Source organism: Astatotilapia calliptera, chromosome 3, assembly GCF_964374335.1.
Source record: "Astatotilapia calliptera chromosome 3, fAstCal68.1, whole genome shotgun sequence".
Lineage (NCBI taxonomy): Eukaryota > Metazoa > Chordata > Actinopteri > Cichliformes > Cichlidae > Astatotilapia > Astatotilapia calliptera.
In genome coordinates, this window is record NC_137424.1 from 43,023,683 (window position 1) to 43,145,297 (window position 121,615).

The 121,615-nt window shown below is 37.8% G+C and overlaps 16 protein-coding genes across 26 annotated transcripts; 3 read left to right on the forward strand and 13 right to left on the reverse strand.

The window, feature by feature from the left end:
* Window positions 1-1,348: 1,348 nt before the first annotated feature.
* Window positions 1,349-4,962, reverse strand: LOC113012540 (thialysine N-epsilon-acetyltransferase-like). The gene is made up of 6 exons (XM_026152815.2): window positions 4,678-4,962; window positions 4,383-4,434; window positions 3,393-3,476; window positions 2,174-2,275; window positions 2,050-2,090; window positions 1,349-1,863 (listed from the first exon to the last, which is right to left on the reverse strand). The coding sequence occupies exons 1-6, from the start codon at window positions 4,738-4,740 to the stop codon at window positions 1,696-1,698; spliced, it is 510 nt and encodes a 169-aa protein (XP_026008600.2). The 5' UTR covers window positions 4,741-4,962; the 3' UTR covers window positions 1,349-1,695.
* A 4,403-nt stretch (window positions 4,963-9,365) lies between these two features.
* LOC113012552 (thialysine N-epsilon-acetyltransferase-like) lies at window positions 9,366-13,258 on the reverse strand. Its single transcript, XM_026152832.2, has 6 exons — window positions 13,029-13,258; window positions 12,751-12,802; window positions 10,757-10,840; window positions 10,171-10,272; window positions 10,039-10,079; window positions 9,366-9,868 (listed from the first exon to the last, which is right to left on the reverse strand). Exons 1-6 carry the CDS (start codon window positions 13,203-13,205, stop codon window positions 9,701-9,703), a joined length of 624 nt encoding a protein of 207 aa, XP_026008617.2. The 5' UTR covers window positions 13,206-13,258; the 3' UTR covers window positions 9,366-9,700.
* A 1,612-nt stretch (window positions 13,259-14,870) lies between these two features.
* Window positions 14,871-19,250, reverse strand: LOC113012561 (ubiquitin carboxyl-terminal hydrolase 46-like). 3 transcript variants are annotated; one of them, XM_080298395.1, is made up of 10 exons: window positions 18,953-19,250; window positions 18,134-18,242; window positions 17,938-18,056; window positions 17,663-17,733; window positions 17,453-17,578; window positions 16,297-16,392; window positions 16,067-16,198; window positions 15,852-15,980; window positions 15,703-15,728; window positions 14,871-15,488 (listed from the first exon to the last, which is right to left on the reverse strand). In XM_080298395.1, exons 1-10 carry the CDS (start codon window positions 18,999-19,001, stop codon window positions 15,365-15,367), a joined length of 981 nt encoding a protein of 326 aa, XP_080154521.1. In that variant the 5' UTR covers window positions 19,002-19,250; the 3' UTR covers window positions 14,871-15,364. The 3 variants fall into 3 exon arrangements, with proteins under 3 accessions (XP_080154521.1, XP_080154520.1, XP_080154522.1); XM_080298394.1 differs by having other exon boundaries at window positions 16,297-16,388; window positions 17,449-17,578; window positions 18,953-19,249; XM_080298396.1 differs by having other exon boundaries at window positions 14,871-15,728; window positions 16,297-16,388; window positions 17,449-17,578.
* A 394-nt stretch (window positions 19,251-19,644) lies between these two features.
* On the reverse strand, window positions 19,645-24,734 carry LOC113012567 (uncharacterized). 2 transcript variants are annotated; one of them, XM_080298397.1, is made up of 7 exons: window positions 24,649-24,734; window positions 24,394-24,450; window positions 24,019-24,099; window positions 23,157-23,260; window positions 22,862-22,950; window positions 20,946-21,116; window positions 19,645-20,686 (listed from the first exon to the last, which is right to left on the reverse strand). In XM_080298397.1, the coding sequence occupies exons 2-7, from the start codon at window positions 24,426-24,428 to the stop codon at window positions 20,345-20,347; spliced, it is 822 nt and encodes a 273-aa protein (XP_080154523.1). In that variant the 5' UTR covers window positions 24,429-24,450; window positions 24,649-24,734; the 3' UTR covers window positions 19,645-20,344. The 2 variants fall into 2 exon arrangements, with proteins under 2 accessions (XP_080154523.1, XP_026008637.2); XM_026152852.2 differs by having other exon boundaries at window positions 19,645-20,794; window positions 24,649-24,733.
* Window positions 24,735-26,911: 2,177 nt separating this feature from the next.
* Window positions 26,912-31,386, reverse strand: LOC113018819 (putative E3 ubiquitin-protein ligase RNF144A-A). Its single transcript, XM_026162215.2, has 4 exons — window positions 30,932-31,386; window positions 30,634-30,725; window positions 29,301-29,474; window positions 26,912-28,093 (listed from the first exon to the last, which is right to left on the reverse strand). The coding sequence occupies exons 1-4, from the start codon at window positions 31,020-31,022 to the stop codon at window positions 27,638-27,640; spliced, it is 813 nt and encodes a 270-aa protein (XP_026018000.2). The 5' UTR covers window positions 31,023-31,386; the 3' UTR covers window positions 26,912-27,637.
* Window positions 31,385-32,680, forward strand: LOC113018821 (uncharacterized). The gene is made up of 2 exons (XM_026162216.2): window positions 31,385-31,773; window positions 32,332-32,680. The coding sequence occupies exons 1-2, from the start codon at window positions 31,629-31,631 to the stop codon at window positions 32,463-32,465; spliced, it is 279 nt and encodes a 92-aa protein (XP_026018001.2). The 5' UTR covers window positions 31,385-31,628; the 3' UTR covers window positions 32,466-32,680.
* A 2,272-nt stretch (window positions 32,681-34,952) lies between these two features.
* LOC113012581 (ubiquitin carboxyl-terminal hydrolase 50-like) lies at window positions 34,953-41,568 on the reverse strand. 4 transcript variants are annotated; one of them, XM_080298393.1, is made up of 10 exons: window positions 40,500-41,565; window positions 39,918-40,020; window positions 39,702-39,823; window positions 39,387-39,457; window positions 39,164-39,289; window positions 38,684-38,779; window positions 38,393-38,524; window positions 38,167-38,301; window positions 37,549-38,051; window positions 34,953-37,464 (listed from the first exon to the last, which is right to left on the reverse strand). In XM_080298393.1, exons 1-9 carry the CDS (start codon window positions 40,546-40,548, stop codon window positions 38,010-38,012), a joined length of 876 nt encoding a protein of 291 aa, XP_080154519.1. In that variant the 5' UTR covers window positions 40,549-41,565; the 3' UTR covers window positions 34,953-37,464; window positions 37,549-38,009. The 4 variants fall into 4 exon arrangements, with proteins under 4 accessions (XP_080154519.1, XP_080154518.1, XP_080154517.1 ...); XM_080298392.1 differs by having other exon boundaries at window positions 37,549-38,295; window positions 40,500-41,568; XM_080298391.1 differs by having other exon boundaries at window positions 37,549-38,301; window positions 40,500-41,568.
* Window positions 41,569-45,605: 4,037 nt separating this feature from the next.
* On the reverse strand, window positions 45,606-51,560 carry LOC145419277 (uncharacterized). Its single transcript, XM_026152871.2, has 10 exons — window positions 50,069-51,560; window positions 49,853-49,974; window positions 49,538-49,608; window positions 49,312-49,437; window positions 48,832-48,927; window positions 48,541-48,672; window positions 48,315-48,449; window positions 48,166-48,203; window positions 47,705-47,745; window positions 45,606-47,620 (listed from the first exon to the last, which is right to left on the reverse strand). The coding sequence occupies exons 1-10, from the start codon at window positions 50,191-50,193 to the stop codon at window positions 46,125-46,127; spliced, it is 2,382 nt and encodes a 793-aa protein (XP_026008656.2). The 5' UTR covers window positions 50,194-51,560; the 3' UTR covers window positions 45,606-46,124.
* A 5,737-nt stretch (window positions 51,561-57,297) lies between these two features.
* Window positions 57,298-63,784, reverse strand: LOC113018826 (uncharacterized). The gene is made up of 11 exons (XM_080298386.1): window positions 63,531-63,784; window positions 62,620-62,722; window positions 62,409-62,527; window positions 62,180-62,250; window positions 61,872-61,997; window positions 61,035-61,130; window positions 60,750-60,881; window positions 60,524-60,652; window positions 60,371-60,408; window positions 59,905-59,945; window positions 57,298-59,820 (listed from the first exon to the last, which is right to left on the reverse strand). The coding sequence occupies exons 1-11, from the start codon at window positions 63,547-63,549 to the stop codon at window positions 58,307-58,309; spliced, it is 2,388 nt and encodes a 795-aa protein (XP_080154512.1). The 5' UTR covers window positions 63,550-63,784; the 3' UTR covers window positions 57,298-58,306.
* Window positions 63,785-64,368: 584 nt separating this feature from the next.
* On the reverse strand, window positions 64,369-65,183 carry LOC145425391 (uncharacterized). The gene is made up of 2 exons (XM_080298400.1): window positions 65,032-65,183; window positions 64,369-64,647 (listed from the first exon to the last, which is right to left on the reverse strand). Exons 1-2 carry the CDS (start codon window positions 65,174-65,176, stop codon window positions 64,517-64,519), a joined length of 276 nt encoding a protein of 91 aa, XP_080154526.1. The 5' UTR covers window positions 65,177-65,183; the 3' UTR covers window positions 64,369-64,516.
* LOC113018824 (putative E3 ubiquitin-protein ligase RNF144A-A) lies at window positions 65,078-85,674 on the forward strand. Its single transcript, XM_026162221.2, has 6 exons — window positions 65,078-65,216; window positions 66,314-66,412; window positions 81,900-82,025; window positions 82,282-82,382; window positions 83,253-83,426; window positions 84,134-85,674. Exons 3-6 carry the CDS (start codon window positions 81,947-81,949, stop codon window positions 84,587-84,589), a joined length of 810 nt encoding a protein of 269 aa, XP_026018006.2. The 5' UTR covers window positions 65,078-65,216; window positions 66,314-66,412; window positions 81,900-81,946; the 3' UTR covers window positions 84,590-85,674.
* On the reverse strand, window positions 70,307-81,283 carry LOC113018822 (uncharacterized). 2 transcript variants are annotated; one of them, XM_080298387.1, is made up of 13 exons: window positions 81,159-81,283; window positions 81,001-81,084; window positions 78,980-79,082; window positions 78,766-78,887; window positions 78,515-78,585; window positions 76,612-76,725; window positions 75,360-75,455; window positions 75,072-75,197; window positions 74,846-74,980; window positions 74,675-74,712; window positions 73,878-73,918; window positions 73,694-73,782; window positions 70,307-73,206 (listed from the first exon to the last, which is right to left on the reverse strand). In XM_080298387.1, the coding sequence occupies exons 2-13, from the start codon at window positions 81,041-81,043 to the stop codon at window positions 72,118-72,120; spliced, it is 2,067 nt and encodes a 688-aa protein (XP_080154513.1). In that variant the 5' UTR covers window positions 81,044-81,084; window positions 81,159-81,283; the 3' UTR covers window positions 70,307-72,117. The 2 variants fall into 2 exon arrangements, with proteins under 2 accessions (XP_080154513.1, XP_026018002.2); XM_026162217.2 differs by having other exon boundaries at window positions 81,001-81,274.
* Window positions 85,675-85,949: 275 nt separating the features above from the next.
* LOC113018823 (uncharacterized) lies at window positions 85,950-95,008 on the reverse strand. Of its 4 annotated transcripts, XM_080298389.1 has the most exons (12): window positions 94,819-95,008; window positions 94,536-94,729; window positions 93,116-93,224; window positions 92,894-93,009; window positions 92,670-92,740; window positions 92,445-92,585; window positions 89,294-89,389; window positions 89,036-89,167; window positions 88,808-88,942; window positions 88,644-88,681; window positions 87,727-87,767; window positions 85,950-87,635 (listed from the first exon to the last, which is right to left on the reverse strand). In XM_080298389.1, the coding sequence occupies exons 3-12, from the start codon at window positions 93,145-93,147 to the stop codon at window positions 86,638-86,640; spliced, it is 1,800 nt and encodes a 599-aa protein (XP_080154515.1). In that variant the 5' UTR covers window positions 93,148-93,224; window positions 94,536-94,729; window positions 94,819-95,008; the 3' UTR covers window positions 85,950-86,637. The 4 variants fall into 4 exon arrangements, with proteins under 4 accessions (XP_080154515.1, XP_080154514.1, XP_026018003.2 ...); XM_080298388.1 differs by having other exon boundaries at window positions 94,536-95,008; XM_026162218.2 differs by lacking the exons at window positions 94,536-94,729; window positions 94,819-95,008 and adding an exon at window positions 93,490-93,985.
* Window positions 95,009-97,839: 2,831 nt separating this feature from the next.
* Window positions 97,840-103,884, reverse strand: LOC113018827 (uncharacterized). The gene is made up of 12 exons (XM_026162223.2): window positions 103,782-103,884; window positions 102,384-102,510; window positions 102,194-102,290; window positions 101,729-101,859; window positions 101,535-101,605; window positions 100,529-100,654; window positions 100,341-100,436; window positions 100,125-100,253; window positions 99,917-100,045; window positions 99,789-99,823; window positions 99,602-99,636; window positions 97,840-98,903 (listed from the first exon to the last, which is right to left on the reverse strand). The coding sequence occupies exons 1-12, from the start codon at window positions 103,806-103,808 to the stop codon at window positions 97,993-97,995; spliced, it is 1,914 nt and encodes a 637-aa protein (XP_026018008.2). The 5' UTR covers window positions 103,809-103,884; the 3' UTR covers window positions 97,840-97,992.
* On the forward strand, window positions 103,730-107,026 carry LOC113018828 (E3 ubiquitin-protein ligase DDB_G0292642-like). The gene is made up of 5 exons (XM_026162224.2): window positions 103,730-103,935; window positions 105,055-105,175; window positions 105,480-105,568; window positions 105,984-106,154; window positions 106,264-107,026. Exons 2-5 carry the CDS (start codon window positions 105,079-105,081, stop codon window positions 106,717-106,719), a joined length of 813 nt encoding a protein of 270 aa, XP_026018009.2. The 5' UTR covers window positions 103,730-103,935; window positions 105,055-105,078; the 3' UTR covers window positions 106,720-107,026.
* A 3,443-nt stretch (window positions 107,027-110,469) lies between these two features.
* Window positions 110,470-113,142, reverse strand: LOC145425390 (ubiquitin-like). Its single transcript, XM_080298399.1, has 2 exons — window positions 112,933-113,142; window positions 110,470-111,756 (listed from the first exon to the last, which is right to left on the reverse strand). The coding sequence occupies exons 1-2, from the start codon at window positions 113,045-113,047 to the stop codon at window positions 111,437-111,439; spliced, it is 435 nt and encodes a 144-aa protein (XP_080154525.1). The 5' UTR covers window positions 113,048-113,142; the 3' UTR covers window positions 110,470-111,436.
* Window positions 113,143-121,615: the final 8,473 nt, after the last annotated feature.

The following is a 121,615-nucleotide window of genomic DNA, read 5'->3' on the forward strand; positions in this document are numbered from 1 at the left end:
AATGGTTTAGCCCATTTGAAGTCAGGAAAGATACATTAATACGCTCTCAAGTTTTTCAGGCTTTATCATCACATGGTAGTGTGCCACAATAGGTTTTAAGGCATTTTCGGAAAGGAATGTTGGGGAGGATAGATTGCATGCCTGAATGCCCTCCATTATTTTCTGTCCTGCCCCTGAAAATCTGTCTGCTAGCTCCTGCAACATTCGGTCCAAACAAGGAAAGAATATCTCGCACCTAAACTGTTAAGTCTAATTGTTGAATGTTGCCATTGTGTTTCTTAAATTTGTACAGTCTTAGTTCAAGCAGTAGGATCAAAGCCTTTCCTTTGGCTTTGACCACCTCTCCAACCACTCTGTGCTGGGGGAGGTTTTATTGTAGATACATCCTATCTGAAAGTTCTGTTTCATTTGATGTAAGCTTCCTGGGTTTATGACCCTTTGGTCAGCAGGAGGTCTGACTGACACACACACACACACACACACACACACACAAAAAGACAGGTCTACAATACTTTTCCTGGTGTCCTTCGAAAGCTCTTTGGTCTTGGCCATGGCGGAGTTTGGAGTCTGACTGTTTGAGGCTGTGGACAGGTGTCTTTTATACAGATGATGAGTTCAAACAGGTGCCATTCATACAGGTAACGAGTGGGGGACAGAAAAGCTTCTTACAGAAGACGTTACAGGTCTGTGAGAGCCAGAGATTTTCCTTGTTTGAGGTGACCAAATACTTATTTTCCACCCTGATTTACCAATAAATTCTTTACAAATCCTACCATGTGAATTCATGGATTTTTTTTTCACATTCTGTCTCTCACAGTTGAAGTGTACCTCTGGTGCAAATTACTGACCTCTGTCATCATTTTAGGTGGGGGAACTTGCACAATCGGTGGCTGACTAAATACTTTTTTGCCCCACTGTATGTGCGCAAACACTTGATTATTTAATGATTATTTCTTTTATCTCATCATGTGCAATAACTACGGATGATGGACACAGAAACAGGACTGTGTTGAGTTGTTCATACCATTCAGGTTCACATTGATTTGATGTCTGGAAGGTTTTCAATGACATTAAATAACTCCTCTAAATGTGTTAAACAAAAGGCAGCGAGCCTGTTTTGAATATATAGAGAGTAGAAAATAGAGATATTTGTATTACAATATTTAGAGTGAAAGTAAAATATTGTCAGAAAAATAATCAAGTACAGACACCTGAAAATTCTACTTAGGTACAATAATAAAATATTTCTACTTGATTACTTACCACCACTCACAGCCACTAAATATTGGAAGATACTGTCTGAATTATGTGTCTTATTTGTATCATAACACAAAAAAATGATCAGGAGAAATTTATATAATTAGCTTTATTCTAGTTATACACTTTAATGTAAAAATCCTCTCAGGACTGGAACATCCTCTGCCTGAGAGCCAAAATGTAACTGTAAATAAATTGGAAAACTAATTTTATGTCATTTTTGTGTATACAGACATATCTATCATATCATAACTATGTTTACATTTTTAAATGTATGTTTCACAATAAGCCTATGTGCACAGACCTTCAGAAAGCCTGTGTAGTCGTAGGGCCTTCATGTTGTCCGATTTTGGAAATGAGCCACTGAGTGGTGCTCCATCCTTGCAGTGCGTGGGCTGACCTTATGGCTACAAAGGTCACAAGGTCATGATGGATGGGTTAAAGTTGAGCCAGGTGCTCCAGCGCCTCCCCCTCGCAGCGCATGCAGTGGTAGCCCATGGAAGCAGTGATATCGAAGCAGCCCTGGCTGAGGTAAAAGTCCATCGATGGTTTGTTCCAGTCCAGGACGGTGAAGTTGAGCTGGTGGCAACCAGCAGCCAGAGCCAGCTACAGGAGAGCAAAAACAAGAAGAAATGACTGCTGAGTTGAGATACAGCATGGAGGGTTCTTTTTTCTGCTACCTCTGAGACACTGTTTAGTACTTTTTGCTCACAAATACTGAAAACAGGATATTCCTATCAAGGTTTATCTTCTTTAGGTTTATCTTCTCCATTATACACATATTTCACTCACCTGTGCCGCCTTGTTTATTAGTGCTTTGCCAACGCCTGTCCCTGAAAGGCAGATCATGTGCATTACTTGAGATTTTCTGCAAATACAGTGATGATGAGACATCTTCTCAGAGGCTGTACTGTACCTCTGAACTCAGGCATCACATACAGGTCCTCCATATAAATGGCTCTGCCTGACCAGGAGCTGTAGGAATAGAAGTAAAGTGCATAGCCAATCTTTGTGTGCCCTGAAAGAGGAAAAATATCAGTCTGAGCTAGCTTACAGTTAACATATTTGTTTTGTCGTTCCTTCCCACTGAGTTAATGACTCTGAATATTTAGCACAATGATTATTAATGGCATAATGCTTTACTTTACACTGTAAACACATTCCTTTACATCAGTGAAAAAATTATACGATTTGTGGTGCTGCTCACAGTTAATGTGCAGCAAACTTTATAAATAAAACCTCACATTTCCCAGTGGTGAGGCTGGTTAGGTCATTTTAACCACTATTACTTTTTTGGTTTTGGTTTCTTGGAGGCAGCAGAACATCAGGAGTCATGTTGCTGGTGCCCAGGGACACTATGCAATATATTCAGTTTTAGAAGTTATATTCATTGTTAACTGTAGCCTGGCTCAAAGTGTTAATGCTGTCTTATTTTAATAAACAACACTGTCATATGCAAAACCAGCGTGGCACTAAGGGTGGAAAGAGATCATTTTCAGGCTGGCACATGCCATCCCTCTAGATCCGCCCCTGCTAGTGACTTGATGAATCTGATGATTCTGAGTCCAGAACAATTTAGCTGCTAACTTCTCTGCTGATTGGTTCTGGACAGTTCGTGGATTTATTGAGTTTTTCTAGCAGCTGATGAGAGCGGAGCACGACATTAATGAGGTCCAGGACATAAGTAGCTACATCTCAGTATAGACTCTGATATTTGAAGTCAGCAGATAGTGGACAGCAGTGACTGTGTGGAAAAACACCTGTGTCATGGGAGGAAAAAGCACAGCTGGGCAGCAGAGAGTAAGTAAGCAAATAAGAAGTGTTTATGTAGGTAGACTGATGTACAATAGAAAGTACTTTGGCAATAAAACTTACTTGCAAAAAACTAAAAAGGAGGGTTACAACACTTTTGTACCCTGTTTAGGTTTTATAATGGTTTATTAAGGTTTACAGAATAATAAATTTGCTTGCAAGAACATGAGCATAAAAAAACAAGAGAAAGGTGACTGTTTCCTATGTTTCTTATTGTCTTTCCCCGACAAGCAACAAAGACTTTGTGCTCACTCTGACCTACAGGCATAGTTAGTATCAGTGTAGTGAAAACAGTGTGTAAAAACTGAGTGTAACATGATCACCTTCTTTGGTTTTGTGCTGTTCTGGCACCTCAGCGATGATCCCATGAAACAACGGGTTATTGGAAAAGCCATCTTGCTCCAAGTCTGAAATGAAATTACAGACATAAACATCCATCCATCTATTCTCTTTCACTTATCCTTGGATGGAGCCTATCCCAGCTACCATAGACAAATAAAGTTTTTTTTTTTACCCTAATTTTAAGGTCACACATTACGGAGTGTTTGTAAACGGGTGTTTTGAACAGAAGAAAGAGGCCAATGACACTTAGTGGTGGAATGAAGAATTGCAAGAAAGTGTTGAAAGAGAAGGATGGGTGTTGGGAAGATGGAAGGAACAGTTTGAGGAAATGATGAATGAAGAAAATGAGAGAGAGGAGGACAGGTGGTGAAATAAGTGTAAAGAGGAAGCGAGGGCAGCTATGCAGACGATGAAAAGTGGGAATGTGGTTGGTTCAGAATACATGAACTATTTTCAAAAAGGAGAGAAGTAATGTTCTTAGTTTTATTATATGCTTCTTTGGTACTAGCCTGATGTAGCTTTGATGTCAGTGTTTCTTGAGTCTCTGGGTGTCTATGAGAACGAGAGCAAACTGCTCTTAAAATGATGCTGTCTTTTTATTATAATTATTTTCCTACTTTGCTGTAATTATTATCCTACATCTGGCCTTTGGCATATGTTCTCGATACAATTGGAAAAATAATAAAACTAAGACTGAAAATAATAAATAACCAACAAAAACTAAACATTTTCAAAAAGTAAAAACTAAAGTGAAATATGAAACTCCACCCCGGAAACTAAACTGAACTAAAAACAAAAAGTCAAAATTGAAAGAAATACTGTATATAAAATTTAAAAAACCAAAAAAACTACAGTAACTTGGCTCTGAACCTCTTTTGGGATATCACCTTGGATTTAATTTGTTTATGAAGAGTATAAAATAATACATTTACAGTTAAGGCAAAAACCTGAGACATCACTACAAACACTACCTTTCTGGGTCACTTTCACATGCTCTGCCAGGTTTTCATACTCTGCCAGTTCCTGGAGAAAATCATAAATAGCATCAGCTGCCATCATTTATCAGGACATGCTAACATCACTGTTCCTCAGCCGACAGTAAAAACAGTTTATTAACCTGTTTGCACTGAAACTGTAGAGCACCGCGAGCACAGTTCATCCGATAATATCTCACTAATCTAATGATAACAGCAACATTGTGGTTTTGAAAAATTGCATGAATCGCACACACAGCTGGACTGCATGAGCGTCCACATGTGTGCTCACCATGATCATCCGCGCGATGTCTTTGCAGTCGTCCAGGTTTGCCGTGCGGAGGGAGAAAGCCATGTCAAGTGGATTTGATGAGGTTTTGTTCCAGTCTGTTAGAGGACAGACTGTGAGAAGTAGACAAGCTCGAAATTATTGATACTTCAGTTTGCTTTGCTCCTCTGAGTCCAGTGTGTTACTTCAGTTTCAACAAACAGCAGACATGTCCTGGAACCACTTTGCCCTGCTCCTCCTGCTCTGCAGCTGGACACACTCATGTAGGCTGGAGTGTGTGCCACTGAAAAATCTGATATCGATCCAACACCACGCAAATACAGGACCAGACAGAGAGAAGTGTGTCATGACTGATAAAGCAAATGCATCATCAGAACACTTTATATAACCTACTTCCATACTACTCTCAGCAGTGTCCCTGAGTGAATTTTAAACTGACTCTGAAAGAATGGAAGAGCAGATCAGAAATATAAAGGGATATTTTAACAAAGGGCATTCACTTGGGGCGTCATGTTATGGAAAATGAATAAATACTGAACCTAATAAAGAATATCTCACTGCTGAGAGTAAACCTGGAACACAAAATAAGGTCAGTTCATTCAGCTGTACAATCTCAATTTTTCAGAAAATCAAATATTATATTTCCCTCTGGTTTTCTTTTTGAAAAGTTTTTTAGCTAATAAATCTAATTAAGCTTCTAAACATTACATATTTTCATCGATTTTTTTCAACAATGCATTTTCTTTTTATTTCCATTTTACATATGATCGAAGACTTTTGAAAATAATAAAAAGGGTAAATTTGCAGGTTCGTTAGAACAAACTGTTGAGTGAATGTCCCACTCTGCATCTGTTGAAAAAAACAAACTATAAAGTGCTAAATAATGTGCCATAGTAAGATAACTGTAATCCCAGAAGCCAAAGTGGTCGTGATGAAGAGTTATATTAACCAGGCTTCAGTGTTTTTTATTACTGATATGAATATAATTTGTTTCCTCTCTGACTCCAGAAGAGAAAGAAGTTTATTTGAAATGTTAGACATATGTTGAATACAAAAACAAATCAAAAGATCCAGGAGGAAATGTAGCTTCACATATAAGTCAAACAGAATAAATTCACTGACGTGTGCTGGTCAATATTCATCTGATGTGTTGCCTTGTTTTTGTTAGCTTAATACACATCTGTTGAACTCATCCACAAACAAATGTTTGAAATTTCGCTGATTCTTTGGTATCCATCCAAAATTCGACAGTCCAGTCAAGATTGGCAGCCCAAAGTCCAGCTTGTTATTAACTCCTTTCAGTCTAAGGAACTGGAGACCAAAGGTAGTGACCGCTGTCACAGTTCCAGGTGATCCAGAGGTCATTATAATTCAGAGAAACTGGTCAAGCAAATAACCTGTTATATCAGTTAATACAAATACACAGTACACAGCAGTACGGTGGGAATTTTTATCTCTGCTTTGAAAGTCAAAATAATAACCAGTCAAAGATCCCTCTTTTTTTAAAAACAAACAACCAAAGTTTGACACACAAGTTTAGATAAAGAAGCATCATTATATGAAAAAATAAAATATAATTTTAGTCTAACAGTGATTTTAGTGAAACGAGTTTGTTTCATGGACATGGACTTTGACCACCAAACATTGAGCCACTCTACCATGATAACAAGTGCTGACATCTCCTGACTAGAGGTGCAAAATATTTTTTTTTCAATTTTTGTAACTTTATGTAGCCAAAGGACTTAACCCATCTACTTTATTTACCATCAGAGTGCAAATTAAACAGTTCTTTGCGTGGTGAGGAGGATGAACTTGTTTCAAGAATTTAACGAGTTTAAAGTTTTACTGCTGCCAATGCTGAAAGTGTCACTGGCTCATCACACTGTGTGCTATCCGCCTAGCTGAACTGGTTTAAAAGTAGCATGGTAACTGCTTATTTATAGGAACTACAATTCATAATATAGTATCAAAACAAAAACTGTAGAAATTGGATTTTGTGTTGTCATCTTCAGTGCAGGGGGATGAGTACAACACATTCTCTCAGGTCTCCGTCTTAAAAACTTTTCTCCCGTCACCACTGAGCAGATGTTTCCTCACAGACTCATTGGAGGACTTCTTCTGTGCTTTTGGTTGAGGATTCCTTGTCATGCTAAAATTACTCCTCAGTGGCGCTTGAGCAACCTGGGCCTTGGTGTCACTGAGATGTTGTTCTGCTGTGTTGTTAAAATTACTTAAAAGTTAGACAGCTCTTCCCTGCTCCGGGTTTTATCACCTTCCTCAGGTAGCCATCCTCCTCTCAGTCTTAGAGTTACATTTACAATGGACCTGTGTTGGATATTATAGTCACTGAGACAGTGACCATCCGTCAGCTCCCTGCCTTGAAAAATAATTCTCTGTTGATCTGAAACAGATATAAACTAAAAGTTAAAATCAGGCACCAAAAGTCAAGAAAGGCTAATAATTTCTAAAAACTGAAAATACTTTTTCATTTACAATTTGTAAAAAAAACATCAAAAAAACCAAACAAAAAACATCTACTTGCAATTATGTGACCTGTGTATTTGGTGTTCGCCCAGAGGCCTGTACTACGAAGCAGGATTTCATCTTATCCACGTAACTTTCTATGCTATAAAGCTCAGTCGCTTCTCGGATTGCCATGGTAACCATGGTTACCATGCTAGGGTCTTGCTGTGAATGGTTAGATCAGCAGGTATGAAATCACTGCCCGGTGACCAATCAGATCTCTGGAAAACTCCATCACCATTCCTGGAAGATCTCTTTTTTTTCTATCAGATATCCTGAGTTGATTCAGCTCAGGATATCTGATGAATACTGAGGATTTATAAGGAAAGAGAAAATGTAATGACTTTAGTCTCTACTGATTTCACCTAAAGAACTTGCAAATGATCCTTAAAGCACTGCCACATGTTAAATGACAATATTGTGGGGTCTGTTGATAATTATATTCAGTTATATATAATGGATGTGACTTAAGTATCATATCTCAGCTCAAGAATGATCAAGAATATGAAGTTTGTTCATAACAACTTGCATATGTAATTCCTGAAATATATAAATACGCCTGTATAGACCTGCGTGCTGTAAAGAACAAGAAATTCATAACAGGTTATTTATTTTAATACAGGAAAATCCGAAATATAAATATATCTCAACGACCTGTCCTTCTTCAACACTGGGGTAGATTGCTGAGCTTGCAACTAAACGCACAATGTAAACCTACTGAACCACTGAACCGTGCAAACTGATTAGAGCAGACTGTGTGAAAGCAGGGCACTTTTGCATAAAAAAAAATATCATGTAACACCTGAAGGAGTGAGTGGATAGCAGTTTTTCTAACACTATGTGTAAGGCAGTAATCTGTAACTGTTGAATGACCGTTTTAATCACAATCATGCAGTGTATTAGTAGCGATTTCAGGCCTACCGGGGGGGACTCCTTCTTTCTCCTTTATTCGAAGCTTTAAACTCTCAACAGTATCATCGCACTCCACTTCAACCTCAAATCTCAATCCCTTTTCCGTTATGACCGTAAGCGTGAGCGGCATTTTCGCGACACTTCTTTCAGACCTTGTACTTTAAGTTTCCAATAATGGAAACTATCGTTCGAGTGGCCCTGTGTACAAAATTTGACGCGCTTCTTCTTCTTCTGTTTTTTTTTAAAAGAAAAATTTATATGAATTACATCCTCATTATTTTCTTAATCATGAAGTATTTTGATATTTCTCTTTAATGTTGTTTCCCATCCTCTTTTTTCTTTATCATAAAGGTTGTCTGTACTATCCACCTTTGCAAATGATTTTGCTAATAATTCAGATTTATGTATCTAATTTTTATCATTATCTATTATTGCTGGGAAGTAATAATCTTTTGAATTACCAGACTTAGGTTTAATTGTACACTGAACCCTGTCTAATGGTGTATTTTTACCCAGTAATTCACAGTATTTTCTCCAATAAAGATTTTTACTGTCTTTATAACCCTTCGAACCTCTGCTTGTTTCCATATTTTCTGTATATATTTTTATGTTTTGAAAACCTAATTGCGTTGTTTTATTGCTAATGTACTTTCTGCTTTCCACCTTGGTACTTTCCTCACAAACCACCTCACAGACACCTCAGTTAGAGCCAAGCCTCACTCTCCATCTTCATCACCACCACCATGTAGACTCAAAGGGGTCCTGTCCTAAATCCTATCACCGCTCATAATCTGTCTGCCATGATGGGTCATCATACATTAATTTCTCTGTCTCAATAAATAATGTTTAAGTGATCTCTCCTTATTGCCAATGGACAGATGCAGGGATATTAATCGTCACACACTTGTGCAGTAAAGAGAATGAATGTTGTAGACAGAATAAGACAGCTGATCAAGTTGTTTCACTAACTCATCTAAACTAAGCATTTTGTAGAGGATTAAGCAGCCTTGGCAGTTGTTTGACTTGAAATGGCAACTGTAATCTCAACATTTTGACAGCTTGTTTTGAAACTATAGAGTGGAAAGTTGAGATTTTGTGTTACAATGCAAAGCATAAAAGTAAAAACTAGTGAGAAGTAAAGTAGTGAAGTAACTGTACTTCATTTCTTTTTTATTTCTGACAGCTGCTAAATGTGGAAGACAGTATCTGAATTATGTGTCTTATTGGTAACTTAATACAAAAAACCTCATCAGGAGAAATGTATACAATTCGCTTTATTCTATGACGTTACACACTGGAACATCCACTGCTTGTAAATTACATGTAGCTGCAAAAATATAACTGCAACTAAATTAGAAAACCAATTTAATGCCATTTATAAAATAAACACATATCTGAACTATATTCATTTAAAAAGGCGTGCTGCACTTTTAGCTTATATGCACAGACCTTCAGACAGTTATCCTTGTAACGCTGAGGTAGGCGCTTCAAGTTGTTAGGTTTTACAAAGAGGCCACTGAGTGGTGCTCCATTCCTGCAGTGCGCAGGCTGACCTCATGGCTGCAAAGGTCACAAGGTCATGATGGATGGGTTAAAGTTGAGCCAGGTGCTTCAGCGCCTCCCCCTCGCAGCGCATGCAGTGGTAACCCATGGTAGCAGTAACATCGAAGCTGCCCTGGCTGAGGTAAAAGTCCACAGATGGTTTGTTCCAGTTCAGGACGGTGAAGTTGAGCTGGTGGCAACCAGCAGCCAGAGCCAGCTACACGAGAGCAAAAACAAGAAGGAAGACAGGAATGACTGCTGTAGATGTAGCATGGAAGCTGTTTCTGCATGCTGCCTCTGAGACACTGTTCAGCATATTTTCCTGCAAATATTGAAAACAGGAAAATGCTCAAGGTTTACCTTCTCCATTATTCACGTTTCACTCACCTGTGCCACCTTGCTCATTAGTGCTTTACCGACACCTTTCCCTGAAAGACAGATCATGTGCATTACTTGAGATTTCCTGCAAATATAAGGACACAGTGATGATGAGACATCTTCTCAGAGGCTGTACTGTACCTCTGAACTCAGGCATCACATACAGGTCCTCCATATAAATGGCTCTGCCTGACCAGGAGCTGTAAGCATAGAAATAAAGTGCATAGCCGATTTTCGTGTACCCTGAAAGAAGAAAAATATCTACTGGTAAAAACAGTCGACATTTAGAAGAAGCTAAACTGTGTCTGTATTCATAAAATTTGTATATTTCTTTTGTCGTTCCTTCCAACTGAGTGAATGACTCTGAACATTTATCAGAGTGATTATTAACAGCATAATGCTTTACATTACACTGTAAACACATAAATATGTATCATTTCCTTTACATCAGTGAAAAAAATGATACAAATTTTGGTGCTGCTCACAGTTAATGTGCAGCAAACTTTATAAATAAAACCTCACATTTTTAACCTTTTGTTAAAAATCTGCCCTGTTCTTTTGTTTCTCCTGCTCGCCCACTCTGTCGGTTATTTTCACTTACTTTAAGGGTTTTGTCACATATGGGTTCATGTTTTTTTAAACACTCAACCATCAGTTCTAAGTTTGTTACAGCTGTTAGACAGTAGATCGCAACGGTGTGTGAGAAAACTGAGCGTAACATGATCACCTTCTTTGGTTTTGTGCTGTTCTGGCACCTCAGCGATGATCCCGTGAAAGAACGGGTTCTTGGAAAAGCCATCCTGCTCCAAGTCTGAAAAGAAATGATAGATACTGTTACACGGTGTTTTCACAAGGGGAAATTCAGTTTGCATTTAACAGTTTGAGGCTTTTTATCAAAATGTAATCTTAGCTAAGAGAGAGCTTTAAAACCAGTTCTTGACCTTTTGTTGGAAAATACAGTGCAATGGTTTTTCCTCAAAGGTCCATAATTCCTAATTTTAGAATGAAGCTTCCTGGGAAAACCTGTTACCTGGTGGTAGAAACAAATGGCTCACAGACAAATACTTTATTATAGTGTGATAAAATCTACTTAGCTTACACAAATATAACTAAACAACTAAATTTGGGGTAGCTGTTGCTCAGGCGGTAGAACAGGTCATGTACTCATTGGAAAGTTGATGGTTCGATCCCTGACTTTCCCTAGTCTGCATGCCAAAAATCCTTGGGCAAGACACTAACCCCAAATTGCTCTCCGATGCATCCATCGGAGTATGCATGTGTGTGAATGTTAGTTAGAAAGCACTAAATAAAAATGTGCTTGTGTGTATGGGTGAATGCACAATTTGTACAAAGCGCTTTGAGTGCTCATAAGAGTATAAAAGCGTTATATAAGAACCAGTCTATTTACCATAAACACCAAACTATATTTGATCCAGATACTTTTTGGTTAGAAGTGTGTTTTATCTGGACGTGCATTCCCACTTCAGCTCCTGGCAGAAACTCCAGCTGTGGTCGAAGCCCACATTGCTACAAGATGCACATGACTATAGAGGAGGTCAGCAGAGAGGTACAAGTGTCTACAGCCATCTGTAAAACACGGTATAGGCTCTGTCATGTTTCAGAGCTGCCTTTCAGCCAGTGTGGTGTTGGATATCCTGTCAAAATGAAGAAATTATGAATGCAGAAATGTGCCACCAGAATTTGATCAACCATTCAACACAATCTGGAAAGTTTCTGATTAGCAACACTTTCGTCTTTTATCTTTCATCAAGCACTGCAAGTCATGGACTGAAGCAGCTGCATCTGCATTTATAAAAATGTCAGTTGAATGTGTACGTGTCTTAGCTCAGTTTATTTTACAGCTGCAGACATTAAAATTTAGTTTCTGTGTTTCACTGACGAGATTTTATAAGATCTCATTTTCCCAAAGTCAAGAATAAACTGTCAAAGGAGCTTGCAAAGAAAAGCGTCTGGACTTCTTTAAGTTGCTTGAAGACGTTTCACCTCTCATCCGAGAAGCTTCTTCAGTTCTAAGGTCAAATGGTGGAGAGTCCCAGATATAAACCTAGTGGGAGTATCCCCCCACAGAGGGACAAAAGGACCCCCTGATGATCCTCTAATCACCTGAGCCAAGGTGTGAAACTGGGTTTCGGGTGAGTTCATTGTGAAACCTGGCCCCACCTTATCATGCGAATTCCTGAGGTCAGATGGCCCAGGATGTGAGTGGGCGTTAAGGCGCCTGGGAAGGGATCTCAAAACTGGATTATAGATGGCAGAGAGTTGGTGTCGTAAACCCCCGCCTCTGTTCAAAGATGGTCGCTCACAGTGGACATAGATGGCTTCTTTCACTCCTCTTTCGAACCATCTGTCCTCTCTGTCCAAAATGTGAACATTGGCATCCTCGAAAGAGTGTCCTTTATCCTTAAGATGCAGATGGACTGCTGAGTCTTGTCCTGTGGAGGTGGCTCTTCTGTGTTGTGCCATGCGCTTGTGAAGTGGCTGTTTGGTCTCTCCAATGTAGAGGTCTGAGCATTCCTCGCTGCAGGAATTCCCCGACCTCTGACTACGATGACCTGAATGACTGAGAACCTTCACAGACATAAAGAATAAACTGTGCACCTCCAAAAATATCACCTTGGATTTAATCGTTTTATAAATATTATTAAAAAAAATACCCTGAAAGTCAAGGCAGAGAACTTGAGACATGACTACATACACTACCTTTCTGGGTGACTTTCACGTGGTCTGACACTTTCTCATATTCTGCCAGCTCCTGGAGAAAAACAAACAAAGCATGAGCTCATCGTTCATAACGAGCTCTCTAACATTTATTAGCCTGTTTGCACTGAAACTAAAGAGCAAAGCGAGCACATTGCATCTGAACCATGTAATAATGACAGCAGCAGCAGAGAGGTTGATGGATGTCAGCCTGACGGTCGATGCATGTCACTAAATGTCTTACACACACAGCTGGACTGCGCGCGCACGTTTCCGCTCACCATGATCATGCGCGCGATGTCCTTGCAGTCGTCCAGGTTGGCTGCACGGATTGAGAAGTCCATGCTGAGTAGATGTGGTGATGAGGTCGTGATCGCAGAGCTGGACAGCTGCGTTTCCTTCCAACTTCTTCTTCTTCTTTGGGATTTAAAAGCAGCTGGCATCCGTCTCCATTGCATTACCGCCCCCTGTCACATGTACTGCACTACTCTGTCTTTGCCAGTTTTTTCTTTACTGGTAGATTTCCCTGCTAACGCATCTGCTTTCTGATTTCCCAGAATCCCTGTGACACCTGATGCCACATGAACACGATTTTTATCCACTGACTTTTATCCACCAATTAACTGTGAACTGACTGACAACATGGCATAAACTAAAAACCAGCTGTCCCCAAAAGATACCAAAGCTTGCCTGCCATCATTTCCTCTTCCTAATCTAGCTAGCAAAATTGTACATTGCCTAAAATCATGTACACTGAGAAGATTTTTTATGTATACCAACCGGATTCCTGGGAATAGCCTCAGTGACTCCTGTCAAATGACTCCTGTTGTGGCTCTTTTGAATCATCTGAAAAAATTTGCACATATTCTTTATATATGAGGTCCCCAAGAGTGAAATCTTCTTTTCTTTAGCATGTGCATTTTGAGACCTCCATACTGGAATTGCAAGACAAATCACAAAAGTCAGTTTTTTAGACTTTTATGTCATCAAAAATGTTTTTTTTTTCTTTTAAGCCAATCCAGTATTTTGCAGCATGCTGCCTTATTTGAATCCAAAGTGGAGTCATCCATCAACAACCTTTACACCATCACTATCACAAGAAGGTGGTCAGAGCTGATCCCTGATTTGATCCCATCCTCACATTCAAACCCATCTGTCACTCCTATCACACACATCACTACTATCTCAGTGTCCTCACACATGTCATGAACAAGCTGTGACACGGATTGCCAGCCCCGGCAAAAAAAAAAAAAAAAAAAAAAGCTGCCCGTACTCATGTTGCCCCGACATCAGCCAGCGCATTTTGGGGATGGAATAGGCACCGGGCGGGGTGGCGGGGACTCTCTGGCTGGCTGGAGCAGCATCTAATAACAACACGTTCTCACTCCCAAAGCGTAACATTTTACGACAAATCGTCAACATGTTGAGAACGGGCTCGTTGTGGTGATCCAAAAGTCCAAAATTAAAACCAATGCAAGATGGACAAAAAAAGTTCAGGTGCTCAGTGTAGAAAAAAAGGGAAAAGAAGAGGAGGAGAAACGAGCAAAAGATACAGGTAAGCAGATGTGTCATTGGATAATGGCAGATCATGTATCCTGAAACTATCAGAATCATAATCAGAATACTTTATTAATCACTAAGGAAATTATGTGCGTTACAGTTGGTCCAAGAAGAAATTGTAGGAGTGTTCGCCCAGGGGTTTCTGTTAAAGAATCAAGCAATTAAAAAAATCATGTTAACTTATAACAAACATCTGTGTAATTAAACCTGATCGATTCTCTTGCTCTTCAAACCAAAAATAATATTATAATAAAAAAAAAAAGCTAAAGCATCAGTTTAAAAAAAATGAGAACGAAGGGAGCAGAATTTTATTTCCCAGTCCTGTAAAATAACAGTTTCACTCATTATTTCTCTTGTGCTTTGCCCTTTTTCCACACATTTGCTTACTTCATTTAAACAGTTTATTTGTTAATGTTTCCTCCATTATTTTCAAATCATCTCTCAATACTGCATTTTAAAATATTAAATAAAATAGTATTACTTCAAAAGTTTAGGCCACCTGATTGGCTGAGGAAGTAATGCGCACACACCTCAGATCAATTTGAAATAAATAAAAAAATAAATTAGATTTAATATTGTGGAATTTATTTTAAATATAAAACACACACACAAGAAAGAGGTCGTCTGTCCAACAGGTATGCAACAGGGCAATGATCACAGCATGCAAGCAAATCCTGACATTTAATTCGCTTGTTTTTGATGTTCATCCTCAGTTGTTGCATGTTTGTCTTCTCCGTCGCTAATCTCAACCTGTCTATTAGATTATCACAGCTGCATCTCTGTCACTAACTTCACTCCTGAATTTTCATGATGCCGGACAATTTCTTTGTGTCCATTTTCCCCCCAAGTGTCCTGAAAAACCTTCATTTACTGGGTAATCTCATTAACAGCAGAGTTCAGATCCAACACTAATTATCACTGTAATTATACATGTCCATCATTTTTGTGTGTATTATCACTCTGCAGTGTGATAACTGACTTTGCTTTGTCATAAGCGTCTTCTCACTGGTCATATTTGTCACTGATTGCAGGTGGAAAACCTGCCTGTTTTAACTATCTACAGCACGAATAATAAAATACATAATAAAATAAAAAAAATATAAAGAAACATATGCCTATGGTAACAATTATGACTCTTGCTTTTTGCCTTTCTGTAAAATAAAAGATATGCACTCTGGGATCTAGAAGAAGAAATAGAAAAAAAGACAAAACACAACTTAAAAAAAACCTTAAAACAATTTTGAAAAATACAATCTGCACTTGTGATTAGAGTTTGGTGTAACATACTCCATACGTACAGTCATCTATATCATATTTGTGTTTAAATAAACTTTAAATATTGATATATTTGCAAATTAATCTATAGCAAGGACAAGAAGAAAGACAAAAACCTACTTCTCCTGGAATGGTTGGTAATCAAGCTATGAAGGGAAAAAAACAAATATAACATGATGAATTTTTCTTTTATTTTTATACATAAACATACAATACAGTAATTTTGGAACGTGTTTCAATTACACTGAAGAAAACGCGATCAGCCTTACCGGTGTGACCTGGGTATCATCAAACTTATACCATCTGTCTTCATCCTGGGTTTTGATTGTTGCGCTGTAATGGCCACCTCTCAGACCACCAAAATGATCCACAACTGCATACAGCTCGTACACCTCACTCTGATCACAGAGGACAAAAAATAACAAAGTGAGAAAGAAAAATGAAGATGATTTTGATCAAATATTAAAGTACACTTTGTAAATACCCCTGGTATTTGCAGGCTGTAGGGAACCTCCACAAAACAGCTGGTTTTGAAGTAGGACATGTAACTGTAGTTGAACTCAAACCTCTTCAGCAGCAGAATCAAAACATCTGGGTGATGTTTTATCACATCTGTCTGAGTGAAAAATATGGGTTTTTAATGTGTGTCATTTTGTTATAATTTTATTAAATCAATATCAATGTTCAGAAATCACAAAAAATGTTCTTATTTACAATAGTAGCATCAACTTTGTGACCGCAGCGGTCACAGTACATCTGGTGTTCTCCATTTAGACATGTAGGTCTGAAAAACTCCTCGATGCCGTCTACCTGAAAAATGAAAACTAATTCAGAAGCAGCTTTGATATAGATGTGCCAAAGAGCTCAGTGTTCACAAAGATTTTCTCAAGAAGGGCATGTTAACATTAATAATTCATGACCTCTTTAAAAGACATAATATTGTCTTTTGAAGAGAGATATAAACAGTAAAAACAAACCAAAATTCCAACATCCAACACTTATCAGTGAACTCAGGACTTGGACTGTAGAGTTGATTAGATGTGTCAGAAAAAGAAAAAAAGGTACTGGACAGATCTGAAGACAAACTGAAAGGTCTACAATTTTATTGGCAGTTTACCTCAGTGTGATTTAGATCCGGTATGTAAAATTTCACCTAATCTTGGTTAAGCTTCAACATTTTTTTGTAGTATTCAGACATGAACTCTCTAAGACCTCAGTAACACAGGTTCACATACTTGATAAGTGTTGGAAAGTGTGTATTCCCAGTTAGCGAGTGATTGCTGGCAGTCACTGGGTGAAACTGGTCACAAAGATGCTGCACTAAAAAACTCCTTGCAATTCCTTTGGTTGCTAGTATTTTGCCATGGTCATCAAGTTTGGATGATAGCCATTAAAACCTTCAGCCACCACTCGCTAACCCATTTTCCACAAAACAAACAAAAATCACATCAAAAACTCCATTTTGTTTTTCTACAAAACATTGGAGTAGGTTTACCTTTTCTTATCATTTCTCACTAAAAGATACATTTGTTGCATTTTGTGACTTAGGATATTTACATGACTCATGAGACTATAAGTCAACTGTGTTATGTTTGTTTTGTAATGCATTGAAAGTAATAAGAGATATATTTTTAAAAAAGAAACATTTTCAGAAATAATATTAAATAATATGTTTTGACACAGGCAGGATCTAAGGCATCATCTGATTTTTATGTGTCCTCACAAGTAGATACATAGTTCCCAATCAAACAAAAGTGTTTATTAAGGAAAATGATAGAATAACACAGATATGTTACTGGCAATATTATGCGAACTTGTTGCAGCTGTGAGTCCTGAAAACAGAAACATGCTGAGAAGTTTATGTACTTACTACGCTGTAGTCTTGATTGTAAAAATCCACCAATGACAGAGGAAGATGCCAAAATGGTGCATCCCTGTCAGTCTCTTTATGACCTTTAGAGCAGGTGATTTGGTTTGCTAACAGACCGTGGAAGATCTGAAAACATAAATGAACAAAAACATAATATTAAGTATTATTTTCAAACCAAACGATTCCATTTGATATTGACAAAGACCTTACCTGTGATGCCTCAGGACTGGTCATGGTTAAAATCTTCTCGATGCATTCAGCAGCATCTCGCTGTTCATACACTGGATGGAGAAATATATGTGCATGTCTTTAACAAACATATTCATTAATTAAAAAAATATATAACCCCATAATTATTCACTACAATCAAAAATGCCAATCATAAACCCTCAAAATGTTGTGTAAAGTGACAAAGTTTCTCAAAAACATGAAACATCAAAAACATTATTCAAAGGTTTTGTTGTCTGTGTGTTATCATACTGTACCTCTGTTGATGCCCAGCTGGGTTATTATTTTGTGTGTGTTTGCTGTATGTTTCTGTAAATTATCAAACAAGTCTGTAAGGGCACCAAGAAGCCCAATGCCAACATTTTGTTTGGAGGACCTAAACACAGACAAAGTCCCCATAAGTAATAAAAATGAACCATAGACCCCATTAAATGCACATATGTGACAATAAACCTTTTCACAGCTTCTCTGAAGTCTTCGGTCATAAACAGCACCTGCAGCACACTGTTCAGGTAACATGTCGCACCTTGGTTTACCAGCCCATGGTATTTAATATTAGCTTCTGTAAATTGCAGAATAAGAATATGAGTGTGCATCATAAACTGCCAACACAAGCAGAAGGTCGTCAGAAAATAGCTCGTTCCCTTTTGCGTCTTTTCTACAATCCATTGAAGTCAATGATTTGATCTACATTTGCTAACATATAATACCAAGAATAATTTTTAAATAATAGAATTAATTAAATCTTGAAACTCATTTTTTAACCCTGGCTTTTCATTCGAGTTCTGCTTAAGTACCATCAGATTTTTGAAATGTTGTTTATGTTGTCACTACATAATGTATTTGCGTCTTCTCACGTTTCGTTTTACTGTATTTAGTTTCTATTGTTCATTAATTAACTTGTAATGCATTTTGGTTAACTTTGCTGTTGCTTGTAAATGTGCTATAGAAAACACTGACATTTACAAATTGACATTGACATTCCTTGTCAGGTACCTAGCAGGTTAAGAAAGGCACGTCCTTACAAATGGCGCAAGGTGTATAAATTCTCATCATATGTCAGTAAACTCTTAATAATAAAGCAGCTCAATTGAAGACGCTCTGAGTAAAGGACAGTTCCTCTTTCAACAGCGTTTCCAGGCTGAATTTAAAGACGTCTGAAGAGCGTAGGAAAAACTTTAGAGAACACACAGAAGACCAATTAACCAAAACTAAATAAAAAATAAAAATAAAAAAAGGCCTCGGGACTTCGAAATTCACTACAAATCTTACCCACAGAGGTAGAGATGAACTTGAAACCATGTCGACCAAATAAACGCATTTTCTGCCCCCTCTGACGATCTACAAAGAAATTGTTGTTGGAGGCAGAAACAAACGCGATTATTTTGAAAAGAAATCAAAGTAAGCCAAAGATGCAGGCCTGCCTTCAACACAGTTTTAAGACATTTCTTCAGATACTTGTTAATAAAATAGTTCATCCGCTATAGGAGCATTAGGCTATCTCAATCTCCCGTGCAGTTAAAAACACTCCGACTATCGCTTTCTCTTTCACTTCTGCCGGATCAGTGATGGGTTCAAGGCGTGTCGGAAATGTTAATTGTTAAAAATGCGCATTTCTGTCACTGTTTCCTATTCTACAGGTGCAAACTCAGCAGCTTTTATTTTTCTTCCCAAACTGTTCTGTTCTCAGTATTTCTGTTCCCAACAATAGCTGGCATCAGCTGTTGCACTAACCTGGAGGTTCATGACTACAGCAGGCTACACATCACCAACCTTTAAAAAATATTTATTGCACATGTTATATCTTAATTCAGATTCAGTTCAACTCAGTTTTTAATTTATATAATCACAACAACTGTCTTCAAGAAGCTTTATATTGCTAGGTAAAGACCATATAATAACACCAAAAACAGACAAAAACCCAACAATCTTAAGACAACCATAAGAACCATAAGACACAGACATTTAGTGTAATAGATTTATTTTATGCAATGTCAGAAACTGTATGTTTCACATATGAACATTACAAAGGATAACTGCAATTTAAAAAGCTTATACAAGGGTCTGGTGCTTTTCCTCATTCAGCTTTGCACTTTTTCATTTTCATACTGTTTCTCTCAGGCACTTAGCCCATCTTGTGAAAATCTTTTTGAGACTGTGAGGGCAATTAAAAACGTAGAAGTGCACTTTAGATGTTTTTTTGCCAAAGAATCTGAGGTTGACAATCCTGAGATTTACAGGATTTGTATAGTAATGAGATTTCATTTCCTGTGGATACCGTAAACACCTTAAAGCAAAAGAAGTATCAGATATCATGAGGCATCAGAAGAAGCAGCAGTGACAATCACATGTTGAGATGGTGTCTGTCAGACTCTTGGTCTTACAGCAACTTTAATCACCATAAAAATGTCAGATATCTGCAGACCCCACAGTATCAAGAAAATCAAAGCGATACAAACCCGTCCATCTTTTGCCTCAGCTAAAGAAAGGTTACCAAAAATATTGATGGTTAAAAACTGTATTCAAAGACAACTTGACCTCTAGAACTTTCTTTTTTAAGCAAGCTCCTCCAAAGCTAGCCCAGTAGAATCCATAAACGACAAGGAAGATAGAGAAACCAAAAGACGAAAGAACTCGAGTTACACATACACTTCATTCTTGTTTTCATGTTTTGCTCCACACAGGGATGGAGGTCTGCCTTGGCGCGACCCCACTGGGGCACATTCTGTATGGTGAACTGGAACATTCACGCTTTAGTTTCAGGCAGACAAAACAGAACTCCATTTTGCAGCGAGGACATTTGATATTTTTACAGTGTTTTCTGTTATGCTCCACCCTCAGGCCACATGTAGGACAGACTCTAATGGCAGGGCAGCTGGTGACGCCCTTTACGTCAGGCAGATCAATGGTTTTACATGTCTGCAGAAGTTGCAGGTCCTTGTTCTCACAGCCGTCGTTGTCGCAGCGGTCAGATCGAGGGCCTGAACCCTTCCATGGTTTCAGACACTGCCAGCAGAAGTAGAATTTCTTCTTCTGAACAGCTGTGCATACGACACACTTTACACACAGGTTGGACAGATCCATCCTCTCCACGCTTGTTTTGCACTGTGGGCACTGATGTGGAAATAAATGAAGGGACATTTTTAAGAGAAACCCAACCACAATATTAAAAAAATATTGAGTCCACTGGATTTCACTGAAATCAAGAAGCTGTAAACATTAAAAAGGAAAAACAAATTAAAACATAAATAACTGGGTCACTTACTTCCTGAACCTCGCAGTGGTCTGCAAGAGCCAGACGGGCCATGTTCTCTTCAAAGTGCTGCATTTCCTCCACAGTCAGATCAGCCAGTCTGCGCACCTCCTGGTACAACCACTCTTTATTACACTGCTTGGTTCCCTCCACTAAAGCCGGGCATCTGAATTTGTAATTCCCCTTTTAAAGAAAATACAATTTTAAAAAAAGTTAATTTAATTAATTAGAGTGTCTCCTGGGTGAGGTGTTCTGGGCATGTCCGGGGCCCGGGACAGACCCAGGACATGCTGGAGAGATTATATCTCTCGGCTAGCTTGGGAACGCCTTGGTGTTCCCCCGGATAAGCTAGAGGAGGTGGCTGGGGAGAAGGAGGTCTGGGCTTCTCTGCTTAGGCTGCTGCCCCCGCGACCCTTCCCCCGGATAAAGTGTAAGAAGATGGATGGATAATTAATTAGAATTTGTTGTTTTTAAAACTCCTACTTTTATTTTTAATGCATTTTTATACCGTCATTCTTTTACGTTTTTATATAGTTGTTAAATCTGCAACATGTTTAGCTACACATATAAACAGTAAACCAAAACATTTCTGCAGATTATCTATTGGCACCCAATCATGTGATAACTTAAACAAAATCAGTGTATTTTATAAGTTCAATAATTTTACCTCTTTTTGCTACAAACACATAAAGCTGTTAAAATCAATCTGAAATGATTTTACCAAAAACTCCAAAGACTAAATTTTAGATGGAATTATATAATAACTATAATAACAGACCGGTATTTGTATCTGTATTTGTATTTGAGTAAAATTCAAAATAGGTGTAAAAACCCAGTTTTTTGCATTACACTTCTAATTAATGTTAGAGTGTAATTATTCTTTAATTATATCCATTATAATAATTATGGATATGCAATATTAGTTGATGGTTTTCCATAAATCCAGCAATGAACATGTAACAAGGAACCTCATTGAAAAGAAAATAACATCCATTGCCTCATTCGTGGTTAAAACCAACAACTAGTAAAATACCACTGCGAACATTATGAACCCCACCACCACCTTGGACGGGTGGTGGTGAACAGACAGTGAAACTGGCTTGCAGGGACAGAACATGGCTGTAATTGTGGGGGGATTGGCAGACAGTACCAGGAATAAGATGCTTTAAGTGCATGTGATTATGCATAACAGATGTTGACAGATGTTTGATATCTCTGCCTCTGCTGATTTGACTTTTGCACACATTACATATCACTTTGGTTTCATCTGCAGCAGTGAATGTAAAATGCTTCCACACAGAACTGGAACAAGATTTTTGGCTGGTGGAGGACCAAGAGATGGCTCAGCAGCAGCCACACTCTTTTCTATTGAGTTGACCAAATCCATGTGGGGAGTTTCAGCTACATTAATGAGGACAACGGGAAGCTCTGCTAAGGTTAACTGGCCTATAGCCTACATCTTGCTGTCTGCAAAAGACGAGTAACTTAAATGTAACAACTCCCACAAGTGCATACAATTCAACACAACTACACAAGCATTGTTTTAACCTTTTAAACCGAACTTTAACTTTACTCTGTCAACAGCCTATTGTCTAAATTACCGAGGGTACAAAAATTCAATTCAACAAAAATAGTGATGCAGTTCAGTCTTTTATCGCTCAGCTGAGTCTTCTCTGTTGCTGTGTGGAGCAGCCTGTGTCAGTCACCTTTCACACGTCACTCACTCATCCGGTCATGCACTGCAGTCTCATAAGGAAACTCAGCTTTTTAATATAAAGTTTTTCTTGTTCCCGAATACAAATATTTTTTAAAGTATTTGTTCGAAATAAGTATTCATAAAAAACACGATATTTGTTCCTTTCCGAATACGTATTCAGGTTCGGCTCCACCCCATCACATACACTATCTGCTACAAAGACATGACACACCTGATCCAGCAGGGTACGACACCATCGTGTCAGAGATTCAGGAGTGACAGCGTGGCCACAGGACATCTCTGCTCTGAGAGAGTCATCACCTGAGGAAGAAGTGGACAATAACAGATGTATCAGTTACACTACATATACTGGGTTGCACCAAAATATAATAAACTCCATGGCTCATGAAAAATTTAAAAAAGGAATAGGAGAAGTTTTATAATGTGTGGTAATGACTGTCAGAAAAAAATGTTTGTAGCAGTTTTTGTGGGGCAACATGGTGGTGAAAAAGAAAAAAAAATCTTACACAGTGGATTCAGATCATCTGGCCTGTTGACGAACTTTAGGGTAGAATCTAGTGGATCGTATCGCTTCTCCACCTGCTCCGGTCCTGGAGCGCTCATTTGGGTTCTACGGAAAGAAAATCTGACACTACGAATACTGTCTGGTTTAGTCTTATGTTTAGTTTAGTTAGTTTAGTTTAGTTTAGTCTAGTATATGGATTTCAAATCGCATCTGCCGTTATCACCTGTCACAAGAACCATGTCTTTTCCAGACTCGATACAATAAAAACGTTAAAAGGTATTAAATATGTATTTAAAGTACATATGAGCCATTACATTTCTTTCTCACAATCGCTCTTCTAGTTCATGTTAAAGCTGTATGATGGGGCTGAGTTTAAGGCCACACCAAACTCATTCAGCCACGCCTTTATGGAGCTTGCATTCTGCACTGGAATGTGCATGTACGAACATGTATTCATTTATGATCGCGGGCTGAATAATGTTGACTCATGTTAGAAAATGTCCGTTTTCATTGTTACACAAAGCTGCTAAAAAATGTGTAAAAGGACGAAGGGGTCTGAAGCGACTGCATGCTCACAGTGTTGTGTGAACTATCATGAGCCGTTTAAACAACATCCAGGGAATTTCCAGTTGGATGAAACTGAAAGCACCAAGTGCACGAAGTGCTTTCAGTTTTGATTGCCTATTATTTTTAAATTGAAAACACCTTTAAGAACAGTGATCACTCTATTAAGAATGACATACATAACCATATTAGGACTACCTTATGTCACAGGTTCTATAAGATGACGCAGATTTAATTAGCAAAGGAGCAAAGACTGCAAATATCAAGAGTAGGTTTAAAAAGTGAAAGTAACATCTTACCCTGTTGGCACAGCTTGTGTCGCTTTAGTTTCTGGTACTTTCCTTCTTCTTTTACTTCCCAACCGGTATGGGAACAGCAACCTAAAAGTAAAAGGGATGAAATTAGTAAGTTATTGCTTAAACCTGTGGACAAAATGTGAACCATCACAGAAAATCTAACTAAGCTTCCTAAACGCACAGAAATATAGAGAAACATATATAGTGACAACTTATTGTCATCACATAGACACAATTTATTTTTATTTTATTTTATTCTACCTCAGGGAAACCTATCATCAGTGGCCATTATATATTATATATGTGTGTGTACCGAAGGAGTTACGAATTAAAAAATAAAATATACACCACTTAAAAACAAAGAGTGAGCTCACGTACCCGTTTAAATAAAGCTTCAATAAAGCTTCACACATGACTGCGACTGTACTTGGAGACCTAAAGGATGAAGAAGAACAGCAGACAGCATGCATGCAGTTTAATTTTAGCATGTTACAATAAAGTGCTGTACTCGACAGAAACAGTTTACACTACAAACAAACAAACAAAAAACCTATAACACAAGTCTTATGAGTATATAAAGCAAGATTTGAATAACTAACTGGTGTGCAAACAGGGACACTAACGCGTACTCACCGCTCCTCAGCAGGACCGCTAAGCGACGACTGTACTAACCTCGAGGAAGTGACATGACAGGAAGTCAGTCATCGCGCAGAGGAAATTTTTTTCTTTCTTTTCTTAATTTTTTTTAAATCACGCAGAGAAAATAAAAGCTCCGAAATATAGAAATTAAATGCACACACACGCGCACACACACACACACACACACACACACACACACACAGCGCGAGACAGAGAGAATAAGAGAGAGAGTTTCTACTTTTTCTGCGTTAACAATTCACTTCACTGATATAAATAATTAAATAAATCTACAGCAAACATCCGCTTAAATGCTGCTTATCGATAAATGAATCAACAAATACAACAGCATAATGCATAATGTAGTTCACTCTTCTATGGATGCTCCGTCAATGCTTACTTTTAATTCATTATTATCTTCTGCGAGCAAGAAATCTTAGTCTTCATCCTCTACAGCAGTGGTTCCCAAACTTTAGTAAACAATTAAGCAAATACAAGTAATCTGCAATAAATTACAGGTAGTAAGAAAATAAACTACTAACTCTTTTACTCTACGTCCACACCTACACAGGTATTTTTGAAAACGCAGCTGTTTCATCCACACATAAACGGTGTTTTGAATCACCGAAAACTGAGATTTTTTTAAAACTCCTTTTTTGCATTTATGTGTGGACGAGGAATGCAGAGTTGGTCAGGCAATGTCAAAGGTATGTGCCTTTTTCACGCCACGCTGTGCGCCACGTTATTGTTTACATGAGATGAATTGCAGAAATGCAGATATACTGTTAATCTGACTGTCTGCAGTTTTACACGCTTACATATACACACGCAGTTAATGTGTCACGGTGTGATTATTTTACATGTAGTTGTTTTTCTCCTGTGTAATAATATTCAACATTGCTATCAATACATTTTTTAAAAAATGCCTCTCTGTGCAAAATAGGTTTAAAAACATAAACAACTGTGGGATACTGTTAGTCCGTGATTTAGACAGCCCAGCGCTGCTCCCGACGAAGGGAAAACCAATCCTGCAGGGGAGACCTACCTCGGCACTTGTGCAGGTGAAACCAAAGGGAAGATATGCTTCACCATATTTTCTAGTCTTTGGCTTAGAATGAAGTTGGTTTGGAAACATATTCAGCGATGCTTCATCTCCTGCTTTGCCTTTGTGTGGGCGCCCCTGCTAGCAGTGTCCAAGCCTTTTGTTTTTTTTCCCCCCTAGGGGGCGGGCCCCACACTTTGGAAAGGTCTGCTCTACAGCAAATTACAAGTACCCGGCTGGGATAATAAGCTGGCCAAAGGAGGAGATAGAAGCTTCATACTGTATGACTTAGCCTTTATCGGCATCCCTTTCCTCCTGTTTGAAGGTGCAACACCAAAATAAATGGGAGTAAGTCTCTGGGAAGATCTCTCAAAAAGAGCAAAATATATCTGATTTATTCACAAATTTTTAAAGTTTGAAGTCTGTTTGTTTGTTTATTATGAAGGTAAAAACTTTGAATTAATTTAAATAAAACCTAATTGACAGAAGTTTTTTGTAGCAAAGAATCAAATCCATCAATAATGAAATTGATAGATGAACACAGATCATCACCTCTTCAAAGAGTTACCTAATTTTGGCATTCATATTTCCATGGGAGGAGAAATGGGACCTAATGAAGATTCTTCAGGAGGAGACATAGACAAGGGTGATGAAGGGATGAGAAAGGATGCCATCAGAATCATTGAAGATCTATTTTAGGTTTAGTGGGGTGTTGTATCTGTTTAGGAGCTCTTAGTAACTGTATAATAACTTACAAAGAGTTTCCCTTGCTGTTACAACAACAGGCCTCCATTACTTTACATCTGCCCTTATTACTGTACAAGTTCACTCATTCAGCCAACTAATACTGCCATCTTCTGGTGAAAAAGAATATCGCTCTACGATGACATCAGGTAAGATAAAATGGGCTTTGCATCAGTGACACAACATTGCCTTTGCAACAAAACTCAGAAAGAAATAGGGGGGATTACAGTCACAGTAAAACTCCTTCAGTGAAAACTCAGAAATTTATTTTATTGTTAAACTTAATATTAATAAACTTTTTATTAAGTTAAGTTATCAAGTTAATGAATTGTTAAATTATTAAACTTAAACAATTTAGCAATTTTCAATATGTAAACTAAACAGTTGGGCAGTGTTCTCTTCAAAGAAGAGAACTTTTATTTAAAAAATCTAAACTTATATTAAAATATTCAGGGCACCACAAGCCATTTACTCAGATTCATGCGTGAGCAGCATTTTATTGGTAAGTCTGGTTCATGTTGTTCAACCACTGGCCAAAATAATGGAGTCACCATGTAGAAGATATTCTTTCAGCTTCTTTACTTTGCAAATTAAACAAAGACATGAAACCAAATTGTTTTTGTTGAATAGCTAAATGGTCTGCCTTCAAATTGTTTACATTAATAATAATAATGAAAGCAGAGGGTAAAATATGAGACCATTAAAAAAAATCACAATTGTGACTTTATTGTACATTCTCTGGCTTTTGTGTGCCCTTTATATGAACTGTTTGAAACATGGACTTCATCAGCAGCTGACATTTGACTTATTTCTGCTCAGGTACTTATAAACACAAGCACAGCTAAAGCAACACAGTGAGCAATGTTGCTTTTAACAATAATAGCTTTCGGTTAAAACAATGCATGAAAACAAAGTTCACTTTAAGAATTTGAAAATCTCTAAATAAAACTTTAAAAACCGTTTGGAAATAATCGCTCCTGCTGCAGCTGCAGTGGACAGGTTGCCAGTCTGAAGTAAAGGCATAAAAATAATTAATGGGACATCAGCATAATTCAAGACTTTGTGGAAACATTCATAAAGAAGTTAGAAACGCAGGAAGCGTTCTGCTCCAGCTTTCTGTTTAGGTTTTACCAGAATGACAATTCAATTCTAAAGGAAAGTCAGGTATGAGAGAAGAGTACATAAAGTCTGTGCTGTCTGCTACTTTCTGCGCCACACAGGTATTGATGTTTGTCTGGGAGCCACACCATCACTGCAGGGGATGAAGTGAGTGCTGGTTTTCAAGCACACAGGAGTGAGTTTCAGACACACAAAGCAGAACTCTTTCTGACAGCGAGGACAGGTGATGTTCTTGCAGCCTGTTTTGTCGTGCTCCACTATCTCACCACAGGTGGGACAGGCCCGGATGGAGGGACAGGCATCGACCCCCCGAACCTCAGGGAGATCAGTAGTCTCGCAGTTCTTGAGAACTTCGAGTTCGTGGTTTACGCAGCCATCATTATCACAGCGGTCTGATCGTGGAGCTCTACCTTTCCACGGCCTCAAACACTGGCAGCAGAACTCATACGCTTTGTTGTTGTCTGCTGTACAGATTGTGCACCTCACACTCAGGTTAGTCAGGTCCTCTCTCTCCACATAAGTCTTGCAACCAGGACACTGTTGTGAGAAAAATAAAAAGAATAGTTTCAAATTTCCATCCATCCATTCGCTTCCGCTTATCCTTTTCAGGGTCGCGGGGGGGGGGGGGGGGGGGCTGGAGCCTATCCCAGCTATCATAGGGCGAGAGGCAGGGTACACCCTGGACAGGTCGCCAGTCTGTCGCAGGGCCAACACACAGGGACAGACAACCATTCACACTCACATTCACTCGCACATTCACACCTAGTGGCAATTTGGATTATCCAATTAACCTATCCCCACAAGTTTAAAATTTGAAAAGTAAAACATTTTGTGCTTTCCTCTATATCAAAGGATAAACTGTAGTCCCTTGGGCTGGAAAAGCCTGCATAAACCCAGCCCCACAAACTTTGCATGGAGAGTTCAGTTTAAAGGCTAGAAGGCCACACCCTGACAAGATATCCAAAGAGTGGTGCTCTCGGCCAAACGCATCATTCAATCAGAGCTTCCTGACCTTTTGTGCATCTACACCAAGCGGTGCAAGACCAAAGCCAGGAAGATTATGATGGACCTCTCCCATCCCAACAATGGACTCTTCTCACTGTTGAGGTCTGGGAAGCGCTTCCGCTCCCTTAAGGCCAAAACAGAGACAATGAATTGAATTCATTGTTGCGGGGGGAAGAATTCATTGAATTCTTCCCCCCGCAACTCGGGCCCTGAACCAGGTGTAGAACTGGACTCTGCTACATCACATCACTCCACACACTCTGTTTATTTCTTCTCATAATTTCTTTCTTAAATTGTTATTTACATATTTTTACTGTAAATTTCTAAATTTAAAATCTGTAAATTTTGTACATTTCTTTATTGTAGTTTAATGGTCAGACATTACACAGCATTTCACTACATGTCATACTGTGTATAATTGAGTGTGTGACGAATAAAAATTGAATTTGAATTTGGAAAGGTGGGATCTCTCTGTGTAGAGTTTGTTTGTTTCCTTTTAGGTACTCCAGCTTCCCCTTACAAACCAAATTCGTGCTCATTCACCTATATTTGCATTTTCTTATTTCCAACTATATCTACTTTGTGGGATCTTCGACTTCTTGTGCATGTCACTTCTGGGAGTTTAAACATAAATTTTCAAGCAGGGAAGTTGAGTCGTCTTGCCCTGTGTCTTTCTGTCTTATGCCTGTTTGTTCATGATTGCTGAGTGGATTAGAAACACTCTCTATAGAAGACTTACTATTTTCAGCTCACAGTAGTCTCTGGCTGCCAGCTGGGCAATCTTCTCTTCAAAGTAGGCCATCTCTTCAACTGTCAGTGCTGCCAGCCTGCGCACCTCTGGATATGACCACTCTTCACCACACGTCTCGTAGGTGTCCTCATTTAAAGCAGGACACTTAAATTTGTATTGGCCCTGCAGGGACACAAAAGGTTTAATCACCCGTAATGGGGAAGACATAGAGTGAGAAACTTAAAAAAAAAAAAAAAAAAAAGTTTAAAATGAAACAAAACAAAGTATTGTCTGGTAACAAAGAGCTTCATCATACAAAGATCAAACCAGATCAGGATGACAGTTTTTAAAATTAAGGGTGGCATTTCCATTTGACGTGTTTTCTATTTTGCAATTGTGACAGGTGAGACCTGAGTCTGGGAACCGCCCCTGGTGGGCGGAGCTGGTCCTTGCTCCTTTCATAAGCTCAGATGTGGGCAATTAGGTATTCCTCAGCAAACCTGAAGCTGCGAGTGCTTGGTCCAAGTTGGTGTTTTTAAATTTCTTTCCATGAAAGCTTGATGCGGGTCCCCCTAAACTTCTGTCAGAACGGTGGGAAACATTGCGTTCCCGTGAGAACAGTGTAGTGGACTTCACCGCCACTGACCCACATTTATTAGGGTGTGACGCGAACTTGTGGACAGAGTACCGAGCTGCTGCTTTGCCAAGTGGATTTCTGGCTGCGGGCAAAGGACCCGACACATCAGAGTGTTTTAATTTGTTTCATACTGGTGTAATTCGACAGACTGACTGCTGCGGCTGTCGATTTTGTTTGTTTCTTGTTTTATTTTTCTGTGTCAGTAGGCACCACAGAGATTGGTTCTTTTAGTATTTTAACCCCTTTTTATATATATTGTCGCAGACGGTGAAGCGCTGCAGGGAAAACAAATCCTTTTTTTGTCTCCCCGCTTTTGCATGCACGGCGGTGGGCCTGAGTGAAGACGGCACTGAAGATTTGCCTTTTTCTATAGTGTTTTGCCCACTTGGGGTCATGTGTGAGTTGCCGTCCCTTTTTAACCTGTGTGCTATGTCGATTTGTTCTTAACCGGTTCCCCGCAGCGCTTGTCCTGTCTCACGGGCAATCATACAGTTTTATCGTTTTTAATAAGGTAAAGTTTTTAATTGTTTTTAGGTGCCGCTGTTACACTGTTACTTTTATTTTGTATTAAAAATTAAACTCTTTTTAACTGACTGTGCGCCTACGGCTCTGTCCTATTTTAAATAGGTACCTACCACGGGTCACACTGTAAACATTGACCAAAATTTGGAAAGAAAAAGAACAAAAATGAAAACAGAAAGAAACCTGATCCAGCAGACTGCGGCACCATCCGGTCAGAGATTCCGCTGTGACGGCGTGACCGCAGGACATCTCTGCTACGAGACTGTCATCACCGGCTGCACAAAACAAAGAGAAAGCACAACGAGTTTTATATCAACGTCACATACAGTCTTATTTGACCAATAGGAAGAGTTACTTACATAAGCTAACACCGGCATAACACGTGTATATAACTGCTTTAGTTTGGTTAACTGGTAAAATAAGTATACAGACAACAGGTAAAAGTACAAACCGTTTATTTTAAACATATTTTAGTTCTTACATAATGGATCCAGCTCATCCCTCCTGTTGACAAATGTCAGCGTCGTATCGTTGGGGTCGTAGCTCTTGTCATCCTGATCTTGTGTCGTCATTCTGGTTCAGACGAGGTTTGCTCTCTGTCCACAAACTTGATCTTGGTTTAAACACTACAAATGAAATTAGCACCGAGGATCTTGCTCTGTCTTCCTCTTTTAAAGCACCAAGATTCAGCAGCCCGTTTAACTTTCAGTTTCTCTACGGTACTTACAACAAGTCACATGGTGCACGATAACAGGCTTGCATCCCCCTCTGATATATTCGCACTAAGTGTACAGTTAATCCTCACAGCTTTAAGTAGCCTACCATGTGGATATTAATTGTGGTTGTGATAAACAGTTGTGCGTTGGCTTCAAAAAAAGACACCAATTAATGCTAACATTTGATAAACAAACGCTCCCTGGTCACATGACAAACAAAGGTGGAAATCACCCCCTCATAATAAACATTTGTAAACACTTTTACGCAGACGGAGAAGCAGAGATACTACCTTCAAAACAATAAAAAATAATAATTAAAAATAATTAGAAGATGAAGAATTTTGAGCGAAAGTGAAAGAATTTATCGGGTGTCTGACGTCAAACCTTGAAACCAAACAGCTGTTCGCACTGACATATCAGTGACAGACTTTAGAAGCGCAACAAATCGGACTTAAGCGCAAAATGGGAAAAATCTACCAGGTTGTCGTTCATGGACTAAGGGGTCAGAAGATGATGTTGGACCTGTGCAACACCGAGGAGCAGTTTAAGAGCATGACCGTGAAACAGCTCAAGGAAAAATTGGCGCAGAAGCTTCCGGAGACCGCAGGTAAGACGGCAGATAGAAAACAGTGTATGTATGCTTTTATGTTGCTGGTTAATTCAAAGGCATATTTACTGTAATGAGATTCTTTATATAAAGTTCCAATCCTAAAGTAAAACACTCAGATTGAAGTGAAAGTAAGGAAGTGGCGATGATAAATAATGGTTTGATGAAAGTGCATTACAGCATTAGAGATACTTTTCTGTGTCTGCGCGCGTGCGCATGTGATTTTAAAAAGTTACTGTCAATAAAAACTGAGTGCAGTAAATAGTGAAGCCCAAAATGAAAGTAAGCGAGCCCAAGAACAATTAGTGCAAACTCTACATCAAGCTCAAGTTCATGTAGTTATTTGTAGTTGAAGAGTTTCAAAGGCAAAAATGTTAAAGCAGTTAGAGAAAAGAAATTATGTGAAAACTCACTCTAGGAACGAGGAAATCCAACTTTAAGTACATTACTTAAGTAAAGTAAGTAAATGTGGGCTAATAATCTAATGCATCTCTGTGGATGTGCCTAATAAAAATGATATAGATTTACTTAAAAAAAAAAATGTGTGTGTGTGTGCAGGAGAGGAGGCTCTGCGCCTGATATTCACAGATAAAATGCTGGATGGAGACGACACCCTTCTGTCTGAATATGGAATCCAGCACATGTCGGTCCTCCACATGGTGATGAAAGTTCCTGGAGGACTGACAGCTTGACTAAGATCATCTCCATCTGTCGTACCGCTACTGCTGCTACTTTCTGTGATGCTTTAGAAAGCCTCTTGACACTGTTCACATGTATTGTAAATTATATATATAATTATTATACTGTTTTACTGTTTAGTGACTATGATCGTTTTATTGATCATCCTTTATTCCAAATACAACACCAGTCTGTGTTGTTCTATGAAATAAAAACTTTTTCCCAGTTATTTTCTTTGCGTTTTTGATTATTTTTAATCTTTATTTATTTATTTTTTCCCAGTTCCCACATTAGTCTCACAGTCGTGTAGATGGCCATAAAATATTGAAAGCTTCTGTATGCTCACTTTGAGTAATTTTAGGAAATTGGCAATTGCTGAAACAAGGGACACTGTTTGATTTTCATTTTTTATATTTTAGTTATAGGTGCAAAATATTGTATAATGTAATAGTCTTTGGCGCCAAAGAAAAACGATTACAGGTCACCAGAGAACTTCAATCTATACACCTGAAAACCACAAACCAGGCGAGAAATTTGGGTGTAGTGATGGATGCAGACCTAAACTTAGAAAAACACATTAAGACAATAACAAAATCAGCTTACTATCACCTCAAGAATATTTCAAGGATAAAAGATCTGATGTCTCAACAGGACCTGGAAAAACTAGTCCATGCATTCATCTTTAGTAGGCTTGATTACTGTAACAGCATCTTTACAGGTCTACCTAAAAAATCAGTCAGACAACTACAGCTCATTCAGAACTCTGCTGCTCGAGTCCTCACTAAGACCAAAAAAGTGGACCACATCAGTCCAGCTCTGAGGTCCTTACACTGGCTGCCTGTCAGAGGATAGACTTTAAAGTTCTGATGCTGGTCTATAAAGCTCTGAATGGTTTAGGACCAAAATACATCAATGACCTCCTGACCCAGTATGAACCTTCCAGATCCCTCAGGTCATCTGGATCCGGTCTTTTATCAGTTCCCAGAGTCAGAACCAGACACGGAGAAGCTGCATTCAGCTTTTATGCTCCTTATATCTGGAACAAACTCCCAGAAAGCCTCAGATCAGCTGAAACACTCAGTTTATTTAAATCCAGGTTGAAGACTCACCTGTTCTCAGCTGCATTTGAATAAAACACCAAATCCACACTTTTAAGCTTAAATTTCAAAACTTACATTTTAACTACTGATTTTATCTACTGTTCTGATTTTATCTGTTTTGATTTTATATACTGTTTTGTTTGTTTGTTTGTTAATTAGTTAGTTTGTTGGTTTGCTTGTTTTAATCAATTTTAAATCATGCTTTTTATTTGTTTTTGTTTCTAATGTGTCTGTAAAGCACTTTGAATCACCTTGTTGTTGAATTGTGCTATACAAATAAACTTGCCTTGCCTATAAATATTGTTTTAAGTCAAACTTTTTTTTTTCATTTACGTTCTCCAAAATTGTTTTCATAGTTGGTAATAGTTCTAGGTTTAGTTTCAGTTAAGTTTAATAATCATGTTCTCTCAAATGCTTCACCTCCAAAAATGTGTCCAGTTCCTACAGCATAGTCACAAAGCATATTCAACAGTAAACCACAAGTTTGTCTCTGGTGTCTTTTCATAAATATTGAAGCAGCTGAAGATCCAGCTGCAGGTTCGCTGACTCATGAAACTTAATCTGAACTGGTCCTCTCATGGGTCCCACAAAGTTTAGAAAGGGGTAGTGATCTACCTCAAAATGAAGAACTGAAATTATCCTTTAGGACTGCAGATTTACACAAGTCAGCAGATTCCAAGTTCTTCAGTTCAAACACCATGAAAATAAGTACACAGTATTACATACTTACTTTACGAAGATGAAGAAAACTCAAATTGTCATCCTCAAACGAGAGGAAACTGGGTATGATGTTTAAGAAAAACCCAGGAACCATCAAGTCTCGAGCATGCTATCAATTTATAACTGCTGGAACACCATTTTTACTGTCCATAGTGAAGACAGTTATACATCTCTATGGACTGTGAGGCTGCTGACCAAGAAAGAAGCCACTGCTCCATAGTCAGCATCTTCAAGTCTGACTCAAATTTGCAGCTGCTCGCATTTAAAACCAAATGCCACCTGGAAAAAAGCTTTATGGTCAAACGTGACAAAGATTGAATTATTTGGCCACAACAACAAGAGGTATTTTTGAAGGATTAAATATGAGGCTTCTCAACTTTTTGCTGGAAATATTTTATCAGCTTACTTTAAAGTTACAGTGGGGTGGACACACCTGTTTAACCATCCAGTGGAAGATATGTTTGATACTGTGAAGTGCTTTGAGAGTTTATGAGGATTATGTGAGCCAGGCATTTTGTTCTCTGAAAAAAAAAATAAAAAAAATAAGGGAAATTACCCAGTGGTGTTTGGTATGTGGCAACCTGTTGCTTCACATTCTGTTTGACTAAATAAAAAAGTGTTTTGAAGTAATCTGTTAATCTAAGCTGTGAGTGGTGAATAAGGAACTTCACACAGACAGCATTATCATTACCACAAAGGGCAAAGGTTTACTTCAACTGCACTACATATAACCCATTATTTGACATTAAAAAAAAAAGAAAAACTGAACTGTTAGTAATAGTTTAAAATTACTGTTGTTCTGTGGACACATGACCTTTTATTGCCACAAAGAAACTGAAAGCATATAAAAATCTTCTAATATATTTTCTTGAAATCTTATCCAGTTCAAAGTCAGTGATAGCTGGCACCTATCTCTGCAATGAAAACAAAGCAATAAATGACTTGACCACTTGAAAACCAAACAAGATTTTCTAAAATAAGACTTTGTTTCTGAAAATTAATAAATAACCCTGTAAGGTATTATCAGGCTGAATCACAGGGTTACAGACAGATGTATTTATATCATAGTTTTAAAGACATGTTTCCTGGTACAACAAATTTTCTGGCATGATATGATCTCAGCTGAGGCTGAAGCAGTAAAAGAAGGTGTGGGAGAAAGGACTTGCCACATCACCAGGTATACTTGTTTTACTAGGTTTGTGAAAATTACTGTAGCAAAGTTGTTAAAACTAAATCTCTGTATGTGCATACTCATTTGTAACTTGTAGTATTCGTACTTGACTTGCATTCCAATTTTCCGATGTGTTCACATGTTTAGTTTACTTTTTTTTCCTTCCTTTATGTCCTTATATGCTGTTTTTACAGGTTTTTTTCAAAAGTAAGAGTTCAGAGGGGTATAGAACAAAGAAATGTGCTCTCTCTGCTGATGTTTGTTGCTAAAGTGACAGCTGCACATTCAATAATCAAACATGCCTCAGTTTCTTTGCAGAAAAGAAAGTGAAATAACTAATATGAAAAACAATTTAGGAAATATTAAACAGGGAAACAATATATTTAAGATATCGACCAGATGATTTAAAAAATATACATCCCAGTTATTTTAAATATAAAAACATTCAATTAAATGTTTAATTAGCATAAGGATGTGGAGACATAAAATAAATAATCATTTAATAATGATTCAACTTAATTTGACTCCAAATCCTGGTCTGGCTTTTTTATTTGTATTTTTTCAAAGCAACAAAACATGAACACAACCCACTTGATTTAGCAGCTTCTATTTCTACATCATCTACATCAGTTTGGGTGTATATTGGGTAGTTTGTGTGATGGTGTTTTCGTTCTTCTCTTTTGGTTCTTCTTTTCTGCTGCTCTGGCAGACTTGCATCATTCAGTTCTACTCTTCTGGGCTTGGCTGTATTTGTTGTCTGAGATTTATTTTCACTGACTCCTTCATTATTTTTGACACATCTCTCAGAGCTGCCCTGTGAGGGTTTCCCTACACTTTCTATTCTCATGTTCTTCATCTTTGTCCTGATGATTTCAAAATCTGGAGTCTGCATTTTTTCTTCATAAGTTATTTGAACTGTTCCTGACTTCTGTGAACCACGTCCTCCTTCTGTGACTCCCTGAATTTTTGGTCTGGCTTTTAGTTGAAAACTCTCTGCTTTAGTTTTTTCATTAGTAGCATCATCCTGGTTTTCTTTGGGTGCTTCTATTATTTCTGCTCCTGCTGGTCTCAGATGGGGTTTCTCTCTGATCTGAATTTGTTTAGTATTTCCTTCATATTCTTTCTTTTCCTCCACATCAACATCTTTCTGTGTTGTAGCAGCACCACTTACCTCCCCTACTGTGTTTTGTTCAAACTTACTGTGGTCACCTTTTTTGTCTCCTTTTCTTTCTCTCCTGTCCTTCACATCTCTGATTTCTCTCTCTACACAAACATCATTATCACTTGAATGTGTAACACTGATCTCCTGCATGTTCAGTGTATCACTGTGTCTGTTTCTGTGTTTATGACTCTGATCATCTTGTAGTATGCTTTCTTTTCTATCATCAACTTTTTCTTTATCCTGAAATGTGTCACAGCACATCTCTGCTGTTGGTTTATCAGCACTAATCTTCCCTTTTGTCTCATGTTGAAAATCTGTTTTTGTTTTCTCCTCAGCATGAGAAGGACTACAGATTTGTTTATTCTCCTGATGTTCACATATGTTCTCTCCAACAGTGTCAGCTGGATGCTCTGCATGGCTTTTTTTCTCTGACTGTTTATCTTTAGCCTTTTCATCATTTTCTGCTTTATCATCCATTAATTTACTCATCTCATACTGTCTGCTTAGATCATCACAGACTGCTGATCGATCACTGATATCAAGTTTAAAATCAATATTAATATCTAGTCTGTTCTTTTCAGCATCGTCCACTTCTGTATGTTTTTGATCCAGGTCATCACTTCCAGTGGTTCCTTTGTCCTCATTTGGTTCTTTGTCCAGAGGATCTACGTTACAGGGGGTGTCAGGTGATCCCCCTGCTTCTCTTAAGCGAGCAGTCTTTGGATTATCCGCTGTGTCTGTCTTCTCCCCTTTTCTCTTTCTATTGCTCTTATTTTTCTCATCTTGACTCTGATCATATTCATTACTGATGGTGGGTGGTCCACTGGTGGACACATCTGTGGACTCTGGAATAGCAGTATCTGCAGTGTGAAGCACAAAGTAGAAACAAAATCATTCAGGCACCAAACAGCTGAGGAAACGACAACAAAAATATTTTCTCTTACCTTTCTTTTTGCTATAAAACAGAAGATATGTAGTCTGGGACCTAATTGACAAATATGACATGCAACAAATATGTTACTTTCACAGTTTCGCAGTGATGTGTTTGGCTAATATATTATAACATATTTATTTTTTGCAGCAGTGTTTTCCGACGTATTAATATGTGTCTGTGTATGTTTACATTTTACTAACAGAGTAAATATTAAAATATACACATAAATGTTTTAATTGTTTTCATTAATTTTATTATTTTGCTTTTGCACAGGAGAGTTTTGGGGACAGAGTTGAAACAATCACAGAAAAATCTGCAGTTGTGATTATAGCACAGTGTGATATGATACTTCAACATGTAGCACACTGTAATTGAGAAAAGTGTATTTAACGCATGTTTAGTGCATACTCGTGTGAAAAGTTAAGAAATAATTGGAAAATAATGTGCAGTGGAAATAACAAGCACGGAAACTTACCTCTCAGTGTTATCCAGCTGGAATGGCTGAAAATCAAGCTGATGATGTAAAAAATAATAAAGTATGACATGAATGATCAGCTGGGCCACTGTAACGCATGAGTAATGTAGGAACGTCTTTTGGTATCAAAAATGTATAAGTGATCCATCTTACCTCTGTGACTCTGGTATCATCAAACTGATACCATCTGTCTCTGTGGTCCTCCTGGATCTTGATTGTGGCGGAGTAATGTCCACCTCTCAGATCCCCAAAATGATCCAGAAACGCATATAGTTCATATTCCTGACTCTGATTACCAAAGGAAAAATGGCAAACATCAGAATGACTGAAGAAAACAAAATGGATTATGATTAAATACTAAAATATTCTGCACATTTACCTCTGGTATCTGCAGGGTGTAGGGAACCTCCACAGAACAGGTGATTTTGAAGTGTGACATGTAATTATAGTTGAACTCAAACCTCTTCAGCAGCAGACACAAAACATCTGGATGATGCTTTATTACATCTCTCTGAATGAAAAACATTTAATTTAGGACAGTTTTACTGATACAGCACCAAATCACAACAACAGTCACCTCAAGGAGCTTGTCTGCTTCCATTACAAGTCAATATGGTTTCATAATTTTATTTAAAGAATAATAAAAGAATCATAAACTTTTTTAACTCACCATACTACCATCAACTTTGTCATCACACTGCTCACAGTACATCTGATTTTCTCCACAGAAATCTGAAGGTTTAAAAAACTCTTCAATGCCCTTCACCTGAAAAATGTTATTTAAAATCAGCTCTGACAAAGATGTGCTGACCAGCATAAAGGCTGTGATTGTAAAGTGCTGGTAAATGTTTTCTCAGGGAGGAAGGTTTTCAATACACTAACTTTATTTAACATAAAAATGTAAAAAGTTTTGCATTATTAGCAGCTGCCATCAAATAAACTCACTCTAGTGGTTTTTGAACACAGTCTTTCAGTTGTGTTAACGTTAAAATTATTTCGGCGTGCTGGTCTCTGACTGAAACATGGACATCTAATTATTTATCTCTGCATCAGTGCCATAAATCAGAATTTTACTCAAGACCTAAAGGTAAATATATGCAGAAAAATTATTATGTATTGCACGTCTCTTTGTTACTTGTCATATCCTTACCACGCTGTAGTCTTTACTGCAGGAATCCACCAGTGAAAGAGGAAGAAGCCAAAAAGGTGCATCTCTGTCAGTCTGTATATGACCTTTAGAGCAGGTGGTCTTGTTTACTAACTGACCGTGGAAGATCTGAAAAAAGCACAAATACTTGGCAAGTGATATTTTTTACCCAGCTTTCATATTTATAGGCTCACTTTTGGAACCAGTCAAAGAGAACAGTCTCTACCTTTGATGCATCCGGACTGGTCATTCTTAAAACCTTCTCCAAGCACTCTGCAGCATCACGCTGTTCATACACTGGGTGGGGAAATAAATGTGCATGCTTTCAACAAAACAATTAAGTTATTTAATTAAAAATGTTTTAGAATTATCCAGTCTAACAATTTAAACAAGTTAAACTATTAAATTACATTAAAAAACTGCACAGGCTGAAGAAGACTTTACTTCAAGACTTGTTGTAAATTGATCTACTTTAGATCAATTTATTAGACTCTTCAAACAATTCAAAGGTTGTGCTGTTTTGTGTGTTAACATACTGTACCATTGTCAATGCCCAGCTTCTGTGTTATCTTATATGAGTATGCTGTGTGGTTCTGTAAGTCATCAAATAAGACTTTAAGATGATGATCAAGAAACTCAGAGTAAGGATTTTCTCCAGAGTACCTACACAGAAGGTAAATACGAGTAATTAAAAATGCACAATAGACTTCATATTTGATAAATACAGGATCACACTTAAAGCTGGGCTGTAACAAACCTTGTCACAGCCTTTCTGAAGTCCTTGGTCATGAACAGCACCTGCAGCACACTGTTCAAGTAATCTGTCGCTCCCTGGTTTATCAGTCCATGGTACCTGTTAGCTACTGAGAGGAGACTGATCATGTAAATTTCAGAACGATGAGCAAATAATTATGGTGGATCATAGATTAAAACCCCTTCTGCTAATCAATTAAATCAATGAATTAATAAAACAATAAGAATTATTCAAACTGAACCATTAAGGTCAAGGTTGTCAGTAAAACTTTATTTGTAAAATGGAAGACGTTCAGAGACACCTTCTTTCTTATAGCAGTGCGGCTAGACAAAACGGTAAATGGCCTGTATTTGTATAGCGCTTTACTAGTCCCTGAGGACCCCAGAGCGCTTTACACATTCAGTCATCCACCCATTCAAACACACATTCACACACACAGTGTGAAAAGCACAGTCTAAACCAGGAGTGGCTGAGAGAAGTGTTTCTACCTGTAAGGGCGGTTATTGAAAGTCATCTAAAAACAATAGACCTAGATGTTAAATATATGTGTGTAAAAAAACAAAAAAAACTTTCATCAGATCTTACCCAGAGAGGTGCTGCTGAATAGCCGCCGAGTACTCTCCAACAGAGACATTTTCAGTCACTTCAATTCTGTGTTACGGAGAGCTGCAAGTCTATACACCAGTCAGTATTTGTTTATAAACAACAACAACAACAACAACATTATTTATTATTAATTATTACTAGCAGGTAAACAAAGGCCCATGTTTTTGTACATAAGGTGCCAAAATCCACAGCCAGTGACAGGCTTTCAGTAACATCTCGAATAGAAAACACTTTGAGTATTACGATATTACCACTTCAACACGCTGCTTTTCTAAGCTACATTTAATGACTTCCGACGAGGCTACGGAAAAAAAAACTATAATAAACAAAAACAATACCAAAAAAGAAGCTTCTTCCCCAGACAGACAGTGCTTTTCAAAGAAATTGCTGATGAAGAATAAAACAAACCTAATTATTTTCAAATGTAATACACAAGTACACAAAAACAAAAGATTCAAACATACCTTCAGTGGTAACAGGGATATTTTAGATATCTTAAAGATGTTTTCTAAGATCTTTGGCAATAAATGTTTTTAATTTATGGAATATTTGAGTATAGGATATCTCTATCTCTAGTGCAGTTTAAAACACTGGAGTAGCGCTTTCTCTTTCACTTCTGCTACACCTTAGTGTTGCATTCAGCGTGTGTCGGAATTTTGAAAATCTGGCGTATTCTTTCGTATTTTTTTTTAATTTAAAGAGACCTGTAAGAACACTCTATTAACGGTGAAATGATAACTATTTCATTAACACTATTTTAAGTCACCGATTGCGTGAGCTTGACAGAGATTTAATTAAAGAGCAGAGATGGTAAATATTAAGCGCAAGTCTATTTCCACACACAACTACCTTCATCATGAATAAACGCAGAGTTTAAAAAGACCTCGTGAAGCTCTGCTAAACTCAAACTTTGTGTCTCAGTTTTTCTCAAACACTTTCATTTTCTTAAATCCACCAAAAAGGTACTTTTTTGATGTTGCTGCTACTAAAACCCTCTAGTTTATAAGCAGAGAAGCTTAAAAAAAAGCTTTACAAAAAGGTTGGTTTTCTGTACATGTTCTGAAGTTATTTTAACACCAAATGTTTGGTCTTGATCCACTTGCAGCGTTTAAACTTCTGCAATACTGTATCTATGCATCAGTTTTCTTATCATCTTATACAATTTGGCCAGAGTGGAAAATTGCCAGTGTATCAAAAGGCCAGGGTGAATCCATACATGTGAAACCAAAGTTAAGGTGTGAAACCATCAAACATTCATTAACAGGGACATCAGCTTAAATCCAGAATTTGGTGCAATGTTCACAAAGAAGCTAAAAAAGCTTCCTGTTGCAGGTCAGTGGTGTAAAATCCACTGTTAAAACACGTGGCTCACACTTATGTGAGATTTATGATGTTGCAGTTGTGTTCCTTATATCCTTGTTATCTTTTTAGACTGTAGTGCCACTGAACAGCTTCAGGTGTGTCACACGATCAAAGATGCTGCATAAAAGGTTTGTTTGTTGTTACCACATTTTTAGAAATTTTAAGCCTGAATAGTTTGTTTGGAAATAATGCTTACATAGGCTAAAAGAAAGGGTAAGAAAATACACCAGGGTAAGCTGAGCTTTAGCCAAAAATGCAGTGTAAAACACTCCAGGAAGTTACTGATACAGTCAAGAAGTCTTTCCCAGAAGCACAAAGACACGGTATGTTATTTAATGACTCACTTGGCAGAGCCAGGACAGCTGATATTAAGAACTAAGCAAACAAGGTTTAGCTTAGCTTCACCTTTCTGTTTGAGTTTTGGCAGAAAGGTAGAAACTTATACTCCAGACTTGCATATGAAATTGGCGCAATAGAGTGTTTTTTTTTTTTTTTTTTTTAGGTAATTTTAAATGATCTGAATTTGCTTCCATGTTGCAAATGTAATACTCACACATACGTTTCATCATATTACAGATCAGCAAAGATTTACCAAACTTTGACCCACATTCGAGAGAGGTGAATGTTGCTTTAGAGATTGCCAAAACAAGAAAGCTTATCACAGATTATGTTTTGAGGTATCTCTCTGCTGATAAACAAGTTGAAGTTCAACTCATGTTTAATTGGGAAGTTTTATAGTCATGCGAAGTACTGCATGACAAAAACAGAGTCAGTCTTGGATATAGCAGCGTCATCATTTCTCCCCGCATTTCCTGTCATGTTGTCACTGCTTTACAGGCCTGAAGCTCGACAGTATACAATGTATCCTTATCCGTAAGGTAAGGATACATTGTATACTGTTTGTTTGTATATGTGTCTTTCTTGTTGTTTTTACCCAAATTTCCCCTTGTGGGACAATAAAAGGATTATTCTATTCTATTCTATTCTATTCTATCCTTATGTGAGTAAAAGAAAACATAATTAAAATATAATGTGTTAAATTTTCTTAGATGAGAGGGTCCAGCTGTAGATCAGAGGAATAGGAAAGGATTTGTGAATGTGTGTGCTTCAGTTTGGTTTAGCTATAGGCCTGAATGTGTCATAAAATTAGGAGTAGACTTATAGGAGACCCTCCCCCACCTTGAGTTGGGAAAGTAAGAGAAAGAGAAGTTATAGCTGAGTGGAAATTCCCCAGGGGATACCTGGGGTGGGGCTCTCAGTGTTTGTAACCTGATGATTGTGGTCTGGAGGGGAGATGGACTTTTATGACCGGCAGGGAATCACATACGCGGGGGTACCTACACATGCACACATGCGCACACACATGCACACACACATGCACACACATACATACACAGGTACGCGCACACACAGGCACTCACGTTCTTGCGCATACATACACAAACACAGAGTTTACAACACACCATGTGGGTTTTATGATGGGCTCGCTTCTATAAAACTGGTTGAAACAGACAAAGAAGTGAAGATCTGCAGACGGACACCGGCCTTGCATGTCTTCCCTTCTGGAAGGTGCATGCGTAACTGAAGATGAATAAAGGTTTTGTGAAATGACTACTGAGTCCGGTGCAGTCTCTGGAGGCCTGAGGAATAAAAAAGAACCGGGGTGAAACTGCTTTATGTAACACTTACCTGTTCCAGTAAAGCACAAAGATTAGTAAAGTTCTGTATTAGAAATGTGCCTTAAACAAAATAAAGGAACATATATAAAAGCAAAATACATAATTAAACAGCATTTTACTATTGTACTTTATATAAGTATAGCTCATCTTGAAATGTTTTACAGTCGGAATAACATGCTGGTTATTTCCTAAAACAAACCAGATGTCCACCTGCCTGAAGGGAAGAAGAAACAAAGTCACCGCGTGGTAATTACTAGAAAGAGTAAAGTTTGATGAACGGTGTAGAAACTAGTTTAAACAACAGCTTTCAGAGAAAGCAACTCCTCCCGCACTGGAAGGGGTATAATTAAACATTAATGTTTTATTATGTCTCAGTTTTGATGTTGGGTACTAACAGTGAAGGTTGAGGTCATATGATTAGTCAACCTGGGTATTTGTAGGTAGTTTGAAGACAATCCATGAAAACATGAAGTTAATGCAAAGTTTTCACATTTGCTGTGATTTTGACCCGATTTTCACCAGAATTAATTGAGCTCCAGCTGTTATTGGTCTTTTCTATCATCACACATAATTTGAAAATGATACCTTGAAAACTTTGGAGGCTAAAGTGACCACAGGTGGGACAGTAACGAATGGAGGGACAGGCGTCAGCTCCTCGAACCTGAGGGAGATCAGTAGTCTTGCAGTTGTTGAGAACGTCGTGGTTTGAGTGGTCTGAGCATGGAGCACCATTCCATGACTTCAATCATTGGCAGCAGAAGTCGTACAGTTTGTTGTTGTCTGCTGTGCAGATTTCTCAACTCAGCAGATTTTTCACCTAAATGTGGTGTTATTTGCAAAGTTTTGCAAATAATTCTCGTATAATATTCTATAAATTGTGCACATTTTGTTCCCACTTTTTTAGAAACTTGATTGTATAATCAGTCTGATTTGCTTAAAAATAAAATTACAATCTTCTCTTCAAAGTAGGCCATCTCTTCAACTGACAGTACTGCCAGCCTGAGGACCACTACACCACACACTTTTCCATCATTTCACTTAAAGCGAGGCAGTTAAATTTCTACTGGTCTTGCAGGGAGCAAGTGGTTTAAAAACAGCAAACAACTCTTAAAAATATGAGGGTAGTGAAAATAAACCAAAACAATAAAGTAGCAGGCCTGGCAACAAAGAGCTTCATCTTACAAAGTCCCATCAAGCCAGGTGAGTACTTTTTTTAAGTTCAGCGCTATCATGCTCTGTAATTTAATGCTAGAAATGTAAGTATTAGTTACATTTTGGAAAGTGAGAGAAAAAGGAAGGAACAAATGAAGAAAGAAAGAAACTTGATCAAGCAGACTGTGGCACCACCAGGTGCATGACCATGACCACATGACATCTCTGCTACTAGAGTGTCTCCTCACCGGCTGCACAAAACAAAAACAAAGGACACCGAGTTTGATATCGGCATCACAAACAGTCTGCATGTGACCAATATAAGGAAATACCAAAACACTGAATATATGTGAGCATTTTTCTGATATACCTAACACCAGCATAACAAGTGCACATAACTGCTTTAGTTGGCTTAACTGGTACACTAAGTGAAATTAGGACAGAGGGTATAACTTTATCTACTCATTTAATGCACCAAGATTAAGCAACCCATTGAACTTTTAGTTTCTCCAGGGTACTTACAACAAGTCACATGGCGCATTACGACAGGTTTGCATTACCTTTTAATATATTCAGAGTCTGTGTACAATTAATATGTAGAACAACTCTGGATAAAAGCTTTAAGTTGCCTACCACAGGATATGAATATTTACTATAAATGAGATGCATATTACAGGGATCAGCTGATAAACACTCACTGGTCAGATGAATACTAGATACTAGTATGTTGTTGTCAACAGAAACTGAGTGAAGCCCAAAATGAAACTAAGCTAACCCAAGAATAAGTAGCTAAAACTTCAGGCTGCTCAAGAAAATGTTATTTTTAGTTGTAGTTAAAAAAGTTTATGCTCAAAAATGTCTGCATGTTAGAGAAAAAACCTTTTAATAAAAGTAAACTGAAAAGTGAAATTATTTTTATTAACTCAGCAGGTTCACAATCAGTGAATAAGTGGTGTTTCAAGTCAATTTGAAACTGAAACTCTGAACACAACCTGCTCCTGACCAGGTTATGTGATATCTATGAAATCAACTACATTTTATAGAACAAAGCTCAAACATGAATGATGACTAAGAACAAAAAAGAACAATAAAAACCAGCAAAAGTCATACAATAATAATAATAAAAAATAATAAAAGAACAAAATGGGTGGAATCTTCCAGAATGGTCCAGATGGAATCAGCTACAGACTATCGAGGAACTGTACAGATCAACTCTGTGAGGTTATCAGATACATCTTTAACATCAGTCTCGGTCTGGAGAGGGTCCCCATTCTGTGGAAGACCTCCTGCATGTTGCCGGTACCAAAGACAACATAACCCAAGGAGCCAACCCACTTCAGTTCATATATGATGATAATAATTAAAACCCCACCTCAGGTCCCGGCACATCCTTTATATATAGGACACCTAATCAGCTCAGGTGTGTCTCTCTCTGCAGGAGAGGAGCAACAAAACAACACTGTGCCAAAGTGAAAAACCGTGAACACCACCCAACTGTCTCATTGTCTGCACTTGATTTAGCAGCTTCTATTTCTAGATCCACTTGTGGAACTTTGGTGTATTTTGGATGGCTTGTGCCATGTTGTTTTTCTTCTTCTCTGGGCTTGGCTGCACTTTTTGTCTGAGATTTATTTTCAGTGTGTCCTTCGTTATATTTGACATGTCTAGCAGAGCTGTCCTGTGAGGGTTTCCCTACACTTTCTATTCCCGTGTTCTTCATCTTTGTCCCAAAACATTCACCGTGAGAATTCTGCCTATTTTCTTCACGAGTTATTTGTTTGTTAGTATTTGTTATAACTGTTCCTGACTTCTGTGAACCACGTCCTCCTTCTGTGACTCCCTGAATTTTTGGTCTGGCTTTTAGTTGAAAACTCTCTGCTTTAGTTTTTTCATTAGTAGCATCATCCTGTTTTTCTTTGGGTGCTTCTATTATTTCTGCTCCTGCTGGTCTCAGATGGGGTTTCTCTCTGATCTGAATTTGTTTAGTATTTCCTTCATGTTCTTTCTTTTCCTCCACATCGACATCTTTCTGTGTTGTAGCAGCACCACTTACCTCCTCTACTGTGTTTTGTTCAAACTTACTGTGGTCCCCTTTCTCATCTCCTTTTCTTTCTCTCCTGTCCTCCTTCACATCTCTGATTTCTCTCTCTACACAAACATCATTATCACTTGAATGTGTAACACTGATCTCCTGCATGTTCAGTGTATCACTGTGTCTGTTTCCATGTTTATGACTCTGATCATCTTGTAGTATGTTTTCTTTTCCTTCATCAGCTTTTTCTTTATCCTGAAATGTGTCACAGCACATCTCTGCTGTTGGTTTATCAGCACTAATCTTTCCTTTTGTGTCATGTTGAAAATCAGTTTTTGTTTTCTCCTCAGCATGAGAAGGATTACAGGTTTGTTTATTCTCCTGATGTTCACATATGTTCTCTCCAACAGTGTCAGCTGGATGCTCTGCATGGCTTTTTTTCTCTGACTGTTTATCTTTAGCCTTTTCATCATTTTCTGCTTTATCATCCATTAATTTACTCATCTCATACTGTCTGCTTTGATCATCACAGACTGCTGATCGATCACTGCTATCAAGTTTAAAATCAATATTAATATCTAGTCTGTTCTTTTCAGCATCATCCACTTCTGTATGTTTTTGATCCAGGTCATCACTTCCAGTGGTTCCTTTGTCCTCATTTGGTTCTTTGTCCAGAGGATCTACGTTACAGGGGGTGTCAGGTGATCCCCCTGCTTCTCTTAAGCGAGCAGTCTTTGGAATATCCGCTGTGTCTGTCTTCTCCCCTATTCTCTTTCTACTGCTTTTATTTTTCCCATCTTGACTCTGATCATATTCATTACTGATGGTGGGTAGTCCACTGGTGGACACATCTGTGGACTCTGGAATAGCAGTATCTGCAGCATGAAGCACAAAGTAGAAACTAAATCATTCAGGCACCAAACAGCTGAGGAAACGACAACAAAAATATTTTCTCTTACCTTTCTTTTTGCTATAAAACAGAAGATATGTAGTCTGGGACCTAATTGACAAATATGACATGTAACAAATATGTTACTTTCACAGTTTCGCAGTGATGTGTTTGGCTAATATTTTATAACATATTTATTTTTTGCAGCAGTGTTTTCCGACGTATTAATATGTGTCTTTGTATGTTTACATTTTACTAACAGAGTAAATATTAAAATATACACATAAATGTTTTAATTGTTTTCATTGATTTTATTCTTTTGCTTTTGCACAGTTTTGGGGACAGAGTTGAATCAATCACAGAAAAATCTGCAGTTGTGATTATAGCAACAGTGTGACATGATACTTCAACATGTAGCACACTGTAATTGAGAAAAGTGTATTTAACGCATGTTTAGTGCATACTCGTGTGAAAAGTTAAGAAATAACTGGAAAATAATGTACAGTGGAAATAACAAGCACAAAAACTTACCTCTCCGTGTTATCCACCTGGAATGGCTGAAAATCAAGCTGATGATGTAAAAAATAATAAAGTATGACATGATCAGCTGGGCCACTGTCACGCATGAGTAATGTAGGAACGTCTTTTGGTATCAAAAATGTATAAGTGCTCCATCTTACCTCTGTGACTCTGGTATCATCAAACTGATACCATCTGTCTCTGTGGTCCTCCTGGATCTTGATTGTGGCGGAGTAATGTCCACCTCTCAGATCCCCAAAATGATCCAGAAACGCATATAGTTCATATTTCTGACTCTGATTACCAAAGGAAAAATGGCAAACATCAGAATGACTGAAGAAAATAAAATGGATTATGATTAAATACTAAAATATTCTGCACATTTACCTCTGGTATCTGCAGGGTGTAAGGAACCTCCACAGAACAGGTGATTTTGAAGTGTGACATGTAATTATAGTTGAACTCAAACCTCTTCAGCAGCAGACACAAAACATCTGGATGATGCTTTATTACATCTCTCTGAATGAAAAACATTTAATTTAGGACAGTTTTACTGATACAGCACCAAATCACAACAACAGTCACCTCAAGGAGCTTGTCTGCTTCCATTACAAGTCAATATGGTTTCATAATTTTATTTAAAGAATAATAAAAGAATCATAAACATTTTTAACTCACCATAGTAGCATCAACTTTGTCATCACACTGCTCACAGTACATCTGATTTTCTCCACAGAAATCTGAAGGTTTAAAAAACTCTTCAATGCCCTTCACCTGAAAAATATTATTCAAAATCAGCTCTGACAAAGATGTGCTGACCAGCATAAAGGCTGTGATTGTAAAATGCTGGTAAATGTTTTCTCAGGGAGGAAGGTTTTCAATACACTAACTTTATTTAACATAAAAATGTAAAAAGTTTTGCATTATTAGCAGCTGCCATCAAATAAACTCACTCTAGTGGTTTTTGAACACAGTCTTTCAGTTGTGTTAACGTTAAAATTATTTCGGCGTGCTGGTCTCTGACTGAAACATGGACATCTAATTATTTATCTCTGCATCAGTGCCATAAATCAGAATTTTACTCAAGACCTAAAGGTAAATATATGCAGAAAAATTATTATGTATTGCACGTCTCTTTGTTACTTGTCATATCCTTACCACGCTGTAGTCTTTACTGCAGGAATCCACCAGTGAAAGAGGAAGAAGCCAAAAAGGTGCATCTCTGTCAGTCTGTATATGACCTTTAGAGCAGGTGGTCTTGTTTACTAACTGACCGTGGAAGATCTGAAAAAAGCACAAATACTTGTTGGCAAGTGATATTTTTTACCCAGCTTTCACATTGATAGGGTCACTTTTGGAACCAGTCAAAGAGAACAGTCTCTACCTTTGATGCATCCGGACTGGTCATTCTTAAAACCCTCTCCAAGCACTCTGCAGCATCACGCTGTTCATACACTGGGTGGGGAAATAAATGTGCATGCTTTCAACAAAACAATTAAGTTATTTAATTAAAAATGTTTTAGAATTATCCAGTCTAACAATTTAAACAAGTTAAACTATTAAATTACATTAAAAAACTGCACAGGCTGAAGAAGACTTTACTTCAAGACTTGTTGTAAATTGATCTACTTTAGATCAATTTATTAGACTCTTCAAACAATTCAAAGGTTGTGCTGTTTTGTGTGTTAACATACTGTACCGTTGTCAATGCCCAGCTTCTGTGTTATCTTATATGAGTATGCTGTGTGGTTCTGTAAGTCATCAAATAAGACTTTAAGATGATGATCAAGAAACTCAGAGTGAGGATTTTCTCCAGAGTACCTACACAGAAGGTAAATACGAGTAATTAAAAATGCACAATAGACTTCATATTTGATAAATACAGGATCACACTTAAAGCTGGGCTGTAACAAACCTTGTCACAGCCTTTCTGAAGTCCTTGGTCATGAACAGCACCTGCAGCACACTGTTCAAGTAATCTGTTGCTCCCTGGTTTATCAGTCCATGGTACCTGTTAGCTACTGGGAGGAGACTGATCATATAAATTTCAGAACGCTGAACAAATAATTATGGTGGATCATAGATTAATACCCCTTCTGCTAATCAATTAAATCAATGAATTAATAAAACAATAAGAATTATTCAAACTGAACCATTAAGGTCAAGGTTGTCAGTAAAACTTTATTTGTAAAATGGAAGACGTTCAGAGACACCTTCTTTCTTATAGCAGTGCGGCTAGACAAAATGGTAAATGGCCTGTATTTGTATAGCGCTTTACTAGTCCCTGAGGACCCGAGCGCTTCACACATTCAGTCATCCACCCATTCACACACACATTCATACACAGTGTGAAAAGCACAGTCTAAACCAGGAGTGGCTGAGAGAAGTGTTTCTACCTGTAAGGGCGGTTATTGAAAGTCATCTAAAAACAATAGACCTAGATGTTAAATATATGTGTGTAAAAAAACAAAAAAAACTTTCATCAGATCTTACCCAGAGAGGTGCTGCTGAATAGCCACCGAGTACTCTCCAACAGAGACATTTTCAGTCACTTCAATTCTGTGTTACGGAGAGCTGCAAGTCTATACACCAGTCAGTATTTGTTTATAAACAACAACAACAACAACAACAACAACATTATTTATTATTAATTATTACTAGCAGGTAAACAAAGGCCCATGTTTTTGTACATAAGGTGCCAAAATCCACAGCCAGTGACAGGCTTTCAGTAACATCTCGAATAGAAAACACTTTGAGTATTACGATATTACCACTACAACACGCTGCTTTTCTAAGCTACATTTAATGACTTCCGACGAGGCTACGGGAAAAAAAACTATAATAAACAAAAACAATACCAAAAAAGAAGTTTCTTCCCCAGACAGACAGTGCTTTTCAAAGAAATTGCTGATGAAGAATAAAACAAACCTAATTATTTTCAAATGTAATACACAAGTACACAAAAACAAAAGATTCAAACATACCTTCAGTGGTAACAGGGATATTTTTAGATATCTTAAAGATGTTTTCTAAGATCTTTGGCAATAAATGTTTTTAATTTATGGAATATTTGAGTATAGGATATCTCTATCTCTAGTGCAGTTTAAAACACTGGAGTAGCGCTTTCTCTTTCACTTCTGCTACACCTTAGTGTTGCATTCAGCGTGTGTCGGAATTTTGAAAATCTGGCGTATTCTTTCGTATTTTTTTTTAATTTAAAGAGACCTGTAAGAACACTCTATTAACGGTGAAATGATAACTATTTCATTAACACTATTTTAAGTCACCGATTGCGTGAGCTTGACAGAGATTTAATTAAAGAGCAGAGATGGTAAATATTAAGCGCAAGTCTATTTCCACACACAACTACCTTCATCATGAATAAACGCAGAGTTTAAAAAGACCTCGTGAAGCTCTGCTAAACTCAAACTTTGTGTCTCAGTTTTTCTCAAACACTTTCATTTTCTTAAATCCACCAAAAAGGTACTTTTTTGATGTTGCTGCTACTAAAACCCTCTAGTTTATAAGCAGAGAAGCTTAAAAAAAAGCTTTACAAAAAGGTTGGTTTTCTGTACATGTTCTGAAGTTATTTTAACACCAAATGTTTGGTCTTGATCCACTTGCAGCGTTTAAACTTCTGCAATACTGTATCTATGCATCAGTTTTCTTATCCTCTTATACAATTTGGCCAGAGTGGAAAATTGCCAGTGTATCAAAAGGCCAGGGTGAATCCATACATGTGAAACCAAAGTTAAGGTGTGAAACCATCAAACATTCATTAACAGGGACATAGCTTAAATCCAGAATTTGGTGCAATGTTCACAAAGAAGCTAAAAAAGCTTCCTGTTGCAGGTAAGTGGTGTAAAATCCACTGTTAAAACACGTGGCTCACACTTATGTGAGATTTATGATGTTGCAGTTGTGTTCCTTATATCCTTGTTATGTTTTTAGACTGTAGTGCCACTGAACAGCTTCAGGTGTGTCACACGATCAAAGATGCTGCATAAAAGGTTTGTTTGTTGTTACCACATTTTTAGAAATTTTAAGCCTGAATAGTTTGTTTGGAAATAATGCTTACATAGGCTAAAAGAAAGGGTAAGAAAATACACCAGGATAAGCTGAGCTTTAACTAAAAACGCAGTGTAAAACACTCCAGGAAGTTACTGATACAGTCAAGAAATCTTTCCCAGAAGCACAAAGACACAGTATGTTATTTAATGACTCACTTGGCAGAGCCAGGACAGCTGATATGAAGAACTAAGCAAACAAGGTTTAGCTTAGCTTCACCTTTCTGTTTGAGTTTTGGCAGAAAGGTAGAAACTTATACTCCAGACCTGCATATGAAATTGGCGCAATAGAGTGTTTTTTATTTTTTTAGGTAATTTTAAATGATCTGAATTTGCTTCCATGTTGCAAATGTAATACTCACACGTACGTTTCATCATATTACAGATCAGCAAAGATTTACCAAACTTTGACCCACATTCGAGAGAGGTGAATGTTGCTTTAGAGATTGCCAAAACAAGAAAGCTTATCACAGATTATGTTTTGAGACATCTCTCTGCTGATAAAGAAGTTGAAGTTCAACTCATGTTTAATTGGGAAGTTTTATAGTCATGCGAAGTACTGCATGACAAAAACAGAGTCAGTCTTGGATATAGCAGCGTCATCATTTCTCCCCGCATTTCCTGTCATGTTGTCACTGCTTTACAGGCCTGAAGCTCGACAGTATACAATGTATCCTTATCTGTAAGGTAAGGATACATTGTGTACTGTTTGTTTGTATATGTGTCTTTCTTGCTGCTTTTACCCAAATTTCCCCTTGTGGGACAATGAAAGGATTATTCTATTCTATTCTATTCTATTCTATCCTTATGTGAGTAAAAGAAAACATAATTAAAATATAATGTGTTAAATCTTCTTAGATGAGAGGGTCCAGCTGTAGATCAGATGAATAGGAAAGGATTTGTGAATGTGTGTGCTTCAGTTTGGTTTAGCTATAGGCCTGAACGTGTCATAAAATTAGGAATAGACTTATAGGAGACCCTCCCCCCCCTTGAGTTGGGAAAGTAAGAGAAAGAGAAGTTATAGCTGAGTGGAAATTCCCCAGGGGATACCTGGGGTGGGGCTCTCAGTGTTTGTAACCTGATGATTGTGGTCTGGAGGGGAGATGGACTTTTATGACCGGCAGGGAATCACATACGCAGGGGTACCTACACATGCACACATGCGCACACACATGCACACACACATGCACACACATACATACACAGGTACGCGCACACACAGGCACTCACGTTCTTGCGCATACATACACAAACACAGAGTTTACAACACACCATGTGGGTTTTAAGATGGGGTTGTTTCTATAAAACTGGTTGAAACAGACAAAGAAGTGAAGATCTGCAGACGGACACCGCCCTTGCATGTCTTCCCTTCTGGAAGGTGCATGCGTAACTGAAGATGAATAAAGGTTTTGTGAAATGACTACTGAGTCCGGTGTAGTCTCTGGAGGCCTGAGGAATAAAAAAGAACCGGGGTGAAACTGCTTTATGTAACACTTACCTGTTCCAGTACAGCACAAAGATTAGTAAAGTTCTGTATTAGAAATGTGCCTTAAACAAAATAAAGGAACATATATAAAAGCAAAATACATAATTAAACAGCATTTTACTATTGTACTTTATATAAGTATAGCTCATCTTGAAATGTTTTACAGTCGGAATAACATGCTGGTTATTTCCTAAAACAAACCAGATGTCCACCTGCCTGAAGGGAAGAAGAAACAAAGTCACCGCGTGGTAATTACTAGAAAGAGTAAAGTTTAATGAACGGTGTAGAAACTAGTTTAAACAACAGCTTTCAGAGAAAGCAACTCCTCCCGAACTGGAAGGGGTATAATTAAACATTAATGTTTTATTATGTCTCAGTTTTGATGTTGGGTACTAACGGTGAAGGTTGAGGTCATATGATTAGTCAACCTGGGTACTTTGTAGGTAGTTTGAAGACGATCCATAAAAACATGAAGTTAATACAAAGTTTTCACATTTGCTGTGATTTTGACCCGATTTTCACCAGAATTAATTCAGCTCGAGCTGTTATTGGTCTTTTCTATCATCTCACATAATTTGAAAATGATACCTTGAAAACTTTGGAGGCTAAAGTGATCACAGGTGGGACAGTAACGAATGGAGGGACAGGCGTCAGCTCCTCCAACCTGAGGGAGATCAGTAGTCTTGCAGTTGTTGAGAACTTCATGGTTTGAGTGGTCTGAGCGTGGAGCACCATTCCATGACTTCAATCATTGGCAGCAGAAGTCGTACAGTTTGTTGTTGTCTGCTGTGCAGATTTCTCAACTCAGCAGATTTTTCACCTAAATGTGGTGTTATTTGCAAAGTTTTGCAAATAATTCTCGTATAATATTCTATAAATTGTGCACATTTTGTTCCCACTTTTTTAAAAACTTGATTGTATAATCAGTCTGATTTGCTTAAAAATAAAATTACAATCTTCTCTTCAAAGTAGGCCATCTCTTCAACTGACAGTACTGCCAGCCTGAGGACCACTGCACCACACTTTCCCATCATTTCACTTAAAGCGGGGCAGTTAAATTTCTACTGGTCTTGCAGGGAGCAAGTGGTTTAAAAACAGCAAACAACTCTTAAAAATATGAGGGTAGTGAAAATAAACCAAAACAATAAAGTAGCAGGCCTGGCAACAAAGAGCTTCATCTTACAAAGTCCCATCAAGCCAGGTGAGTACTTTTTTTAAGTTCAGCATTATCATGCTCTGTAATTTAATGCTAGAAATGTAAGTATTAGCCACATTTTGGAAAGTGAGAGAAAAAGGAAGGAACAAATGAAGAAAGAAAGAAACTTGATCAAGCAGACTGTGGCACCACCAGGTGCATGACCATGACCACATGACATCTCTGCTACTAGAGTGTCTCCTCACCAGCTGCACAAAACAAAAACAAAGGACACCGAGTTTGATATCGGCATCACAAACAGTCTACATGTGACCAAAACACTGAATATATGTGAGCATTTTTCTGATATACCTAACACCAGCATAACAAGTGCACATAACTGCTTTAGTTGGCTTAACTGGTACACCAAGGGCGTAGATTTGGCATGGACGAAGGGACATGTATAACGTTACAGGCTGTGCTAGGTTTTGGCCCACATCAGTCTAAAATTGTAACCATGAATAATGTGTTTTGGAAACTTTTTTTATTTTTTTTTATTCATGTTTTGGATGGACAGAAACATTAACGAATATACAACTGGTACAACTGGAATAATCATACTGTCAGTTCTCTGTCCGTTTCTTAACAACAACCAACCAATAAGGACTAACAATAACTAAGACAAACAAACAACACAAAAAAAAAAAAAAAAACCCAGGAGAAACAAAATGATATACCGCCTCCTGGGAAACATCAGCAAAAACAAAAGCAATGGGGGCAAAACACCCGGGTGCCAAAAAAACAAAACATACCCTTGACCACTGATGACATTAAGACAATTTCTTCCCTCTACTGACTTTCAAAGTAATAAAATGTGTGTTTTGGAAACTAACTGCACAACAGGAAGCACTATTAGTTATCTCAGTCTCTCAGAGCAGCATTTCTAATTTTGATTGAAACTGTCAGAGAAAACGGCAGCCTCGAGCAAGCCAGGATATTAGTTTATAGCGGCTGTTAACATTATATGTCTAACATTAAAATTTCATCCTAATGGTACTTACATATTCATAGGGTTAATTTTGAGACAATATATCATGAGGTAGCCATGATTTTGCAAATATTCCAACTTGTAGTGCAGTTTGCAGAAATTGTTTTAAAAATGCACTCACCCTAAAAACATGCCTAAAATGTTGCATAATTTTGCTGAGAAATCTTTTACTTTGTGGTAATCTTAGATGGGTAGTTTTATGGACAAAACCCACCAGGTCATTCAGTGTTCCCTTACTGCTAATGTATATAAGAGATGTTGGTGTAATATAACTGAAGTAATGTTGTTAAGTCCTTAAAGTCATATTCTTTTATTGTCATGACTGTATTTGAAGCTATTTTTATTTTTGTATGATACCTGATTTATATGAAATATGGCTGAAGTAAACTGAAGTATAAAATACTTAGTCAGTCATTTGTTTAATAGTAATTTAACATTATATAATTCAAATGTAAAACTATGAATTGTCATTTTAAATGGTTTAAAAGCATGTAGAATTGCATATGTAGGCAAGTATATTTCACCTTTTATCAAGAAGCAAAGACAAAAAGGGGAAAAATAGAAAAAGGGCAGAGTTCGGTGGTTGAACCATCCGTCCCCACCAATGCCAAAACCAAATCTACGCCCTTGTGGTACACTAAGTGAAATTAGAACCGAGGGTATAACTTTATCTACTCATTTAACGCACCAAGATTAAGCAACCCATTGAACTTTCAGTTTCTCCAGGGTACTTACAACAAGTCATATGGGCGACCGTGGCTCAGGGGGTTGGGAAGCGCATCTGTAACCGGAAGGTCGCCAGTTCAATCCCCGTCGTTGTGTCCTTGGGCAAGACACTTTACCCTACCACCTACTGGTGTTGGCCAGAGGGGCCGATGGCGTGATATGGCAGCCTCGCTTTTGTCAGTCTGCCCCAGGGCTATCAGTCTGAAGGCAACCGTAGCTTGCCTTCACCAGTGTATGAATGCGAGAGTGAATGAATAGTGGCATTGTAAAGTGCTTTGGGTTCCTTGAAAAGTGCTATATAAAAATCCAATCCATTATTATATGGCGCATTACGACAGGTTTGCATTACCTTTTAATATATTCAGAGTCTGTGTACAATTAATATGTAGAACAGCTCTGGATAAAAGCTTTAAGTTGCCTACCACAGGATATGAATATTTACTTTAAATGAGACGCATATTACAGGGATCAGCTGATAAACACTCACTGGTCAGATGAATACTAGATACTAGTATGTTGTTGTCAACAGAAACTGAGTGAAGCCCAAAATGAAACTAAGCTAACCCAAGAATAAGTAGCTAAAACTTCAGGCTGCTCAAGAAAATGTTATTTTTAGTTGTAGTTAAAAAAGTTTAATGGTCAAAATTTTCTGCATATTAGAGAAAAAACCTTTTAGTAAAAGTAAACTGAAAAGTGAAATTATTTTTATTAACTCAGCAGGTTCACAATCAGTGAAAATGTGGTGTTTCAAGTCAATTTGAAACTGAAACTCTGAACACAACCTGCTCCTGACCAGGTTATGTGATATCTATGAAATCAACTAGATTCTATAGAACAAAGCTCAAACATGAATGATGACTAAGAACAAAAAAGAACAATAAAAACCAGCAAAGGTCATACAATAATAATAATAAAAAATAATAAAAGAAAAAAATGGTTGCAATCTTCCAGAATGGTCCAGATGGAATCAGCTACAGACTATCGAGGAACTGTACAGATCAACTCTGTAAGGTTACATCTTTAACATCTTTAACATCAGTCTCGGTCTGGAGAGGGTCCCCATTCTGTGGAAGACCTCCTGCATGTTGCCGGTACCAAAGACAACATACCCCAAGGAGTCAAACCACTTCAGTTCATATATAATGATAATAATAATTTTAATTTTCCATTAACCAAATATTAAATAGTCCATCATTTGTTCAGTGTGAAATTAGCTTTTTGCAAACAATAACTTTAATTTCACAACCACTAGTTTCAGTGTAAAATTTCTACCTTGGTTCCCTTCAGTAACAATCAAGTAGAAATATGCCACTGGAAATATTATTTTTGCCTCAAAGCTACTGTCTCAGTTTATAGTTTATAGTAGATATACCAAAATCCAAAGAATATGCACAGCCACATGAAATAACTGATATTAAAAACAATACTGGGAAATATTACACAGCAAAAATTACCACAAGTGGAGACTTGTCAAATAAATAATCATTAAATGCTATGCTTACACTTTCTCTCAACTTAATCTGACAACAGCTGCTTTTTTTTTTTCTTCATCAATGCAGAATGACAGGCCCAGCGAAACATTTTGTACTTTGCAACACTTTTTATTTGGTTGTTGCTTCTTACAACTCTCAGTCTTAGCTTTTCAGCTGTTAGCCACTCACAAAACCCCACCTCAGGTCCCGGCACATCCTTTATATAGGAGACCTAATCAGCTCAGGTGTGTCTCTCCCTGCAGCAGAGGAGCAACAAAAACAACACTGTGCCACAGTGACAAACCATGAACACCACCCAACTGTCTCATTGTCTGCACTTGATTTAGCAGCTTCCATTTCTAGATCCACTTGTGGAACTTTGGTGTATTTTGGATGGCTTGTGCCATGTTGTTTTTCTTCTTCTCTGGGCTTGGCTGCACTTTTTGTTTGAGATTTATTTTCAGTGTGTCCTTCGTTATATTTGACATGTCTAGCAGAGCTGTCCTGTGAGGGTTTCCCTACACTTTCTATTCCCGTGTTCTTCATCTTTGTCCCAAAACATTCACCGTGAGAATTCTGCCTATTTTCTTCACGAGTTATTTGTTTGTTAGTATTTGTTATAACTGTTCCTGACTTCTGTGAACCACGTCCTCCTTCTGTGACTCCCTGAATTTTTGGTCTGGCTTTTAGTTGAAAACTCTCTGCTTTAGTTTTTTCATTAGTAGCATCATCGTGGTTTTCTTTGGGTGCTTCTATTATTTCTGCTCCTGCTGGTCTCAGATGGGGTTTCTCTCTGATCTGAATTTGTTTAGTATTTCCTTCATGTTCTTTCTTTTCCTCCACATCGACATCTTTCTGTGTTGTAGCAGCACCACTTACCTCCTCTACTGTGTTTTGTTCAAACTTACTGTGGTCACCTTTTTCGTCTCCTTTTCTTTCTCTCCTGTCCTCCTTCACATCTCTGATTTCTCTCTCTACACAAACATCATTATCACTTGAATGTGTAACACTGATCTCCTGCATGTTCAGTGTATCACTGTGTCTGTTTCCATGTTTATGACTCTGATCATCTTGTAGTATGCTTTCTTTTCCTTCATCAACTTTTTCTTTATCCTGAAATGTGTCACAGCACATCTCTGCTGTTGGTTTATCAGCACTAATCTTTCCTTTTGTGTCATGTTGAAAATCTGTTTTTGTTTTCTCCTCAGCATGAGAAGGACTACAGATTTGTTTATTCTCCTGATGTTCACATATGTTCTCTCCAACAGTGTCAGCTGGATGCTCTGCATGGCTTTTTTTCTCTGACTGTTTATCTTTAGCCTTTTCATCGTTATCTGCTTTATCATCCATTAATTTACTCATCTCATACTGTCTGCTTAGATCATCACAGACTGCTGAGCGATCACTGCTATCAAGTTTAAAATCAGGATTATTATCTAGTCTGTTCTTTTCAGCATCATCCACTTCTGTATGTTTTTGATCCAGGTCATCACTTCCAGTGGTTCCTTTGTCCTCATTTGGTTCTTTGTCCAGAGGATCTACGTTACAGGGGGTGTCAGGTGATCCCCCTGCTTCTTGTAAGCGAGCAGTCTTTGGATTATCCGCAGTGTCTGTCTTCTCCACTTTTCTCTTTCTATTGCTCTTATTTTTCTCATCTTGACTCTGATCATATTCATTACTGATGGTGGGTGGTCCACTGGTGGACACATCTGTGGACTCTGGAGTACCAGTATCTGCAGTGTGAAGCACAAAGTAGAAACAAAATCATTCAGGCACCAAACAGCTGAGGAAACGACAACAAAAATATTTTCTCTTACCTTTCTTTTTGCTATAAAACAGAAGATATGTAGTCTGGGACCTAATTGACAAATATGACATGCAACAAATATGTTACTTTCACAGTTTCGCAGTGATGTGTTTGGCTAATATTTTATAACATATTTATTTTTTGCAGCAGTGTTTTCCGACGTATTAATATGTGTCTGTGTATGTTTACATTTCACTAACAGAGTAAATATTAAAAGATACACATAAATGTTTTAATTGTTTTCATTGATTTTATTATTTTGCTTTTGCACAGGAGAGTTTTGGGGACAGAGTTGAATCAATCACAGAAAAAATCTGCAGTTGTGATTATAGCACAGTGTGATATGATACTTCAACATGTAGCACACTATAGTTGAGAAAAGTGTATTTAACGCATGTTTAGTGCATACTCGTGTGAAAAGTTAAGAAATAACTGGAAGATAATGTACAGTGGAAATAACAAGTACGAAAACTTACCTCTCCGTGTTATCCACCTGGAATGGCTGAAAACCAAGCTGATGATGTAAAAAATAATAAAGCATGACATGAATGATCAGCTGGGCCACTGTCACGCATGAGTAATGTAGGAACGTATTTTGGTATCAAAAATGTATAAGTGATCCATCTTACCTCTGTGACTCTGGTATCATCAAACTGATACCATCTGTCTCTGTGGTCCTCCTGGATCTTGATTGTGGCGGAGTAATGTCCACCTCTCAGATCCCCAAAATGATCCAGAAACGCATATAGTTCATATTTCTGACCATGATTACCAAAGGAAAAATGGCAAACATCAGAATGACTGAAGAAAATAAAATGGATTATGATTAAAAACTAAAATATTCTGCACATTTACCTCTGGTATCTGCAGGGTGTAGGGAACCTCCACAGAACAGGTGATTTTGAAGTATGACATGTAATTATAGTTGAACTCAAACCTCTTCAGCAGCAGACACAAAACATCTGGATGATGCTTTATTACATCTCTCTGAATGAAAAACATTTAATTTAGGACAGTTTTACTGATACAGCACCAAATCACAACAACAGTCACCTCAAGGAGCTTGTCTGCTTCCATTACAAGTCAATATGGTTTCATAATTTTATTTAAAGAATAATAAAAGAATCATTTTTAACTCACCATACTACCATCAACTTTGTCATCACACTGCTCACAGTACATCTGATTTTCTCCACAGAAATCTGAAGGTTTAAAAAACTCTTCAATGCCCTTCACCTGAAAAATGTTATTTAAAATCAGTTCAAACAATAATGTGCTGACCAGTGAAGTGAAGCTAAGAATCTTTCCTCAAGGAGGAAGATTTTCAACATGGCCTACTAACTTTATTAATTCAGACCTAAAGGTTAAGATGTATTGTTTAAGAGAAAAGTGAAAAGAAAAGTCATAAAGTAAAATTACCACGGGAGGGTTTGTTTTTTTTCTACTTTCAGCTCTGTACACCGCCACAGTGGAGTGTAAATCAGTCAATATGTGACTAAAGTGCAGACTTTTAGATTTAATTCGTTTCTTTTTTTTAATTTGTATGACCTGTATCAGAATTACAGCTTTTACAGGTTTTTTTTCAGAGATCATTGCTGTAAATTTTCCTGCTAAATAATCAGATACTTTAGACAAACCAGAAAACTCAAAAGAGTGGACATACATAATTATATACCTATATCCTTCATTGTGATTCCTTTCCACTCATTAGCATCAAACAACAGTGGGAAACTAAGTTGGAAGTACAGCTTCAGACCTCTGGTAGGACAAAGCGCTGCACAGAATCTACTTAAGCACAGCTAAATGCATAAACTTTATGTTGTGGATTTAATAAAACAGTCATCATTTACTGGGGAAGATAAAAATATTATATATCTTTTACTGGCAAAAGCATGTAAGTTCAAAATGTTTCCTCACAGCTGTCATGTCCTAGCAGACAGAACATGCTGAGAAGTTTGCAACTTGTCATATCCTTACCACACTGTAGTCTTTACTGCAACAATCCACCAGTGAAAGAGGAAGATACCAAAATGGTGCATCTCTGTCAGTCTGTATATGACCTTTAGAGCAGGTGGTCTTGTTTACTAACTGACCGTGAAAGATCTGAAAATACAGATGCACAAAAATCTGTTCATTTTCTTTCAGTTATAATTAGAAAGCATTTGTTCACAACAAAAGTTGTCCAAAGCATTTTATACTCTAAGGCAAAGACTCCACAATTAAAAAGTGATATATTGATCCAGTGTGTAGATATAGATATCCTTTGGCATCGATGAAGACCTTACCTTTGATGCATCAGTGCTGGTCATTCTTAAAATCCTCTCAAAGTACTCTGCAGCATCACGCTGTTCATACACTGTGACAAATGCATTTTTGTAAAAGTCATTTTGTAATTTTGCCCTACAATTTTCCATTTTTATAATGATGAAATAATTAGATCAATGATAGTAATATTTTTAAAGTTATACAGTGCTCAGGAGTTTACAGTGTTAAAAAGGTTTTGTTGCTCTGTACCGTTGTCGATGCCCAGCTTGTTTGTTATTTTAAATGTGTATGTTGTATAGTTCTGTAAGTCATCAAATAAGGCTTTCAAGTCATGATCAAGGAATTCAGAGTGGGGATTTTCTCCAGACCTACACAGGAAGTAAACATGAGTGATTAACAAATGCACCGTAAACTTCATATATGATAAATACAGAATCACACTTAAAGCTGGACAACAAACCTTGTCACAGCCTCTCTGAAGTCTTTGGTCCTGAACAGCACCTGCAGCACACTGTTCAAGTAACATGTGGATCCTCGGTTTATCAGCCCATGATACCTGTTAGCTGATGGGAAGAGAGAATTCATACAAAGAAGAAATATATTTAAAACATGAGCCTGGATCATAAAATACCCAAAGAGAAATAAACCAAAACAGTCAAACCCATTTATATTTTATTTATTTATTGATAATTTATTCTATAACTATTATATTTTAATTTCTACATATAGGAGTTTAACTGGGTATTTTTATTTCGTTTTTCTTTTGTCGACATTACGTTAAAATATCTAATTTGCCACTTCTAGTCAAATCTAGTTGTTTGATGTGATCGGCTGATTGGGAAAGCACGTGCCGATTAATATTGTGTTCCAAACTTTACAGTGCGAGAGAAAAAAGAGAGCCAATAAAGAACTGCCTGTAAACCTCCGAAATAAATTACGTTGACCCATAGATCAGGGCCATGTAAGGCTGGAGCATTGCCAGGAGTATAGTGGCCTCAGTAACTGGTCAAGTAGAACAAGCAAAACTCTCTTTAGAGTCCGTGTCTGTCCAAACTAAGTAATCAACCTAGTGCAATAAATTGGTTAGAAAAAAGAATCTAAACATAACTTCAGAAATCCTGAGAGAGATCTATAATTCAGCAATGTTCTATCTATTAAACATTTATGATGATAAGGATGTTGATGAAGGCTAAATGGAAAAAAGCCAGCTCCAAGTACACAAGTAGGCTACTAAAAAAGACAAAAAGGAAATCGAAATTCCTGGACGCTGGATAAATATACAACTTATACAATACGCTTGAGGAGGAAAACAAAAAACAATCAAAAAATGCTCTAAATATTTACTAAAATCTTATTTGTTGTAAACAATACCTGTGTCCTTTCTGCTCATTTTCACTTCACTTTACTTGCTGTTCTGCTGAAGAAACTGCTCCTTAAAAGGAATAAACGGCAATTAACGGGAAATAAACAACAGCACATACAATCCTTCCTTCGGTTTATTTCAAGGCATTTCTCTGGATCCTTCGGAAACTACTTTATTCTCGAGGCAAACAAACATACTGCGACCTGCAGATCCAGTGAATTTAAAAGCACCGGAATACTTTCTCTTTCTCTTCTCGTCGAGTTGCTGCAATGTTGCCTTCATGCTGTGTTGGAAATCTCGAAATTATCAAAAGACAGCTAGATGACTGACAATGATTTACAGTTGTTTCCTTTTCAGAACCAGATTATTAAAAATGTGAATGAAGAACACCTAATATGTTCTGACTCACAAACACAACACACAGAAGCTATTAACATGGACTTCAGTTTCAATTGGGTAGTATATGAAATTTACGCAAGACAATGAACGCAGCATATGAAGTAATTGACAGGGTGAAAAGGAGATCTGGATTTCATTTTTACAAAGCTTATAATATTGTATTTAATGTACCTTCACAAGAAAAGATGTATTGTGAAATGTATTCATTGACGTCATCTGCGTCACTTTGAAATTCAACAACTGTTTTAATCTATGAAATAATTTTTAATCACAGATTTTCAGAGACAAATCACTCACTATGCTTCTTGCTCATGATTTAGAGAACCTCCTGCTGGATACACACTAGAGAAAACGTGAGAAAACGTGCCCTGCATTTATTAACGTATTATTACGGCTTCTGTTTTCTAAGGACCTCCAAATATGCACGCTTAATCAAAGATGACACAGTTGAAATATTACAGTTTTATTTTATTCATCAGTGAAAAATGAGTGTATCAGAAGTGCTTTAAAACAAGGCTAAAATATATGTAAACAGTTGCGAGAGCTTTCACGTAGCGTCAACGGCATTGGCAGCTGTAGGTGGAGCCTGTCTCGCTCAGGCTCTCAGTCCTCCGGGAAGTCTCAGCACTACTTGGATAACAGACATATGCTGGATTCCATATTCAGACAGCGCCTTCTTATCTTCATCCAGATTCTTGTCTGTGAATATCAGCCGCAGATTCCCATCTAACACACAGAGAGTGAGTGAGAGAGAGAGAATAAGAGAGTTTCTACTTTTTCTGCGTTAACGGTTCACTTTACTAAACTAAATAATTAAATGAATCTATAGCAAAATTCAAAATAAATAAACAAAGCTTCATAATGTAGCTTCCTTTTCTTTGGATCATCCGTTAGCCCCAGTGCTTACTTTAAATATATTATACTCTTCCGCGAGCAAGAAATCTAAGTCTTGATCCGCCACAACAAATTAAATATATTTTCAAAGGACATTTTGGAACAACCTGAACAACATGAAACCAAGAAAATTACCCTGAGCTCGTTCATCGTGTGGACAATAATGTAGGCTAATACAACGTAAATTATGAGTGTTTCACTTCTCTTTGTATTTACCTGCAGTTTCTGGAAACTTCTGTCTTATTTTTTCCCTCAGCTGCTCCACTGTCATGCTCTTGAACTGCTCCTCGGTGTTGCTCAGGTCGACGGTCACCTTCCCACCCCTTACTCCAGAAACGACGACCTGGTACAGCTTCCCCATTCTGTGCGCTCCCTCCGCTTCTGCTGCGGACGCTAATAAGGTACTTCTGGGTCTGACGTCACAGGGCTGAGTATACTTTCACTTTCATCTAAATGATTGTTTTTACCACTCATGCCTCTTCTTTTTCTTTTTCAGTTTTACACAGCTCTATAAAAATGGGTTTGATATATTAGATTTTCTCTACAAAATGCAAATTCAGGGTTTTTTTTTTAAAAACAAACCAATGAAAAACAAATACATGTTAACAATCTTCAAACGGTGTTTATGAGAAGCAGTTTACCATTGTCTACATTATAGTGCCTGTGCTGTGCATCACTCACCATTTACACACTCAATTGTTCAGTGTGTAAATGCATTCCCTTATTGGACACCCAATCATAGCTGGAAATCATCTGATATACCAGTTCATGATGAGTGGGCGTGTTTCTTTACCAGCTGTTCCCTTCTACACATTTTATTAAAAGTCAGTGCTGCAAAAAACTCTCTATAAACGCCACTGTACAATAACGTATTTGTTTATTTTTATCACTATTATTTATTAGCATTAAATAATTCTTTAAAACATTAAAAAAGCTTTAATTAACTGCTGCCCTCATCATCAGCGCAAAAGAGTAAATAAAGTGAAATAAAGATACAAGAACACAGACCTGTTACAGAGCGCTGTTTCACGTGACTTCTGGTAACTGCAGGAGGAAGTCAAAGTTGTCAACACTCGGTGTTCCCTTCACTTACTGCAGACACAGATTGTTTATCCACCCAGAGGACGGAAAGTTTCTGAGCTAAAATGACCGAAGAGAAACAATACGACCCCAGAGACACGACCCAGAAATTCGTCAACAGGCCCGATGATCTGGATCCGCTACATATATAAGAAAACTGTTTAGTAGCCTAATCATCACTGAAGCCCCTTAATTCTGCTCTTTTTAATAACTGTGCATAATTTGATTTGGAATTATTATAACAAATGCACTGGTTATCCCAATTAAACCAAATGAAGTAGTATTTCATACACAAATTTTACTTTTGTGCTAAATTTCCGGGGACGAAGTCTTTGCGCAAAGTAGGTTCTCTTTAATACCGGGCAGGCTTTTCCACACTGTTGAGTTCACTGTCTGCGCTTATTGTTGTTTCTCTCAGCTCCAGTGGAAGGAGACCAGGATCAGCAGAGATGTCCTGCGGCCATGCCGTCACTCCGGACAGTCGCTTAATGGGTGGTGTCGCAGCCTGTTGGATCAGGTACTTTCCAGGCTCTGAATAAAGTCATTGTTTTCATATAGTTTTACTTTTAGATTTCTACAAAACAAAAAATTTAATAATTAATAATTAGTTTCAATTGATTATATATATATATATATATATATATATATATATATATATATATATATTTATATTTATTTATTTATTTAGTTTTTTCTGTTTTCACAAATAGTACATAATTACATAACATAATAAAGTGTACAATTCAGAACCAAAAGTAAATAAAAACAAACAAACAAACAAACAAACAAAAACAAAACAAATAAACAAAACAAAAACAAACAGACTGATAACTAAGCACAGGTCACCAGTACACCGTACACCAGTTCAGTTCCATCTAAAAATAAATAAAGAGAGAATACAATACAGTACAATACCTGTGGTCCCAGTAGTACATTGCAGTATACATGTACATGCAAACCCTTAATAGTTGGTGCTTTTTCATAAATCCATTGGAGTAGTATATTCTTCCTTGCCGCATAGGTGAGAACACAGTACAATCTCCTATTATTCTTGGATATTAATCGCCGGCTGGGGAGGCCCAGTATGAGAGACAGAGTGTCCATCTCCAATTCACAACCGAAAAGCTTCTCCGTTTCAGATAACACATTAGACCAATATTCTTGCAATTTCAAACATGACCAGAAGCTGTGAGTTAGGGTACCAATTTCTGTCTTACATTTCAGGCACATGGGTGATAGGGTATGATTGATGTCTGCAAAATATGGATATATGCATTCTGTGTATGATTTGTATTGCTTTGGTACGATTACAAACTGAGATTGATTTGGCATAACTCCAGACATCTTTCCACTCTTCATCATCAATTGCTATACCTAACTCCTTTTCCCATGTGCCTTTAAGCCTCTGTGACATCACTGAAGGTACAGAATATAAAGCCTTATAAAATATCTTCACAGGTACCTCTTTGTCTGTTAAAAATAATAATTTTTCAACAGGAGAGACTTCATGACTCTCACTAAGGTTAGTACTATGTAAAATATAATGCCTTATCTGTAAGTAACGGAAAAAGTCATGTTTGGGGAGAGAATATTTCTCAACCATTTGGTCAAATGGCACAACTACATTGTTGGAGAATAAGTCCCTCAGTCTCTGAATTCCTTTGTTCTTCCATTCCTTAAAACCTATATCGAACATCCCCGGTTGGAAGTCAAGATTATTCACAATAGGGGTAAACACACTGTATATTTAACAGATGATCGTAAGGCTTTTAAAACAAGGGTATATTTGTAGCCTCAAATATTAGCTGGCATACCTTTTTTTAAAAAAAATTGAGGAGTGAATTATTAAGTAAAGAAAAAGCTCTGTATACCATGTAATCAACAAAAAAAGAGGGAGATGTACACACACACACACACACACACACACACACACACACACACACACACACACACACACACACACACACACACACACACACACACACATAAGCTTGAATTCTCCTCTTCACAGTTGAAACTGAGACTTGCTTACTGCAACCACTGTGCTTGAAGCTGTTGTCCTGTGAGCTGCCTGTCATGCAAGCTGTTAACTCTCAGAAGCTTCCTCTGATTCAATTGTGACTTAGGGTCTACCAGATCTCTTCCTGTCAGAGTTTGCCCCAGTTTCTGAGTGTCTTTTGATGGTGAAGGAAACTGGACTCACTAACACCAGACTTTCTTTGCAATTTCTCTGTAGGAAAGACCTACATTTTTAAGTGTTATGATGGCCTGACTCTCTTCCATTGTTAATTGCCTTTTTCTCTACACTTTTGTATCAACACTCTACTTTCTGTAGTACAATATTCTTCAACTGATGCGTGTGGGACCACAGTGTGTTCTAACACTGCTTTTAAGCAGACAGAGGGTGTTATATGTAATCGAGAAAAGTTGGAACACCTAGAAATTAGTAGAAGCAGCTTTCAGGGTTTGATCAACCTCTATTGCTGCAGAACAACTTTAAATTGCTAACCTATTTTCTGTTCCCTCAAAAGGGATTTTTTTTTTAATACTAATAACTCTGAATTACAAAATATACATTGGTTTTCAGTTTTGCATAACCGTATCTCTCTCCCTCTCTTTTTTTACATCTGGCAGTTCACCACTTACCTTTGTGCCATTTCAAGCTATTCACTGGACTTGAACGACTTGAACTGCAATAAATGACTGGAAAAATTGGGGTGTTTTAAAATCCTTTGAGCAGTAGTGTGTAATATATCTTACTTGAAAGTATAACTAACCACATCTGGTTCTCTATTCATATTTACAATAATAATCGTCAGCTTATTTCATGATAACCTTACTTTTATGCAACCTTAGCTTTTATGACAACTCTGTACTATCAGCTAAGCTAACATTAGCTACTAACCTACTGTTAGCTTGTCTGTTAGTGGTATAAGTTGATAATATGTGGCATAAGTTAATAACTACAATAGACATGGTCCTAAATATAACTTAAGGAATAAAAAAAATATTTTACTTACCTTGCAGTCCTACAGCAGTAGCTATAATGTGGGTTTGATTCCATATGTATTGTTTTAATCCATTGGGTTATCCAAGCATCGACCTACTAGGCAAGCCAAACGGGAGGCAAATGGTGGCTAAAGTTAGCAGTTGTCGTCCCACTTCCTTCTTTGTCTTTATCCACAGATAAAATGGAAAGTGCAGACTCCCAGTAGGTAGCATACTGCTACCTACTGGGAGTCTGGTCTTTGCAGGATGTTTCTTTTTATTATTTCAAGGTTGTTTCCAGGTAAAAATCACACACTTTTGAAGTTTGCTTTAATAGGTTGTTCATGATAGTTATTAATAGTTAATAAATAGAAACAGACAGTCTTACATTTTGGAGCTATGTTTCCTGCTTATTACACAAAAACTACCACAAGTAATCGGGTGGTAATAACTTAGAAATTACCACATTATTATGTTCTTGTTTCTTCCTGTAACCCTACTATTAGGATAGCTGTATTTCCACATTATTACCTGGAGGTTTGGGGCCCTTATTATCCAGTTACATAGATTTCAGCTTAACATTACTCAGCTGTAACCACGGTTGCTACCATGATATTACTTGGCTATTACGTGATTATTACTTTGATAATTGTATAGAATTAACTTGGAAATTATCACGCCCTTGTTTCCCTCTTGTAACCCTGCTATTGCCCCTTTATTATTAACCTGTAATAGAAAATGCTTAATTTTGCATTATCGTAAAACAGAACTATATACCATTCAAAAATTGTGACTGGTTGACTTTTAGAATGTGAAGTCTTTTATTAGTATGTGTGCTCACATATTACACATTAAAGGATGAAATTTTTTTTTCACATTTTAACAACCCAATACTCAGTTATTTTTTGATGCATCTCTTATTACAGATCCCGATTCAATGTGCTGGTAAGAAATGCCAGTAAAAATTCCAGGGTTTTCATTCTGTGGACGTTCTTAGTCATCCAGGTCTTCTTTCCAAGCTTCTTAGATTTCCAGGTTTATTGCTTTAATTGTTTTTGTAGATATTCATATTTAAACATCACAGCAGATTTCAACGTGTGGAAAACAAGGCATGAATGTCGCTCAACAGACCATCTTTCAAAAAAATACATCTTGAAAAGTATTTGATATGTGAAGCTAAAATTTCACAGAACTCATTATAAATGTCCAATTTTTATTCTCTAAAATATTTATGGAAATCAGAGAACGTCAAGCAGAAAATGTTCTTAAAATTTGATGATATTACATAAAATATCACACTTGGTATGCCACACAAATGGTACTTAAGTTACGTAAGTTAATTGATATGCTTCATTGACATCACTCACCCCTTTTGTAAGAATGCAATGGTACATTTTTGAAGTACAGGAGAAATAAGCTGAAATATAGTCAAACTTTTATTTCTTAAACTACATACTACAGACAAAGTCAAAGTAAAATTTATTTATATAGCACATTTAAAAAAACAGCTGTTGACTAAGGTGCTGTACATTTAAGATAATTAAAAGACATAAAAACATAGGAAGACATGATAAAAATGAAGAAAAAGTTGTATAAAATGAGACGAATAAGACAAATAAAAGTAGTATAAAACTCATTCTGATTTCAAAGCCAAGGAATAAAAGTGGGTTTTCAGACGGGTTTTGAAAGTGTCTAATGCTGGCGAGGTCCTGGTGGAAAGGGGCAGTTTGTTCTGCAATTCAGGAGCAGTCACGGCAAAGGGCTGGTCTCCTCTGGACCTTAATCTGGACCTCGGGACAGTTAGAAGCATTTGATCCACAGACCTCAGTGATCTTGCAGGTGTGCACCAGTTTAAAAGACCAGAGAGGTATGAGGGTGCTAACCCGTGCAAAGCCTTAAAAACAAATATAATTTTAAAATAAATTTGAAAGCTAACTGGCATCCAGTGTAAGGATGCTAGTATGGGGCATATGTGGTCTGTGCTGCAGCATTTTGGACCAGCTCCAGTCGATTAACTAATGACAGACTGACACCAGTGTAAAGACCATTACAAAAGTCTAGGCGAGATGAAATGAAGGCATGGATAGTTCTCTGAGAATCTTTGAAACAAAGAAAGGGTCTCACTTTTGCAAGTAGCCAAAGATGAAAGAAACTGGTCTTGATTACAGCATTAATCTGCTTAGCAAAAAGTAGATCACTATCAGAAATCACTCCGAGGTTCCTCGCAAAGGTTTTTTTTAAATTTATTTCTAGGGGGCCAAATTCATAGAGGTTACAGGGACCAAACACAATGACCTCTGTTTTCTGTTCATTTAGGTTAAACAATCTAACAAACAAACAAACAATCTAACAAAACCTTCAGAGGACTCTCAAATTTACCTGACACTGGAATGTAAATCTGTGAGTTGTCTGCGTAACAATGGAATGAGATGCCATGTTTTTTGTTTTGTTTTGTTTTTTTAATTGAACCCATAGAGAGCATTAAATTGAAAAAAAGGAGTGGGCAAAGAATGGACCCCTGGGGGACCCCACAAAAAAGTAAGGTTTTTGAGGATGTATCTCCCAATGTAACAGAAAAACTTCAACAACAAAGAAATACAAATGAAAGAAAAGCACAATTGCAATTAATGTCATTGACAGAGAGAATCTTTAGTGGTTAATAATTCCTTGGTAATTTTAACTAATCAAGGCAATACAAAGGCTTATAGATAATCTATATGTTATTTTCTGGCAATATGCACAAACTGTTTTTCAAGAAGAAAACTTGTGATAGTAATATGATTTTTTACAAAACAACTAGTTATATTTTGGGACATAAAACATATGTATTCATCCATTCTCATCAGGACCTTGCTGTGAGGCAAGATCAAGTGTAGTATATTAAAACATATGTTACATAGAAATTCTGAAAGCTAATCAAGCAAACTTGGATTTATCATTACATGACAGTCTTTGTAGGCAACATTTCACACAGGCTACATTAGCTTGTAGATTTTGTAAACAGGTTGTCATCTATATTAACCTTCAATTATTTTAATAATTTAATAGACCTTTTACCCCAAAACCATATATACATCCTTTTCTTTTTGCCTGTTGTACTGTTCATTGGTCTTGATTGCTTTTGTGCAAGTTGGGCAGTTTTAGAAATACTTACTGTAGAAGCATACTTTTCTCTTTATAACAATGGAACAATTAAAGGTTTAAGTATTTTTCTTTAAAGCACTTCTATTGAGTTTAAATTACGTACATTTCAAAGTAATTGCTGGAAAGAATGTTGTCAAACTCTGTGCGGAATTCAGGATAAGAACTGTAAGTGCACGGTATATGAAGGGTAGCGTCACAAGTATGACCAACAGGCCTTCTTCTGAGCCCAGTTTCAGCATTAAAGGACACAAGAATTTTGTCAACACAAATGACAGAAGACCCAGTGCAGAAACGCAGGATTTTTTCAGCTTTAGTTTCATCAGCAGTTTTGACATAATGCTGAAGATACTTAAAGGTGATACGTTCTCTTTGAGACAGCACCATGTTTGTTGTTTCAAACAGTTGCAATACTCTTTTGCCTGTGGCCTTCTTTGTCTCATACAGAGACAAAACCCTTTCCTTGTCTGACAGTTTCTGTTGTAGACCTGCCATAGGTGTGGAGAAGCAATCAACTATGTACTTTGGCTCTTGCAGAATGGCCTTATGAGCCATTCTTTCAATGGCAAGTTGCATGTTGTTCTTAGGAGGTAGAGAGTTTGAGCCCATCCTTGTGAAAAGGTCAAGCAGGTCCTCTTCATCACTTTCACCCATTGTGCCCTGGAGAGCATTTTCAACTGCTGATCTCTCAACAGGAGCGACATAGTTGAGAAACGATGTCATCAGAATGTCTATACTCACTGAGTCAATTCCATGAATGCAGGCTAAAATGAAAGCCTTTGATAGCCTCACTGGAATGACTCCATGGTCTAGAAATCCTTTCACCCAAATTTGACCAACCGCTTGCCATTCAGCCTCACAAAAGTCAGGCCTCAGCCTTGGAACTCGCTCTGTTTCACCTTCACACTGTTCCACAAATTGCTCCCAAAATGCAGTGTAAACCTCCCTTGACACACCAGCATCATCGATACCTCTTTCATTGACAAAGTCCATCTTTAAAGTCACAGTCATAATGCTTTTGTCCTTAAATACAACCAAAAGATCTTCAACAACCTTTATCCTACGAATTAATACAGTTCGAGGGCTTTCTGGACTTCCTGAGTTGCCAGTTGAACTTGATGGAAAACGTTGCTTGCTGGACCTTAAAGGCAGACTTTTTGCGATGGAATTCAGTCCATTGTCCTGAACACAAGACAAAACATACAAATGGCATAAAAAACACAAATTAATTACACAGATAACAAGAGAAGTGAGAACACACAAGGGACACAGCTGACACAAATTAACATGACGCCACAGGGGAAGCACAACTAGATACATCGAACAGGGAAACAAGACCTTTACAATAAAACAGGAAACAGAGAGACATGACTGCCCCGAAGCTGTTTACATAAAGTTGGGCGCATTAAATTGTCCAAAATGTCTTGGAATGCTAAAGCATTAAAAATTCTTTTCACTATGACTAAGTGGACAATTGAATGTGGACTCTTTAGTAGTAAAGAAATTTCAGGGCCTTTTTGCCCTATCATGATACCAAGCTGAAACTGACTGAGGTCCTAAGAGTGAGAAATTATTTTACAAATTATAAACTATCACACAGATGCACAAACTGCAACGTCTTTACAGTATGTAAAAGGATTTCAGAGTTGCCTACAGTGATAAATCTTACCTGTGGAATTTGGGCTGCTCCCTCATGTATGACCTGCATATTTGACATGGCCAGGCTGCGCATCTCCTTGACCATTTCAGCAGCAGCATCTGGGAGACGAATTAGAAATTAGGTATGCAAACATTTCATGTACTCACTACGAAAACCAGTTAAGTATTTTTTTTTAAAAACAGTTTGTCCTTACCTTTACTTTTTCTGTAAAAAAGAAGATATGCACTCTGGGATCTAATGGGAAAAAAAGCATTTAATTCATTTTCAAATAAATCTAAATGTATGGCTTGTGTGTTATACATAACAGCATTTTTGTAAACCCAATTTTTGCACTTTGTTTTATGTGTCTTCATTTTCCCTGTGAAGTGCATTGAGTTTCAATTATCATTGTCGGGGTTTTGCAAACCAGCTTATTTCTACATCTACTCCAATATTTGGATGCTAATTTTGCACCATTTACTCTCTACCAGTCATTTAAGAATCTCAATTACTTATAATTTGCAGAATTTTTACAAATTTTAAAATAAATTTTGTAATTCAATATTATCATTGATAAAGCTACACAGAAAATGGACATTCTGCATAATGGGTATTTCAGTATATTTTAAATATAATTTGATACCACCTTTTACTTTTTACAAAACACTTGTTTTGCCATTAATTCTCCATTCTCTTTCGCTTATCCTTATCAGACTTGTGGGGGTCTCGAGCCTATCCAATCTACCACAGACAAGAGGCAGGGTACATCCTGTCTATCGCAGTGCTCTTGTTTTGCTACTTTACAAAATTATTTAATATAAAACAATTTTCACGAACGATTCAGGCACCAAAAGAAAGATAGTTGTACATGCCTTCAGTGCTTATTCCCTGCATTGTATACATATTGTATGTATGTATGTATTCATACCAACTTTCAAGTAATATTTGAACTACAATGGAAAAATAAATGGAAAAATATATACAGTCAGGGAAACAAGCACAAAAACTTACCTCTCAGTGTTATTCAGCTGGAATGGCTGATAGACAAGCTGATGATGGAAAAAATAATCAAGCATAACATGATGGATCTGTCTTGCCACTGTAAGGCATACAAGTAATTGTACAACACAGTGATTTAGGAGCATGTTTTAGTATCAACAGTGAAAAAGTTACCAGTCTTACCTCTGTGACTCTGGTATCTTGAAAATGATGCCATCTGTTTCCGTGTTCCTCCTGGATCTTGATTGTTGCGGTGTAATGTCCACCTTTCAGATCCCCAAAATGATCCACAACTGCATACAGTTCATATTTCTGATTCTGATCCCCAAAGAAAAAATGACAGCCATCAGAATGAGCAAAGACAATGAAAATGATATTGATTAAATATTAAAATATACTATACATGTACCTCTGGTACCTGCAAGGTTTCAGGAACCTCCACATAAGAGTTGATGTATGATATGTAATTATAGTTGAACTCAAACCTCTTCAGCAGCAGACACAAAACATCTGGATGATCCTTTATTACAGCTGTCTGAATGAAAAACATTCAATTCAATTATATTTTATTCATAAAGCACCAAATCACAACAACAGTTGCCTCAGGGAGCTTGTCTGTTCCCAATACATGTTAATATGTTTGAGTAATTGTATTCAATGAATCATAAAACAATCAAAAACTTTTCTTTAAACTCACCATAGTAGCATCAACTTTGTCACCACACTGCTCACAGTAAATCTGATTTTCTCCGCAGAAATCGGAAGTTTTAAAGAACTCTTCAATGCCCTTCACCTGAAAAATGTTATTTAAAATCAGCTCTGACAAAGATGTGCTGACCAGTGAAATGAGGTGAAGAATTTTTCTTGAAGAAGGGTTTTAACATGACCCATTAACTTTATTAGGTCAGACTCAAAGGTTAAGATGCAATGTTTAAAAGAAAAGTGAAAAGAAAAAATCTAACCAGTACACATATACACATCTTCTCGTGTTCATATGCATCAAAGGAGAAGTTGATTTACACAATTTTTAGTCAAACTAGATACCTGATATAAAATGGCCATTATTTTCTCTGTTACACTTAAGCTATACGATTAGTTGGAAAAAGGCAGATTTGAGGACGGACCCTTGCATGACCCTCTAAAATTTAATGAGAATTTGAAAATTTAATGAGGCAACAGCTGGGATATCTGGTTCAATTTAGTTATCATCTTGGGTGAGCTGTAACACTTGACACACAAATATTACTGTCTAGATTTTAAAAATCAAACTATTTGGCACATAGATTTACATTTTATTTTATTTATTTAGGAATCATTCAGACTCCTGGTGAGACAAAGCGCGACACAGAATCCACTTAAGCAAAGCCAAATATTTTCCTGACACTGATGGATTTGAATTTTAATCCCTTGAATTAAAACCTTAAGTGTGAACTTCAGTCACATGGATTGTTTGACCCACAAAGGCAAAACTAGATAAATTGTGTATTTTTAAATTAAATAAAGGAGTCCTAAATCAATCATTTAGACACCCCAAAAGTTATTTTATAGGTTTTAGGTTTTATAATGAAGTCTGTACTTAGGCCATGGTACTTAACATGGTTCAACAACTATTTCATTTTTATAGCACTGTAGCTACAGGAATTGTCATGTTAGTACTCCTCCACAAAGAAATCATTTGATTTATGCAATAATGATGTGTAAATGATGTATACTAAAATAGTAACAAAGTGATAAAGTGTAACACATTTTATGCAGTGAAAAAAATGAGTGTTGTGTTTTTTATAGAAAGTGGATAAAATGAAAGTAAAACAGTTATTATTTACTGAAAATCGGAAAATATTATATATCTGTAATTGACAAAAGCATGTAAGGTCAAAACAATTTCTCACAGCTGTCCTATCCTGACAGACAGAACATGCTGAGAAGTTTGCATCTTGTCAGATCCTTACCACACTGCAGGAATCCACCAGTGAAAGCTGAAGATACCAAAATGGTGCATCTCTGTCAGTCTGTATATGACCTTTAGAGCAGGTGGTCTTGTTTACTAACTGACCGTGGAAGATCTGAAAATACAGATGCACAAAAATCTGTTCATTTTCTTTCAGTTATAATTAGAAAGCATTTGTTCACAACGAAAGTTGTTCAAAGCATTTTATACTCTAAGGCAAAGACTCCACAATTAAAAAGGGATATATTGATCCAGTGTACAGTGGGACAAAAAAGTATTTAGTCAGCCACCGATTGTGCAAGTTCCCCCACCTAAAATGATGACAGAGGTCAGTAATTTGCACCAGAGGTACACTTCAACTGTGAGAGACAGAATGTGAAAAAAAAATCCATGAATCCACATGGTAGGATTTGTAAAGAATTTATTCGTAAATCAGGGTGGCAAATAAGTATTTGGTCAATAACAAAAATACAACTCAATACTTTGTAACATAACCTTTGTTGGCAATAACAGAGGTCAAACGTTTACTATAGGTCTTTACCAGGTTTGCACACACAGTAGCTGGTATTTTGGCCCATTCCTCCATGCAGATCTTCTCGAGAGCAGTGATGTTTTGGGGCTGTCGCCGAGCAACACGGACTTTCAACTCCCGCCACAGATTTTCTATGGGGTTGAGGTCTGGAGACTGGCTAGGCCACTCCAGGACTTTCAAATGCTTCTTACGGAGCCACTCCTTTGTTGCCCGGGCGGTGTGTTTTGGATCTTTGTCATGTTGGAAGACCCAGCCTCGTTTCATCTTCAAAGTTCTCACTGATGGAAGGAGGTTTTGGCTCAAAATCTCACGATACATGGCCCCATTCATTCTGTCCTTAACACGGATCAGTCGTCCTGTCCCCTTGGCAGAAAAACAGCCCCATAGCATGATGTTTCCACCCCCATGCTTCACAGTAGGTATGGTGTTCTTGGGTTGCAACTCAGTATTCTTCTTCCTCCAAACACGACGAGTTGAGTTTATACCAAAAAGTTCTACTTTGGTTTCATCTGACCACATGACATTCTCCCAATCCTCTGCTGTATCATCCATGTGCTCTCTGGCAAACTTCAGACGGGCCTGGACATGCACTGGCTTCAGCAGCGGAACACGTCTGGCACTGCGGGATTTGATTCCCTGCCGTTGTAGTGTGTTACTGATGGTGACCTTTGTTACTTTGGTCCCAGCTCTCTGCAGGTCATTCACCAGGTCCCCCCGTGTGGTTCTGGGATCTTTGCTCACCGTTCTCATGATCATTTTGACCCCACGGGATGAGATCTTGCGTGGAGCCCCAGATCGAGGGAGATTATCAGTGGTCTTGTATGTCTTCCATTTTCTGATGATTGCTCCCACAGTTGATTTTTTCACACCAAGCTGCTTGCCTATTGTAGATTCACTCTTCCCAGTCTGGTGCAGGTCTACAATACTTTTCCTGGTGTCCTTCGAAAGCTCTTTGGTCTTGGCCATGGCGGAGTTTGGAGTCTGACTGTTTGAGGCTGTGGACAGGTGTCTTTTATACAGATGATGAGTTCAAACAGGTGCCATTCATACAGGTAACGAGTGGGGGACAGAAAAGCTTCTTACAGAAGACGTTACAGGTCTGTGAGAGCCAGAGATTTTCCTTGTTTGAGGTGACCAAATACTTATTTTCCACCCTAATTTACGAATAAATTCTTTACAAATCCTACCATGTGAATTCATGGATTTTTTTTTTTAAATTCTGTCTCTCACAGTTGAAGTGTACCTCTGGTGCAAATTACTGACCTCTGTCATCATTTTAAGTGGGGGAACTTGCACAATCGGTGGCTGACTAAATACTTTTTTGCCCCACTGTATAGATATAGACACCCTTTGGCATCGATGAAGACCTTACCTTTGATGCATCAGTGCTGGTCATTCTTAAAACCCTCTCAACGTACTCTGCAGCATTACGCTGTTCATTCACTGTGACAAATGCATATTATTATTATTTTTTAAAAGAAGTCATTTTGTAATTTTACCCTACAATTTTCCATTTTTATAATATTTTAATAATTATTTTAAATTATGTATTATTTTAAATTATTTTAAAGTTATACAGTGCTCAGGAGTTTACAGTGTTAAAAAGGTTTTGTTGTTCTGTACCGTTGTCGATGCCCAGCTTGTTTGTTATTTTAAATGTGTATGCTGTATAGTTCTGCAAGTCATCAAATAAGGCTTTCAAGTCATGATCAAGGAATTCAGAGCGGGCATTTTGTTCGGAGTACCTACACAGGAAGTAAACATGAGTGATTAACAAATGCACCGTAAACTTCATATATGATAAATACAGAATCACACTTCAAGCTGGACAACAAACTTTTTCACAGCCTCTCTGAAGTCTTTGGTCCTGAACAGCACCTGCAGCACACTGTTCAAGTAACATGTGGATCCTTGGTTTATCAGTCCATGGTACCTGTTAGCTGATGGGAAGAGAGAATTCATACAAAGAAGAAATATATTTAAAACATGAGCCTGGATCATAAAATACCCAAAGAGAAATAAACCAAAAACAGTTATTTTATAATTTCTACATTAGGAGTTTAACTGGGTATTTTTTTCAATGTTAATATTACTCTAAAACATCTCATTTGCCAATTCCAGTCAAATTCAGTCATTTGATTTGGTTGGCTGATTGGGAAAAGCACAAACCAATTCATATAATGTCCCAAAATTTACAGTGCAGGGAAAAAGAGAGCTAATTAAGTCCAAAGACTACCTGTAAACCTCCAAATTATATTACATTGAACCAAAGATCGGGGGCATCTAAGCTTGGAGCATTGCCAGGAGTATAGTGGCCTCAGTAACTGGTAAACTACAACAGTTTGGAACAAGCAAAACTCTCTTTAGAGTCGAGTGTCTGTCCACAGGGGCGGTCCTAGCCTGTTTGGTGCCATGGGTGAACATTTCCTCTGGCATGCTGGGGCAGCAGGTTGAGGGTCACAGACACTAACAGACAAAATAAACGGATCCACAAGACCAGTAATGTTGTGGGGATGGAGCTGGACTCAGTTAGGGTGTCTGAGAGCCGGATGTTGTCCAGGATAAGGACAATGTTGGATAATACCTCCCACCCACTCATGCTGGCTAGTCACAATCCTGGGTTGTGCGAAATCCCAGAAATACACCCTCGACAAAGCGAATCTGTGAACTAAGGTGTAGGTCTATTAGGTCATGTTGTGGTGATGGTTGAGTTGGGGGACTTACTGAAGTGCAAAATTAAAACCAATGGAAGATGAACAAGAAAAGTTCAAAGTCATCAGGTGCTCAGTTTAGAAAAAACAGAAAAAAAAGAGGAGAAGAAACAAGCAAAAGATACGGGTAAGCAGATGTGGCAGGTCATCCTGAAACAATCAGAATCAGAATACTTAAATATTAATCCCTAAGGAAATAACGTGGATTACATTTGCTCCAAGAAGAAATGGTAAAAATAGTAACAGACTAAACTGTAAATTATGAATTTTAAATTGTTATTGATCCCTTTACCCCCGGTCCTAAAGTGTATATTTATTTTCTTAATCTTCTTATAAATATTGTTTGTTTACTTGCACTGCTGTAACTGGAGCCTCGTCGTCTCGTCTCTCTATATACTGGACTGTATGTAGCGAAGATGACAATAAAGTTTACTTTGACTTCAGCAGCGAGCAGGCGCACCGAGGGCTCTCGCGCTCACTTTTCGCGTATAGAATTTCGAAAAAACGAAAAAAGTCTGTATCATAATGTCTGGTGTTTTCGTGTTTGTTGGTTTGTTTTTATTTTATTTTGCGAGTTAGTTATTAGATGCTGCTCCAGCCAGACAGAGAATCCCCCGCAGCCCACCCTCTCCTCCCTGTGCCGCAAGCAGCAGGCGCAAACGAGGGCGCCCTTACTCCCAGCAAATGGGCGATAGAAAACCGATCGGTGCCTATGCCATCCCCAAAATGCGCTGGCTGATGTCGGGGCAGCATGAGTACGAGCAACTGTTTTTTTTTTTTTTTTTTTTGCCGATGCTCGTGAAGCCGCCCCCCACCAAGATGCCGCCCTGGGCAACCGCCCATATCACCCCTATCAAAAACAGCTACTCTCTGCCCAAACTAAATAATCAACCTGGTGCAGGAAATTGGCTAGAAAAAGAATCTGAACATAACCTCAGATCCCGAGAGAGATTTGTAATTCAGCAATTTTCTATCTATTAAACATTTATGATGATAAGGATGTTGATGAAAGCTAAATGAAAAAAGGCAAAAAGGAAACATCGAAATTCGTGTACGCTGGATAAATATCCATCTCCAACAATACGCCTGAGGATGAAAACAAAAAACAAACAAACAAAAGAGCTTTAAATATTTTCTGAAATCTTACCCAGAGATGTATTGGTGCACTGTCCGTTCATTTTCTGTGCCATCCTGCAACCACTTTACTTCTGCACCGCTGAATAAACTGCTCCTTAAAAAGAAATAAGCCGCATATTTTACCGGTTACGCTAAGCAACCACTAAACAACAACACATAGAACCCTACCTTCCGTTTAATTCAAGGCATTCCTTCCGAACTACTTAGTTTATTCCCGACACAATCTGCGATCTACAGATCCAATGAATTTAAAAGCCCCGGATTACTTTCTCTTTCTCTTCGGGTCTGCAATGTTGCTTACGTGTTTGAAATCTCGAAATTATCGAATTACTATTTTTTTTCAGAAACTTATTAAAAATGTGAATGCAGAACACCTAATATCTCCTTACTCACAAACACATGTGGATTAACCCAGAGCCTAACATGCACTCCTTCGGCAAATTAGGTTTGGGAATATATTTTTCAGTTGGGATGTATTGGAAATTCACATAAGATCATGAAGGCAGCATATGAAGTAATTGAACGAAGCAGCGCGAAAAATATCCTACGAATTTCATTTTTGCACAATACACAGCTTATAATTTGACTGCATGCTTCAGTTCAGCCATTCGATTAATGTTACAGCAGCTCATGGTGCAACAAAAGTAGTTTTAGAAGTACATTATTTCCCAAACACTTATATTTTATTACATTTATTTCAATTTATTTGAGTTGGGTTAGGAGTTGCCACCTCAGGATGTAGTCTTGCTAATGACCCACTAATTTTATTGAGGTGTGTTGCAGTAGGGACACATTTAAAGAGTAAATAAAGTGAAATACAGATGCAAGAAGACAGACCGGCGTTGTCATGTGACTTCTGGTAACTGCTGGGGGAAACTGAAAGTTAAAAACAAATTCATTTGACTGCAGACACAGATTGTTTATCCACGGAGAGGACGGAGAGTTTCTGAGCTAAAATGACCGACGAGAAACAATACGACCCCAGAGACACGACGCTGAGATTCGTCAACAGACCCGATGATCTGGATCCTCTACGTAAGAAATACAACTAGTTATCATCACTGAAGCCCCTTAATTCTGCTCTTTCTAATAACTGTGCGTGATTTGATTTGGAATTATTATAATAAATGCACTGGTTATCCCAATTAAACCAAATGAAGTAGTATTTTATACAAACATTTTACTTGTGTGCTAAATTTCCGGGGTCGGAGCCTTTGCACAAAGTAGGTTCTCGGGCAAGCTGCAGCACAATGTTGAGTTCACTGTCTGCGCTTATTGTTGTTCCTCTCAGCTCCAGTGGAAGGAGACCAGGGTCTCAGAGCAGAGATGTCCTGCGGCCATGCCGTCACCCCGGAGTCGCTCACTGGGTGGTGTCGCAGCCTGTTGGATCAGGTACTTTCCAGGTTCCAAATAACATCATTGTTTTCATATAGTTTTACTTTTAGTTTTCTTGTCTAAGCTTGCGTAGGAAAATTAATATCTACATTTCTGCAAGGTTTTGGTTTATGTCTGTATCCAGACATCCAAAATTTATATTTAAATGTTGCTGATGGATTTATAATATTAAATAGGCAAATACAATGGCAATTTGACAAGATAGATCATCGTATCTTTTAGAAAGTTGTCACTCAAATGTGAAGACACTAGACTAACCCTACACCACAGACACCACACATACAGACTGGGAGGTCTCCTTTAAAGGATTTACATCCTTCACTTTGAACCTCAGTAGTTCATGGTGAACATGTCTAAATGCACTGACCTGCTATTACTGCATTTAATGGCTTAGATATTTATGTTATTATTCAATGTTACTATTGATTTTGTATGGTGAATACACACATGAACAAAAGGATTTTCTGTTACATAAAAAGGTATTTAAGAAAAAACTCTCAGTTTATACCATGTAACCAACACAAAAAGTGAGAAAGGTGTTCATAAATGGGGAAATTAAATAATTCATTAAAACACACACACACACACACACACACACACACACACACACACACACACACACACACACACACACACACACACACACACACACACATATATATATGCATTTATTCATTTTTAATTGTACATTGTATTGTATTTTATGGACATTTTTAGCCATGGTGACCAAAGTCATAATTGTTAAGTGTAAGTAGTCAACACATAAATGGAAACATTAAATTAATCTTGATGCTGTGCCAGTGTTTAGAACTTGTTTCTATCAAAAACATCAATTAGATGTCTTTACATCTTTAACATCTTTTTCAGGGCCAGTACAAATTTAAGTGCCCAGCTCTAAAGAATGGTACGCTACAGAAGTGTGATGCAGCGTGGTCCTACCAAGAGGTGCGCAGGCTGGCAGTACTGACAACAGAAGAGATGGAGTACTTTGAAGAGAACATCGCTCGCCTAGCTGCCACAGAGTACTGTGAATTTAAAACTGTAAGTGTCCAAGTTAACCTCATTTAGTTAAGAGTTTAGTAGAGAATGATTGCTCCTACAAAACAAAAGGCTATTTTGGGGATAATTTTCTTTGTTCCCTGATTTATATCAACAGCAGGATCAACACACTGAGCTGTAAATTTAATAAATGATCTCAATCAAAACCGCCTGCGCTGTCATGAAGAAAAAAAAAATAGACGGAAATTTTTAACTCTCACTCCCGTTCTCCAGCCATAATTTGGCTGACAACTTGATAAATGACTTTTTTGTTAGAAAGAAAAACATTTTTAGTGTTTTGTTTATTTAAACATTTATTTTGATAAGTAAAAATAAAACCTGAAAAAAAATATTTGAGGCAATCAGGATAGGCCCAATGTTGAAGTGAGCAGGTCCTGGCCCCTTAGGCCCACTCACAGTACTCAAACTGTTCTTAAAAAGGTACCATTTTCACATGATAAGTGTTTCAGAAATTATCGATAAAAGTATTTTAGTTAAAGGTGGTATAAATGTAGTCATTAAGCTTTGGTCAAAGCAGTGCCAGCAATTCCCCACTGCTCTTAGTCATCATGATAAAAACAAACTAACTTGGTAAGTTTACTGCACTGATGTGAGGATAATGTCAATCTGATCAGTTTCAGTCATGTGACTCTAAATAAAGAAAGTTTATATCCAAAAACAATGAAATTCTTGAATGTTTGTCATAACAGTGTCCTGGTTGCAAAACCTATGTGGAGAGAGAGGACCTGACCAACCTTAATGTTCAGTGCACAATCTGCACTGCAGACAAGAACAAAGTGTCCCAGTTCTGCTGGCAGTGTTTGAAGCCATGGAAAGGCAGCGCTCCACGCTCTGACCGCTGTGACAACGATGGATGCATCAATCACGACCTTGAACTTCTCAAGAACTGCAAGACTACCGCTCTCCCTCAGGTTGAGGGGGTTGATGCCTGTCCCTCCATCCGGGCCTGTCCCACCTGTGGTCAGAGGGTGGAGCACGACAAAACAGGCTGCAAGAACATCATCTGTCCTCGCTGTCAGAAAGAGTTCTGCTTTGTGTGTCTGAAACTCACTCCTGAGTGCTTGAAGACAAGTTCTTACTTCATCCCCTGCAGTGATGGTGTAGCTCCCAGACAAACTTCAATACCTGTGTGGCGCAGAAACTAAGACACAGCATGCTCTCTGAGTCATATCCTTCTCTCATGTTAGACTTTTTCTTTTATATTTCATTCAGAGAATTTCATTGAGAGAAGCCAAATGTTTTACAGCCTGACTTGCTCATATGCTTTAAATAGTGGTAAACTATGTTTCCTGTATGCATTTTTATGTTGTACAACAGACTTTTTAAAAAATAGTTTTCTTTGACTTAATCTCTGTTAAATAATAGTTAGTCATCAACAAACAAGTCACTTGATAAAGATTCCTTGCAAATAAACAGAATACATATTTAGTGTCTGACAAATATCAGTTCATGTAGATATTTATGTGTTAATCAGTTTCTGCAGCTTTAATATAAATGAAATTAACCCTATAGGTGCAGTAGAGGGCCAACAATGAGACAACCACAAAAGTAGGAATGGTTTTACTGGTGGAGGATGCTGATATTTTTTTTTGTCATCATCTATTCTTTTTTACTAGTTTTCCTTTGGTTATGGTCAGTTTCACTGCTTTTAGCGTGAGGTGAAAACTCGACCCTACAGAGGTTGCACAAACAGTCCAACTCTACCGGATGCCACAAAACTACATGCCACTGCCAGAAGGTTTTCTGTGTCTCCCAGCACAGTCTTAAGAGCATGGAGCAGACTCCAGGAGACAAGCGGTTACTCTAAGAGAGCTGGAGAGGGTTGTAGAAGGCCTTCCACCCATCTGCAGGACCGGCATCTGTTCCTTTGTGGAAAGAGGAACAAGTTGAGTACTACCTTAGCTTCAAAATGACTTCCAGCACTGGTGTGAATGTCTCTGACCAAACAATTAGAAACAGACTTCTTGTGAGTGGCCTTAGGCCCTGATGTCCTTTAGTGGTCCTGTGCACACTACTCGGCATTGTGGAGTATAAATGGCCTTTGCCAATGAATACCAGAATACTAACAGAGTGACAGTAACAATAAAAATAACGGTTTCCTTTCCAAATATTTTTGCCACTATGATTTCATCCCACACACCCATTCTCCTTGTTGTTCTATGTTTACTAGCTGACTGACTCCTGTTTGTGCTGAAAAACTATGGGAGTCAAATTAAAGTAATGAAACACACTCTCCTCTCTGTTGTCCCATTTATTATATTTCAATTAGGAAGTAAAATTGCTTTAAGTAATGTGCATTGAATTCGCGTTCATTTAACCATGTTAAGTTTATCCAGAATAATTTTTCTTCAGCTCAGCCATCGTCACCAAAATTATTTTTGTTAATTTGTAAATTTTAAGTTTAAATCTGATCTAAGCTAGGTGAATTTCTTATTGGGTCCAGAGGTAAAGTCATATACAATATATGGACAACATTTTAGCCATGATTGTAATCAAAACATACTGTAAAATGAGTATTTTTGTATTTATTAATTCAGAGCCAAAGTTAAGAAAATCAATATATAAATGACAAAGAAATGGCAACAGATGAGCTCAGAGGGCTCTGCTGAAGAACACAATATGTCGCAATGCTTTAAAAGGAAATGCACAGCAGATTGAAAAGTAATTAAGTAATACTGCAATTAAAATCAGGCATTAAACATATAAACACACAAAAGTTTACATTTAAATATTTCCTTGTGAAATTTCTTGTCTGAAATCATTGACACTTTACATTCATTGGTATGTTGTTGTTTTTTTACACAAAGAAATGTGAAAATAAAATGAAATCGGTAATACACTAAAAGACTGCATAAAAATGAAACCATTAAGAACAAAAGACAAAAACACTCAGCGATAACAGAAATATAATTCTGTGTTAAGGTATATCCCAAGTTTCTTTGAACCTTTAAAAACGTTACGCCAAATAAAGCCTTTAGTCAATTCTAACTTAAGCATTTTGTAGCTGTTAAAATGAATGAAAAAGAGACAAATACAACACTCAAGCTATATTTTTCAAAAAGAACAGTGGAAAAAATGAGCAGTATTATAACACTTTCTCTGCGATCTTCAATGTAATTTTGGTATCAATCATGAATGAAAATGTGTATTTTGTTGACATTTAAAGAGTTTACATTTTGCCCAAAGTGACCTCTTAATCTATTTCAAGATTTAAACTTCTTCTAATATTTCTTTGTTTTTCTAACCATTTCGTCATGTGTTGTGTGGTTTCATCCGTAGTTTTCCTTATGATGATCTTTGTCTGACTGTCGTCTTTACAAGCACTATCAATTTCTGTATGCTCTTCGTCAATTACTCTAACAATAGGACTTGAATTCTTTGAAACATGTCCTCCTTCTGTAAGTCGCTGAGCTCCAATTCTTGCTTTTGGTTGAAAACACTCCAGTCTTATAATTTCAATATTTTCCTCACTACCTCCGTCCTGCTCCTCTGTTAGTCTTTCCTTTGTTATCTTATTTCCCTCACTCTGATTCAGTTTGGTATCACGTTCATTTTTCTGTTCTTTGCTCTGTATCTGCACACCACCAACACTTTGTGATGTACGGGTAACACTGATAATCTTCTCAGCTGTTTTCTGCCCTCTACCATCTAATCTCATGCTAACATGCTTCACAGCTTCACTGTTGTCAGGATTTTCAGGGGCGATTTCACTCATTTGAATATATTTATCAGCTTCTTCCGTTTCTTCCCTGTCATCCCTCACACTCCTCCTCTGAGTTTGCACACTAACATCTTTATGTGCTGAATGTGTAACATCATGATTACTGGCTTCACCCATCACATCTTCTTTTATTGGTTCATTAAGAAACCTGCTAATGCTCCTCTGCTCATTCATCTGATTATCTTTAGGTATGATTTGTATTCTGTCACTGCCTGTTTGCTCGTCCTGAGATCCATTTAAGAGGTCATATCTTGTTAACAGCTTTCCTTCTCCTGTCGTTACTTTATCAGCTTCAACACTTACAAATTTAGAGCTGTAATCTTTTCCAACATTTGGTCTACCTCCCCCATATTCTCCTGTATCCTTTCTAGAGTCGTCTGATACTTTACCACCCTCACAGTCTGTGTGATTTCTATGGCGTGTTGTCAGGGACAACTGTTCCATCTCCTTGATCTCTTCACCAACAGCATCTGCGGGATGAATTTGAAATTTGTTATAAAAGCATTTAATGCACACCAACAAAACATTAATGGAAAGCATTATAAAAAGATTTGTCCTTACTTTTCTTCTTTCTGTAAAAAAGTAGATAAGCACTCTCAGATCTAAAGAAGAAAAGAAACTGATTTATTTTTCAACTAAATCAAAATGTGTTGCTCATGTATTCAATACAGTGGTTTGAAAAGTATGTTAAAGCTTTGTATATCTACAGACTGCGATATTCGCCCTTTGAAAATTAGCTCCAGTTCAGTCAGATTAAATGGGGAGCAACTGTGAACAGCAATGCTTAAGTCTTGCCATAGATTCTCAATAATATTTATGTCTGGACTTTGAGTGGGTAATTCTAAACCATGAACTTGCTTTGATCTAAACCAGTAAGGACTGAGGCCTCCTGGTGGGTTGCCAAGGTACTGCAGGTGGGCCTCAGCGATAACAGAAATTCAGTTAGAAATACTCATGTACTGATACATATTTATATAAATATATTTATATAAAAAAAACTGAATTTAAACCGGGAGTATGGTTGCTTTATTATATTATTATTCTAACCTAAATTTTCTGCTCTTGATTTGAAGTTTGTGTCTCTGGATGACACATTGACCTTAACAACTGGCATATAACTCGGTACAGCCTGTGTTGTTTATGTTATTTAATACAATTTTTAGAAAATACTTCTTTTTTTTTTTTTTGTATTTTGATTAGACTGAAGATTTAAGAGTGAGTGGGCCCCGAGGGATGTTCTGTTTTTTTTAAGTAGGCCTCAGCACTCTTGACTTTGGGAATGGCTGATCTAAACCATTCCTTTGTTTGCATCAGCAGAATGGTATGACATAGTAATGTGGTATAGTGCATTAAATTCAATGCCAGTGCATTCACCTGCATACATGAGATCTAATATATCTACAGTATGCACTTGTGCAAAATAAAGAAATATTTGCAAAAAAACACTATGTGGATATAAGAAAAAGACAAAATCTTACTTCTCAGTGTTGTCCACCTGGAACGGTTCATAATCAAGCTGTGATGGAAAAAGCAAAGAAACATATGATCGATCTCTTTCTCCTCCTCTGTAATGCATAACTGCGCAACATGGCTGTTTTGTATAATGTTTCAGCAATAGTGAAGAAAGGACTAACAGTCTTACCTCTGTGACTCCAGCATCATCGAAATTATACCATCTGTCTCCGTGTTCCTCCTCGATCTTGATTCTTGTACTGTAAAGTCCACTTCTCAGATCACCAACATGATCCACAACTGCATACAGTTCATATGTCTGACTCTGATCACCAAAGAAAGAAATGACAGCCATGAAAATGAGCAAAGAAAATGAAAAGGATATTGTTTAAATATTAAAATAAACTGTTATACATACGTCTGATATCTGCAGGGTGTAGGGAACCTCCACAGCACAGCTGATTTTGACGTATGACATGTCATGATAGCTGAACTCAAAGCGCTTTAGAAGTAGAGGCAAAACATCTGGATGATGCTTCATTACATCTTTCTGAATGAAAAACATCAGAATATGTCATTATGGTTTTTTTTCATTATAACATTATGAAGTAATAATTCTACAATAACAAAATCAGCTAATGTGCATAAATCAGAAACAACTTTTCTCTTTACTTACAGTAGCAGCATCAACTTTGTCATCACACTGGTCACAGTACATCTGATTTTCTCCACTTAATTCTGTCATTCTGAAAAACTCATCAATGCCATCCACCTGGAAAATGCACACATTTCATTTTATTCCTTAATTCCCTCTGACATAAACCCGCTGACTAGTTTCACGGATGCACGGTATTCAGAAATGTTTTCTCAAGAAGGAATGTGTCTAACACGAGACAATTAATTAACCCTTGAGTCTAACTTCCTTTTGAAGGAGATCTGAGAGAAAGCAATAAACCCTCACTTTAGTAACAAACTACACAACCAGCACACAATTACTGGTGTCAGTAGGCATTCAGACTGCAGACTTCTGCATCAGCTGCAGCTCATTTATAAAAAATCTGTAGCTGATAACAAACCATTCCAGTTCCTTTGTGTTACTTAGAAAGAGACAGGGTTGGACTTTAGCACCCCTGTTATCATTGTGGCCTACACTGTTCTGAGTTGTGCTACTACTCTCCCCACCCCCACCTTCCCCTGCATGTGGATTTAGGGCGGGAGGTGTGTTCTTAGATTTATGACATGGTCTAAGGAGCTTGGAAAGAAAAGCGTCTGGACTTCTTTAAGTTGCTTGAAGACGTTTCACCTCTCATCAGAGAAGCTTCTTCAGTTCTAGGGTCAACAGACACAGAGACTAGTGCTACTGTAACTCAGACAAACTCACTGTGATGAACAACTGAATGTAAAATAGCAGCAATCCTAAAGAGAGCCTGATTGAAAATGCTGGTTTAAAGATTCATGACACATTAGTTTGCATCTGACTGTGCTTGGCCTCGTAGTTTAGATCAGCGGTTCTCAAAGTGTGGCAGAGTTCTGACAGGTACAAGTTACCTGGCAGATAAGTTTTGCGGACCTCATGTTTAACATCTGCGGCTGTCGACTTACACACGCAGCTGCAGCTTTTTGGCTACAGCCTACACACATCAACAACAACAACAGGACCCAGTTCATTCTGTTTTAAGCCGCCGAGGCATGATTGGGGATGCCGCTCAGGTGTGTCCGCCTTCCCCGCAACCATGCCGCAGACCACACCCCACCAAAGCTCTGCAGTCAAAAACAGGCTCACTACAGCCAATAAGAGCTAATAGTTTAAACTCTCAATAAATTCTATATTTTTCATCTGTGTTCACAAGTTTCTGGATTTCTTTTTCTTTATAAGACTAAGACTGAACTTTATTTTTGTTTGTCAATTTTCACATTCTGTTTAACTTGTTGCTTGTTTGAAGAGGTGGTGCAGACTAGTGAAGCGGTTTAGTGACAAAAGTTACAAATAGTTGTTTGAAATGAAAGTTATTTGTTTAAAACAAGTTACTGAAGGATTCATTGTGAATTTATTAGAGTTTATTATCTAAATAAAGTTGCAGTTAGGCTTTTCTGTCATTGTTTTTATTAGACAGTGTGTGAAAACATTTCTTCAAAGTTGGAGAACCCCTGGTTTAGATCAAGGAACCGTGAAAGTAGTCCAGGCCCTTTGATCACATTATGGTTAATTTTTGGTGGGGATGTACCAAGTGTGGCAAGAAACAGGTTTGAATGTGATGATTCAAAACTGTTCATGTTTATACTGTCTTGATTTTAAATAGTTAAAGAATAGGTATACTTTCTAAATATATGTATCTTATTTTATTTAGAACTTTAGTTTTGGATATTCATCTTTAAGTGGGAGATATTTCTTTGTCTTTTGTTTTCTAGAAAAATATTTTTCTTCGTTAGTTTGTCTTAGTTTTTCTAAAGTATGGCCAACTAATCTGCACTGTAATTATGACTATGAATAAGCCACTGCTGTGAAGTAAAGGGAATAAAAACTGGTGAAAAGCCACCGACACGCTCAGGGGCAAAAGTTAAACCAATTGAAAGTGTACAGTGGAGGGAATAATTACTGGGTGCCCTGCTGAATTGCTCACTTTCAAAGAAATGAACAGTCTCAAATGGAGAGAGACAGAATATAAACCAAAAATCCAGAAAACAACTTTTATTTGCACTGTATAGAGCGAAATAAGAATGTAGTCTGCAAACCAGCCAAAATTCTGGCTCCCACAGATTGTAATCTGTGTGCCACACGGGTACACAGCCAATCAGTGAATTGCAGATACTCCTGGTCTCAGTATAAAGCTCACCTTTTCACAGAATCTGTTTGTTTCATTCCAACATCTCCACCACCATGGGTGAGACCAAAGATCTGTCAAAGGGACAAGACTGTAGATCTGCATAAGGTTGGAATGTGCTACCACACCATCAGCAAGAAGCTTGGTGAGAAGGTGACAACTGTTGGTGTGCCTCATATGGTGAAGATGATCATGTGCCCAAAAGTACACAGGAGGAGCTTGTTAATGATATCAAGGTAGTTGTGACCATAATGGACTAAAGTCTTGCAGCACCCAAAAGCTCCCTCTGATCAAGAAGGAGCGAGTACAGGCCCATCTTTAGTTCGTCAGTGACATCTAAATAATTTAGAGAAGGTTTAGGATAAAGCGCTGTTGTCAAATCAAAACCAAAATCGAGCTCTACGGCATCAACTTGACCTGCAATGTTTGGAGGAAGAGGAATGCTGAGTATGGCCCAAAGAACACCATCCCTACAGTCCAGCATGAATGTGGAAACATTATGCTTTGGGCTGTTATTCTGCTAAGAGTACAGGATGACTCCACCGTATTGTACCTTCGTCCCTCAGCCAGAACACTGAAGATGGATCCTGGATGGTCTTCCAGTATGGAGCTAATGAAGAAGAACATTAAAGTCATGGAGTGGCCTAGCCAGACCTCAGTCCTTAAAATCTGTGTAGGGAGTGCTAAGTGGCAGCCAAAAAACAAACAAACAAACAAAAAAAAAAACAGGATTAAGAGAGTTCCTGTAAAGAAGAGTGGGCCAAAAATCCTCCTGAGACATGTGCAAGCCTGGTGACCAGCTACAAGACCCTAAAACTTTTATGTCACGTGTTTTTATGAATTTTTGGTTAACATGTTGTCTCTCCATGACACTATCACAAAAATTAGAGACTGTTCATTTCTTTTTCAGAAAATTTTCAAATTCAGCAGGGTTTGAAATTTCCCCTACGGTATATATTGAAAACAGAAACATGCTCAGAGGTTTGAGGCTTGTCAGATCCTTACCACTCTGTATCCTTCACTTCCTTTTGTGTCAGTGCAGGAATCCACCAGTGCAAGAGGAAGATGCCAGAACGGTATATCTATGTCAGTCTCTGTCAGGCATTTACAACAGGTGGTCTTCTTTGCCAACATGCCATGGAAGATCTGAAAAACAAATGAACACAAACCTGTTAACATCTATTATTTTTTTCCATCCTGCTTATAGTTACCCTTTGATGAAGACTGTACCTGTGATGCCTGAGGACTGGTCAGTGTTAAAATCTTCTCAAAGTACTCTGCAGCATCATGCTGTTCATACACTGAGTGCAGAGATGTTCAACAAAACAAGTCAACTATAAAAATGTTTCTTTAACTATGAACTTTAATTATGGGTTATGAATGCAACACTTCAAATGCACAGGTGATTTACAGAATTCAAATGTTTTGTTGTCCTGTGTGTTAACATACTGTACCATTGTCAATGCCCAGCTTCTTTATTAATGCATCCGTCTTTGCAGTATGATTCTGTAAGTCTTCAAACAGTGCTTTAAGATGTTGGTCAATAAACTGAGAATTTTCATTGGTGTGCCTAAACAAAGACACTGCTGGTCATGAGTGATACAAAACTCAGTTTTAAACTGCTAATCTAGCGGACATGAATACATTATGGTGCAGGACAACAGACAACAACAAACCTCATCACAGCTTCTCTGAAGTCTTTGGTCATAAACAGCACCTGCAGCACACTGTTCAGATAGCATGTTGCTCCTTCTTTTGCCAAGCCATGATACTTTACATCCGCTGCTGGGGAGAGATTGTTATGAAAGCATGCAAGTAGCAGAACTGCTTTCATACCATAAGCATGGATTATAAAACAGCACAGACAGCGAGTAGTTGCACCCGTTCATGTTTTGCACAATTTACTGTTTTGTAGATTGAATTTTACGAGAAAAGTGTCAAAATCTCTGTTGATCAGTCCACATTCTAGTGAATAGACTGCTTAGTATTACATTTTTAAGACCCAGTTTGCTGCAAAAGAGGTTGAGGACACTAAACGCACTGCACCTACCTGCAAGATTAAAGGTTCCGTCGAAAAACTGTCGACCCGTGTAATTCATTTTCAGTCACTTTAGAACCTCAGTCCCGTTTTACGCCGCCAGCGGCCACAAAGACACGGCTGGTTAACAGCAAAACAGTCGCAACGGTTCCGTAAATACCTTTTCTACAAATGCACTAATGCATGTGAGCATGCAGTACGATTGCAACTTCGAGACACTCCCTGAGATTCTTCACGGACAAGAGGATTAAGCTGTTTTCACGTCCAGTTAAGTCGAAACTGTGGAAATAGTTTCTGTTTGACCTGTTCGTGCTGTATTCAGGGTACACCGGAAAAAACAATTATTTCTATTAAAATAAGCGTCATATGACCGAACAATGTTATCCTCTCCAAAAGGCAGTGGGCACTGCACCCTTAAATGTGATATTTAAAATATGAACCCGTAGTTATTTAATCAGAAATAAGAAACCTGTTAATATGTTACATGTGTACCGATTCTCAAAGGAAGGCGGGATAACTGAACTCTGAAGCAAACAATGCATTCCTTTGGAATACGTCAGTCATCTATTTTTAATCCAGAAAGTGAAGCAATCACTGTTGGCACAGGGTGTTAGTTATTAGAGATGTAGAGCAGGTAAAGCAATGACGTTATGTACTTGTTGTTCGGGTTACTACACAGTACACCAGTAAAAACAAATACTTTTATGCAATTTTCTTTTATGTCCATTTCTGGGAAACACTGCTGCTGTATGCTGAAATGTATATAGTGATATATAGTGTATAATATATATAGTGATATATACTGGGGGACACTACTGTTTACATTTTAAGGTATCTTTTCTCTCATAGCCTGCTTCAACACTAATATTCCTACAGAATATGTTTTATCCTCATCAGCACTCATCTGTTGTTGCATGCGTGTTTGTCAGTGAGTGCTGTGGAAACTGAGACACTCATTCTGTGTTAAATGAAGAGACTAGAGTTGACGTTCAGCCGGCTTTGTTGACTTAGAAACCAAAAACACTGCCAAAATGATGAGCTCATGAGATTATAATTACCAGGAAATTCCACTGAACATGCAACGTTCTGTCAAAACAGCCACATTGATTCCAGCTGTGAGGGTGTTTACTTGATAAGATTCCCGATGAGATCATTCATGATTTCTGCTTTGCAGGCAGCACATGCATTTCCTCTGTTTAATAACAATCTTTAAGAAAGTTTCATCAGCTGCATTGTCTTTCCACCACAATATCTGTCAGAAAGCAGAAAACGTACACTTATTTAATGCATTTAATGTTAATTTCTCTTATTTCTTTCCTGAAGACCTCCATATATACTTACAGACAGGGATGCATTGAAGAGCGCAGTTTTATTTTATACAACAATAAAAGCTGATCTTTTTCAAACTTGAGCATATTATTAGATTATTGTCACTTTTTATAAACAGTCTATATACAAAGCAACTTGCAAACAGTGGCTGAAGTGCAAGCAGTGGCAGCTGAAGTCATCGGTGGAGATGATCTCAGTCAAGGCTTCAGTCCTCCAGGAACCTTCATCACCACGTGGATCACAGACATGTGCTGGATTCCATATTCAGACAACTTTGTCTCAGATCCATCCAACATCTTATCTGTGAATATCAGCCGCAGAGCTTCCTCTCCTGCACACACACACACACACACACACACACACACACACACACACACACACACACACACACACACACACACACACACACACAGAGTAAATACTATTTTAATACATGCATTTTAATAGGCACATCCACAGAGATGTATTAGATTACTAGCCCACATTTAGAACAGAATCAGAAAGGGTTTTATTGCCAGATGTTGTGAAGGTTTACAACATTATGAAATTGCTTCGGTACTTAGTGCAAAACATACTATAAAGCAAACACTTAAATAAACATAAAAATTAAAAGTGCTAAGCAAATAGATATATACATAAATGCAGGTGATGATCAGTGCAAAAATGGAGCAGATGCAGAGAACATAGTAGAGAGTCATGTGTTTGTGTTGGGAACAGTCTTATTTATTGTTCATGTGTCCAACAGCAGAGGGGAAGAAACTGTTCTTATGGCGAGAGGTTCTGGTCCGATTGGACCAGAACCTCCTGCCTGAGGGGAGCAAGTCAAACAGACTGTGTCCAGGGTGAGAAGGGTCAGCAGTGATCCGAGCTGCACGCCCCAGTGTCCTGGAGGTATACAGCTCCTGCAGAGACCTACTCTGCAGGTCTATTAAGTAATGTACTTAAAGTTGGACTTGCTTGTTACTAGACTGAGTTTCCACATTATCTGCTTTATCTCCAAAGGTTGATTCAGTTCAGCTGGATGTAGCGTTTTCAGTGGAACAATGGGCTGGGAGGTCAGTTCCTTCATCATCAGTTCCTTCGAACTGACCTTCCAGCCCATTGTTCCTTCAGTGGTGCTAGTTTCAGTCATTATGCAAATGCACTGTTTATAAGACTGGGAAACCTGCAGTCAGCTGAGACTGAAGAAGTCACTTGGATGAGTGACAAAACGTTTCTCCCACTGAAAACACTACGTTCAGATTAACAGAATCAACCTTTGGAGATTTACTTACCTGTATGATTGAGCATGCATCAAGACATTTGTGCTTTGTCCTTCTAATTCATCTCATTTACTCCCTTTACAATATTTTAAAGAAAAGTACCTAAAACTGCTGCTTGAATAGACCTAGCGGAGCTGGAGCAATATACTAATACAGTAATGTTTTAAAAAAAAGCTTGTCGTTGTGTATAATGCAGTCTACTTTCACTTTTGATTCTTCAGTTTACTAAAAGAAAAACAACATTTTAAATGCTACTATGAGCGCTTTCATCAGCCACGGGCTACGTGGTGTCACATGATGTAAGTAATGGAAGTCTTAATGTCTCAGTGCATTTACCTGCGGTCTCCGGAAGCCTTTGACTTATTTTTTCCTTCAGCTGTTTCACTGTCATGTTCTGAAACTGCTCGTCAGTGTTGCACAGGTCAATCATCATCTTCTCACCCCGTAGTCCATGAACTACAACCTGGTAGATCTTTCCCATTACGTGCTGGTTTCTGTGCCCCTGGTTTTGCTCTCGCAGTGCCTGTTGATGAAACTAATAATGACACTTTAGTTTCTTCTTTGGGTTCATCAGAGGGCTCACGAAACTTTCACTTTCATTTAGATAATTGTTTTTGTCGCTACTCATGAGACTTCTTATCTTTTACAATCAGCACCTCTTTAAAAAAAACTGTCAAATATATGTTGATGTTTCCTCAAAAGTGTAAATTAAAATATTTTTTAAAAAAAAGTTTTTAATATTTAACAGTGTTTGCTATAAAAAGGTTCATCACTGAGTTTATTCTTAGAGTTTATGGTCATCATTATAGTTCCTGTGCAGCACTCAGCATGTAACAGCCTAAATTACCAAGTGTGTGAATGTGATTCTTTATTAGACGTTTCCCTGACTGGAAATCTAAACTGATATCTCAGTTTATGATGAGAGCAGGGCGTGTTTATTTACCTGCTGTTCCTCTTTAACACGAATCTCATTAAATATCACTGCAAATATTATTTATCAGTTCCATTATAAAACAACATGTACCATGTTCAACATATTGACTGACTGTGGGGAAAAGTATGGTGGCCCTGAGAGGTCAAACTTACTAAACCCAAAGGAAACGACAGCTAATAGAAAATGCTGCAAAAAGCACACAAACCACAGCAGAGGTAGAAAAAACAGAATGGACGTGAAGCTGGAAAGAACATGTCAAAAAATGCCAAAAAGCACATGTGAATCATGTTGTTAGCGCACAAGTTATTTTGGACACAAGTGAATCTTTCACTTTTTCAGCACGTCTCAGCACAGTCCATCATATGTTTGAGTTTCTGTCACTCCTTCAGCTGTTGTGATGCATCTGACTTCCCAGGGCCACTTTACAAAGATGTGTGTTTGAGATCTTCTGCAGGTAACACCTGCATAACTTGACAAGTAAATTTTTCTAACACAAATGCACAAAGTCTCATTAAAGCAACGGTCTCCAACCCTTTTTTTTTTTTGCACCACGGACCCAATATTTTCACGGAGCTGTCGCGGATAAATACAACAAAATAAAACCAGTACTGGTACCAAAAGAAATATTCATAACACACGGGAAAAGACCCAAGGAAACTGACTTAATGATAAAACATTAAAAAATAACGATAAAAACCCTGAAAAGCATCAATTTCACACCTGAGCCTCAACTCTCGCGGCCTGGTACCAAACTACTCACGGTCCAGTACCGGTCTGTGGACCAGGGGTTGGGGGCCGCTGCATTAAAGAATTTACTGAACGTTTTAAATACATACACAGTTTGTTAGTGATGTATTTGGATTTACAGAGAACATGTGTAGAGGCCCAAACTATGATTACCTATGTGCATTAGCCAATAATAAATAAGGAAGACATTGACATATAACAAGGTAAACAAATGCATTCCTGATCACAGTTTACTGATCACAATTAACACCTCCAAGGCTCTTTTATTATATTTTTTTTCTCTGTCACGCTTGCAGTTTGTTGTTGCTTGTGTTTGGTCTTGAGTTTGCTGTCTGTAGTAACAACGTGCTGTTCTTTCATAATGTTGCTGTTTAAGGTATTTACATTTCTGCCCTGATTTACTGAGTTTTTATAATTAGAGGCTTCATTGATTGTACGGTGACTCTTGGAGTAGTTTGTTGGGTGCAGGACTGAAGAACAGTAACAACTACAAATCCTTTTATCAGCAGCAGAGACAGAACCGTTCCCTCCCCGTCTAACAGGCCTGCTGTTTTCTTGTGTTGATGCTTCTTTTAGTGCCTCTTCCTTCTTTTCTTCGGCTTTAGTCTCTCCAGGTTTCTCTCTATTTCTTCCTGGGCTACTCCTTGGTTTACTTGTTTTTGTTCCAGTCTCAGTCTCAGTGTCGTCCCTAACTTCCCAGAAAGTGTCTCGTGCTTTCTGACGTTTCTTTTGGGAATTACTGTTTTGCTGAGTCTCGTAAATTTTCCGTGTTCTCAAATGTTCTGTTTTGCTGATATGAGGATACATGTGTGCCTTTGTATTTGAATCAAGCCACTGCACAACTGCTTTAATTCTTATTCCTATGTCAGTTGTTTTGTTTATCCGTGCTGCTCTTTGGTTTGGCTGTTTATCCGGTTCTCCATTAAAGTTCATCAGTTCTCCCAAAATTCCATCATCACGATAGCTTTTTGGCAAATCACCATTGTAGCCCTTTAAAATGTCCTTCCCTTTGTCATTATATCTCTCTGGTTGATAATGAGGAAAAGCAGTGTCCCCTCTGTGTGTCTCATGACTCCTTCCTTCAGCCTTGACGTCTGAATGTGCACACTGAGTGTCGTGGTCACTTCCTTCAGTCTTTGGAGCTTCTTTGCTCACTTTGAACATAAAAACGGAAGATTAGTAAAACACAGAATGATCAATGACTAATCTGTCTTTGGAGAAGAGGTTATTGCTCTCATGGCATTTATTATGAATGTCATCATTTTTGCATCAGTCTGATATGTGTGTGGCAAAACAACTGGCACTCCATAAAAAAGAGAAGCAGCATCAAGTGACATTTGGCTTTTAGGAAATGAATATTTTAGGCAAACTGGCCAATCAATTGTGTAAAAAACAGTTAAATCAGTTTGTGTTACTGATTAATTTTCTGATTTGTACATTAGTGTTCTTCAAAACACTGAAAGAACTTAAAACTGAAACAAAAACAACCAGTACTTCTTTAAAGCATGCAGTTTTGGCTCCTCCTACAGGTCAAAAATAATTCTTCAGATACTCTTAATATTATTTTTATTTACAAGCTTTTGGGAAACACTTCTTAAGTATGCTAGTAAGACAACCTTTACATTTTTACACTCTTTGCACTACATCTAAGTCTAGTGAAATAATGTCACCTTCAATTAAATGTTATTTATTTGTCTCCAAATCACAACAACAGTTGACTCGATGCACTTTATATCATAAGGTAAAGATTACAGTAGGAAATGATTTTCTTTTCTCGGTGGGTTAACCATTTCAAATAAAGTGTAATTATGAATTTTAAAAAATTATAAGAGGTGATCTTAAGCAAACTTACCTTTCCTGTACAGGAGGATGTAAGCTGTAGAAGACCTGTTATGAGGAATTATGAGAAAGACGCCATCAAACGTCATCAAAAGTCAACCAGCTGAATAATGTGAACTCCAGCTGCTTCATGTCAGACATTACATGGTTCTAGCTCAGGAAATATTCCTCATGTGGCATTAAACAAAATCAGTGTTTACCTCAGTGGGTTTTCTTTAGCAAAAAATAGTTTGACCTGAAAAATGAAAAATAATAATAAATTAATGACTTAATGTCATGTTGTTAAACACTTAACTGTCTGAGGACTTGTCAAATTATGCTCCCTTACACTTTCAACACGTCCATCATTGAAGCAGTACCACTGCCCATTTTCATATGATTTGATTTCTGCGGTGTAGTGTCCTCCTGTGAGACTGCCAAAGTGGTTAACCACGGCGTAGAGCTCATAAGTACATTTCTGGAGAGAAGGAAATAAAACAAAGTCATTAAATTTAAAAGATAAAAGTTAAAACATGTTGCTGTTCTCTCTTTAATACCTCCATGTGTAAAGTTTGAGGCACATCAGCTTTGCAGTGAAGCTTGACGTAGCGCCTCAGCTTGTAGTCAAAGGTAAATCTCTTTAGCAGGAGGGTCAGAACATCTGGATGTTGAGTTATCTCCCATTTCTAGGACACAACATAAAAACAACTACATGAACAAGAGGCACTGATCTTTTGTGATAAAAACTTTAAGAGATCAGATTCATCACTTACAATGTCTGCATTTTGCTTTTCATCACAGCGGCTGCAGTATATCTGGTCATCACCAGATACTTGTTGTAACTCAAAGAAAGCTTCGAGTCCTTGCTCCTGCAAACCATGAAGATTTTATGTAAAACAGATTGCTCTCTTAACATTTTGAAAATATATACCCTTCTTTTTGATGGGGGAAAATTCAGTACCACATTGTAGGTTTTATATCTTGAATCTTCCACCATTAGTGGCAGAATCCAAAAGAAGCTCCTGGAATCGTTCTTCATGTCGCACTTACAGCATGTTGTCCTGTGATTCAGCTCTCCTTTAAAGATCTGGACACAAAAAAAGTACAATTGTTGCTGTGCACCTGTGTAATCAGAGGCACTGTTAGAGCTATACTGCACTGACAAAAGCATTTTGTTAGAATAAAGTACAATAATTTGTGAGGCCTACTGCTACATCTACTCCTATTTCTGTTCAGGAATGCAAATAAATAACTCATTTGGCTTATTAATCAAAAAAGTAATTTCTGCTAATTTTTTCTGCTTTTTTGTAAAATGGGAAATGTGAAAGTTTATGGATTAAATATTAGCATTAAAATTATCATTTTGATTAAAGACGTTGTGCATGCTGTTAAAGTCATTATCACATGGTGGCGCTCTAATTAATTTGTTAAGCATTGTATAAATGAACTTTAACCTGTCAACACTCACTGGAACATAAAAAAACAGTCTGTATAGAATCACCAACATTTATATTTTTAAAAAGATTTCTTTTTAAACTTTTTCCTCCTTGGAAGTTAAACTTCTACCACCATCTGCACTGCTTCGTAAATCTGCATGCAGAATTCAAAAGACTTTGACTATGTTTCCCTCTCTTATATCGTCTCGGATAAATCTCAGTATTTTAATCTTTACACTTTAACTCAACTAATGCACATATTTGAAAAAGTATATGTACTTTTTCAAATATGTACATATATAGTGATTTTTACTCAACTACCCAGACATGTGTTTATGGTTTAAGAACCTACATAAAAAAATCAGATTCTTTATTTTCCAAAAAGACGCTTTTAACACTGATTAGCAGACAGCTACAGCTGGTGCCTGCTGTGCTGTACCTTGTACACGTGTACCTAGATATTTTCAAATTTCAGCACTGATTAATGAACACTGTGCCCTTAAAGTAAACAGAGCTGTATATTGGTCGCACCTTGGAAGCGTCTTGGCTCGTCATACACAAAATCTTCTCAAAATACTCAGCAGCATCACGTTGTTCAAATACTGAAGATCAGGGAGATAGAAGAGGACGCAAAATTATTACCAGAGCACCAGTGATAATATATTTGTTACAGCATTTCAAATGCACACACAGAATAATGAGACATGTCAAATAAACCATCTTACCATCTGTGATGCCCAGCTTCTCTGTGATGTTACGTGTTTCGGCCAACTGTTTCTGTAAATCATCAAACAGCTTTCTCAGCTCTGAGTCAACAATTGGTGAGTCTTTCCTGCCCCTCCGGTGATCTGGACTCCTTAATATGTAACCAGGAAACAAAGGAAATGTGATTAAAAATCTTTATATTTCCACTTAGTTCCAGATTTTAACGCGTATTAATTCCTGGAAGAAATACACTTTAACATCAATGTGATACTTCTGTTAAATAAAAGAAAAACTTCATCTTGTTTCTTAAAACTGAGTCAAAGAGTAAAATAAAACAAAAAACATTTTCTGTGATACTCTACGTTTCTGATTTATTCTGATTTTACTACATTTCTTCTTTTTTTTTCTTTCCCATGCATCTAGGCTTTATGCTAACTTATGACAGCCACATTTAAAAACATCCCAAATAAAGTTTTTTTTCAAACCTTTTCAAAGCATCACGAAAGTTTTCTGTCATGAAAAGCACCTGAAGCACACTGTTCAGGTAACATGTAAGACCTGGACTCTTGAGGCCATAGTAATCTAAAAGGTAAGTCAATGAGGGAAAGGAATATAAGTCAAACATCATTTAATCAGAGCCACATGCTTTAAGCTGCTGCATTTTATACTACTTACCTGCAACAGGAAGGCTTTTTAGTTTCTTTCTGAACCTCGACACGAGGGAGTGATTCATCCTGATGTCCGTCTGATGTGTGTCGGCATTTTCACTCCTGAACTTTACTGTCAGATGCTTGGGTTCATTCTGTTGAAGGATATTAGATACAGCAGAAGTTAGAGCAGGAGAGTCAAACACAATGCTCGGGGGCCATACTTGACCCGGTAAAGATGCCAATCCAGCCAATTAGATGGTTTTGGAAAATTAGTAGAAAAGCATAGACATTAAGAAGCTTTTAAGAAGTTTTTTCTCCTGATAAAAATCTTCCCTGTGGCCATTCATACTGAGCCAGAAATAGTTAATTAATAGATAACAGTTGTGTGTAAAGTGTTGTTGAAATTGTGCTTCTTTTTTCTTATAATAACGTATTTCAGGTTTGCATTGTGTAGTTAAACTTCTTTACACTGACCGAAGGGGGAGCTTCACTGGTCTGGTCCACTTAAAATTAAAGTTTGCTGTATGTGGCCCAGGATGTAAAGTGAGTTTGGCATTCCAGAATTTGAGGATAACCAGAAAGGCACCAACAAACATTCAGACGGCAGGGTCAGAGTTTGGCATAAACAACATGAAAGCACGGATCCATCATGCCGTATATCCACAGTTACAGCTGCTGGTGGTGTACAGTGGACCATTCCTGATGACTGCTTCCAGCAGGATAACTCACTATGTTAGCTCAAATCCTCTCAAAATGTTTTCTTTTAACATTAAAATTAGTTCAGTACTCAAATGACCTCCACAGTCACCAGATGTAAATCCAACACATCAAGTTTAGGATGTGATGTCAGAGTCATGGATGTGCGGCAGACACATCTGCAACAGCTGTGTGACACTGTCGCGTCTGCCTCCTCTCGTTTGTTCTGTTTTCTCTCTTCCTGCAATAACGTCACTGTACTGTGTTACGTGGCTTCCTTAAATAAAGCTCGTTAAAGTAAAGTTGAGCTGGTAATAATAAAGCAACATTATAAATACGATACTTTTACGGTTTGTAGTAGCTACAGGTTTCTTTGGTAATGTGCTATCATTACAAATGTGCTATAAGTAAAATAACCTTGAAACGTCTGATTTTCGAAATCGATTTAAATTCAAATTTAAATTGTAAACCCTTTAAATTTGAATGAATGCGTCCACAGTAACAGTCTGTGTCTCGAGTGTTATTGAACCATGCTGCCGCCTCTTAGCCGTGCTTACCCGCCTTCGGGGCGATAAAACAGACCATTCAAGCAACAGTAAAACAATCACAGCTTCAGTATAAAGTACCAAACGCACTGATGCTATAACCCGTAAGTCCAGACAGCAATAATGATGATGTTTTCTAACGGTGAGTAGTAAAAAGGGAGGGTAAACAGGAGAGTACTCACCGTGCAGCCTATCTGATTTACCGACATCAGCAAACTTTCACTTTCGATGCCGTAGCGACGCTGAACGAGGAAGTGCGACAGAGAGGAGGTGCGACAGACACGCAAGGACCCACCGCTGGAAATACACACAGACCCTGGAGACTCGTGATTCCTGGTAAATTTAATATTTATTTGAATACTTAAATCAAACTAGGGAGTTACATGTGTGGATGTCCTATTTCTGGCTGAGTGTTAAAATAAAAGCGGAAGTCTTTTAAACTGCTAGAGCTGTGCCAACAAGCAAGCAAAGACACAACATTTCTCCCTTTAACAAATCGCCTGTTAATATCTTCAGTTTATCCACTTAAATAACTACGAAGCATCCTTCAAGTTTAAGTTTATATTCTTTTAAAATATTACATAAATGTTGTGGACATGTTTACTACTTTGTAATAACAATCTCATAAGAAAGAGAAACGTTAACGTTCTGTAATAAAGTTAAAGGCAGCTGGAACTTCCTTGAGTGACTCGCCACACCTCACAGGAGGTTTTTAAATAAGTTGTTTTAAGACTGAGAGCTTCTGGATTCAAAACCCTTCACGTTTTAAGTACTCTTTGTAAGGTACACACATAAGCTAAAACATTTTTTTATGGTTATTTAACTGAAACTCAGCACACAAGCCTTTATCTGGGAGTGAAACAGAGACCATGAACACACTGAATCGTTTCTAGCAGTGTGCAAACTTTCATCTAGGATGAAAGTGGAAAATTCCTCCAGTAAAACTCCAGCCATATGAGGAGTCTTCAAAAACCTGGACTGATGCAAGAAGACATTAACAAACATTCACTGTATTCAGTCCAAGACAATAAGAAGACCATACAGTGACACCAACCACAGATACATGAATGCATCTTCAAAAGCAAATAAAGTTTATAAAAACAAGTCAAATTGTACTGTTCCACTTCATAAAGGCTCTGCACTTATTCTGGTGCTGTAAAGTGCTTGAAACTTGAATCACTAAAACTACTCATTATTCAGCAGCAAAAACAAAAACTGAAATCTGAGACTCCTACTTTAATTTGACAGCAGTTTGAGGTTGTAGGGTGTAAATCTCTCGTTTTTTTATGCGTTGGTTCATTTCCCTCTTGAAAAGGTGAACCATCAGCACACTGAAGATGTGTATCAGACAGCATTTATCCTCCTTTCAGTCCAAACTCCTATCTTGTGAGAATGACAGTCATTATTTGTGGTCTGTATGCAGGCTGACATGTTAATATAAATCTTATGCTACAGTATTTGTAGTGCTGGATCCCCAGAATGAGCATTCGTGGACAGGATCCGGTGGAGAAGAAATACGACCCTCTAGACACCACCCTGAAGTTTGTCAACAGGGAGGATGACTTGGATTCATCATGTAAGATTTGTTTTATTTTTTCTGAATATAATTTATATTTGGTGTTTTGTTTCTGTTGTGGAAGCAGCAGCAAGAATCCAGCACAGACCAGAGAAGGCATCAAAGACAGATATGATGGTGATTAAGTCAGACACAGTATAAAAGGAGGAGTGGAGATAGAAAGCAGCTTACATGATGCACTCTGTGTGGGATTTGTTAGATTTGGATGAGTTGAGGGGTAGCTTGACATGCAAATCTAGTTTGACTTTGTTTCCTCTCTAAACAAACAACATGTTTGATTTGTTGTTGTCCACTCCCTCCACAGGTGATGACTCTCTCAGAGCAGAGATGTCCTGCGGCCACGCTGTGACTCCTGAATCTCTCACACGTTGGTGTCGCTCCCTGCTGGATGAGGTATGTCGTGTCTTTGTAGCCCTTTATTTTTTCTTGTAAATAAAGTTTCATGTTTAATTTGGACGACAGTGGTGCAACAAAGTTCTATTTAAGTTCTGTTATAATAAATCTTTTTTAGCTAGAATTATTATAGGTTTACATTTTAGGTCAAGATCCTGCTTTTTTTATAAATTGTTTAAGCTAAATAGTTGGGTGCTACTGGTACTCGTTTCAAGGAATAAGTTACTTTTTTAAAAGGTTATCATTGTGTGTTTGTCAGATTTGATTGTGAAAATAGCCAGTAGCTTATTAGATATAAATGTAACAAAGTACTATTATAATTATTATAATTAAAGTAAGAGCCTTGAAGATTTGGACTTCAGTTCTTAGTTATTTCTCTAATTATACAGTGAGTCTTTTTTGTTGTTGTTTTCAGGGGAATTACAAATTCAGATGTCCGGCTTTAGTGGAGGGCACCAAGCAGTGTAATAAAGAGTGGTCGTACCAGGAGGTGCGCAGACTGGCTGATCTGACTGTGGAGGAAATGCAGCACTTTGAAGAGAGCATGGCCCGTCTGGCTCTTGCAGACCACTGTGAGGTTCAGCCAGTAAGTGATTTATGGTTATTATTGTGACCTTTCAGCTTATTTCACTTTGATAAAAATGTTTAAAGTGGAGGTCTCTTTCTTTTCTTTAAAACACTGTTTCCCACATCAGTGTCCACAGTGTAAAACAGATGTGGAGAGGAAGGATCTGTCCAACCTGTGTGTCCAGTGTGTCGTATGCACAGCTGATCAGAAGAAGACCTACCAGTTCTGCTGGCAGTGTCTGAAACCGTGGAAGGGTTCAGGCCTTCGATCTGACCGCTGTGACAACGACGGCTGTGAGAACAAGGACCTGCAACTCATGCAGACATGCAAAACCATCAGTCTGCCTGAGGTGGAGGGCGTCACCTGCTGCCCCGCCATCAGACTCTGTCCTACATGTGGCATGAGGGTGGAGCATACCACAGAATACTGCAAAAATATCAACTGTCCTCGCTGCAAGATAGAGTTCTGTTTTGTCTGCCTGAAACTGAAGCGTGAATGTTCACAGACCAGTTCACCATATGAAATCTGCCCCAGTGGGGTCGCTCCAAGGCAGACCTCCATCCCTGTGTGGAGGAAAACTTAAAACCATAACACATGAACAATTTAAGAGAATATTTATATTTTCCTTCAAGGTTTTAACAATTGTTGATATAAAAAAAATGTATGTTGCCTATCTCAGCTCCAAAAGACACTTTGAGCTTTATTTTGTCAGCCTTTGTTTCTCTGCCTCCTACTGGCTGAACTTTAAATTGCACAACAAGAGACTTATTGTTCTGTTAAAATCAGTAACTGTGCAGAGAGATCATTATACATACATCTTTTACTCAAACATGTCTGTGAATATGAAATATGAATAAACTTTATCAGCACTCAGTTTATTACAAATGAAATCTTAGCATCAAGCGTCAGCTCTTCTTGTGTGACAAAATGTTGGCCTGTAGTTTAAGCACAATGTGAAAAATAAATAACTGTATTTCTTCTGTTTTGTATCAACATGCACATAGTGGATCAGTAGCTCCTAATTTCTAAGCATTAAACAAAATGTCAGATTGATTAGAAAGAAATCAAAGGAGAGCTTTGTATTATATTAGTGATTGATGAGTAAAAATCAGGATCACTGGATATTATTTATACAAGTTAGCACTTGTATTTCGTAGAGGCAACAAAATCATCCATTATAGAGATTCTGAATTTGTAAATTCTGTTGTCAAATTTTGTGCACAGAAATATTCATAACATCACTTTTTCTCAGAAGAAACTAACTGATCTTAAACAAGCCAGACAAGAACAAAGAACACCAGACTGCCTGACTTTGCTGCTGTGTTTTGTTCACCGTCATATAATCTTCTTATGTTTTTACACTTTCATCCCATAATGTTTTTTCTCCTTTGGATAAATTTATCACCTTCCTTTCCTCACCTCTTTTTTCACTTCCCTGGTCCGTCTCTCTTGCAGCTGTTTTTCTGCCAGAAAAACTGGCAAATTTTTTGCGATCTTGTTTCTTTCCTTTTTTTTTTTTAAGTTTGTTTTGCATCCATAGCATAGTGAGGAAAATATACAACAATGTCACTGAGGGTGTCAGGTCGTTCTTCGTTTCCTTGTTTTTTTAGGCACTGCCAAGAAAATTCTCAGTCAGTTCGGAATACACAAAAAAAGATTTATTTAATGAAATTCAACTCGTCATAATGCACACAAAATATATTCAAAATAATCACAGTGATTGAAAGAAAACAGGTTAAAAAAAAATATATATATATATATATATATATATGGCAACTCTCCCAGTCTGTCTCTGTGCAGGTGAACAGCTGCTTATGTGAACCCCCTGGCATCACCCATAACCACGTGACCCAACTTTCTCTAATTAATGCAATCATCCCCCCCAAAAACAAAAACTGATAACTAAAAGGAAAATAACTGATGAGCAAAAATTATAAATCTTATTTCAAATCACAAATCTCTTTCTCTGTAAAACACATTCATGGCTTCCACAGACCGAGTCTAAGTGATATTTGTGGATGCAGTTTAAAACTACAAAGTCCCAAACTGGGTGCAGTTTTATGTTACAAAATGCTACTCTAACATTCTGAATACAGCAGTTTTTCTCAAAGCAATGGACCATTACAAACTTTTTTTTTTTTTTTAAAAAGTCAGTCTCTCTTGGATTCTCTTTCTCAAACTATACAGCAGCCCCAAGGTACAAAATGCAAGTAAAACAAAAACAACAAAATGCACAAACAAAAAAGACAAACATTTTACTTTCTAAAACAGAAAGAGCATGAGTTCTGTTGGCAGTGTTTGAAGTTGTGCAAAGATGTGCTCTTGCCCCCATGTCAATCACAACCTTGAACTAAACTACAAGTTTAGGACCAGGGCCCTGTTTCAGGAAGCCGGTTTAGAAAACTCAGAGTGAAAAACGATACTCAGGGTTGAGTAACTCCGAACTGTCCAACTCGGAATATTCGGTTTCAGAAAGGCTGATAACAATTAGTTCAATCAACGCGGAGTTACTTTAACCCCAAGTTAAGCGCGCGCACGAGGATACATAAAGCCCTGATAAGCGGAGCACAGATTAAGCGAGTCACCATGGAGACGGAGGGAAAGAAGGCGCGGTCAATGTATTTTACAGCGCTTGAGGCTGAAATTCTGATGGCAGCATATGCTGATAACATGCAAATTTTGCAGAAAAAAAGTAACACAGCCTCAGCTGCAAAAGAAAGGGAGCATGCATGGCAAAACATAGCCGACAGAGTCAATGGGTGAGTGTTAATTTAAACATTGATCTAGGGATTTCCACCCATTTACACATATTTTATTTTTTATTTTATACATTTTATTTTGTGACGTGATGTGAGCGCAGGTGCAACCCAACAGGCCCCAAACGTGCCTGGCAGCAAGTAAAAATGAAATATAAAAATATAGTCCAAACAGGTAAGGTGTAATTGTATTATGAGCCATAGTGCTTGGTCTGTTTGTCCCATGTAAATCAATTGCAGTTAGAGGCTACATTAATTTTCTTTCTGTAAGCACTTATTGAAATTATCTGAGCACATTACAAGTAAATATTTGCTTACTCTGTATGCTCAAATGTGACCCGTTATAGCCAACAGAAAAAAAGCGGAGGCCCGAAAAACAGGTGGGGGTCCTCCACCACCACCACTCACAGAGGCTGAGCAGTTGGCTTCCACATTTGTGATAATGTTGGCAGCATCACATATGATCTTCACAGTGCAGAGAACACAAATTAGCATCCATTACTATAATGAAATAATTTGTTATTTTGAAATGCTACAGGGAACTATGTACCTGTACATTAATGCTGTGGAAAGACTTCCTGTTCACATAGTTTCTGTCATTTACTGAAGGAGCAATGATTGGAATGTGAGTGCCATCTATACAGCCAATCATGCCTGGGAACCCTGAAAATAAATGTAAAATTTAAGTAGTAGTTCAAGTATCACCACATCATGAATTAAGTTTTGTTCATCCTGCTACCTGCAATTTTGTGGAATCCCTCTTTGATAAATCTTGTGGGTCTGTGACCGGGGAACACCACAGACGAGTGCAGGAGACGTTTCAGTTTCAGTGCCTTGGAAATGTGCTCAGCGTCACCAATATTATACAGAAAGCTCTCGTTTGCAAAAAACCGAAGTGCAATACAAATAATATGTACAGAACTGAGAGGATGTCCACGATGTGTCACATGAGCAATATTAGGCCTGAGGATGTTATTCAAATGAATTATAGATTGTGCTGAAAAACGGTAACGTTCACACAGAAAATCATCAGGAAATGATAAAATGTCCAAACGCGCTCTAATCACTCTCTCCCGGCGGGGAGCTCTGCGGAGAATTTGGGCTTCAACATCTACTGGCTCTTCAAGGAAGGGGCACGCCATGTCTGACACTTCCTAGTCAGGTTTCCGACACAGAGGCGGAGAACGTCAGGGTTAGTTGAAGTAAACCTGCTAGGGGGCAGGTTAGCTTCACGGAGTGTGTCGTCATAGTGACTCACTCAGGATTAATCTAAACTCGCTTTGTAAAACCGAAAACCCAGAGTTTTCGTTAACTCAGGGTGTACTTACTCAGAGTTTGCACTAAACCGGCTTTCTGAAACAGGGCCCCGTACTACAAACCGTCAGCCCCCTGAACTTATGTTCAGGGGGCTGACATGAGGGAGGGCAGTATACTGTTGCATGAGCGATAATGCGCTCCAAGAAAACGAGCCAACCCTGTGTGGCACAGAAATAAAAGGCAACATTCATTACATATTATGGTTCTCATGCTCAACTTTTTCTTTTAGCATCAATAAACACTGATGACAGAATACAACATTGATTTTGTAAGGATGTATATTTAACTATTGATTTTCAAAAAAGGAACAAAATATGATAATAGTATTAACAAATACAAATTATTCCAGCAAATGTCAAACAAACAGAGTTTTCATCTTTACATACATATATGTTACGTTCCCCTAAAAAGGTCAAGGGGATGAGGGAAAGTAACAAAAAGTATCCAGGTCGAAAAAAAAGGAGACAGGGAAGCGAAATGGTTAATTAAAGCGTTTTAAAGCTTCTATTAATAACTCAACTTAAAGAGACTGATAAGCCGCTATCACCATTTGAAGAAAAAAAACAAAACAAAACTCAGATGTCGGTCAGTAAACTGAAAGCAATGCATTTCAATGCTTCAAATGTAACAGATTTTTTGGTATCCATCCAAAATCTGCTGATTATTATCTCCTTGAGAACAGGCTGTTTATACAAAAATAAAGCTTATAGTAGTAATTTTTATCTCTGAAAAGTTCACATAACACAAAGTAATAACAAATTCAAGAAACTGTCAGTAACCCAAGGACATTTCCATTTTGCTGAATCATTTACTGACTGAACATGATGTCATTAATTGAAGTAGTGTCCATGTGGTGTTTAAAGAGTTTGAGTGCCACTGATATCGAATGTTTCACTTGCTCTTCATATGTGTGTCATCTGCCTGGCTGAACCAGTTTGGCAGAGCAACAGCTGATTTATAAAAACTACTGATCGTAATAAATCACAAAGACCAAATCTGTTGAAATGGGCATTAATGCATCATCATCTTCAGTTCCGTGGGGTGAGTAGAAAACATTCTCTCAGCTCTCTGGCTTTGAAAGCTTTCCTCCCATCACAGCTGAGCAAGCTTCAGTGGATCTTGCAGAGAATCTCTCTGATATGACTGGGGGGGGACTTCCCAGTTTGCTCAGAAGTCACTGGGCACTTGGGCCACTGACATGTTGATCTTTGGTGTTTTTGAAAGGATTTACATGAAAACTAGGTTTTCCATACTTTGGTGTTTGGGATTCTTACTTCCTGTGCCATCATCTTCCTCACTGTCTCCGTCATCTTCCTCACTGTCTTCCTCATCTTCCTCACTGTCTTCCTCATCTTCCTCACTGTCTTCCTCAGAATAGTCATGAATTTCAATACTTTCGGCAACATTTTCTTCAACATCTTGTTCACGTTGTTCTCCCCCTCTAAGCCTTAAAATTAACCATAGGGTGAAACTGTGTTGAATTCCATAATCCGTGAGAGTGCAATAGTCCCTCAGCAGATTTCCTTCAAAAATAATCCGCTGTTGATCTGAAACACACACAGACAATAAAAGTAAAGAATATGCACAGACTTTCAAGCAAGACTGAGCATTTCTGCATAACAACTGAAAAAATTCAAGCATCATTTATCATTTAGAATTATTTTAATTTAAATAAAAGAAACAAAAAAGAAAAACAACCATTTAATGCCCCGACTTGAACAGATGTGAAAATATCAGCTCTTGCTAAATTGCTGTAAACTTGTGTCTTTCAGCCAATTGTCAATGGAACGCCAGAACTGCCATAATGAATTAATTAAATACACTATTAAATAATTAATTAAATGTGGCAATAATTAATTAAAATCGGAAATAATTAATTACATAATTACGACACGTGTAATTAATTAATTCTTGACACATTTAATTAATTAATGACACATTTATTAATTAAATGTGTCATAAATATTTATGTAATTAATTATTTCCGATTTTAATTAATTATTGCCACATTTAATTAATTATTTAATGGTGTATTTAATTAATTCATTATGGCAGTCCTCGCGTTCCGTAATCGTCTGCCAGGAGAAAACTTCTTTGGGTAAAATTAGATTGCTTAAATCTTAGCCAGGTTCAGGAAGATGCCCAGACCTCCCTCTCCCAGCCACCACCTCCTGTTGTTTCAGCCAATAGACAGAATCTCTCCAGTATCCCCTCTCAGCTAGACATGACCGAATCACCTCAAATATGAGGTGCTGAGGAGGCATCGTGGTCAGAAGTCTGAACCACCCCAACTGGTTCCTTTCAGTGTGGAGGAGGAGGAGCTCTTCTATGTATGGTTATACTCGGCTACGGTTCTATAATTCGTAGAAATATATAAATGTCCCTACAGAGAAATGCAGCTTGTAGAGAAGAAGAAATAAATAAATGATGAATTTATTTTAACAAAGGAAAATCAGAAAATGTCCTTTTAACAACTTTCCTGACTACTGGGATAAAGATTTCTTAGTTTACAAAGTGCAAGCAAACGCACCATGAAACCTGCTGAAGCTACAAAATGACTTTTATGAGTAGACAGTGTGACTGCAGGCCAGTCTGGAAATAAACAAATTAAGTAACACCTGTAGTTCTGGGCAGGTGACAATCTGTCTAGCGTTAACTGTAATGTAGTAATCTGTAGTGCTCGTTTTAGTCGTGATCATGGAGGACAGTGATTCCACACCTACCTGGAGGAATGCCCTCTTTGTCCTGGATTTTAGCTTTTAAATTCTCAATTGTATCAGATGGCTCCACTTCGATATTTATTGACCATCCAGTTAACGTTTTCACTTCAACAAGCATTTTTACTGCACTCCTTTCCGACGCTGGGCTGACAGCTTAACAGGAACCGGTCTTCTTCTTCTTCTTCTTCTATTTCTTCTCCTTCTGCTTCTTCTACTGTTTTTATGGTTGTCAAGCAACTCTTAGGTGCATTACCGCCACCTTCTAGATTGGCGTATGGATCAGAAACTACAGTACCACCATTATATTCTTTTTAAAATTTCAATTTAATTCAAAATCTTAAAAATGTCAACAAAATCTATATCCCCGAGTTTCTTTGAAATAATTCACTTATCTTTAAATTATTCTTGTTCTTATGAAGAATCCTGACCAATCTTTCTCATTTATTAGGTAGTTTTCCTTGTTATATAACTCTATCAATATTTCCTTGATTGCATCACTCAGATTGTTCAGCATACAATAACTGATTTGATCCTCCACACTGAGTTGTTTTTACAGATTTCTTTAATGCCTTGTTCCATTCTGATAAAGAAAACTAATTACGTCCTCACTGTCGTCTTCATCCTGAATTATTTGGATATTTCTCTGTAATGTCGTTTCTCATCCTCTTTTTTTCTTTATTGTTAAGGTTCTTTACTTACGTCAATGTTTTTCTAATAATTCAGATTTACTTGTCTATTATAATATTTTCATTATCTATCATTGTTGCAAAATAACAATCTTTTGAATTGCCAGACATTTTTTGTACACCAAACCCTGTCCAGTGGTGTATTTTTACCCAGTGATTCGCAGCATTTTCTCCAACAATAACTCTTACCTTTCTTTGTGATCCTTCTAACCTCTGTTTGTTTCATTTTTAAACTTGTTCTGTGGTTTAATTGCTAATGTACATTCTTGTGTGCACCATGGTGTTAACATTTTCTTTTTTGTTCCCACTACTTTTCAGGATAGATTCTTTGGCTGCATCCACTACACTTTTACTTATGTCTGAGTTCAGTTCATTTGTTGGTTTGTTGAAATCCAGATTTTTTCAAGCTACCCTCACTCATCACCCTAAACTTATCCTAGTTTGCCCTTTCAAATTTCCACTTACCCTCTGTTTTTATCTGTGTTCTCTCTGTGTCTGCTCCTATGCTGATAAAAATGGTTAGTGGTCACTACCTACTGTGTTATCTTGGTATACTCTCCAGCTGCTAATACCAGCCAGAGATTTTAAACCAATGTAAGATCAATTACTGATTGATTACCCCTTACAATATTCACCCGTGTAACGAAAGAATGGAGAAGCTGATATGAATAATATAATATGTAACAAAGGACATTTACCTATTTCCCCTTAAAGTTACATTTCTTATATTTCCTGTTTTTGTTTTTATGTTTTCAGAAATGTTGGTTTGTTTCTCAGAGCCACCCTATTACTAAGAAACCTAATTAGGCTTATAAGCATTACAAGTTTCCACTATTTTGTGTTTTTTGCATTAAATCCAAACTTTGCACATATACAGTGTTGGGTGTAACGCGTTACTAAGTAACACGTTACTGTAATTACAGTAACGCGTTACTAAGTAACGCGTTACTGTAATTAAATTACTTTTCCACTGAAAAAGTAGAGTAACTAAATACTGTTCATTTTTAGGTATTTTAATTACAGTTACTTACAATGTACTTGCGTTACATTGTAAAATAATTAAACTCGCTGAATATCATTATTTAATTTCAATAATTTATCTTCTAAACATAAAAGTAAACTCTGCCGCTTTAACGTCGTTGTAGTGCAGCTGCACGTCATTTCGCGCCAGTTTGCTGCATAGTCGTATTCTAAAGCGGGAGATGTCGGACTCGGCTGAAGCGAGTGGCTATTTTTTGAAATGGACATATTCCTGTCTCTTCACTTTTCTGAAACAAGCAGACAAGAACATTACAATAATATGTAAGCTATGTCCTGGGGAGAAAAAACTATCGGCCGCTGTTAATAGCATGAGTAATCTACTGAAGCGCCTGACACGAGAGCATAGACGAACACTTCTGAGTGATCCTTGTTCATCATCCATGGATAACACCGCGGCAACTCCTGCTAAGCAGGCAAAACTTGATTTTACTTCAGCAGCACAGAAAGCGTCTGAAGGTGAGCTTAAAAAATGATTGCAGGCTACATTATGGAAGAGATGCTACCGTGTAGAGTCTCCGTCTTTAAAAAAAATGTATTTATTATTTAAAGAGTTTAATATCTATTGTTTGTCCACTCAAGGTTTATAGGGATTTTAAGAAGTATTTAGTTAAATTACTTATTGAGTAATTAAGTTACTTTTCTGACACAGTAATTAGATAAGTATTTTAAATACAATATTGACTAGGTAACTAGTAATTAGTAATTAATTACTTTTTTAAAGTAACTTACCTAACACTGCACATATATTTCAATTACTTTGCCATATTTAATATTTTTTAAAGCGGTGCATTGCTTTTTATTTACATTTTACACATGTTTAGCACAATTAATGTTTTTGATTTGGAAAGTGGAGTAAATTGTTCATTGAGCATGGACATTATAAAAATAAACTGTAAAGGTGTTTGTGCTACATAGAAGTCCAAAGCAGTGTCAGTAATTACTCATGGCACACTAACCTGACTCCAGTGGTTTTACTGCACTAATATAAGGATGGTATGAGGCTTCTTCTCTGACTCTTGACATTAGTGTATTTGAAATGTTGAGCTTTAATGTTTGTCACAACAGTGTCCTGGTTCTGAAACCTATGTAGAGAGAGAGGATCTGACCAACCTCAGCATCAGGCCCACAATCTGCACAGCAGACAAGGAAGTCTGAGATCTGCTGATGGTGTTTGAAGCCACAGTAACAATGATGAACAATGCCTTAACCATGACATCAAGCTTCTCAGAAATGCAAAATCACCACCCTCCTTCAGGTTCAAAGGGTTGACACCTGTTCCACCTCTGATCAGAGGGTGGATCATGACAAAACATCATCTGTCCTCAGAGTGAGTTCTTCTTTGTGCGTCTGAAGCTCACTATTGAGTGCTTGAAGATGAATCCTTACTTAGTCCTCTGCAGTGCCATGCACACTAAGAGGCAGCAGTCACTCTGATTCATCACACATTACAATACTCTCATGTTGCCTTTTCCTTTCAGATTTTATTGAAAGAGAAGCCAAAAGTTTTACAGGCTGATTTGTTCTTGAACATTAAACAATATTAAAGGATATCTGATGTCTTTTCTATTAATTTTGTATAACAAATCCATTTTAACAATAATGTTTCTTGAATTTAACTCTGTTTAACGAATGTCAATCATTATAAAATCAAAATACTCAAATAGTCCCTTTAAATCACCAGAATGTGCATTTAATGTCTGACTCACTGATACATGCAGTGTTGGGCAAGTTACTTTGAAAAGGTAATTAATTATAGTTACTAGTTACTTCTTCAAAAAAATAACTGAGTTAGTAACTGAGTTACAATATTCTAAAAGTAATTAATTACTTGAAAAGTAACTATTGCGTTACTTTAAAAAAAAACATTTAACCCCCTGGGGTCCATTTTTAACTACTTTTGATTTTCCACATTTTACCTTTAAAAACTATTTACTTTGCCTTGTTTGGCATCATTCTTTTCAGCACAACCTCACGTGTCTGAATTTACAGTTATGTTTTCATTTTGACATACTGTATTAACACAATTGATCTAAAATCAGACAAAAAACATAAAATCAGAGTAGAAAAAGTTATATTTTTTACTGTAACAACCACAAACATGTTTAATGGATCATATTTCATAACTTTAAATGCAAATATAAATTGTCAATTTTAAAATCCTATGCACAAGTTTTGCAAACAACAAAGTTATTTGCATCCATTTACCTTTAACCTTTTTTTTTTTAATAACCATTTCAAACTATTTACAGAACAATCAGCTGTTCTGCATTCAGTAAGATGCCACACAAATTATTTGTGTCACTCCAAAAACACAATTTCTGTCCACTATAAAGGAGAACATCACAGCCTGATACCTGCAGGTGTCAGGCGTTGTGTGGAGGCGAGGAAGAAGGAACCCAAACGCAGGACTCGCAGGTAGGTGAAGACTGGTGAGGATTTATTATAAGGAGTGGATGAACAGAGGGTGAACGGACACTGACTGGCTGGACAACTGAAATGGCTGACTGAACTGAGGGAACACACGGGAAGGACAACATCACACGAACATCATCAATGACACGACAGTGAATGGGTAGAAACAGAGGGCTTAAATACACAGACTGGTGATAATGATGATAATGAGAGACCGGTGAGTACACAGCTGAACATAATGAACTAATGATAATGGGAAGAGGACTGAACATAATGCACACAGACCAAGACTAACACAATAAAACAGGAAGTGGAACAGGCAGTAGATAAACAGTGAACGTGAACTGAAAATACTGGGTCACCGACCCAGGAACCCTGACAGCAGGTCTGACAACAGCAGGTGTATCACTCCTGTTTCTACCTGGAGACAGCAGTCGCCTCATTTTTCTGACAAACAACACAAAACTATCCACAACACTACACACTAACTACACAAGACAACACATTAACTACACAATCCAAACACACTAAACGTCACAAATCTCTCACGTCAAAACTCGCTCTCTCTCACCTGCCCCTCCCTTCCTTCCCTCCCCATCTCCAGCTGCCTCCCTCTTCCTGCTCCACCACAACGACCCACACATGCAGGGCCTTAGAGTAGGGGTGTGTCACCAGGGTGCAGAGGAGGCTACCCCCCCCTCTGTCTGTCCCCTTCTGGCTGCCTCTGCCTCAATTTTATCCCACAACTTAGACATTCACATTACTCACACTCTCATTACACATTCATATAGGATCTTGGGGGTGGGCACGATACACGGAGTCCAAATTACCATCAGGGTGTACACCTCACCCCTGGCGTCGTTGTTGCCCACCTCTCAATTTTAAATACACGTAGACATTGAGGGCTATCAGGAGGGACTATGCGCTTACCTGCTGCTCTCTGGCAGGTAGCTCCATGCCCTCCTGGGTTTTAAATGCACCTTAGAACACACATGCATCAACATTACAATGAGTGGGTGGAGGGAGGTTTGGAGTCTTCTCTCACCCCCGTTCTCTGCGACCTGCTGGAGCAGGGGGGCTAGGACTAGGAGGAGGAGTTGGCCGTCCGACTGCGGTCTGGGGTGTGGGGCCTCCCTGCTGCTGCGGAGTCGGGGCGGTCTGCCTCTCCCCACCGCAGGGAAAAGGGTAACACCACCTGGGTCTGGGTGCAATTCCCCCCTCCAGGGGCAAGGGTACCTAGACCCGGTTTGTAGAGTACGCTTGGGGAGTGTGATCGTGTGTACAGCGTCTCTTTATGTCTGTCTCCACGTCGGCTGAGTGTGGAGTAAGTGCACATGAGAGCATGAGGGTGGGAATGGATGTTTGTGTCTGTGTGTGCCTGTATGTCTGTGTCTATATGTCAGGTTGGGTATCAGACGCCACCTCTCTGGGGACATCTCAGGCCCTCCAAGGTTTGGAGGCCTATCTCCACCCACCACCACTTCCCCTGCCGGTGGCGGACTCCCTCAGGTGTCGGTGCGTTGGTGGTTCTTTGTGTCTGGGGGTGGGCGTCCGGGTACACACCGGCTCACTCCTTGGCGGCCGCTTATTGGGGCTCGCTCGGGCCACTTCGGAGGTGGGGTGCCCCCAGCCTCTCGGCCTGGGGCTCGGTCACTCAGGCACAGCTGGCTGCCGGCGGAGCTCACGGGCGCGTCACTGCAACTCCCTCTGGCTTCTGCTCCGCGGCTGCTGAATGAGCCCTCATCTGGGACTCTCCTTAGCTCTTACTGGGACAGTGGCGCGGCTGCCCCTCTGTTGGTCTTCCTTGGTCTCTTGTGTTCTGGGGGCCTCTGGATGTCTGGAGTTTTGATCTCCTCCATACCCGCTTGATACCATAAAGGACAGGGCTGTGGCTCCCCACACTCCCTAGCAGATCATTACATGGAGAAACCTTTGGAATGCAAGCATGCTGATCCACACAGGTATACACACAGGTGTACACACGAGTATTCATAGACGCGGACTACAGCTTTCTTGGCTGCTGCCTCAAAGCACACTGTGCGCTGTCTATCTTGCGTGCTGCACAATATCGTTTATTATTTAGTAACTATTGATATCTACTGCTAGCTAGTTTATTGTGATGGTGCTTTTTTTTTCTTATTATGTTGCTCTTTGTTGTTTGCTGTCTCCTCTGTTTTTTTTTCTCCATACAGGTGACCCAGGTGTTTTGTTTTTTTTGTTTGTTTGTTTTTTTCTCTCTTCCCCCCTTCTCACCGTCTCTTCTCCCCTTTGGTTTTCTTTCTCTCCCTCTCTTTCTTTCTTTCCCCCTGTCCTATCCCACAGTCATGTCTGTCCCGTTTGTAGCAACTGAAAATAAAATAAATTCATAATTATAATAAAGGTCAATCAAATGGACCAATATGGCAAGGCCATGATGATCCACTTGGTAAAATAAATCCGCTTGGCATCTTTCTTGGCCTCAAGACAACAATTCTGATGGCTATAGATCCAAACGGGACAAAAACAAAAAAAACAAAAAAAACAAAAACTCGCTCTCTCTTTTTTTCTGCTCAGTCACTCCTAAAACTTCCCCTGTTTTGTTTTATTTTTTCTTTCATAAGCAGAGTGCTTGCTGCGCTGTCCTTAGACAGTAAACGTGAGGAAACTATTGAGGAGAAAACGCCGCGTATATATTGTTTATCATGACTCTGGTTTTACGTGGCCTATCAACACAATTTAAAAGCTGGTATATATCACCTTGTTGCTTTGTCTTTAAGTGGCCATGTGATCGGCTTACCACGACTACTTTATTCTTCCTCAGTCAAACAGCAGCACTCATGCGATTGTTTTGCCCCCTTAGCTCCAGGTGTTGTGCTAGAAAGTGATCGTGATTACCGTCTGCGGGAGCGCGTGCAGCTGCTTAAAGCTGTAGCGTCCAGATTACTTACAGCTACTTCCGTGCAACTGATATAAAATGCGGTAAGCTGAACACAGCTTCAACCTTCTGTTTGTTGAAAAATAGTAACGGACCGCATTTTCTTGTTAGTAACTGTAACGGCGTTGTAACGATAGGAATAGTAAGTAGTTAGATTACTCGTTAGTTACGCCATTACTTGTAACGCTGTTATTCCCATCACTGGATACATGTAAGTGAAAAAATCTCCTGCAGAACAGATTAAGTTATGGCAAAGCCACAACACTAATCCAAATGACACATAAAATAAAATAAACATAGGGTTTGTTTTATTTTGTTTTTTTAACAATTGTATGGTGTTGGTAAAATAAATTGTCAATATGGTCATGTAGATCTTGTTATGTAAAATAAAAATGATTCTGGAAAAGCTGTAGCATCCCTCACAGGTGAATGTCAAAATAAAATCTAAAAGACAGACATCTGTAAGGGTATTCAACAAATAAATACAAAATACTGTTATTATCAACAGGAGCAACTACACACTGTGTCAGCAAATATCAGACAAGAAATGTTTTATTTTACAACTTTGTGATGTTTCTAAATATCTTGTGTATTGTCAACAAAGTGTATTTTCATATAGAAAAAACTTCAGCTGAAGCCAACTTTTTAAAATCAAACTAATACAGTGAAATTAGCTGGTTAATATTTCTAGTGGGTAGTAGTATTAAATTCAGGTAAAACAAAAAAAAAATAAGAAAAGCAGAAGAAAACATTTTTTTAGGGGGGTTGTTGTTGTTTTTTAACTGTCAGTAACCCAAGGACATCCCTGTTGTGCTGTCCTGAAACAGGGAAAGTTTAAAGATTTTGAACATCACTCATACTGAATCATTATCATTGTCTCTTTGTATTGTGTGATGTCTACCTAACTGAACCGGTTTAAAAAAAGAGAGCTACACCTGATTTATAGAAACTACAAATTAAATCATCAATACGCACAAACTGTGTAGTCAGATTTTAAACATATGACCATCCTCAGTGCTGTAACAAATATATAACCGTCTCTCCGTTCTCTGTCATGCTGTCTTTAGTAGTGAAGATTGGCCTGACACATCAAGAGCAGCTAACTAAATGCTGATTTGTAACACAACAATCCAACAAATGTTCCCTGTCAGTAGCACTGGGACAAAATCTCTCTACTATAACTGGAGGACAACTTACACACACTGGTTTTAGTTGGGGATATTTCTTGTTACACTAACCAGAAAGGATGTTGAACAAACTGTTTGGATCCTTGCGTCACTGAAGTATTGTTTTGTTATGTTAATAAAATGTTCTAAAAACCTAAATTCTTCCTCCCCAAAAACCGGAGCGCAAAACAAAAACCCACCCCTACAGCTACCAGATCAATCAGAAAACGTCTATTTACGCTATTTACAATCTATACAAGACAACTAAGCTCTTTTCGTCATGGAAACCTGGTCACACACAGCACACAGCTAAACACAAGGTACAGGGCTAAAAACCCAGCCTGTTTGAACACAGGAACGGGTCCCAATTTATAGTCAGCCCTATTTAGTCTTCAACCAATGGTCAGCCTCCACCTGGAACTTACATTAGCACAAACAGCAGAAAGAATGAACTACTACACCCTCAG

Bases quoted from the DNA above. Each gene is read 5' to 3' on its own strand.
- LOC113012581 (XM_080298390.1), bottom strand. From the start codon at position 37,609: ATGTCATATTTGTCAATTAGGTCCCAGACTACATATCTTCTGTTTTAT. The intron at 37,465-37,548 runs GTAAGAGAAAAT...TTCACACTGCAG, and splicing joins GTTTTATAGCAAAAAGAAAG to ATACTGCTATTCCAGAGTCC.
- LOC113018821 (XM_026162216.2), top strand. From the start codon at position 31,629: ATGGGAAAAATCTACCAGGTTGTCGTTCATGGACTAAGGGGTCAGAAG. The intron at 31,774-32,331 runs GTAAGACGGCAG...GTGTGTGTGCAG, and splicing joins GAAGCTTCCGGAGACCGCAG to GAGAGGAGGCTCTGCGCCTG.
- LOC113018827 (XM_026162223.2), bottom strand. From the start codon at position 103,808: ATGTCGGTAAATCAGATAGGCTGCACG. The intron at 102,511-103,781 runs GTGAGTACTCTC...ATCCTTCAACAG, and splicing joins TAAATCAGATAGGCTGCACG to AATGAACCCAAGCATCTGAC. The intron at 101,860-102,193 runs GTTTGAAAAAAA...TTACATATTAAG, and splicing joins TTTCGTGATGCTTTGAAAAG to GAGTCCAGATCACCGGAGGG.
- LOC145419277 (XM_026152871.2), bottom strand. From the start codon at position 50,193: ATGATCAGTCTCCTCCCAGTAGCTAACAGGTACCATGGACTGATAAAC. The intron at 48,673-48,831 runs GTGAGTTAAAAA...TTTTTCATTCAG, and splicing joins ACAAAGTTGATGCTACTATG to AGAGATGTAATAAAGCATCA. The intron at 48,204-48,314 runs GTAAGATGGAGC...TTACATCATCAG, and splicing joins ATGATACCAGAGTCACAGAG to CTTGATTTTCAGCCATTCCA.
- LOC145425390 (XM_080298399.1), bottom strand. From the start codon at position 113,047: ATGCTTGTTGAAGTGAAAACGTTAACTGGATGGTCAATAAATATCGAA. The intron at 111,757-112,932 runs GTAGGTGTGGAA...TGTGTGTTTCAG, and splicing joins CAAAGAGGGCATTCCTCCAG to ATCAACAGCGGATTATTTTT.
- LOC113018823 (XM_026162218.2), bottom strand. From the start codon at position 93,538: ATGAATTACACGGGTCGACAGTTTTTCGACGGAACCTTTAATCTTGCA. The intron at 88,682-88,807 runs GTAAGACTGTTA...TTTCCATCACAG, and splicing joins ATGATGCTGGAGTCACAGAG to CTTGATTATGAACCGTTCCA. The intron at 87,768-88,643 runs GTAAGATTTTGT...TTTCTTCTTTAG, and splicing joins CAGGTGGACAACACTGAGAA to ATCTGAGAGTGCTTATCTAC.
- LOC113012552 (XM_026152832.2), bottom strand. From the start codon at position 13,205: ATGCAATGGAGACGGATGCCAGCTGCTTTTAAATCCCAAAGAAGAAGA. The intron at 12,803-13,028 runs GTGAGCGGAAAC...GTTTTTCTCCAG, and splicing joins ACATCGCGCGCATGATCATG to GAGCTGGCAGAATATGAGAA. The intron at 10,273-10,756 runs GTGATCATGTTA...TTCTTCTTTCAG, and splicing joins ACAGCACAAAACCAAAGAAG to GGTACACGAAAATCGGCTAT.
- LOC113012540 (XM_026152815.2), bottom strand. From the start codon at position 4,740: ATGGCTTTCTCCCTCCGCACGGCAAACCTGGACGACTGCAAAGACATC. The intron at 2,091-2,173 runs GTACAGTACAGC...TCTGCCTTTCAG, and splicing joins TGTGATGCCTGAGTTCAGAG to GGACAGGCGTTGGCAAAGCA. The intron at 1,864-2,049 runs GTGAGTGAAATA...GCTCTCCTGTAG, and splicing joins TAATAAACAAGGCGGCACAG to CTGGCTCTGGCTGCTGGTTG.
- LOC145425391 (XM_080298400.1), bottom strand. From the start codon at position 65,176: ATGGGGAAGCTGTACCAGGTCGTCGTTTCTGGAGTAAGGGGTGGGAAG. The intron at 64,648-65,031 runs GTAAATACAAAG...TCTGTGTGTTAG, and splicing joins GAAGTTTCCAGAAACTGCAG to ATGGGAATCTGCGGCTGATA.
- LOC113012567 (XM_026152852.2), bottom strand. From the start codon at position 24,428: ATGTGTGAAGCTTTATTGAAGCTTTATTTAAACGG. The intron at 23,261-24,018 runs GTAAGATGTTAC...TTCTTTCCGTAG, and splicing joins ACACAAGCTGTGCCAACAGG to AACCCAAATGAGCGCTCCAG. The intron at 22,951-23,156 runs GTAAGATTTTTT...CTTCTTCCTCAG, and splicing joins AGATGATCTGAATCCACTGT to GTGATGACTCTCTCAGAGCA.
- LOC113018826 (XM_080298386.1), bottom strand. The intron at 61,998-62,179 runs GTAAGGTCTTCA...CTGTATTTTCAG, and splicing joins CCAGCACTGATGCATCAAAG to ATCTTTCACGGTCAGTTAGT. The intron at 59,946-60,370 runs GTAAGTTTTCGT...TTTGTCAATTAG, and splicing joins CAGGTGGATAACACGGAGAG to GTCCCAGACTACATATCTTC.
- LOC113018828 (XM_026162224.2), top strand. From the start codon at position 105,079: ATGAGCATTCGTGGACAGGATCCGGTGGAGAAGAAATACGACCCTCTA. The intron at 105,176-105,479 runs GTAAGATTTGTT...CTCCCTCCACAG, and splicing joins GGATGACTTGGATTCATCAT to GTGATGACTCTCTCAGAGCA. The intron at 106,155-106,263 runs GTAAGTGATTTA...TTCCCACATCAG, and splicing joins ACCACTGTGAGGTTCAGCCA to TGTCCACAGTGTAAAACAGA.
- LOC113018819 (XM_026162215.2), bottom strand. From the start codon at position 31,022: ATGACGACACAAGATCAGGATGACAAGAGCTACGACCCCAACGATACG. The intron at 30,726-30,931 runs GTAAGAACTAAA...TGTTTTGTGCAG, and splicing joins GGATGAGCTGGATCCATTAT to CCGGTGATGACAGTCTCGTA. The intron at 29,475-30,633 runs GTTTCTTTCTGT...GTGTCCCTGCAG, and splicing joins GCCGCAGTCTGCTGGATCAG to GGCCAATACAAATTTAAGTG.
- LOC113018824 (XM_026162221.2), top strand. From the start codon at position 81,947: ATGACCGACGAGAAACAATACGACCCCAGAGACACGACGCTGAGATTC. The intron at 82,026-82,281 runs GTAAGAAATACA...TGTTCCTCTCAG, and splicing joins CGATGATCTGGATCCTCTAC to CTCCAGTGGAAGGAGACCAG. The intron at 82,383-83,252 runs GTACTTTCCAGG...CATCTTTTTCAG, and splicing joins GTCGCAGCCTGTTGGATCAG to GGCCAGTACAAATTTAAGTG.
- LOC113012561 (XM_080298395.1), bottom strand. From the start codon at position 19,001: ATGCGTTTATTTGGTCGACATGGTTTCAAGTTCATCTCTACCTCTGTG. The intron at 17,734-17,937 runs GTACAGTATGAT...TTCTCCATCCAG, and splicing joins CCAGCTGGGCATCAACAGAG to TGTATGAACAGCGAGATGCT. The intron at 15,489-15,702 runs GTAGGTTTTTGT...TTCTTCTTCTAG, and splicing joins TACCAACCATTCCAGGAGAA to ATCCCAGAGTGCATATCTTT.
- LOC113018822 (XM_080298387.1), bottom strand. From the start codon at position 81,043: ATGGCACAGAAAATGAACGGACAGTGCACCAATACATCTCTGG. The intron at 76,726-78,514 runs GTAAGGTCTTCA...CTGTATTTTCAG, and splicing joins CCAGCACTGATGCATCAAAG to ATCTTCCACGGTCAGTTAGT. The intron at 74,713-74,845 runs GTAAGACTGGTA...TTCCATCATCAG, and splicing joins AAGATACCAGAGTCACAGAG to CTTGTCTATCAGCCATTCCA.